The 139662-nt window shown below is 47.6% G+C and overlaps 6 protein-coding genes and 4 long non-coding RNA genes across 29 annotated transcripts; 4 read left to right on the top strand and 6 right to left on the bottom strand.

Annotated features, from left to right (window-relative positions):
• Positions 1-1182: 1182 nt before the first annotated feature.
• ZNF75A (zinc finger protein 75a) lies at positions 1183-47249 on the bottom strand. 10 transcript variants are annotated; one of them, XM_047087231.1, is made up of 13 exons: positions 47136-47247; positions 45037-45555; positions 43709-43874; positions 42985-43076; positions 42583-42709; positions 41426-41517; positions 40962-41088; positions 6942-7033; positions 6531-6657; positions 5014-5105; positions 4604-4730; positions 2350-2460; positions 1183-2175 (listed from the first exon to the last, which is right to left on the bottom strand). In XM_047087231.1, the coding sequence occupies exons 2-13, from the start codon at positions 45442-45444 to the stop codon at positions 1580-1582; spliced, it is 2157 nt and encodes a 718-aa protein (XP_046943187.1). In that variant the 5' UTR covers positions 45445-45555; positions 47136-47247; the 3' UTR covers positions 1183-1579. The 10 variants fall into 10 exon arrangements, with proteins under 10 accessions (XP_046943187.1, XP_046943188.1, XP_046943193.1 ...); XM_047087232.1 differs by lacking the exon at positions 47136-47247 and adding an exon at positions 46192-46270; XM_047087237.1 differs by lacking the exon at positions 47136-47247 and having other exon boundaries at positions 44363-45130.
• On the top strand, positions 9933-18325 carry LOC124517749 (uncharacterized). Of its 2 annotated transcripts, XR_006963565.1 has the most exons (3): positions 9933-10233; positions 13802-14400; positions 16755-18325. It is a non-coding gene; the product is annotated as an uncharacterized LOC124517749 (long non-coding RNA). The 2 variants fall into 2 exon arrangements; XR_006963564.1 differs by lacking the exon at positions 16755-18325 and having other exon boundaries at positions 13802-14640.
• LOC124517750 (uncharacterized) lies at positions 19312-23325 on the bottom strand. The gene is made up of 3 exons (XR_006963566.1): positions 22554-23325; positions 20068-22403; positions 19312-19357 (listed from the first exon to the last, which is right to left on the bottom strand). It is a non-coding gene; the product is annotated as an uncharacterized LOC124517750 (long non-coding RNA).
• A 1299-nt stretch (positions 47250-48548) lies between the features above and the next one.
• ZNF263 (zinc finger protein 263) lies at positions 48549-66185 on the bottom strand. Of its 4 annotated transcripts, XM_047087368.1 has the most exons (7): positions 65278-66185; positions 64209-64389; positions 63673-63746; positions 63268-63394; positions 61293-61409; positions 50558-50668; positions 48549-50469 (listed from the first exon to the last, which is right to left on the bottom strand). In XM_047087368.1, the coding sequence occupies exons 1-7, from the start codon at positions 65662-65664 to the stop codon at positions 50384-50386; spliced, it is 1083 nt and encodes a 360-aa protein (XP_046943324.1). In that variant the 5' UTR covers positions 65665-66185; the 3' UTR covers positions 48549-50383. The 4 variants fall into 4 exon arrangements, with proteins under 4 accessions (XP_046943324.1, XP_046943326.1, XP_046943323.1 ...); XM_047087370.1 differs by lacking the exons at positions 48549-50469; positions 50558-50668 and adding an exon at positions 52429-52475 and having other exon boundaries at positions 65278-66183; XM_047087367.1 differs by lacking the exons at positions 48549-50469; positions 50558-50668 and adding an exon at positions 58741-60801 and having other exon boundaries at positions 65278-66161.
• On the top strand, positions 49756-52779 carry TIGD7 (tigger transposable element derived 7). The gene is made up of 2 exons (XM_047087371.1): positions 49756-49834; positions 50953-52779. The coding sequence occupies exon 2, from the start codon at positions 50964-50966 to the stop codon at positions 52608-52610; it is 1647 nt and encodes a 548-aa protein (XP_046943327.1). The 5' UTR covers positions 49756-49834; positions 50953-50963; the 3' UTR covers positions 52611-52779.
• An 8999-nt stretch (positions 66186-75184) lies between the features above and the next one.
• LOC124517971 (uncharacterized) lies at positions 75185-87407 on the bottom strand. The gene is made up of 3 exons (XR_006963601.1): positions 86958-87407; positions 86626-86683; positions 75185-76905 (listed from the first exon to the last, which is right to left on the bottom strand). It is a non-coding gene; the product is annotated as an uncharacterized LOC124517971 (long non-coding RNA).
• Positions 87408-89946: 2539 nt separating this feature from the next.
• On the bottom strand, positions 89947-108461 carry LOC124517727 (uncharacterized). Of its 5 annotated transcripts, XR_006963549.1 has the most exons (6): positions 108269-108461; positions 95420-95576; positions 93853-93932; positions 91259-91817; positions 91025-91121; positions 89947-90504 (listed from the first exon to the last, which is right to left on the bottom strand). It is a non-coding gene; the product is annotated as an uncharacterized LOC124517727 (long non-coding RNA). The 5 variants fall into 5 exon arrangements; XR_006963551.1 differs by lacking the exon at positions 93853-93932 and having other exon boundaries at positions 108269-108460; XR_006963550.1 differs by lacking the exon at positions 91259-91817 and having other exon boundaries at positions 108269-108450.
• On the top strand, positions 91322-104912 carry MEFV (MEFV innate immunity regulator, pyrin). Of its 3 annotated transcripts, none has more exons than XM_047087194.1 (10): positions 91322-91598; positions 93418-94257; positions 95846-96252; positions 96680-96775; positions 99921-100151; positions 100519-100541; positions 102397-102512; positions 102692-102724; positions 103075-103107; positions 103273-104912. In XM_047087194.1, exons 1-10 carry the CDS (start codon positions 91322-91324, stop codon positions 103824-103826), a joined length of 2610 nt encoding a protein of 869 aa, XP_046943150.1. In that variant the 3' UTR covers positions 103827-104912. The 3 variants fall into 3 exon arrangements, with proteins under 3 accessions (XP_046943150.1, XP_046943151.1, XP_046943152.1); XM_047087195.1 differs by having other exon boundaries at positions 95873-96252; XM_047087196.1 differs by lacking the exon at positions 103075-103107.
• A 110-nt stretch (positions 108462-108571) lies between the features above and the next one.
• ZNF200 (zinc finger protein 200) lies at positions 108572-125038 on the top strand. Its single transcript, XM_047087197.1, has 5 exons — positions 108572-108704; positions 109453-109783; positions 110385-110476; positions 110816-110936; positions 122738-125038. Exons 2-5 carry the CDS (start codon positions 109537-109539, stop codon positions 123487-123489), a joined length of 1212 nt encoding a protein of 403 aa, XP_046943153.1. The 5' UTR covers positions 108572-108704; positions 109453-109536; the 3' UTR covers positions 123490-125038.
• Positions 125039-129039: 4001 nt separating this feature from the next.
• On the bottom strand, positions 129040-131464 carry LOC124517855 (olfactory receptor 1F1-like). Its single transcript, XM_047087487.1, has one exon. The coding sequence runs from the start codon at positions 131004-131006 to the stop codon at positions 130053-130055; it is 954 nt and encodes a 317-aa protein (XP_046943443.1). The 5' UTR covers positions 131007-131464; the 3' UTR covers positions 129040-130052.
• Between the last annotated feature and the right edge of the window lie 8198 nt (positions 131465-139662).

Raw genomic sequence — 139662 nt, forward strand, 5'->3', positions numbered from 1 at the left:
ACAGGAATACATGTGAGTCATTGTTGTAGATAAGAGTTTCGGGAAGATCCACAGTCTACAGAGATTTTCAGTCATCTATCATTTATCACCTAAGGCTGTCGTTAAATGCTGTGCGCAAAACAGAGACATGTATACCCTGTCTGACTGATAATAGTTTACAGTGTAAGACAATCAACATGGATGTGGATTCAGCCAACCTTACCCACCACTCAGCAGTTCCCGAAATTTCCTCTTGGGAAACCAATCTTCAGCCACACCCAGTGAACCGCTTCCTGCCTGCAGCACACACTCCTTCCTAAACCTAACCCTCTGTTTTAAAACCAAAAGGCAAATTAAGAAGTAAAAACCTGAGTTGATCCTGAACTCCCATAAATTTCCCTTTAAGCCCCAAGAAAGTTTTAATATTCATGGTTGACATCATCAGAGGGAAAGGTCTATAGTTTCTTTTATTGCAGACAACTCTTCTTTACATGGAATATATAACATGTCTAAAAATTCCAACCCGTTTCCATACAATCTTATTGATATTGGGTCCTTTATCAACCACTACAAATGAGAGGTATAAATTAGTGCACTGGTCCTTCTTCTGACAGATTCCCTACTGGTGAAATAAATAGCATTTCATCACAATAAAAATGGGGCTAAAAGGATTTAAGAGCTAAGGTGCTAAAATATTTAAGAAGGAATTCAGGGGCACCCAGCTGGCTCAGTGGGTTAAGCATCCGACTCTTGACTTGAGCTCAGGTCATGCTCTCACGGCTTTTGAGTTCAAGCCCCACATCGGGCTCTGCACTGACAGTGCAAAGCCTACTTGGGATTCTCTCTCTCTCCCTCTCTGCCCCTCTCCACTCACATGGTCTCTCACTCTCTCAAAATAAATAAACTTTAAAAAAAAGAAAAAGGGAATTCAAATGATGTCCAACTCTAGGAATAGGGTCCAATGACAAGGGAGAGGAAGAAAATCCAGTGTAGTTCTTGGATAATTCAACAATAGAACTCATTTTTGCCCCCATGGGACTCTTGAAATTGGTAAGCCTACTACCCTGAAGGCAATGGTACACAATTAAACAGGCTGGTTATTGCTTTTTCTTTTGGAAGACCATGCTACAGATGTTTCTATTGTATGTGTTTCAAAGTCGCTGGAAAATCAATGCAAAACCAACAACACGATGATCACAGAAGACTGATTAATTCAGAGATGTATTTGCTATTTGAAGGTGAATTTGCTGCCAGGTACAATCACAAAATAGTATATTCCTTACGCAGAATGTTCTTTGAACATCTTTCTTGCAAGGAATTCCCTGAAGATTTACACGTAAAAACGTTAACTAGTACAAAATTAACGCATCCCCTGCAGAGTCAACCTTCATTCTTTTCTGAGAAACATGTTTATATCACGAAATTTTCCATTGATGTAGAATTATTCATGCTTCATAATTTTGTATTTTTTCATAAACATCAGGGTTCGGCCGTACTTGGTGAATTTCCTCTTTTTGGAAGAGGTAGAAGCGTCCATTCAGTGGTGGTGTTTCTGGTGTGTAATAAGGCTTTGACTGCCTGCTAGCTTCTCATGCTGATGCTACATGTGGGTTCTCCGGTGTTTAGTAAGGTGAGAATTCTGACTGAATTTCTTTCCACATACATAACACATAAAGGGTTTCTCTCCAGTGTGAGTTCTTTGGTGTGTACGGAGATTTGAATTTTGACTGAAGCTTTTCCCACACCAGGAACATTTGTATGGTTTTATTCCTTGGTGTATTGTTACGTGCTTATTAAGATCTGATTTCCCTCTAAAGCTCTTACCACAATGCTGACATTTATACGGCTTCACTTCAGTGTGAATTTTTTTGTGTTTAGTAAGATCAGAGGTAAGTCTGAAGTTTTTCCTACACTCCTGGCATGTAAAAGGCTTCTCTACTGCACGGGCTTTCTTGTGAAGATCCATAAGTCTCTGCAGCTCATCTTCCCAGATTGAAAGTTCCTTTGTTTGGTTCACTGGAAACTCTTGGTGCCACTTCCCCATCCTGTGTGTATCACCATGGTTTTCTTTGCCTGTTGTTTTCTGGGGAACTTTTGCTCGGGTCTTTTTTGATACTATGTCTCCTGGTGCTTGTATTTCTAAATCAGAAACACGTATAGGCTGATGGTTTTCAGTGTCACTTTTGTGCTTTATTCCTGTCAGAATAAACGTAACAGTCAGCCCACTGCACAGCAGAGCAAAACAACTACAGGAATGGAGAGGAAAATTCAATGATTATTGACTACAAAGTACAGATAGACAGAATTTAAAACGTTAAGCCCTGCAAAGGTTGCTATCAAGGCATTCATCCTGTCCCATGGTGTATTTACCTGTAGGCAGCTCTCCAGGACTGTCCTTGAGCTCCGTGGACCCTTGAACCCATGGCTCTTCCCCTTGCTCTAGATACGAGATCACCTTAGGTTTGGGGAGCACAAACAATGCTGTGAAATGCAAAAAGTGAGATCAAGGACTGGCAACTCGACAAAGGTCCACCAACTCCATACGACTCCAGGAAGAGTAAAGGGCAGTTTACAGCGCTTTAACCCAAGGGTCCCATGGGTAGACTCTCACACCCGCTATCAGGTTAACATGGTCCTCCATCTGTGGGTGGTACACAAGTGGACACGGGGAAATAAACCTAAGCTGGCTCCACGGAAAGGCGAAAGGGCATGGGAATCCATCCACAACGCCCCTCTCCTGCCACCGAGACCGCCCCATATTAAACGAGATGGCACCAAGCCCGAGAGGCTGCAGGGAATACAGATTCGTTCTATTAATTCTTTAGGATCGGCCCAAGTCTGGCAGAGCCAGGTGAAGGGCAGTGGGCTGCGTTATCACACGCACCAGTGATTCCTGTCATGGGAATAGTCAGTGTTTACTTAGCTCTTGAGCACCACGCTCAAGATAGGGATAGGGAAGCTTTTTCCCACTCTTAGAGTTCACCGGTTCTTGTCCAGGTGGAAGAAACAGACCAGAATCCCTCAGTGAAACTTTTCTAATTATACACTGCCAAACCGGGAAGTATGCATCACTCGGTCATTCAGGCAATGTGTACTGACTGCCTGTCGTGTGCCAGGCACTCTCCTTGGGCTGATGATACAGTGGTGAGTAAGTCAAAGCGCCCTGGTCTCATGGAGCTTACCTTCTATTGGGAGAACGAGACAAGCAAACAGCAATAAACAAAGCGGTCAGCACGTGATACGTTTTGAACAAAACTAAAGCAGAATAACTCAGCATTTAAGAGTCTGCTTCTCTGGGGCACCTGGGTGGCTCAGTTGGTGAAGCATCCGTCTCTTGATTTTGGCTCAGATCATGATCTCACTGTTTGTGAGATCAAGCCCTGCATCAGACTCTACGCTACCACAGTGGAGCCTGCTTTGGATTCCCTCTCTCTCTGCCCCTTTCCCACTCACGCGTGTGCTCTCTCTCAAAATAAATAAACTTTATTAAAAAAAAAAAAAATTCTGCTTCTCTGAAGCTATTTGAGATGAGGTCGTATGGAAGGCCTCTTTGAGAAAGTGATATTAGACCAGAAAGGTAAAAGGGAGAGATTTAGTATGTGGCACAAAATGTGCAGAGAAAAGGGGAAGGTAGAAATGTGCGTAGCAAGTTCAAGAAACAGAAAGATCAGTGAGGATCAAGAGGCCTGAGCAAGGGCACAAGTGGCAGGAGACGAGGGCAGGGAGGTGAGTAGGGTCAGATCCTGGAGGATCCGAATAAGCACTTCAGTAAGGTTTGGATTTTATTCGGAACGTGATGATAAGTCATTATAAGGTGCTGACATGGGAAATGTCATGATTTGATCAGTTTTTTTTTTTTTTAATTTTTTTTTTCAACATTTATTTATTTTTGGGACAGAGAGAGACAGAGCATGAACGGGGGAGGGGCAGAGAGAGAGGGAGACACAGAATCGGAAACAGGCTCCAGGCTCTGAGCCATCAGCCCAGAGCCCGACGCGGGGCTCGAACTCACGGACCGCGAGATCGTGACCTGGCTGAAGACGGACGCTTAACTGACTGCGCCACCCAGGCGCCCCAAGATTTGATCAGTTTTTAAAAGATTCTGGCTGCTGTGTGGAAAACACAGAGTGGGAGTGCAAGAATGGTGGCTGGCATACCAGTCAGAAAGTACCAAGGTCAGTCTGGTTAGACATGCTCCTAGCTTAAACCAGGAAGCTAAAAGCACAAGGGAATGAGATGTGGTTGTACTCAGGATACACTGTGGAGTCGAAAGGACACGGATACATTAAAATGGGGTACAACATAAGATCACCATAAAGAATGACTGTATGCTCTTTCCTTCTAGGAACTGGGTGAATGCTCTTTACTGAGATGAGAAAAATATGAGAATAGATATGGGGTAGGAGGAAGAAAAATAAATCAAGAAATCTACATAAGATAAGGAATTTGTACTTGCAAAAAGCCCTCCGAGTGATTTGGACTTACCTCTCCCTTGTCCACCCATTATCTAGTTGAGAAACAACCAGTTACCAGAACACAGCCTCTCACAGGAGTACCTTCCCAGTAAGCAGAGAATATGATAGGTTACTCAACTTCTACCCAATGGGAGAGGGAGATTCTTTACCTAGAGAGATGACAGTCTCATAGTTTTCCCGCATTACATCATTGTAGAGGGCCTCCTGAGTGGGATCCAGTAACTCCCATTCTTCCTGGGAAAAATACATGGCCACTTCTTCAAATGTCAACAAGCTCTAAAGAAGACAACGGGCTTCAGCTCAGTACTTGCCACTAAAGAAGCAGCCCTACCATCTGGCCCATGGTAGACCCTGGGCACTCAAGGAATTAATAGCACTTTTTTTTTTTGTATACTGGGAAGGCAGAAAGGAAAAAGACAAGGGACCATCAATAGACTAGGAGGTGCCCAGGTCCCCAAGGAGAATATCAGGGCTAACACGCCTGTGAGCACCTGCAGGGCAGTGTGGGTCATGGGCAGCAAGGAAAGGCAGCCCTCAATGGCTGGACTGCACAACTCACCTGGGATTTAGGCAAGACGAGCTCAGGTGCAACTGTCCAGTCTTTGGCGTTTGTCTTCTCAGAAAAGGCTAAGATCTGATGAACAGGCACAGCTGTGGGTAGAAAAAAGGCAGAGAAAATTTCTCACTACTGTGAACATCCTTAACTCATTTCCAAAAGACAAAAGATTCTCGGGCACCTGGATGGCTCAGTCAGTTAAGCCTCCAACTATCAGTTTCAGCTCAGGTCATGATCTAGAGGTTTGGTGAGTTCGAGCCCTGCGCTGGGCTCTGCGCTGATGGTTCAGAGCCTGCTTGTGATTCTCGCTCTCTCTCTGCCCCTTCCCTACTCACAGTCTCTGTCCCTCTAAATAAATAAACTAAAAAAAAAAATTTTTTAATACAAAAGATTGTTCCTTTTAGTACAGGTGGGATACGTTTACAAAGTTAAGTGATACCTAGTAGTGACCTTCTCATAGTAAACAAGAATCAAGCATCTACTAATCCCTGAATCTGGTTCCCCAATAGGCTGTCTTCAGTATTCACAAAGTCATTAACAGGAAATCTCACTTTTTTTTATGTGATATATATTCTGAGTAGGGCAAAAATTAGAGGTATTTAAAACTGTAGAACTCAGGAGTGCCTGGGTGGCTCGTCGGCTGGGCATCAGACTTCGGCACAGGTCATGATCGCACAGTTCGTGGGTTCGAGCCCTGCGACGGCCTCTGTGCTGACAGCTCAGAGCCTGGAGCCTGCTTCAGATTTTGTGTCTTCCTCTCTCTCTGCCCCTCCCCACTCACACTCTCTCTCTCACTCTCAAAAATAAATTTAAAAAAACATAAAAAAAAGAAAAAAAAAAAACAACTGTAGAACTCAGAGTCCAGTGTGCCAGGAGAAGAAATGCAAAGGTAGAGATTAGCTTGATGAGTTCGAGCAACAGCAAAATCAGTACGGACAAGGTAACTAAGCAGGACAGCAATGGAAGGACATTAGGGTAGGGAGATGAAGCAGCCACATCTTGTAGGCTCATGGATACCTCAGTAAGGAATTTGGGTTTTATTCTGAGTGTTTATGAAGACATCCTAGAGTTCACAGCAGAGAAATTTCATGATTGATCAGGACTTTAAAGTCATACAAGGATGAAACATGATGGCGCCCAGACTACACTGTCAAGGTGGAGCCCAAAGGACAGTGCTGCGTTAGTAGTAGGGTACGACAACAAAACCACAGTAAAGGATGACCACATTTTTCGGGCCTGTCATATTGCATGATGGTACCTTGTACAGGGATGGGAAATGTAAAAGAAGAGCACATTTGGGAAGGAGAAAGGGATCAATTATTTTAGGATAAAGAATGAGCACGTGCACTTGAAAAAAGCTCCCTGGGTGATCTGGATTTACCTCTCCCTTGTCCACACATTATCTAGTTGAGAAACAACCAGTTACCAGAACACAGCCTCTCACAGGAGTACATTCCCAGTAAGCAGAGAATGTGATAGATGACTCAACTTCTACCCAATGGGAAACGGAGATTCTTTACCTAGAGAGATGACAGTCTCATAGTTTTCCCGCATTACATCATTGTAGAGGGCCTTCTGAGTGGGATCCAGGAACTCCCATTCTTCCTGGGAAAAATACATGGCCACTTCTTCAAATGTCAACGAGATCTGAAGAAGACAATGGGCTTCAGCTCAGTACTTGCCACTAGAGAAGCAGCCCTTCCATCTGGCCCATGGTAGACCCTGGGCACTCAGGGAATTAACAGCACATGTTTCTTTGTTTTAAACTAAGGAGGCAAAAAGGAAAAAAGCAAGGGATCATCAACAGTCTAACAGGTGCCCAGTTTCCGAGGGAGAACATCAGGGCTATCATGCCTGTGAGCACCTGCAGGGCAGTGTGGGTCATGGGCCCGGGGAAAGGCAGCCCTCAATGGTTGGACTGCACAGCTCACCTGGGACTCAGGCAAGACGAGCTCAGGTGCCACTGTCCAGTCTTTGGTGATTGTCTGCTCAGGAAAGGCTAGGATCTGGTGAGCAGGCACAGCTGTGGGTGGAAAGAAGGCAGAGAAAATTTCTCTCACTTCTATGAACATCCTGCCCACATTTCTAAAATACAGAAGATACCAATCCTTTCATCAGAGACAGGACACCTTTGCAAGTTATGTGTGGTGTCTTAAATTGACCTTCTCATTGCAAACAAGAACCAATATCTACCGACACGTAGAACAGGCTCCCTGGTTTTAACAAGTGAGTTAATGAAAGAAAAACCCTTTTTAGTTTCCTCTTATGAAATAAATGGTTCTCGATCAGGCGAAAGTTAAACATATTTGAACATGAAGTACTCAGAGAATCCAGTGTGAAGTATATCATTTTTTATCACTATTTTTTTTCCTGATACACAACTGTGTTTATATTTGGGCAAGTGATAACCTGTTTCTGATCTCAATTCATTCTGTATTTTATGAGGATGGGACGGCTCCTATTTTCTCCAGCTTTCTAAAGAACAGAATTCATGGTGTTACCACCCGAGTTTAGTGGTGTGGACATTTCTGCACCTTGGGCCAATGCCCAACTTCACCCACTACTGGTCCACTGACACCTGGAGGGAAGTGGGACTTGTCAATGCTGAAGGGTCTGTTTATGGATCTACAGGGCTGAGCACCCAGGAAACGCTCACAACGTCCTGACCGCACAAGTTCCCATCACATTTCCCAGGAATTAGTAATTATCACGTCCTGCCTTACCTGTCTCACATGCAGGATCAATTTCTTTATGAGAATTCCAGTTCCGACATTCTTGAAGTTCATGGTGTGGATTCCAAAATTCATTGTGGAACATGCCTATGGGTTGTGAGTCTGCCGCCTTCATCTTGAAGCCCAGGACATCTACAGTTTGTCTGAAGAGCACTCCTTTTCGAGCCCCTTTTTCGAGCTCTTGGACTGCAAGCTAGAAAGAAACAATGTCCATCTGTTACCAGAGAACTTATTCTGCTGGGGGTGGGCGGGGGGCTGATGGCAGAAAGAAAAAACTCAGTACAGATGTTGAGAAGTATGAGATACTATGGAAGCTGACACACATAAGGAGACACTGGGCCACCAAATTTCCACAGGGTACTGACTATGAAATCTTGGGAAATTACAAACACAGAAAAAAGTTGCGGCAACTGTTAACTCTCAAACAGAGTTGCTCCCACCCTTCTGCAGGCAGCACAGCTCAGGGGAACAGCTCCATGTTCTCAGGGTATCTCGACAAGCTTTCTCCTAGACTTAGATCCCTGCCCTCAGGGGTTTCCTGTTCTGTATCTTTCTAGTTTTCACCCCAATTCCACCATCTTCAGTAACTGAAGCTATGGAGGAACTGGACTAAAAATCACTAAGATGATCTTTGTCCCAAAGCACCAAAAGCAGAAAAAATGTGCATGTCATTAAGAAAGTCACATGAAATTTACTATCTCCTACTCATAATGAGAGAAAAATGAGCAGAAAAATCCTGCCTTACCTTCCCCTTAAAAAATCCACCGCCAGACCCTTTGTTTCCTATTATTCAGGTGAAATAAGGCACAGCTCATTGAGAGACAAACGTCCACTGAGGGCTTGGCCTTCCTAAAAATGCTCACAATTCAGGAAAGGTTGGACAGTGAGAACACTTACAGCTTCTGGCTGCAAAGAGCTTGTCCAAAGATTTCACTCTCGTGCTTCCTACCCCACCTTCCCCATGCCAAGGGACCATTCGGGGAACATTCTGACTTTCTCTTCAATCTTAACGTGTCATCCCGGTCTCCTGTCTATAGTAAGGGGGTACAACCTCTCTCACCCTTCATGCTGTCGTGAAGATGGAAGCCCACAGTGCGTGGAACATTCCACCTTCTCAATTCCACGGTATGCCTACTGGCAGGAGACCTGGGACAGAGAAGCGACACCAGAGAAGGAAAGTAATTAGGGAAAAAGGAGCCTTAGCATCCCCCAATTAAGCAACTAGACGCTCAACACTCTCCTTCGGCACCTCTTTGCAAGAACTGTCAAAGGGCACCGTGCACGCGATTCGTTCCTGCATTTTTAAATCTCTCCCTACTTCACCCAGAACAGTAACGGCGGACCTTTGCTTACAAAATGTTTATCCAAAGGCAAAGTCGTAAAAGAGGAGAGGAGGGGAGTTGGGGGTGAGGAGGGTGACCCTTCAGCCCACCTGCCCTTTCTTCCACGGTCACTGAGACCTCCGGGCGAGGCTGAGCACAGTCTCGGGAGCCTCGCTTTCCCTGAGCGATCCCGCGGGAACGGCACCCAAATTCGTCCCGGAAGCCACGGTACTCCCCCGTGGCCGGCTCCCGGCTGCCCAGCATGCTCAGCAGGCACGAGGACGCTGCCCAAGCTCGGCACCCGCAGAAGCAGCCGTCTCCGAGGCTGCACCGCCCGGGTGCCCGGCGCCCGGTGACACGGCCCCCGAGGCGGGAAAGCCGGCTGCGCGCCCGCCCCGCTTCTGGACGCCCGGCCGGAAAGCCCGCGACCACAAGGCCCGCCCCGGTGACCGACGGGGTCCCAGCGCGGCCCCGGCCCCGTCTGCGCAAGGGGGGACAGCGACGTGGCCTTTAGAGCCTGACGGCGGAGTTCCCCAAGACGGCCCGGCTGTCAGGCTCCCGCCGCCGGGCCCGCAAAGTGCCGCCGCCCTCGGACAATGGCTGTCTCGCCCCCGCCCGGCGCGCAGCGACCGGTGTCCCTCGGGAGCTCCGGGACCCACGCTCCCCCCGCCCCGGGCTCACCTGCAGGTCGCCGCCCTCCGCCCCGCGCCGCTCAGAGGCGGGCCCCGCGAGGCACAGGCCAGACCTCAGCACACGCCCTCAGGTCCCCGTCGCCGCCGGCCGCCCATTCGACCCCGCGCTCCGGCCGGAAGCGGAGTGACGCGCTTCCGGGGGAGGGGCTCCGAGCAGCCGCGCCGCGGCCCCGGGCCTCGCGCACAGGAGGCGGCCTTCCGCCCGGTGCAGCCCTGGCGGCGGCAAAGAGTTAATGCTACCGAGTGTCCCGGCCCGCCGCGGCCTAGAGGGGCCTGTGCGCGGCTCGGCGAGCGGCTGTCGCCGCCTCGCGTCGCCGCTCCGGGAGGGCGCCCTCCCGGCGAGGGTGGCCGCCCCTGCGCGCGCGGGGTCCCCGGCCTTCCCGGGGCTTCCGTCCGGGTCACGATCGGCGGCCCCCAGAGGGCTCGTCCCTTTTCTGGGCCGCGCGTCCCCCACGACGATTACGTTTTCCTCGTGAGGTAGGTTTCAGCCTGTGAAACGGGATCCATGTGTATAGTTGTCCCTGACCGGGAAATGGAGGCGCGGCTCGGCCGGGGCCCCACCGGTGACCGACCAGAGCCCCTAGGCTGGGATTTGGGGCCCCTGCGGTCCTGGCTCCCGCCTGTCCGCTACGGCATGCTCCCCGGAGGCTGGGAACCCCCTTTTCATCTGGCCTCCCCCGCAGTCTCTGCCAGACTTGCCTGGGTAAAATGGGCATTCGTTCCACGGAGAGTTCGGAGTTCGTGAATCCCACCTTTCAGGATCGCAGTATTTCGAGGTGTCGCTGTCTCCTAATCCTCGGGGTTCTTGTAGTGTCAGCCTTCACCAGGCAGCGGGTTACTTACTAGGCGCACGACGTGCAGCCGGCGGTAGAGTCCGCAGGACCAGGTCTCTGATGCACGGAGTCTGGCCGAAAGACTGAGGCACTTTCGCGACCATCACTAGCTAGGAAGAGGGAGCCCTGAGCTGAGCGCTGCGGGATTCCAAGAAGTGGAAGTTGACCCGTGGTTGGGGAAATGGTAAAAGAAACGGGAAAAGGCTTGAGGGATCTGCCCGCCCCGGGGAGTGGGGCCACATCCACACAGAGAGGGAAAGGGAAGAGCAAAGCCTGGAAAGCTGGGAAAGATTGGGGTGTGAGAAGATCGGCAGTACCTTTTCACTAAGTGTGACTGGGCTGCATTTGGAGGAGACTTGCCTTAGAAAAGGAGTTCTCGTGGACCTGCCGCGGAGTGCCTAGCACGGGAGTGGGGCGATGGCACTGAATGAAGTAACTCCCGGAGCATCCCCGCAGGCTTTCCGAGGGAGCTTCTTTCCGGGGCACTTCGTCTGGAAGGAAGGTTAAGGTGGGAATGAAAATGGGAGATCAGGTCCAGGCCATTATGTTAGTGGTGCTTTCAGATGGAATCGGGAGCCGCCCTCTGATCCTTTTTGTGTGAGAGAAAAGGATTCAACACAGGCGGTAAGAAAAAGCATCTAAGTCACTGGAATGTTTCAAAGCAGGTTCATTTCCTTGGAATCTGAGTCAGGTTGGGACTTAATTTTTTCAAAAGCAATTATTGCCAGGCTTTCAGAACCCGTGGACAGCGCTGCTTGAGACCCTCGCCATCAGGCCCAAGGCTGAGCATATAAATGGCAGCATCTGCTGGCGGTGCTCCTGTGTTCTCTACAGAACTTGTGTGACTTGTGCATTTCTACCCAGGGCCGTACATACATAGTCACGGGGGCCTTAGTTGACTTGTGCTTCATATCTGGCCTCAGGATCAGTATTGGCCTTTGTGTTCCTGATGCCAAGAGGGATTAACTTGCCTCAACTCCTCAAGGCAGACCAGGCCGGCCCCCTGGAATGGATCAGGGACGGGAAAGAAATATACAGATGTCCAGGCTCCCAAGATTGTGAGATGGGAATGAGAAACAGAAAAAAACCCAGTTGGCTCAGGACTGCACTTAGGCCAACTTTATGACGCACCAGAGATCACACACAGGTAGGGCATGTATCTCCCTGGTGGGAAGAGTTAGCTGAAGTCTCACCTGAGGGGAGGACTCTCTGCCCAGAACCCTCACTCATTTGGACCCCAACCAGGCTGTTCAGCACAGGGCTCCCCCAGCCAGGAGGTTGGATGTTGTGAGCACTGGATTCGATGTATGAACACTTCTCTGTTCTTCTCTACACTCTCTCCCTTTGTATGTTTGTTTAATTATGTATATTCAATCTCCCTTTTAATTAAAGCTTTCCTTCACAAACGAAACTGCAGCTATTGTGAATTACTATTATTCAGAACACCCTGCATGAAACTGACAGGCCTGATTCATACCATGGGTACGGAGTTGGAAGCAGAAGATGGGGAGACAAGTGGGAAAAGAGACCCTGTGAAGCTAGACGAAACAAGGCACAAACTGGTGAATAGTGAATGAGTGCCAGTAATGATTTTCGTAGTTTGAAATCTGGTGCCAGAGTTGCTCAACCTTGCTGTGCGGCTCACCAAAGTCCCCTAAGACTTTCCTTTTGCAGTCACACTCCCCTGCATAGATAGGCACTGCTTGAAAAATGATGAAAGTAGAGTTGGGTAGCAATGACAGCAAATACATACAGTTTGTTCTGAGATACCACACAAGTGCTGTAGTGGGGATGAATGGTTTTGCTGGGTGACTGGCTGGAGATAATGATGCTGCTATTGGCTAATAAATTCACTTTTTGTTTCTCCATTTATACTAGTTATCAATGATTAACTCCCTTAGTTATGGCTGCCTTTTAAAAAGTTGCTGATCCGTTGCCTGTTCTGGCCACCCACACTACCATGAACCGTTTTCCTTCATGATTACCTTAGTGCTTCATCATTTCTTAAGACCCAGCCGCGCATGAGCGAGCAGCGTGCCAAACATGGTGAGGAGGCTGTGGGTCTAGTTGAGGATGTACAGAGTGCGTCTGGGCAACAGGTGAGAACAGGCAACTCAGAACCTGGTGAGTTTAGTTACGAAGTGGGGTGAGGAGCACAGTAATCTCGTTGCCGGAGACGTGTTGAGAAATGCACAGTAGCCCCCCGCCACCCACCGCAAACTCTTAGCTATCTTGGGTTGGTCTATGGGGAGGATTTCTCATTTGCTGAAATAGTGTACACACTGATACAGTCAGTGGATGTTTAGGGTCCCTAATACAAAAGTTAAAGCTCAGAACAGTTCTCCAAAAGGCCAGGGAAAGGACACTGTCCCTCACTCAGGGGATCAGGAAAATTAGAGTTGGTGAATTAACATCCAGTCTCTCTTGCCGAAAGGTTCCTTGAGTGCAGATGCTATGGTTATGCAGTAAACAAAGTTGTATCAGAGCTGCTGCCGCTGGGATTAAGGGGTCAGTGTGGGATAGCGATGAGTTTCACACAGTGTGCGCTTGTCCAGGTAGGACTAGGTGTGAGATCTGGTCAGTGTCACGATCTTGTACATTTTGGGAGAAGGGAGCCGTGAAAGGCACAGCACAACAGGAACGTGGCTTTGGTTGTGGGAGACTTTTGGTAAGAAGGCAACTGAGATCACAACCAGAGGTCCAAGAGAGGGACAGACTGAAGGAGGCGTGTGGGTCAGGGGAAGGCCGTAGCCTGAGCACCTCTGTGCTCAACAGGAAGCAGCTGGCTGGGTGCGGAGACGGCATGGCTGGAACGGAAGATACCGGTGTCCCCGGTGAGGAGGCAGACGTGTCCTTGGGCTGTGGGAGTGGGATCGGCGAGGGGGCGTAGCATTTCACAGGACCGAGGATTGAGTGGTGTTGACATAATGTGCAGAGGGCAGAGAGTGTGGTGGGGAGGCATCAGGGACGAAGCTGAGGAAGTTCACGAAGGATCCATGGCGTCGGGACAATGAACAACACCTGGGACGGCACGGAGAAGGGTGAGCAGTAGCACGTGTGTGGAGGCAGAGCTGGGACAGGTGAATGGCAGGAACTCCTATGGGTGACAAGTCATACTGCTCCAGTTCCCCTTGCCCTCTCCCTGTGGTGACAGTCTCTCTCTCTCTCTCTCTCTCTCTCTCTCTCGATCTCTCTCTCGATCTCTCCCGCAGCCCCTGCTGTTTCAGAGCCAAGCTCTTCCCAGGAATGCGGACGGGACAGGAACGTGAGGGATAACGCAGCCATGTGAAGCCTATCTGGGGCACGAAGGGCACTGCGAGCAGAGGGGAGGGACAGCGGAAGCTGATGGCACTTGCCAGGACACAGCGGCCTCTCCGCGCCACACTCCTCACTCACTGGACAGACAGGACACGTCCTACGCTGCGGACTTAACGAATGAAGGTGGCTCTGAAAGACACAAGTGGCTTTGAGGTGCCTGCCAGACGGCAGACACTGGGGATTGTGCAGTGAACGGGACAGGCGTGGTCCATGGCCTGCTGCAGCCTACACGCCATGGGCAAAGAGACGACAAACAAACAAAGATACTCCCAGATGAGTGCTCTGCAGGAACGAGCCCTCTGATGTGATGGAGAATGACTGTGGGCAGCCGGGAAGTGGTACCGCCTCTCCGAGGGGATGTTCACCGTATTGTACGATCACCAGCTCTCTCCAGTTCCAGAACAATTTCAGCCCCCAACAGGAAACTGTCCATTAGGAAGTTACTTCTCATTCTCTCTATGGATTTACCTGTTGTGGAGATTTCATAGAAAGGGTATCACCTTCCGCACCTGCCCCCTCTCATTTAGCAGGTTTAAGTCTGTATCACCACTTCCATCCTTTTCTTGCCTAATACTCCCTCACATGAGCAGACATGGCTGGCCGTGTACGTGTCTTACAGTGAACCACCGTATACGTTTTGAGGCCGTCCATGGCCACTGCTGCCTTTTATGTTTAATTGAAAACTTCCATTATAGGGTACTCGGTGATGATATTTTATTAAAAAAAATTTTTTAATGCTTATTTATTTTTGAGACAAAGACAGAGCATGAGCAGGGAAGGGGCAAAGAGAGAGGGAGACACAGAATCTGAAACAGGCTCCAGGCTCTGAGCTGTCAGCACATAGCCCAACACGGGGCTTGAACTCACGAACTGTGAGATCATGACCTGAGCCGAAGTCGGACGCTTAACCAACTGAGCCACCCAGGTGCCCCGATTATATTTTATTTAAAAATTTTTATTTATTTAAGTAATCTCTGCACCCAGAATAGGTTTCAAATTCACAACCTCAAGATCAAGAGTCACATGCTCTTCAACTGAGCAAGCCAGGCTCCCCTGCTTGATAATTTTTTTTTTTCAACGTTTTAACTTGATAATTTTTAAAAGCCACCACATTATTGAACCCAAATCCTAGAGGAAAACATTCCATCTTTACACTGTTTACACTGGCTAGCTTTTATTGATTAAACAGAAAATGGTCTAAGAGGTACATGTGCACAATCAATATCAGTATAAATCTTACCATTTATTTCTTTTTAATCCTTTGGAAAGTCACTGTTCTCCAGTGTGTGGTTCCCGAGGCTGTGGCGTCTGAGTGTGAAGGGGGTAAAAACTCACCCTGTGCCAGGTTCTGCTCCCCCTTCTCACCCCATCTTCGGGCTGCTTTGATCCCTAGTTTGGTAACTGCTCAGGGTCATGCACCTCTGCGTGTTCTCCCAAGTTCCATTAATAAGTCAACAAAACAAACGGTTTCCTTAGAATTCTTGAAGGTGGATTTCTGGAAAAGAATATATTATGTTGGTCTGAGAAAAATAAAAGGCATGAGATACCGTGACAGTTTTAGGACTACTAGGGTAACTGTGGGTGGCAGGGTCAGAGCTTCCCCCTCCAGTAACCTTTTTTTTCTATAACGTGCCCATAGTGCTTTAGAATGAAGAAACCCTTTTTTGATTAAAGCTGTTATGCCAAGAATCTGCTGAAAGGAGCTTCACACACGCAGGCCTCACACACAGAGGCCACTGGCGATGGCAGTGGTCCTCAAACTCTAGTGTGTTCGGACTCACCCGGGGGCCGTGTCTAGGCACAGCCCCAGAGATTCTGACGCAGTGGATGGGGGCAGGCCCCAGGAATATGCATTTGTGACAGGTTCCCAGTGCTGCTGCTGCTGCACTCACAGCCCCCTCTCTGGCTGCTCTGTGGCAGCCGCCCTCCAACAGTCTGTTTTCTCGAATAGCCTCCCAGGAACCTTCCCCAGAGAGGGGTCATTGAGACCAGGACACAGGCTCTGTGTGGGGGACAGCCGGGGCCCAGGTGAGCTGTGCTTGACCCCTGTTGTCTCTAGAGGTTCTCATTTTGCTCACTCTTACCCCCAACCCCCTTCATCTCAAGATGTCAGAGAGGTCATGAGGTCCTTCAACTGGCCTTCCATGCATTGTTTTCTGGCTCTGACACCCAAAGGGAGGTCCACCCAGAGTCCTTGGCCTGGGAATCAAGAGGGAGCTGCCTCTCCTGCTGGCACGATTACAACCTTGATGGATGGGCTTCCACGGGCCAGGGAGTCTGGCTGTCTCAGATTAGATGCTTTTTTCCTTGCCCTTCAGAGCCCAAATACGCATCCACCAGCCTTTTTCATGGAGTATGTGTCATTTTTCTTATGCAGCTTCTCTCATCGGCTTCCTCAGGTGGCCAGTCAGGCTCCAGCCCAGACTCTCTTCTTCTGTCTTTCTCCAGCATGATCCTCCTTTCCTGATCAATCACATTCTGGCCAGGTGCTCACAACACGCTTTCTTCTCATTTGGGCCAAACTCGGGGAGGCCTTTAGTTAGGCTGTCAAAAATTGAGATCAAACCTGCAGACAGACTGGCAGGTGACACAGAGCTGGCCTCCCTACCTCAGTTTTGTCACTGTGTCCAAACATCCAAAAAGGGACAGAACAAGAGAAAATAAGGTGGAATTTAGGGGATATTTACCTGTGACCACAGGGTTTGGAACTTGAAAATATTACAACTGGAAAATGAAACTAGGCTATTAATTAGTAGAAGACTGAATCCTATGACGCATTCCATTTAGGTTTTTTTCTTGATGGTGCTTTAATTGTAACTTTCCTCATTCCTGTGTGTCATTTTCCAGAGTCCAGCATGTTTCTATTCTCTCAGGTCTTGAGATCACGAATGGAACTAAAAACAAGAATCAAAAATGGGAAGATTCAGAGCACGCAGAAGTGAAGAAGGCCCTTTGGAGAAAGTCTAGTGGCCTTTTTTGCCACCCTGAGACCAAGAGAGACAGGAAGGGTGAGCCTATGCCGAGAGAGCCACATAGACGTTCTCCAGATGAGCGTGAGGGGACGGCCCTGTCCCAGGACGGGGGGGTCAGCAGACACTCTGTGCTGGAGAGAAGGCCCGAGCAAATCTGAGCAGAGAAACCTGCTCTCAGGGATCTCTCTGTCGCCACCAGCCAGGCCCCGAACTGGAAAAAGCTTCTAAGTGTCAGGAATGTGGGAAAAGCTTTAGCCGAGGTCCTTACCTTGTTCGGCATGGGAGAATCCACACGGGAGAAAAGCCTGACAAGTGCGGCGAATGCGGGAAAGGCTTCAGCGAGCGCTTCGACCTCACTGCCCACCTAAGGACGCACACGGGGGAGACACCCTACCGCTGTGGGCAGTGTGGGAAAAGCTTCAACCAGAGGTCCGGCCTCAGTGTCCACCAGAGGACCCACACCGGGGAGAAGCCTTACCGGTGCACCGTCTGTGGGAAGAGCTTCAACAACAGCTCCCAGCTCAGTGCTCACCGGCGAGCCCAGGCCGGGCGGAGCCCCCACCTGTGTGCGCAGCGCAGGAGAAGCTTCGGCAGTAGCTCCCACTCCAGTGGCCACCAGAAAACGCACACCGGGGAGAAGCCTCACAACTGCTCTGTGTGAGAGAAGTTTCGCTAAGCTCCGTGCCCCCATCTGCCATCAGGGGGCACACGAGGACGACACCTCACATCGCCAGGAAAGGACACACGGTACAGGGCTGGAGACCCAACAGGCCAGTTCCGTACGTTGACGGGTCTCCTGGAGGTTCTGTCTGCTCACGGAGGCTTCTGCTAGCCAGTCCCAGGCTCCCAGGCGCAGCAGGAGACTCGCAAGTGGACCTCGAGAACCTCGGGCAGGAGTGGCAATCGGCGTGAGAACGCCGAGCTTGCTTTCCCGGTCTGCCTGTGACCCACAGTCCTGTGTCACCGTGGACTTCCATCTGCTCTCAAGAAAGGGGGCTGCGGGATCCAAAGTCCTGCCAGAATTCGAGGGTAACCGTGTTCCGAACAGAGGATAGGTGGCTAGGGGCCTGGGAAGTGTTCCTGGGGCAGGTCAGGGGAGAAATTTTCCCTCATGGGAAGCGCATCTCGACGTTAACCGCCTAGATGTTTCCTAACCCAATAATGACCTGTAGGCATCTGCTTGCAGGAACGTCTACCTCCGAGTCGATCACTGCTGTGTATCCCAGTCACCCAGAGAAGACGGCAGAGCTGGAGGGATGGCTCAGGCCACCAGGTACTACTACTCTAAGTGACTTAATCTCAGAGCAAGTGTGACATCTGGGTTCCTCTAAGATTTCTCCCATGTGTGGCCCCGACCCAGGTTCCCGCTTTGTGGTCTGGTACAGTTAACGGTTGCCACAGGTTTATACGTGTCACTGTTTCTGAAGAAAATAAAGGTGTTTCTCTCTCCGCTGTTGGCCTTTGGTCTGAATTTTCGCCATCAGAAACTTCATCCTCCTACAGATCCCACAGGGGGATCCAACAGCGCCTACTTTGATGCAGGACGTGCAGAAAAGCAGCGGAACTGGGTTGGGAGGGTTTGCACGGTCACCGAGACGGACAGCAGAGCAGTACGGAAAACGGGCACAGGAGAAGGAACGTGGGGTGTGAGGAGCACTAGGAACCAACCTAAAACACTACTTCTGAACAGGCCTAGATCATGAAGCGTCTGTCAAATTTCATGGATAAAACACAGGAAAAGACGAGCATGTTGTCCTGCTTCTTGCCTGTGCAAATGAGGCGTTAAGACCTTGTCTACTTATGGTGACTAGGGTCCCGGTCACGGATTCAGACTCTGAGGCACTGAACATGAGAAAGAAGGAATATTCTGTCAAAGCCAAAAAGCTGACATGTATTTTTAATTTTGGTGAACAAGGATGAGGAAAGCAACGCGTAAGAATGTACGTCATGCTGCCTCCAGTTGAGCCTGGCCTGGGCACCCCACGTGTCCTGCACACGCTGTCCTCGAGCATGGCCCTTGCGACAGGCCACGCAGGCCAGTTTCCAGAGTCACAGGCTTCGCTCTGGAAGGAAAAAGCCAAAATGTCTTCTGAGAGCCTGGGTGAAGGCAAAGAGATGGGCTTCGGTGTGACCCGTTGCACTTGACCAGAGACGCATGGTGGGGAGGGGGAGACAGGCCGAGGTGGATCGTTCACAGAGGAGCTTTAGAGGCCCACTCCACTTGGGTCTGGTTAAGGAGGAAAGTAGTTAAGGTCCATGGAAACAATGGTGGAGGGCCCAGTGAGGCCTCACTCACAGGCTCCTCCCACTGCAGGGTGTGCTGGGGCCAAGGCATCAGGGGCAACTGCTGACTCCTTGAATTGTCAGAGGTGGAGGTCACCTCCTCCCTCCAACGGTTTCATGCTCCAGTCCGCCGGGCACAGGAAGGAAAACAGTGCGAGAGTTCCAGACCCTGGCCTGTCAGCCACCCCACATAGTCTGGAGGAGACCGTAAGAAGCAGAGAATACATTCATTTATGCATTCATTCGGGAAACATCCGATTCCCTATAACATACCAGGTTATGTAGCAGCCAGACACAAAGCAGTCAATGGAGCAGACACTGTTTCTTCCAGAATCTCCTCATGAGACACCTCCAAAGTACCAGCACCAGTGGGCAGCACCACCTAACTCCAACACCCCCACGATGTGACCCAGCTCGGCAGGGCCTGTCTTCCGAGTTGTCATTAATCCAACCTCCTCCCTGTGTCCCCCCAACCCCACGTGGATCGGCTGTTTCCCTTCCTTCCTTCCTTTCACTTCCTACGTCTGACACCTTACTGCCCACCTCCATGGACTAACACGGCCTGATCGCCGCACTCCCACTGGAGAATGAATTTGAAGTAGGTGTACACGAGGTAACACCTTCAACACTACAGATCTGCTCTCAGGTGTAGATGACCCTCCTGGTTTGGCTCAGCCCTTCCTAAGACCATGAAGAAGCCTGTTCCCTCCCCCCTGTGTAGGAAATACTGGGACTCTCGGCACGGTTCCTATATCCCTCACTGAAACATCTTAACTACTGACCTCATTCCCTAACGGACAGGATTCTTTTTGCAAGAACCGCTGACCATTCCCATACAGAGGACCCAGCCTTCTCACACCCAGAGAAGCAGGCCAAAGCCCACAGATGCCCTGCTTCCCACTCACCTGCTGTGGTTCCTCAGCTTGAGGAGCCGGATGGGTGGCCAGAGCCAAAGCTGAGCCGGGCCTCTCCGCCTCCTTGCCCCACTTGCCTTTCCTCTTGCCACCTCTTCTAGGCCTCTCTTGTGAGGGGAGTGCCTTTCCAGCCAGTGTGGGAACAGCCGGGGACTCCGGGGACCCTGGGCTGGAGCGTGCCCATTTCACCGCTGACCTCATCACACGCAAATCCTCGGCTTTGCCCATCGTCAGCTCCTGCCCCACAGTCCTGCGCTCACCCTGGGCCCTGCTCCCTGGTGGACAGAGGGGACCGAGTATTCTTTACTCGTGGAGAACACAGGACTCTAGCAGGTCGCCTCACCTGTCCCCGTGGTAGGGGAGTGCGCCTCAGAGAAGGAACTCTGTGACGCCCGGCTCTGGCAGAGGAGGAAGTTGTGCTCCTGAAGCCGCTCAGGCGTGTTCCGTGTACTTGGCCGTTCTAGTGGCACCTCTGGAGTTTTTCCAGAAGTTTGAGATTTACTGAATATCGCAAGTAACGCCTGGGTTTCCTGGGAGGCCCCATGCACGCTATCCTAGGTTAGATGTGCATGGAAATTGAGATCACAAGGCTGGACTGTGAATGGGGGTCAAGTCAATTCCAAAACCTTTACTTACACACATCTTTCATTCTGAGCGATCTTTCTGGTCAACACTTTGTGTGGAACCTCAGGACACAGACCTTCTACTGCACGTTAGCACCGGCATGGTTGTCTTGAGGTGCCAGAGGCCTGGGCCCCCAAGTGGGCAGGCACAGCCGAGGCTTCATTTCACACCCACTACCGCCAACACTCCCAGATGTGCCCCGTACTGGCACCAGAGGAAGAGCTAGGTATTCCGGTAGAGATTAGATACGGTGCCTAAGAAGCTTTTACAGCTGAAGGTAAGGTGGTTGAAGCAGAGAGCCACCAGAGACCTCATGCGTAAGAGAGTATGCTCACACTCGCCCCCTACCGTCGAGGTATTATCCACTGGGGGCCATCCATGGGTAGCATCGGACACTGCCCACTGGAATCCCCAGGTGGGACTGTTTTTATGAGTCAAGCCTTGACCAGATACAGGACATAGTTGCAGAAGCTGACACATCCCACATACGGTTGCTAAACTCTCTGGTTTCTGGGGTGGGCCGGGCACAATGGGGCCTCACCCATGCACCCAGTCTCCCTCACCCTCTCATTCTGGCTTCTTAGCTGCTGCCTCAAAGCTGGGCTCTGGAGCATTTCACATGCATTTCCATTCCTTCGCAACTGACAAGCCACCTGACATGTCCAAATGGGATTTTTTTTTTTTTTTTGAGAGAGAGAGAGAGCGAGCTCGCTCGCATGTGCCCATGGGGGAAGAGCAGAGGGAGGGGAGCGTCTCTGCAGACTGATCCTGCCGAAGCTGTCACGGAATGAGCCTTTGTGAGGGAAGACCACACAGAACTGCGAAGCCTACATTCGCAACCAGACATCCGTACCCTGAGCCGCTAGTTTCCTGGTCCCGATTCTGGTCATGACACAACTACAGGGTCATGTCTAGGATGTCACAGGCACTGATAAACTCTTGTCCCTGATCCTTCCTGCCTCTCCCCTTCCAGCCTGAGACTCTGTATCTCACCATCTTCTTCAAAGAGTTGGGCCCCCTTTGAAGGCCCCATGGCCCGCGCAGTCTGAGAGGAGTTGTGTCTGGCTCTTCTCTTGGGAAAGCCCCTGGCCATGGGCTTCATGGGCTCTCCTTATGGGAGAAGCTCTGCGGCTCCCCACACAACCACAGGGCTGCCGGCTCTTCTCGGAGCACACACACCATCACCTGGACAAAACCCCATCACTGCCACCTTCCCGTCCCGAGAGAGATCATCCACGGGCCCAGGGAAGAAAGGTGTAGTGTAGATTCCTGGACGGCCAGAGCTAAGTTAAAGACGAAAATAAGGAGGCGGTCTGGGTGGCCGGGTAGAACAGAAGGTCAGGAAGCCAGAGCCACATCTGGCAGTGGCAGAGAGCACTTCAGAGGCCCATCTGCTCAGGGCGGTGCAGGGAAGTCGGTGGCAGCCCCACGCAGAGCCCCGCAGCTGACACCCGGCCGTGCTGCCCTCAGCCCCCGGCTGGCCTCGCTCTGGCCCTCCCCCGACCAGAAATCCAGTCACGTCCGTCTGCTTCGGGGAGGACACTGAGGACGCAGCCCAAGTTCTCACAGCTTCCTGGGCATGCAGTCCCTGCATCCGAGGGCAGAGGGTTCTTGGGCTCTGTGTTGCCAGCTCGGAGCCTGGAGCCCGCTTCAGATTCTGTGTCTCCCTGTCTCTCTGCCCCTCCCCTGCTCACACTCTGTTTCTGTCAAAAATAAACAAACATTAAAAAAATAAAAATAAAGAAAAGCAGCAGCATAATCAGGTTTCTCCAGCTTCTCCCGGATGCCTGTGCCCTCACCCAGGTAGTCTAGGTCCCTCATCTCACTTTCTCTTTACACAATCCCCTTCTCACCGTGATCCCCCAGCTTCTCAGTCCAAATTCTGCACCCGGGTCACTGCCTTCTCTAGGCTTTCTGGATGACACACCCTCACCCAGTCTTGGATGCCCCATGCAGAATGGTCAGGAATTGCTTCAGCTCCAGAATCTTCTCCTTCAATGCACCCCAGGCTGCTGCCGTGAATAGCTGGGTTCCGAGAGCTGGATGAAAGCCTCCTGAGGCTGAGCTCTTGCTAGTAATTGCAGTCTGAAGAGCTGGTGGGGTAGCTCCAACTTGCCACCCCCTTGGAGGGGTCAGATCTGCCTTCGGCCATCTGAGAGAATGTGAGCAATACAGAGGAATTCACCCCCAACTGATGGTGAACAGTTCCAACAACCTGGAAGAATCACCTCCAGGGAGGCCTCTCTGTAACAAAGTGTAGTCTGGAAAGAGAAAGAGGTGAATGTGAGACTTCATTTCTACCTGATTCTCCTAGTGTAGCAAGAACAGGCCAAATGTCTTCTCCCGTTCAAGTCAGGCTGGCCTATGACAGAGTGATGCTTAATGGAAACAGCACTGCCTCTGACCACAGGCGGATCTGGTTTGCAGCCGGGCTTTGCTCCACAACGATTGAGGCAAATTATGCAGCTTTTCTGTGCCTCTTTTTCTCATCTGAGGATAACAATACCTAAGTTGCAAGAAAGAGAAAAGGGTTAGAAATGCTATTTGTAAAGCATCTTGCTCTGTGCTTAGCACATAGAAGGTGCAGAGTAAATGGTCTGGGGTGGCCGTGAGAGAAACTCCTTCTTACAGGAATTTCTTCAGGTGGCTGGGTGGCTCAGTCGGTTAAGCATCTGACTTTGGCTCAGGCCATGATCTCGCAGTCTGTGGATTCAAGCCCTGTGTCGGGCTGTCTGCTGACGGCTCAGAGTCCTGGAGCCTGCTTCAGATTCTGCGACTCCCTCTTTCTGCCCCTCCCTTGCTGACACTCTCGATGTCTGTCTCTCTCAACAAAAACAAACATTAAAATTTTTTAAAAATTTTAAAGGAATTTCTTTGTGACATATCTCACCAACTGACATGTATTTATAGATTTAACGTCTGTCATTCTCCTGTAAGATGTAAGGTTCTTGCAGAGCAGGGAACTGGTCTGGTCATTGCTGAATCACAGCACCTCCAGTACTGCTTGGAGTGTATAATTATTCTGCAAATGAATGAATGGGTGAGAAAATGTGAGTAAGACTGGTGTCAACAGAATGGATTAGCTGCCTAGGTGTCAAGTACGTAAGCATTATGAATATAAAATATGAAAAGTGGTCTTTGTTTCAGATATCTGTTATCTGTCTCTCCTTCTTTTCCACTACTAATGCGCTAAGTGGGATTTCTGAACCTCAGCATTATTGACATCTTGGGCTACACAGGTCTTTATTGTGGGTAAGTGGGTAGGTAGGGGAATCCTGTGCATTACACGATGAACAGCTGTGTCCATGGCCTCCACCCGATGGATGTCAGAGGTACTGCCGAGTTCTGACAACAAAATTGACTCCATTGTTACCAAATTCCTTTTGGAGGCAAAGTCAACCCTGCTTAGGAACCTCTGTTTAGGGACAGATCATCAGACCAGACTGGTGTAAGAGTCTTCATCTGTCCTCCTGGTCTTCTACAGAGCAGATCTGGACTCTATTTTCTAAGTTTATATTTATTTGTTTGGGAAGAAAGCACATGACGGGGAGGAGGGGTGGGGGAGGGAGGGAGGAAGAGAATCCCAAGCAGGCTTCAAGCTGTCAATGTGGAGAGCCTGATGCAGGGCTCGATCTTACCAACTGATATGAACACCTGAGTGGAAATCAAGGGGCTGATAGTCAAGCGACTGAGCCACCCAAGTGCCCCTGGACTTCTTTACTTTCTACAAATCGAACCCAATTATATAACTACTCTGTCTCAAAGCCCTGCAGACTTCCTGTTGCCACTGGTATAAGGGTTAAACTGTAGTGTAGGGCTAACCTGTAGCTTGAGAGATAGCAGCTTTGTGTTGACACTGTAGCTTGAGAAATAACAGCTTTGTTCTGACACTGAAGGTTAAGAGATAACAGCCTTGCTTTACTCTTGTAAATTACGCTTCCTACTCTTGTAAATTAGGCTTCACCAATTAAGGGAACAAAAGTTCAAAGAAAAGAGCATCAGAGGCCTGGTCAAGGAGATCAACTGGTTGCAACTTAACAGCAGAAAGTCTAAAATAATCACCCCATCCCGGAACTGTTTCCAACTCATCTGGGAACTACTTTGTTCTGTTCCCAGGTGATGATAAAACGATGTGGTTGGCTATAAAAACTCTATACCCCAGCTGTTCGAGGCCGCACTCTGATCAAAAGTGTTGGTCCCGATCGGTCGGCCTTGCCTCTCATTGCAATAAACTTTGTTGTGACGGTCACTGGTGCCCGTAGCATTCTGTTTCAGGAGTCGTGTGGATGCAACACTGGGATAAGCCAAGATCTCTGAGTTTGCAAGGCTTTCCTCAACATTCAAGGCCAAATCTACCCCTCCAGCCTCACTGTCCACTATCCTATATACATTCTCCAACCAGTACAGGTGAACCAGTCCCAGGTCCTAGAACAAACAGACTCTGGGTTTTCTATCCATAGTGCCTTGGTCCGCTAAACATTTCCTGCCTAGAACACTCTTTTCTCAAGGTCCAACCAGGGGAGGAAGGGTAGCTGAGCCTAGAAACATAGAAAGAAATGCTCTCAAGGCAAGAAGTCCACAGGATGAGTACCGGCACCGGCACCACCACCCCCACCTTCTTGAACCCTCCTCATGCTTTCAACTCTTCAGCCCTGTCTCCCACTCTCTCTCTCCAGGCGCCTTATCTAACTCCACCTAATACCACAATGTTTCTGGCGGGTTTGTCTTCTCCACGAGTTCGAGAGCTGAGGGCAAGGAGTGTGCCTGAGTGGCCTTCTGAGGCAGTAGGGCCTCGGGGAACGAATGTTTTCTCAGCGTAAATCGCAAGGACAACAGGCTCAGGGCCTTTCAAAGGCCTCTCCCCTGGGAAACGTCCGGACGGGGACCCCGAAGGGAGACGGGCTGGGACGCCGGCTACCTCGTCCCCACGCCTCCCCAGAGGGGCGAGGTCCCGGAACACGGCCAGTCGGTGTCTTGGCGTCCCGACACCCAGGTCGGGAGATGACAGCTATGGGGAGACGCAGGAGCAGCAGCGCCGGGGACCAGAGGAACAGGAAAAGTCAGCTTCACACGAGCCACTCACCGGCCACGCCACCTTTTCCCTGCGCGCTGAACCAGAAGCTGCCGCGGGGCATGCCGGGACTTCCTGAAGCCCCGACGCACGCGCAGGGGCTCAACCCGAAAAGAGTGGGACAGAACACGCAAGCGCGGCCTAAAGGACATTTCCGTTTCTCTGGTTGCCGCCTTCTGCTAATGGACAGCAGTCCTCACCAGTAAATGGACAGGATCCTCTTGGCGTCAAGCCCTGGGACCAATCACGCTCTTGGAGAGTACCGGGCCTTTGTTAAGGCTCTCCTATTGGTTGCTGTTAAGTGGGTCAGGTGCTTCTGCTTTTTGACTTGGATGGGTTTTCCTTCCAACGCTGGTGTTGCTCAGAGCGTTTTACAGATGTGACAGCGACAGTAGTAAGAAAAAAAAAAAAAAAGTCACGCTAGCGGTATGCTAAGGCACAGTTGTAAACACGTTCATACTGAGTAATCCTAACAACCATCCTATTGTCTCGGAAAGGGTTGTTAACATTAGGCAGGGAGAGACATAAAGGAACTTCAGGGAGGCAGGATGCACCTCCAAGTGGGAGCCTGAAGAAGGGGCAGCGGAGTTTGAGCAAAGAGGATAAGATAAACATATTCCGGACCTGCCTGGGCTGGATGCCGTGCGTGGAGTCTCACAAACTTTCTGATGTTCCAATAAAAAGCCAGGGACCCAGTCAGGACCCCTCTCACTCTCGAGAGCTCTATACTTGCCCTCAATAAACTCTATCACTTTGCCCACTCCCTTGTCCGTGAGATTCATTCTTCGACTCCATGAGAGATAAGGACCAGCGTCTCTCCCACCCTCCTGTAACACTATGAAGTCAATAGTATTACTATTTTCATCCTCTAGAAGGGGAAACCAAAGACAGTTTTCAAGCGACTGTCTACTGACAGAAATAGGGCTAGAACCTGCTTCCAACCCAGTGATATCTTCCCCGTTTCATATCTTAATATTCCACGAGTACCAATCATTGTCATATTAAAAAGAAATCTCCCCATTCCTTATTTCCCAAGCAACATTCTCTCTCTACAGAGGAAATAACTGTTACTTGTGTGTTTATCTTCCTGTACCTTCATATGCAATTTTGCCCATTTACTTTATCTTGAAGGTTTTCTATTTCAATATATCGACCTCATCTTTCATTTTTAGGCCGTTGCGTTTAGTTATATACCATAATATATTCAATCCTCAATCATTACTTCTTTGATAGACATTGAAACACTTTCCTAATTTTCACATGTGTGTGTTATTCTAGATCGGAATATTCCGAATATGTTTTGAAGAGGGAGCTGATGGATTGAGATGCTGAGTGTGTGGGAAAGAACAATGGTCTGTCTGTGTTTTCTGGCCCTTTCATCCATCCATCACTTATGGAGGCACCCTGAAGGATTAGCACTCCATCAGGATATAAATGGAGGGAGGTGTTATATGATATACACTGGTAAACCTTCTTAGAGAAAGCATTCCACTATGATTAAGAATAACACACATGGGAATGCATACTGGTGCAACCACTCTGGAAAACAGGGTGAAGGTTCCTCAAAAAATTAAAAATAGATCTACCCTATGACCCAGCAATAGCACTGCTAGGAATTTACCCAAGGAATACAGGAGTCCCTGATGCATAGGGGCACTTGTACCCCAATGTTTATAGCAGCACCTTTCAACAATAGCCAAATTATGGAAAGAGCCTAAATGTCCATCAACTGATGAATGGATAAAGAAATTGTGGTTTATATACACAATGGAATACTACTTGGCAATGAAAAAGAATGAAATATGGCCTTTTGTAGCAATGTGGATGCTTAGCATAACTGGGGAGCGTTATGCTAAGTGAAATAAGTCATACTGAGGAAGACAGATACCATGTGTTTTCACTCTTATGTGGATCTTGAGAAACTTAACAGAAGACCATGGGGGAGGGGAAGGAAAAAAAAAGTTAGAGAGGGAGGGAACCAAACCATAAGAGACTCTTAAAAACTGAAAATAGGGGCGCCTGGGTGGCGCAGTCGGTTAAGCGTCCGACTTCAGCCAGGTCACGATCTCGCGGTCCGGGAGTTCGAGCCCCGCGTCAGGCTCTGGGCTGATGGCTCAGAGCCTGGAGCCCGTTTCCGATTCTGTGTCTCCCTCTCTCTCTGCCCCTCCCCCGTTCATGCTCTGTCTCTCTCTCTGTCCCAAAAATAAATAAACGTTGAAAAAAAAATTTTTAAAAAAAACTGAAAATAAACTGAGGGTTGATGGGGGGTGGAAGGGAGGGGAAAGTGGGTGATGGGCATTGAGGAGGGCACCTGTTGGGATGAGCACTGGGTGTTGTATGAAAACAATTTGACAATAAATTTCATATTAAAAAAAAATAAAATCCAGATTCCTAAGAACCCCTAAACATAGTAAACCAGACTCTACGAATGGAGCTCGGAAATATGAATTTTAAGTAGGGCAATTACATAATTCATTGCCCAAACTGTGACACTTTTAGGGAAAGGGGGCACTATTAATTACGTTGTAAAAATTGTCATACACCTAGAAGAGTCATAAATTTTATTTTACCGTGATGTGTGAGAATCACTGACCAAGGTTCTAATCCTTTCATGGTGAGACCCGGGTATCTTCCCTCCTTTAATTCTCTCATAGGCCACAACAAGGACAAGGCCCTGAGCTGATGGGCTGAGCCAGCGGCTACATTGTTGCCATTAGGGTGAGCGGAAGTAGAAGCTGGCCAAGAGTGTGAGAGCAAGGACAGCTGGTGTCCTAGCTAGGTCCTGGCCCACATGACCTCCTGCTACCTTGAGAGATGCTGACTGTGGTCACCACAAATGAAGCTGACGGGACTAGTCCTGGTGACCCCTTGAACGACCAGGCTCTTCTCACCCAGAGAAGACTTGAAGGTGACTGCAGTCACACAAATTATGCCCCATCTAAATTGGCGGGAAAGAACACGTGTGTTAAGTCAGACAGTCCAGAGCCGACAATAGCCACCTAGGGAGATGTGACACCCTGCCATCTGCCATGTGTCCAGTGTGGCATTGCAGCCTCCAGTTCCTGTGGCTGGACTATTGTATTAAAAAAAGAAAAAAAGAAAAGAAAAGAAAAAAGAAAAAAAGAATAACACCCAGCAAGGGTGCCTGGGTCGCTCAATCGGTTAAGCCTCCTGCTTTGTCTCAGGTCATGATCTCAGGGTTTGTGAATTCCAGCCTGGGTTAGGGCTCTGCACTCATTGCTTGGATCCTGGGGCCTGCTTCAGATTCTCTGTCTCTGTCTCTGTCTCTGTCTCTGTCTCTGCCCCTCCCCACTTGTGCTCTCTTTCTCTCTCAAAAATAAATAAAACACTATAGAAAATTTTAAAATATGACACTGAGAAGTTTTCACTAAGCACTCCCATAAATGATCTATTTGATCCTTACAATGTTCCTGTCCGCTATTCTGTTCATTTCCTAGATGATGAAATTGAGTGCTGGAGAGATCAGATCCACTATCATATCTCATTTGCACAGTACACCAAAATGCCCAAGCCTCTTGGTTCCTAGTGTCATGAACTTTCTAAGGTATGCTGATGCCTCTCTACTCAGAGGGCAATGTAACTAGAGCACTACAATGACAGAAAGGAGAGAGATAACAGAGTCTGATCTGGGAGAAAACGACGACAGAGCAGTGCTTCTCTGTAGCTTTAGTCACATGTCTCCTCGGCCACCTAGAAATTTCTTTAGTGCACTCTTAAGGTCCATGTTCCTTACGCTGTAGATAAGAGAGTATGAGTGTATGTGAAGAACAGGAGAGGGGCGGCTGTGTGGCTCATTCGGATGAACGTCCAGCTCTTGATTTCGGTTCAGGTCATGTTCTCATGGTTCGTGAGTTAGAACCCTGCTTCAGGTTCTGTGCTGAGGGTGCGGAGCCTGCTTGGGATTCTCTCTCTCTCCCTCTCCCTCCCCAGCTCGCTCGCTCTCTCTCTCTCTCAAAATAAATAAACTTAAAAAAAAACCAAAACAGGATAATGGGGCATTTGGCTGGCTCAGCCAGCAGCGTATGTGACTCTTGGTCTCAGGGTTGCGAGTATGGGCCCCATGTTAGCATAGAGGTTACTTTAAGATAAAATATTTTGGGGGGCATCTGGGTGGTTCAGTTGGTTGAGAGTCTGACTTCAGCTCAGGTCATGATCTCATGGTTCATGAGTTCGAGCATCAGGCTCTGTGCTGACAGCTTGGAGCTTGGAGCCTACTTCTGATTCTCTGTCTCTCTCTCTCTCTCTCTCTCTGCCCCTCCCCAGCTCATGCTCGCTCTCTCTCTCTCAAGAATAAATAAACACTAACAAAATAAAAAAATAAATAAAATATTTTTTAAAAAGAACAGGATAAAGATGAGGAAATTGGTCTAACCAAGGAAGTAGCTGTTCTTAGGAGAGATTTAATCAGACATGACTATCCCATAGAGAATTCCTGTACCACTTGGTGGGATCTACAGGTTTCTAAAGCTTTGCTCCCCTAGTCCTTGGCTTAGAAGATCTTGGCCAGCTTCTGTAATGTAGATATGGTTGACAAGGGTCAGTCATATGGAGACCAGTAGGATGATGACTGTTGTCACGAAGACTTTGACGTTTGAAAAAAACGTATTTTATTTTATATTATTTTAGAGAGAGAAAGAGCACATGAGTAGAGGAGAGGGGCAGAGCAAGGGAGAGAGTCCCAAGCAGGCTCACCTCAGCACAGAGCCCCAGGTGGGGCTCAGTCCCACAACCCTAGGGTCACAACCTGAGCCAAAATCAAGACTCAGACACCGAAATGACTGTGCCACCCAGGCGCCCCAAGACTTCAAACGTTTGAAACCTTTATGGCCACATATAACTTCATCCAGGCAGGCATGTCATAAGGGAAATGATCAACCATGGTGCTGCTCACAGAGGAACAGCTATAGCGTGGCAGGCATCTGAAACAGGGAGTCACCAAAAACATTCTGAAAGGCCATGGGGCACCTTGGTCAATCAGTGGGTGAAGAGCCTGACTCTTGATTTCGGCCCAGGACATGGTCTCATAGTTGTGGGATCGAGCCCTGCATTGGACTCTGTGATGAGAGTGAAGATTGCTTGGGATTCTCTCTCTCTCTCTCTCTCTCTCTCTCTCTCTCTCTCTCTCTCCTTATCTCTCTGCTCCTCCCCTCTCTCCCAAAGAAATACAAATAAAATTTTAAAAATTATAAAACTAACACAACATTTTGCAAGGCCAGAGTTGCCAATTTCAAGCGGTCACATCACTGCTTGACCACAACACAGCGGAGGACCAACAGATGGCAATCTGTGGCTGTGGCTATCACTGACGACAGAATGCTCTCAGAGGAGTTGAGGGACAGAACAAAAAAAGGAAGAAAATCACCTATAATCTTACGGTATATTCGTGTGTGTCTCCGAGTTTTCTGGTGTTCTGGGATCAACATTTTTGTAATTATCCAAATGACATAAAACTTTTGCATGGCTGCAGAAGTTCTTGTGGTTCACATTTTTCTGTAACTTTTCACTACACATCTCACTTGTGATATTCATCCAAGTAGGTGCATATAGCTCTACTTTATTTTTATTGCTGGATAATATTCCGCTAAATGACTGCCGCATTCATTCATCTATTCTGTTAGTGGACATTTGGGCTGTTTCAGGATTTTATTATAAACAATGCTGCCGTGAACATTATTGTACATGTAAACAGGTGTATTTTTTAAGACTTTATCTAGGGTGTGTCCCAGAGAAATAGGTCTTTGGTGTGTTAACATCCTCAACTTTACTAAATAATGCCAAAGTGGTTGTACTAGTATCCCCCTCCTCCAGCAGTATTTAAAAAGTGCTAGTTCAGGGGCGCCTGGGTGGCTCAGTCAGTTAAGCACCTGACTCTTGGTCTTGGCTCAAGTCATGATCTCATGGTTTTGTGAATTCGAGTCCCACATCAGGCCCCACGCTGACGGTGCAGAGCCTGCTTGGGATTCTCTGTCTCCTTCTCTCTGCCCCTCTTTCACTCACGCTGTCTCTGTCGCCCTCAAAATAAATAAACTTTAAAAAAAAATCGCTCCTAGTGGGAGCACCTGGGTGGCTCAGTCAGACGACCATCTGACTCTTGATTTCAGCTCAGGTCATGATACCAGAGTGATGGAATCAAGCCCCGGATCGGGCTCCTCTCTCTCCCTCTGTCCCTCTCCCCTGCTTGCACTTCCTCTCTCTCTCTCCACACCCCCGCTCTCAAAAAAAAAAAAAAAGTTCCTGGTGTTTTCATATCATTATGAATTCTTGGTATTTTCAGTCTTTTAAATGTCTACCAGCCAGAATTAATAAAACAGTATTTCATTTTGGCTGTCACTTGAACCCCTGATTCCTAATGAAATTTGCTATGTTGTCATATATTATCAAAAAATTATGTTTCAGACAATTAGGAACTGAGACCTCAAGTATTGCTCCCATTCTCTAGGGATGCTTTCCCTGTCCTGATTGCCATTTGTCATTTCGTTCTCTGTACAGCTCTGAGTCATCTACCCTTCACATTTGGCCCTTTGTCAACTGTTTCCCCTCTTTCCTGTCTGCTTCTCCTTACACACAAAGCTTGGGCCCAACACTCTTGGTTTGTTTTTCAAAAGAGGGTTCATATGAGGCTTCGCTGGAGCCTGAGAATAATGGGACTACAGCACAGAAAATGGAAATCAAAATCGGAGAGCATTCCCTTCTCATTATTGGACATTGCTTTTACAGGGGTCCCCCCGCTGATCATCTTTTTGGGTTTTGCCTGACAACGTTAATGGGGTCTAAGCATCTTCTGCAAGAGAAGCGTCCCTTTTGAGGCATCTGGGTGGTTCAGTCCATTAAGTGTGAGATTTGTGATTCCAGCTCAGGTCATGATCTTGTGGTGGTGACATCGGGCTCTGCCCTGACAGAGCAGGGCTTGCTTGGGATTCTCTCTGTCTCTCTCTCTCCTTGCCCCTCCCTTGCTCACACTCTCATAGTAAATAAACAAAAACTTTTAGGGGTGCCTGGGTGGCTCAGTCGGTTAAGCATCCGACTTCAGCTCAGGTCATGATCTCATGGTTCATAGGTTTGAGCCCCACATCGGGCTGTGTGCTGACAGCTGAGAGCCTGAAGCCTGCTTCAGATTCTGTCTCCTTCTCTCTCTGTCCTTCCCCTGCTCATTCTCTCTCTCTCAAAATAAATAAATAAGCATTAAAAATTTTTTAAAGTAAAAACTGTTTAAAAACCTCTCTTTTTAAATTTAATGTCTTCATTCTCCTTGTCTCAGTCCCCTAATTCTCCCACCAGAAAAACAAAAGAAGTCAATATACTCTCTTTGAGATATGTATAACCTTACCAATAGTAATAAGGACACCTAGGGTCTAGAAATAGGCTTCTAAATACCACTTGAGATAAACGGCTGGGCTAGGGCAAGGATAATACAAGATGAGCATCGAATAGCTTGTGGTTCCAGAAAGGAAAAAGTGCTCAAATAATTTGGGGAAAAGTCAGAAAAACAAAAGTTTGAATGGACTTCCACTAATCAGATAGCAGACAATATAATAATAGTAATACATTACAAACTACTGAATAAAGTAGGAAACCTTGATTTTGTAACATGTAAATAAATGAATACACTGAATTTCATTAGTAACAGGATATTTACATGGTTTCAAATTACTTCACCATTAAAGTTACTAATTATAAAAGGAACAGATCAAATACAGGAAGAGCCTGGCAGACATCATCTTCACTTAAGATGATTCAAGTAATGTCATTAGCAATGGGACACATTGAAACATACATGATCTTAGTTGGCTCAGGCTGCCATAACAGAGTGACGTAAACAGGAATTTACTTTCCCATGTTTCTATAGGCTAGAAAGTCAAAGATAAGGGTTCTGGGAGGATTAGGTTTCTGGTGAAGGCTCTTTCCTGGCTTGCAGATGAACACTTTGTTCACATGTGGTATTTTCTCTGAGTGGGTGTGGATAAAGGTCTCTTCCTTTCTTCCTCGTTTAATAAGGTCACCAATTTTATCGGATTAGATGCCCACCTAATTACCTACCTCTAATTAACTCCTAACGGCCATCTCTTCAAAGGCAGTCACATTGGGGTCAGGGCTTCAAGGTATGAATTTGGGGGTGGAAGGACCCAATTTAGTCCATAGAAACACCTGATAGGACACAAAGAAGGCAACATCGCTGCTGTGGTTTCCTGACAGAGAGGCAAAACTGGAATCTAATTATGAGGAAGCATGAAGCTCAAATTGAGGCATGTTTATAAAATAAGTGACTAATGATCTTTAAAGTGTCGACGTTGTTTATGTCAATAAAAGACTGAGGAACCATTTCAGACTGACAAAGACTAAAGAAACGTGATGGGGCTCCTGCCTGGCTCAGTCAGAAGAGCATGTGACTCTTGATCTTAGGGTTGAATTCAAGCCCCATGTTGGGTATAGAGATTACTTAAAAATAAAATATATATTTTTTAATTTTTTAAATATTTATTTTATTTTATTCTTGAGAGAGAGATACAGAGTGTGAGTGGGAGAGGGGCAGAGAGAAAGGAAGACACAGAATCTGAAGCGGGCTCCAGGCTCTGAGCTGTCAGCACAGAGCACGAGGCGGGGCTCGAACTCACAGACTGTGAAATCATGACCTGAGCCGAAGTCGGACGCTTAACCAACTGAGCCACCCAAGCGTCAGATCCAGTTCTCAGAACCAAGCAAGGAACCATTATAAAGCTGTGACCTGAACCAATTGAAACACAGCAACTTCTGGACTGTCCTAAAATCATTTGGTTATATTTCTGAGAGCCGTAATACTAACATTTGAGGCTAAATCTAAGGTTGTGTGTTCCACTTCATCTTTAACCCAACCTAATTTTGATTTTCTGTTGCATTTTTGGTAATCGGTGCTCAACCCTGTGACGAACAGAAATTCCTTCTCCCAATGTCCTTTTGTCCACCCCACATATGGACTTCTGGAACATTGTACAGCTGGTAATTGGCCAAGGAGACATTCCCTACAGAGGCTTCTCACTCCTCAAATGGAAGGTCCTGCTTCTGCTTTTCTGCACAACCTTCTTCCCAACTATCACCTTAGTCCAAGAGGGCAGCCACCTTCCTCTGTATACCAACCAGGGCAAATTTGCTTCTGCCCTAGGTTGCGTGTTTTTTGACACAAGACTCACCTAAGATATGCAAGGGGTAGTTACCAAACGACCCCTTAATGTATATTGCACTCACATGAGAAATGAAAGGCAACTCATCCTCTCTCTGTAGCCCATCGATCGACAAAAACGTATCTTATGCACATAAACACTGGAGCACAGGGGAACAGAGAGCAAGGATAGGGGAGAAGCCAGAGAGGCAGGGAGAGATGGCTGCCTTGTCCACTTGAAAAAATGACCAACCTAGGGGTGCCTGGGTGGTTCAGTTGGTTAAGCGTGCAACTTCGGCTCAGGTCATGATCTCCTGGTTTGTGGATTCAAGCCCGGCGTCAGGCTCTGTGCTGACAGCTCAGAGCCTGGAGCCTGCTTCAGATTCTATGTCTCCCTCTCTCTCTGCCCCCTCCCCTGCTTGCACACACACTCTCTCTCTCTCTCAAAAACAAATAAACATTTAAAAAAAATTTTTTTTAAAGAAAAAATGACCAACCTGGATTGTCTCAGGTAAGAAATCAGTCCTTCTTTCCTATCAGCTAGTCATGTAAGCTCCTCATTGTGCCCACCAGTGTTACATTGGCTCAGAGGAAGGCAGATTTCTGTTGAGGGTCAAAGTCCACATGGAACAACACAGAAAAGGTTCCGCAGCTCTAGTAGATAGCTGCCTCTATTTGTATGAGCTAGGTTATGCTGCAGAAACACACAACACCAACACCTCAGTGGTTTAACCAAAGTTTATTTCTCATTCCCATAAAGTCCATCACAGGTCTGGGCCATGCTCCAGAACAGCTCCTCACCAAGGGGCCAGGGGGCGCGGCGCTCAGCATTCCAGACTACTTTGACCCTGTGGCCCCTTCCTGTGTGGGCTTCCATGATTGACGCAGAAGAGCACTACCGAGTCTTGCACCAACAAGGAAAGGCTTCAGCCCACAAGTGAGGCTTCTGCTCACAACCCATTACCCAAAACTACCTCGTGACCCTAACTTCAAGTAGCAGAAAACCACAACCACTCTCTCTACTGTTCACTAGAATACGAGTCTCGTGAGAGTGGATTTCCAGCTCTTTTGTTCACTACTATCTTCTCAGTCTAGAACGGTGCCTGGGCCCACAAGAGATCCCCATCAAAGTGAATGAATGTAGCACCAGGAAGATGTCCACACGTATCCCGGGAGGACACAGCACCAGTAGTCGAGGGATGAGGGCGTTGGGTAACAGCTATGCAGATGGGAGCTTCAGAGCTGGCTGTGCTTACGAAATCTATTTGAATCATCTTGAAGAAAATAAAGTCTCATTGAGGGCGCTAGACCATCACGAGACTTAAACCATAAAGCACTGGAGTCAAAGACCAAAGCAGCTAAGCACTATCACCACCAGCAGCGCTCGTTGTTGCCAATAGCCATAAATGCACCTGCTTCCTAAGCGTAGTCTGCCCAGCATATCATGGGGAGCAGGGGAAAGGGAAAGAAACGCACGGTGAGCATCTACTACTGGCCAAGCTGTGGGGTGCTTTTCCTTCACCAGCCCCTCTAATCCCCAGAATAACCCTGAGTTGAAACACAGTTTTCTCTCTTTCACAGAGGACATGGAGACTTAAGTGTTTCAGTAATGAATCAAGCCACAGGAATGTCTTATAAGCTAGAAAAAGACACAACACATCATCCAGTCTGGCCCTGGAGGGATAACACACACGTCCATCCCGCAAATCCTACCTTCAGGCCTGACTCATGCAACCAAGTGACAACCAACAGACTCACTAGCCATAGGGTATCCGAACCTGAACTTCCTTATTTATAAGGTATTTAGAAGAAATCATTTAACCTCTTTCCTGACACCACCTAAAAGCTCTAATGGGAATACATGAGAGTTGTTGTAGATAAGAGCTCTAAGAAGATCCACAGCCTACAGAGATTTTCAGCCGTCTATCATGTATCACCCAAGGCTGTTGTTACATGCTGTGCACAAAACAGAGACATATATACCCTACCTGCTTAGTAACAGTTTACAGTTTAAGACATCCATCCAACATGGATGTGGATTCACCCATTCTTACCCACCAGTCAGCATCAGTTCCCAAACGTTTTCTCTTGGGAACCCTATCTTCCGCCATACCCAGGGAACCACATCCTGCCTGCAGCACACATTCTGGTTCTAGTTTGTTCTTAAAAACAAAAGCCAAAGTACAGAGCAAATTAAAAAAACCTGAGAAGTTCATCCCGAACTTTCATTAATTTTCTTTAGGCTTCAAGAAAGTGCTAATTTTTATGCTTCATCATACTGAGATTATAAGAAAAGGACTAGTTTATTTTACTGCAGAAATATCTTTACATGTCATACACAATCCATGGCTAAACATTCCAACCCGTTTTCATATGATCTCATTAGAGATGTTTATCTTTTTTTCAAACACCACCAATGAGGTATAAGATAGTGCATTATTAATTTACCTGGCAGATTCACTAGTGGTGAAGTAAATAGCATTTCATCACAGTAAAACTGGCGCTAAAAGGATTCAAGAGCTAAAGTTGCTAAAATGTTCAGGAAGGAACTCAAGTGATGTCCAACTTTGGGAACAGTGTCCAATGACAAGGGAAAGGAAGAAAATCCAATTTAGTTCTTGAAAAACTTGACAACAGAACTCATTTTTCCCCACACGGGACTTAAAATTGTTAAGTCAACTACCTTGAAGGCAACTGAAGGCAATTAAATAAGCAGGTTATTGCTTTTTCTTTTGGGAGACCGTGCTATAAATGTTTCTGTTATATGTGTTTAAAAGTGACTGGGAATTCAATGCAAAACCAATAGAATTTACCCTCTGCGATCACAGAAGACGGAGTCATGGGCGCATCTGCTCATTAAAGCTGGCTTTGTTACTTTGCCAGATACTATTTAAAATGTTTCCCTAACTGAGAATGTTTTTTTCAATACCTTTCTTACTAAGGAATTCCCAGAAGATCATGTGTAAAAATGTAAGTAGTACAAAACTACTTATAGAGATCCCTGCAGAGTCAACCTTGATTCCTTTCTGTGAAATATGTTTTTATCAATTTTTCCACCGATGAAGAATTACTCGTGCTTCACGATTTTGTATTTTTTCATAAATGTCGAGGTCAACCTCTACGTGGTGAATTTCTTCATGCTGAGGACACAAGATGAACTTCCAGTCAGCGGTGAAGTTTCTGGTGTCTAAGGAGGCTTGACCGCCTGCTGAAGTTTCTCCTGCAGGTGCTGCAGGTATATGGCTGCTCACCTGTGTGGGTTCTCCGATGCTTAATAAGGTGGGAGTTCTGACTGAATTTTTTTCCACACTCCTGACATGTAAAGGGCTTCTCTCCAGTGTGAGTTCTTTGGTGTGTGTGTAGATTTGTATTTTGACTGAAGCTTTTCCCACACCAGGAGCATTTGTATGGTTTTATTCCTTGATGTGTTGTTAAGTGCTTATTAAGATCTGAACTCCATCTAAACCTCTTATCACACTGTTGACATTTATACGGTTTCTCTTCAGTGTGAATTCTTTGGTGCTTAATAAGGTCAGAGCTAACTCTGAAGCTTTTCCCACATTCTTGGCACTTAAATGGCTTCTCTCCAGCGCGGGCTTTCTTGTGAAGATCCATAAGTTTCAGCAACTCTTGTTTCCAGCTTGAAAGTTTCTTTTTTTTCTTCACAGGAAAATCTCGATGCCACTTCCCTATCCTGTGTGTATCACCATGGTTTTCTTTGCCTGTTGTTTTCTGGGGAACTTTTGCTCGGGCCTTTTTTGATACTATGTCTCCTGGTGCTTGTATTTCTAAATCAGAAACACGTATAGGCTGATGGTTTTCAGTGTCACTTTTGTGCTTTATTCCTGTCAGAATAAACGTAACAGTCAGCCCACTGCACAGCAGAGCAAAACAACTACAGGAATGGAGAGGAAAATCCAATGATTATTGACTACAAAGTACAGATAGACAGAATTTAAAACGTTAAGCCCTGCAAAGGTTGCTATCAAGGCATTCATCCTGTCCCATGGTGTATTTACCTGTAGGCAGCTCTCCAGGACTGTCCTTGAGCTCCGTGGACCCTTGAACCCATGGCTCTTCCCCTTGCTCTAGATACGAGATCACCTTAGGTTTGGGGAGCACAAACAATGCTGTGAAATGCAAAAAGTGAGATCAAGGACTGGCAACTCGACAAAGGTCCACCAACTCCATACAACTCCAGGAAGAGTAAAGGGCAGTTTACAGCGCTTTAACCCAAGGGTCCCATGGGTAGACTCTCACACCCGCTATCAGGTTAACAGGGTCCTCCATCTGTGGGTGGTACACAAGTGGACACGGGGAAATAAACCTAAGCTGGCTCCACGGAAAGGCGAAAGGGCATGGGAATCCATCCACAACGCCCCTCTCCTGCCACCGAGACCGCCCCATATTAAACGAGATGGCACCAAGCCCGAGAGGCTGCAGGGAATACAGATTCGTTCTATTAATTCTTTAGGATCGGCCCAAGTCTGGCAGAGCCAGGTGAAGGGCAGTGGGCTGCGTTATCACACGCACCAGTGATTCCTGTCATGGGAATAGTCAGTGTTTACTTAGCTCTTGAGCACCACGCTCAAGATAGGGATAGGGAAGCTTTTTCCCACTCTTAGAGTTCACCGGTTCTTGTCCAGGTGGAAGAAACAGACCAGAATCCCTCAGTGAAACTTTTCTAATTATACACTGCCAAACCGGGAAGTATGCATCACTCGGTCATTCAGGCAATGTGTACTGACTGCCTGTCGTGTGCCAGGCACTCTCCTTGGGCTGATGATACAGTGGTGAGTAAGTCAAAGCGCCCTGGTCTCATGGAGCTTACCTTCTATTGGGAGAACGAGACAAGCAAACAGCAATAAACAAAGCGGTCAGCACGTGATACATGTTTTGAACAAAACTAAAGCAGAATAACTCAGCATTTAAGAGTCCGCTTCTCTGGGGCACCTGGGTGGCTCAGTTGGTGAAGCATCCGTCTCTTGATTTTGGCTCAGATCATGATCTCACTGTTTGTGAGATCAAGCCCTGCGTCAGACTCTACGCTACCACAGTGGAGCCTGCTTTGGATTCCCTCTCTCTCTGCCCCTTTCCCACTCACGCGTGTGCTCTCTCTCAAAATAAATAAACTTTATTAAAAAAAAAAAAAATTCTGCTTCTCTGAAGCTATTTGAGATGAGGTCGTATGGAAGGCCTCTTTGAGAAAGTGATATTAGACCAGAAAGGTAAAAGGGAGAGATTTAGTATGTGGCACAAAATGTGCAGAGAAAAGGGGAAGGTAGAAATGTGTGTAGCAAGTTCAAGAAACAGAAAGATCAGTGAGGATCAAGAGGCCTGAGCAAGGGCACAAGTGGCAGGAGACGAGGGCAGGGAGGTGAGTAGGGTCAGATCCTGGAGGATCCGAATAAGCACTTCAGTGAGGTTTGGATTTTATTCGGAACGTGATGATAAGTCATTATAAGGTGCTGACACGGGAAATATCATGATTTGATCAGTTTTTAAAAGATTCTGGCTGCTGTGTGGAAAACACAGAGTGGGAGGGCAAGAATGGTGGCTGGCGTACCAGTCAGAAAGTACCAAGGTCAGTCTGGTTAGACATGCTCCTAGCTTAAACCCGTAGGCTGAGATCACAAGGGAATGAGATGTGGTCGTACTCAGGCTACACTGTGAAGGTTGAGCCACAAGACAGTGATGCAATAAAATGGGGTATGGTGGCAAGATCACAGTCAAGAATGACTATATGTTCCTACCTCTGAGGAACTGCGTAAATGCTCTTTACTAAGTTGAGAAAAATAGGACAGGAACAGATTTGGGGGAAAAAGAAAAAAAATCAATCAAGAAACCTAGACAGTGTATGAACACCTGGACAAAGCTCCCAGGTGATCCGGATGCACCTTTCCCCTGCCCATACACCATCCAGTTGAGAAACAACCGGTTACTAGAACAGAGCCTCTCACAGGAGTACATTCCGAGTAAGCAGCGAATATGACAGTTTACTTAATTTCTACCCAATGGGAAACGGAGATTCTTTACCTAGAGAGATGACAGTCTCATAGTTTTCCCGCATTACATCATTGTAGAGGGCCTCCTGAGTGGGATCCAGGAACTCCCATTCTTCCTGGGAAAAATACATGGCCACTTCTTCAAATGTCAACAAGCTCTAAAGAAGACAACGGGCTTCAGCTCAGTACTTGCCACTAGAGAAGCAGCCCTTCCATCCAGTCCATGAACTACATGTTAGGTCAGGCACTGAACGAAATAAGAGCCAACATAAGTATACGTACATTTATATATATATATATTTTTTTTTTTCTTTTCTTTTTTTTTTTTTTTTTTTTAAGTCAAAGGGGAGAAAGGAAAGAGGCAAAAGGATCAGCAAGAGAGTAGGAAGAGCCTGGTTCCCAGGAAGAACACTGGCGCCTGTGAGCACCTGCAGGGCAGTGTGGGTCATGGGCCCGGGGAAAGGCAGCCCTCAAGGGCTGGACTGCACAGCTCACCTGGGACTCAGGCAAGACGAGCTCAGGTGCCACTGTCCAGTCTTTGGTGATTGTCTGCTCAGGAAAGGCTAGGATCTGGTGAGCAGGCACAGCTGTGGGTGGAAAAGAGCCAGAAGAAATGTCTCTCACTACTATGAACATCCTTAGCTTATTGCTAAAAGACAGACAATCCTGATTCTTTCATCAGAGATGTAATACCTTTAAAACTGTTGCCTGTTACCTAGAAGTGGCCTTCTGACTGGACACAAGAACTGAACACCTACCGGCTTCTACAAAAGGTTCCCCAGTTGACGGTCTTTGGTTTGATGAGTGAAAGCAATAAAAGGAAATGTTTTTTCCCCTTATGTCATAACTTGTTCAAAATTAGGCCAAAACTAGAGGTTTACAACTGCAGAACTCAGTCCAGTGTGCCAAGGAATGGAAAGGGGAAAGTAAAAAAGAACGTGGTGAGTTCAAGAAACAGCAAGATCAGTGTACATAAAGAGGGCTGAGCAAGGGCACGAGTGGCGGATGAACGGGTGCTAGATCTTGGAGGCTCCTGGTACCTTGGCAAAGAACTTGGGTTTTGTTCTAAATGTGTGAGAAATCATCTCAACATTTTAAACAGGGTAATCTCATGATCTGATCAAGTTCTTGAAAAATTTGGCTGCTGCGTGCAAAGTAGATTGTGGAAGGCTAAGAGCAGTGGCAGAAGGAGCCAGTTAGGAAGTACTGAGGTGAGCCTGGTTACACATTCCCCTGGATGAGACCAAGATGCTAACAGCCAGACTCAGGCTGTACTTGGCGTGCGGAGCCCGAGGACATGGATACATCAGTAGTACGGCAAGAGAACAAGATCAGAGTAAAGGATGAACACAAATGTTCTGGCCTCAAGTATTGGGTGAGTAGTGCTGCTCTTTACGAAGATGGGAAAGACAAAAGAAAAGCAGCTTAGGAGAGACGGCAGGGAGCAATCACGAATTTTAGGGTAAGGAAGGAGCATATGCATTTGGAAAAGGCTCTCCAGGTGATCTGGATATGCCTTTCCCTGCTCACACCATCTAGTTGAGAAACAACCGGTTACTGGAACACAGCCTCTCACTGAAGTCCGTTCCTAGTAAGCCAGGAACATGACAGACTACTCAACTTCTACCCAACGGGAGAGGGAGATTCTTTACCTAGAGAGATGACAGTCTCATAGTTTTCCCGCATTACATCATTGTAGAGGGCCTTCTGAGTGGGATCCAGTAACTCCCATTCTTCCTGGGAAAAATACATGGCCACTTCTTCAAATGTCAACAAGCTCTAAAGAAGAGAATGGGCTTCAGCTCAGTACTTGCCACTAGAGAAGCAGCCCTACCATCTGGCCCGTGGTAGACCCTGGGCACTCAGCGAATTAACAGCATTTGATATTTTTTAAAGTGAGAGGGTGAAAAGAAAAAGGGCAATAGATCAGCAACAGACTCGGAGGTGCTCATTTTCACAGGGAGAACGCTGGGGCTAACATGCCTGTGAGCTGGGCAGTGTGGGTCATGGGCCCGGGGAAAGGCAGCCCTCAAGGGCTGGACTGCACAGCTCACCTGGGACTCAGGCAAGACGAGCTCAGGTGCCACTGTCCAGTCTTTGGTGTTTGTCTTCTCAGAAAAGGCTAAGATCTGGTGAACAGGCACAGCTGTGGGTGGAAAAGAGCCAGGGGAAATCTCTCTTGCTTCTGTCTATAAACATCCTCAGCTCATTTCTAAAATACAGATGATCCCGATTCTTTCAGCAGAGACAGGACACCCTTGCAAGTATATGTGGTGCCCTGGAGTGGTCTCATCATCATATACAAGAGCTAAGTATCTACCGGCCACTAGAATAGGTTCCTCAGCCTTCAAGAATGAATAAATGTAAGAAAAACCTTTTTTCCCCTCTCACGGTGTAAATTGTTCTCACTTAGGCAAAGTTAAACATATTTGAAAATGAAGTACTCAAGATATCCGGTGTACAATAGATCTATTTTTTTTTTAGCATTTATTTGTCTCCTGGTACAAAAGTGTGTTCGTATTCTACCATCGCTTTCTAAAGAACAGAGTATTTGGTGTTATTACCAGGGTTCTGTAGTCTGGATGTTTCTGTATCCTGGGCCAACCCCCAAATTCACCCACAGCTGGTGCTCTACTGCCATCTAGGGGACATCGTAATTGCTACGTGGCTGAATCCGCCCATCCACATAGCTGGGCACCCAGAAAATGCTCACAATGTTCTGGTTCAATAAACTCTTATCATAGATCCCAATAAGGGAATTATCATGATGTGCCTTACCCCTCTCACATACAGGCTCAGATTCTTTATGAGTATTCCCGCTCAGCTGTTCTTGCAAACCTTGGTATGTATTCCAGAATTCTTCATCCTGGGCCAGGCCCACTGGCTGGGACTCTGCGGTTTCTCTCAAGAGCACTGCCTCCTTTCCCAGCTCTTGGATGGCAACCTAGAAATAACCCCCACCTCTGTTACCACAAAAGTTATTTTTGGTTTTGGGGTTGATTGCAGAAGGAGGAAAAAGTGAAGAGTCCAGATGGTAGAAGATACACAACACTAAAGGAAATGACAAAAAGGCTTAAAGAAATAACGGGCGACCAATTTTTCAAAAAGAATTCTCCACAAAATGTGGCAATATTGGGATAAAAGGAAAAGAAATGTGGCTCACGCTAGCCCTCCACCACAGCAGGCCCCACCCCTCTAAACACAGTGCAACTCAGACTACATAGGCCACCTGTTATCATGCTACTCTGACAGACCTTCTCTCTTGACTTTGATCCCTGCTTAATGTTTTTCTGTCTTCTCATTCTCTCAAAAGATTAAAGAACAAAGAAAACTGTCTCATCAACCAGATTATCCCCATGGCCAGGAAAGGCTTTCAGAGAATGGGGGACGAAATGGGAAAAGAGAGGGGAAGAGAGTTTGGCTCCAACCTACCTCCAGATGATTTCTGGCACCACACATATGCCTGCCTGTGTCTTCTTCCCAGTTGGCCTGACGCCAGCTGGTGTTCTGCCACGTGGCTAAGAACACACCCTGGATTCCCACGAACCAGCAGAACCAAAGACCAACTGCGGAGGGCGCCGTGGAGGCTCTCTCATTTGAATCAGAGGGCAATATCCCTCAATGTCTCTCTCCTCTCAGCTACTCTGCTAGGATTTCCAAATCCGTTTCCCTTTTTTCTGCCTCCTTTTCTCTCCCTTTGCACTCTTCCTTCGTTGTTTGGGTTTTCCTTCTCTTTACTATCTCCACTCAACTTTTCGTTTCTAAGTGTTCTCCCTTTTTCAGGTCCTCCCCTTCCTCTCCAACTCCTTATTTCCTTTTATTCATTTGTAACTCAAAACCCATGTCCTTGGGCAAGCCATACTAGGCTTATGACTCTCCATTCACCCTGGCTCTATAGATCACAAACGCCGTCGTTCTGGAAGGCCAGGAAAGTATCTGTGAAACCTGAGACTACTGCTGTGGGTCTGTGGTTTCAGGCTTTGCCTCAGTTGTTCTAAAGGAACAATGGAACAGTGACCTAATTCACCTTATTTCTCAATGAAGTGCCCCCACCCAAATCCACTTTCACCAATTTCATCACGGGAATCAGGAATCTTTCTTCTCACCCTATTCCTCGTTTGACCAGATTCCCTCTCCAAGTGTTCTACCAGGGTCACGGCCTCCTCAATGCTTTGTAGATGGTCCTTCCTTATCCGGCTCTGGGTGTCCGTGGGCAGAATGGTCACAAACTGTTCTAGCACAAGCAGTTCCAGGATCTGCTCTTTTGAGTGGATCTCAGGCCTCAGCCACTGACGGCATAATTCCTGAAGCTGGCCAACAACTTCACGAGGTCCGGGGGCGTCATGATAGTGGAAGTTCCGGAAGTGCTCGCGCCAGCTTTCTGGACTGAGCCTGTCCGTTTGTGGGGTATACTTCTTAATGTGACTGGAACTCTCTATCTCAGGTCCCTTGCACTCCCACAGAGCCCTGATCTGAGGGCTCAAACAGTCAGCCACCTTCAGATCTACCATCATTACTCTGCTGTAGGAACAGTTTTACTCCTGTGTTGGACACCCCGCCAGCACCACCTTTGGCAAACGAGGCCCAGTCAGCTCTGGAGCAAAATCAATAAAACGATCCTCGTCCTAGAGTAGTGAACAGAAAAAAGGTGCACGTCAGTGAGAGTGTCACAAGAACTTTGTTATCTCCTATTCATAACAACAGACAAATGAACAGAAAAATCCTGCCTTGCTTTCCCTTTAAAAAATCCACTGCCAAGGGCACCTGGGTGGCTCAGTCAGTTAAGCCTCCAACTTCAGCTCAGGTCATCATCTCAAAGTTCTTGGGTCAGGCCCCCCCGTAGGGCTCTGTGCTGACAGCTCAGAGCCTGGAGCTTGCTTTGGATTCTGTGTCTCCAGCTCTCACTCTGTGCATGTGTTTCTCTCTCTCAAAAATAAATAAATATTAAAAAAATTTAAAAATCCACCGCCAGACCCTTTGTCTCCTATTATTCAGGTGAAATAAGGCACAGCTCATTGAGAGACAAACGTCCACTGAGGGCTTGGCCTTCCTAAAAATGCTCACAATTCAGGAAAGGTTGGACAGTGAGAACACTTACAGCTTCTGGCTGCAAAGAGCTTGTCCAAAGATTTCACTCTCGTGCTTCCTACCCCACCTTCCCCATGCCAAGGGACCATTCGGGGAACATTCTGACTTTCTCTTCAATCTTAACGTGTCATCCCGGTCTCCTGTCTATAGTAAGGGGGTACAACCTCTCTCACCCTTCATGCTGTCGTGAAGATGGAAGCCCACAGTGCGTGGAACATTCCACCTTCTCAATTCCACGGTATGCCTACTGGCAAGAGACCTGGGACAGAGAAGCGACACCAGAGAAGGAAAGTAATTAGGGAAAAAGGAGCCTTAGCATCCCCCAATTAAGCAACTAGACGCTCAACACTCTCCTTCGGCACCTCTTTGCAAGAACTGTCAAAGGGCACCGTGCACGCGATTCGTTCCTGCATTTTTAAATCTCTCCCTACTTCACCCAGAACAGTAACGGCGGACCTTTGCTTACAAAATGTTTATCCAAAGGCAAAGTCGTAAAAGAGGAGAGGAGGGGAGTTGGGGGTGAGGAGGGTGACCCTTCAGCCCACCTGCCCTTTCTTCCACGGTCACTGAGACCTCCGGGCGAGGCTGAGCACAGTCTCGGGAGCCTCGCTTTCCCTGAGCGATCCCGCGGGAACGGCACCCAAATTCGTCCCGGAAGCCACGGTACTCCCCCGTGGCCGGCTCCCGGCTGCCCAGCATGCTCAGCAGGCACGAGGACGCTGCCCAAGCTCGGCACCCGCAGAAGCAGCCGTCTCCGAGGCTGCACCGCCCGGGTGCCCGGCGCCCGGTGACGCCGGCCCCCGAGGCGGGAAAGCCGGCTGCGCGCCCGCCCCGCTTCTGGACGCCCGGCCGGAAAGCCCGCGACCACAAGGCCCGCCCCGGTGACCGACGGGGTCCCAGCGCGGCCCCGGCCCCGTCTGCGCAAGGGGGGACAGCGACGTGGCCTTTAGAGCCTGACGGCGGAGTTCCCCAAGACGGCCCGGCTGTCAGGCTCCCGCCGCCGGGCCCGCAAAGTGCCGCCGCCCTCGGACAATGGCTGTCTCGCCCCCGCCCGGCGCGCAGCGACCGGTGTCCCTCGGGAGCTCCGGGACCCACGCTCCCCCCGCCCCGGGCTCACCTGCAGGTCGCCGCCCTCCGCCCCGCGCCGCTCAGAGGCGGGCCCCGCGAGGCACAGGCCAGACCTCAGCACACGCCCTCAGGTCCCCGTCGCCGCCGGCCGCCCATTCGACCCCGCGCTCCGGCCGGAAGCGGAGTGACGCGCTTCCGGGGGAGGGGCTCCGAGCAGCCGCGCCGCGGCCCCGGGCCTCGCGCACAGGAGGCGGCCTTCCGCCCGGTGCAGCCCTGGCGGCGGCAAAGAGTTAATGCTACCGAGTGTCCCGGCCCGCCGCGGCCTAGAGGGGCCTGTGCGCGGCTCGGCGAGCGGCTGTCGCCGCCTCGCGTCGCCGCTCCGGGAGGGCGCCCTCCCGGCGAGGGTGGCCGCCCCTGCGCGCGCGGGGTCCCCGGCCTTCCCGGGGCTTCCGTCCGGGTCACGATCGGCGGCCCCCAGAGGGCTCGTCCCTTTTCTGGGCCGCGCGTCCCCCACGACGATTACGTTTTCCTCGTGAGGTAGGTTTCAGCCTGTGAAACGGGATCCATGTGTATAGTTGTCCCTGACCGGGAAATGGAGGCGCGGCTCGGCCGGGGCCCCACCGGTGACCGACCAGAGCCCCTAGGCTGGGATTTGGGGCCCCTGCGGTCCTGGCTCCCGCCTGTCCGCTACGGCATGCTCCCCGGAGGCTGGGAACCCCCTTTTCATCTGGCCTCCCCCGCAGTCTCTGCCAGACTTGCCTGGGTAAAATGGGCATTCGTTCCACGGAGAGTTCGGAGTTCGTGAATCCCACCTTTCAGGATCGCAGTATTTCGAGGTGTCGCTGTCTCCTAATCCTCGGGGTTCTTGTAGTGTCAGCCTTCACCAGGCAGCGGGTTACTTACTAGGCGCACGACGTGCAGCCGGCGGTAGAGTCCGCAGGACCAGGTCTCTGATGCACGGAGTCTGGCCGAAAGACTGAGGCACTTTCGCGACCATCACTAGCTAGGAAGAGGGAGCCCTGAGCTGAGCGCTGCGGGATTCCAAGAAGTGGAAGTTGACCCGTGGTTGGGGAAATGGTAAAAGAAACGGGAAAAGGCTTGAGGGATCTGCCCGCCCCGGGGAGTGGGGCCACATCCACACAGAGAGGGAAAGGGAAGAGCAAAGCCTGGAAAGCTGGGAAAGATTGGGGTGTGAGAAGATCGGCAGTACCTTTTCACTAAGTGTGACTGGGCTGCATTTGGAGGAGACTTGCCTTAGAAAAGGAGTTCTCGTGGACCTGCCGCGGAGTGCCTAGCACGGGAGTGGGGCGATGGCACTGAATAAAGTAACTCCCGGAGCATCCCCGCAGGCTTTCCGAGGGAGCTTCTTTCCGGGGCACTTCGTCTGGAAGGAACGTTAAGGTGGGAATGAAAATGGGAGATCAGGTCCAGGCCATTATGTTAGTGGTGCTTTCAGATGGAATCGGGAGCCGCCCTCTGATCCTTTTTGTGTGAGAGAAAAGGATTCAACACAGGCGGTAAGAAAAAGCATCTAAGTCACTGGAATGTTTCAAAGCAGGTTCATTTCCTTGGAATCTGAGTCAGGTTGGGACTTAATTTTTTTCAAAAGCAATTATTCTTCCCAGGCTTCCAGAACCCGTGGACAGCTCTGCTCTTGGTATTGAGATCCTGCCCATCAGGCCCAAGGCTGAGCATATAATGGAAGTTATTAAAGTGAATAAGTGAAGTTGCGCTGGCGGTGCCCTTGCACAGTATTCGCAGGTGTGGTTCATATCATGGGTACGGAGTTGGTTGGGGAAGCTGGGGAGAAAAAGTGGGGAAAGAGATCGTGTGAAGCAGGAAGAGGAAACAAGGCACAAACTGGTGAATAGTGAACGAGGACCAGTAATGATTTTTGTAGTTTGGAGTCTGGGACCAACGTTGCCCACTCTTGCTGCGTAGCAGACCAAAGTCCCCTGAGATTCTCCTTGTGAAACCACATTCCCCTGTCAGTGCACCACCTGGAAAATGATGAGTGGGCAGCGATGACTGCAAATACATACACTTTATTCTGAGATACCACACAAGTGCCGTAGTGGGCTGAATGGCTTTGCTGGGTGACTGGCTGGAGTTAATAATGCTGCTACTGGCTAAAAAATTCTCTTTTTTCTCTTTCAATTTATAATAGCTATGGATGAATAGTTCCCTTACTTATAGCTGCCTTTTAGAAAGTTGCTTGATCTTAGTCTGCATTGGCCTCCACACCGATAACAGTCCTATTCTCTCATGATCCTCGCAGTGCTCCACAAACCAGTTGTCATTTCTCGCAACAAATGTTAGCAGATAACTAGCGGCCTGGACTCTCCTGGGTTTCTAGATGAGAAGCTTGTGCTAATTCTTTGTGGTTGAAGAATGAACGAAAGCCAGTCGGCCTGTGCCGTATAGGAGAGGAAAAATGACTGAAATGCCAATCATTTTTCTCATTTCTCTGACATGCTTTTCTTTCTTCATAGCACCGGAAATGGATAAAAGTGGCAGTGTTTGTTACTTCTCATGAGTGTGTGTATCTGGAATGAAAACAATGAAATTAACCTAGAGTAGGACATTTGTAAGGACATGGAATGGCACTGGGCATCGCCAGGAGGACCTGCAAGGAATATTTGAGTTCGCAGAGCTACCAAAGACTTTGCCAGCAGAAGGATTTATAGGAGACAGTTGATCAGAAACACCGTAGAGAAACCCTTTAAATTTCTTCAAGCAGGGGAAAAAGTGAGTATTCATTCACATTAAGCAAAATCTACAGTAAAGAGAAACCAAGTGAAGTCTCAAATATAAAAAATCTGTTACTAAGCACCCTAATATAAATCTAGAAAAAGAAAGGAAAGGTCGAATCTTTTTTAAAAATTTTAACTATGATATTTTTAAAACTTCTGGATTGATCTATAAGCAACACCAGGATTCTGAAACTTGATAATTCTGAAAATGGAGATGCGCCATTGAAAAACAAAACTTGTGAGTATTCCAGATGTACACAAGGAAGGAGCTCTGAGAGTGGAAAAGTGCCACTCACCAGTTTTTACGTACTTGCAGATTGCCTTGGTGAAGGTAGGAAGTTAAAACTCAGTCTCTGAGAATGCTATATTGAATGTAATAAATGTTGGATTTCTTCACATGGACGACGGAACCTCCTAACTTTCTTGTCCGCCCAAAGATACTGTACAGCTGGTCAGGAATACCAGCTCTCCAGACATCCCAATGTCAGGACAGCTTGAAGTCTTTATCCGGGCGGACGCACTGCTGCCGTCCAGTGAACACTACTTACAGAGCAACATGAGCGCCGCTTTCTTTTCTAGCAGTGAGGTAAAATTGGGTCGTCTTGGAAGGGGAGAAGCCACGCTGCATCTCTGCAACACAAGACTGCTCTGTCTTTGCGTCTGAGGTTTTCCCACACCCTTCTCAAGCACCACCACTTTTTACGTAGACTTATCTCACCTGGGTCTGTCCTTGTGGCCTCATCTCGCCTCTCCTCCTGGTGTCTCTTCCTGTGTTGAGTCAGGGAGAGTATTCCGGTATTCCTGTTATTCCTGACTGGTGCTGCTGTATCTATCAAGAAAGGAGGGTGGGGTTCTGAGAACTGATCACGGTCATTCTGAGAACGTGTTGCAGGAGCAGCAGCTAGATAGGGCTTTGACTGTGGTGGCTTTCTGAGTTCATAAGACCTTCTCTCTAGACTAGCACTTCAGTCATGAGCCTTTATCCCTTTTAGCCCGTTACCCCTCCGTACAAATGCCTGTGCCTTTGGGGGCTTTGAGCTAGTGTTTTGCTTTTAATTTTTTCCAACTGTAAGGTTTTTTTTCCCTTCTTTCCTCCTGCTGGGTTGTTTGAAGTCAAATTCAGCATGAATAAAAGAGGGAAGTATACGACATTGAATTTGGAGGAGAAAATGAAGGTCCTCAGTAGGATTGAAGCTGGACGATCTCTAAAAAGTGTAATGGATGAATTTGGGATCAGTAAATCAACATTTTACGACATTAAAAAGAATAAGAAATTGATTTTGGACTTTGTACTGAAGCAGGACATGCCATTAGTAGGGGCTGAGAAGAGAAAGAGGACGACAGGAGCCAAATACGGTGATGTGGATGACGCAGTGTACATGTGGTACCAACAGAAACGCTCAGCTGGCGTCCCTGTTAGAGGTGTGGAGCTTCAGGCTGCCGCGGAGAGATTCGCACAGTGTTTTGGGCGCACGGACTTTAAAGCTAGCACCGGTTGGCTTTTTAGATTTCGAAACAGGCACGCAATTGGGAATCGAAAAGTATGCGGGGAACAAGTCCTAAATACAGCTTCTGAAAACGTTGAGCCATTCCGACAAAAACTCTACACGCTTATGCAAGAGGAGAAACTGAGTTTGGCTCAGCTGTACAGTGGGGGTGAGACTGACCTCTTTTGGAAGTCGATGCCAGAAAACATTCCAGCATGCAGAAAAGAGATCTGCCTGCCTGGACGGAAAATAAACAAAGAACGGTTGTCCGCTCTTTTATGTGCAAATGCGGATGGAACTCATAAGTTAAAGTCCATCATTATTGGCAAGTCAAAGCTGCCCAAAAGCGTGAAAGAGGACGCGAGTACATTACCTGTGATATATAAACCTAGTAAAGATGTCTGGTTTACCAGAGAATCGTTCTCAGACTGGTTCTTTCAAAACTTCGTTCCTGAGGTCAGGCATTTTCAAGTTAACGTTTTAAGATTCCATGAAGAGGACGTCAGGGCCTTGTTACTTCTAGACAGCTCTCCAGTTCACCCTTCCACTGAATCACTAACCAGTGAGGATGGCCGAATAAAGTGTGTGTTCTTTCCCCCTAACACTTCAACCTTGATTCAGCCAATGAATCAAGGTGTCATCTTGAGCTGCAAACGGCTTTATAGGTGGAAGCAGCTTGAAGAGAGTCTTGTCATTTTTGAAGAAAGTGATGATGAGCAAGAGAGAGGAGAAAAAGGAGTTTCCAAGATTAAAATCTACAACGTAAGAAGTGCAGTTTTTAACTGGGCCAAGAGTTGGGATGAAGTAAAACAAATCACCATAGCGAATGCGTGGGAAAATCTCCTTTACAAAAAGGAGCCCGACTATGAATTTCAAGGCTTAGAAGATGGAGACGATGGAGAAATCCTTGAGAAATGTGGGGAGTTGGAAGCCACACTGGCCGATGAGAGGGTATGGTTAAATGGGGATGATGAAGAAAAGGGTCATCCCCCAAAAGCAAAAAGTGAAATTACAAAGGAAGTTCCTCAGAAAGGAAGAGGAGCCAAAGAGCAGACTTCTGGATTTAAGTTATCTGCTGTAAGAGAGAGTTTGGACTACCTACTTGACTTTGTTGATGTCACACCTGAGTTTCAGAGGTTCCATTTCACACTGAAAGAGATGCAACGAGAAATAGTAAAAAAGCAGTTCCAGAGTAGAATCCATTCTAGAATTGGTAGCTTTTGGAAACCTAGACCTCGTGTTATCAAGGATTCCTTCAATATGCCTTCAACCTCTAGTAATTAGGCTTTGTGTTTACAGATTTCTGTAGTTCTATGATGTTATACGATGTAGAATTGTTGTGAATTGTCATTGTGTTGATCAGCTGACCTCATTTTGCACAGCAATGCCCATTTATATATTGTTTCTAAAACATACGGTTTAAAAATAAATGTGTTTCTTTAAAGTATAAAAATATTCGTTAATCCATTTTTGCTTCTATTTTAGACAAGGATCTGCATAATAAGGAGTTTAGTGGTCCCAGATTATCTAAGGTGGAATGGTTGGGAAAGCATTACATTCTGTCTCAGTCAGCACATATAACAAGGAAGGTATAGGCTATTTCTAGTTATTTTTAAAAAGACTAAAAAAGGAAAAAAGAAAAATAGATTTGGTTTTTAGTTTAATGGTGTGACATGCTCTGCTTTCTTATATCTGTACCACCTATTTAGTGTTTCCGTCCTCTTATTGTGGAATTAGCTGATTAGAGAAGATATATATATCTATAGATATAGATATATATCTATAGATATATATATGATGATATAGATATATATCTATAGATATATATATAGATATATATCTATAGATATATATATCTATAGATATATATATATGATAGATATATATCTATAGATATATATATATGATGAAAAGCACCCAACTTCTATCAACTAATGATAGTTTAACATTTTGGTATATTTTACGTATTTAAAAAATAGGCACATTATATTGTAAATACAATTTTATATCTTTTTGTCTGAACATACTTTAGGCCTAGGCGTTAATAATACATTAGTGTTTGTTCTAAGCCTGGGGTAGAATGGATTGTGGAGGAAGTTGATGGGAAGGTCCGGTGAGCTTACTGTACCGCTTTTTAGTTCCTTTAAATTTAAGTGATGGCATCAAACGCCCCTCCCCCGTGGGTGATAAATTTCCAGAATAAGTGACCGGCAGTCACACCCTTTTGTAAATTATTCACTAATTCTGGAAACTGCACGTTGCCTTTGCATGCTGTGTACCGAGCCTGGTATTGGGCATCTAGACCTGAATTAGAAACAAACCGAAAAGGAGCACACCCGCGTCCGATGTGTAAGAGCTAAGAGGAGTATGAAGAGGGCTTTGTGAGTGCTTGGGTAAAAGGGGGAGCATCTGAGAGGGTCAAAAGTGTCACTTCTGAGCTGGGCTTTAAAGTTTAATGAGGGCAGGGGCGCCTGGGTGGCTCAGTCGGTTAAGCTTCGGATTTCGATTCAGGTCCTGATGTCGCAGCTAGTGAGTTCTCTACCCCCCCTCCCCCCCCCCCCCCCAAGTCGGGCTCTGTGCCGACAGCTCCGAGCCTGGAGCCTGTTTCAGATTCTGGGTCTCCCTCTCTCTCTCTGCCCCTCCTCCCACTCGCGCCGTCTCTCTTTCTCTCAAAAATAAATAAACATTTAAAAATAAAGTTTAGTGAGGGCGGTGGCAGGGCAGTCCCGGCAAAGGGTAGCATGAGCTCAGACTCTTCGATGTGAGCGCGTCTCTGGGAAGCTGCAAGGTCCCTGGATGATTGCCGTAGGGGCAGCTGGCAGAGAAAAGCAGGAAAGACAGGTCCGGGGCAGATTTTCAATGCCCTTCGGGGTCATCCTATGATTTTAGACTTCCTTCTGGGCCCGCATGAAATCGGTTCTCCTGTAAACCTAAACGGCTTACCTTTTGACTCCACTTGTCCCTTTCCAATGTTCGGTCCCGGCCCCGGCTGCCATCACCCCCTGCCTGGACAACTGCACCCGTCTCTAGTCTCTCTGCCCTCGTTTCTTGTCCCGTCCCCATCCTTTCTCAGCCGGCAGCCAGGGCGCGCGAACTGAAACCAGCGAGGCCTAAGGCCCTACTTGGGCTTCCCACCGCATTTAAGCAACGACGCCTCGCCTCGGGGCAGCCGGCAGGCCCGCCCTTCCCGGCGCCGGCACCTCCCCTTTCCCCGCGGCCACACCACCCAGGTCTGCGGTCGCCCCGCTGCCGGACCGCGGGAGCCGCGCCCGCCGCACACCTGACACGCGCACGCACACCTGAGAGACCGGGGAAGTTTCGGGAGTGCGGTAGCGCCGCCGGTGTCCGCTGGGGAGGAGGGAGAGAGAAACCCTGCGGCCACTGGACCCGGCCCGGCCCTGGGAGCCGAGACCCAGCGGGGGAGCGGGGGTGGGGAGCGGCGCAGCGGCAGAGCGCCCGCCTGCGGGCCACAGCGGCCGGGACGGAGACGGGCTGCGGGAGGAGAGCGCCCCCGAGGGAAGGGCGCAGCCAGGAGCCGCCACAGAGTGTCCGCCGGCGGGCCAGAGCGGCCGGGGCGAAGGGGGTGGGCGCGAGCGGAGGCGCGGCCCGGCGCAGCCGCGGAGCGACTGCCGGCGAGCTAGAGGGGCGCGCGCCCGCTGCCTCCGGGGCGCGGTCACGGGCCCCAGGGCGAGAGCCGAGCGGCCCCAGAGCTTGGGCGCGGGGCGACGAAAGGTCTGTCGGGACCCGGCCGCCGAGCGCCCCCCCGCTCCCGGCCCCGCGCGGGAGCGGTCCTCGAGGGGACCACTCCGGCGGGGGGTTCTAGGGGCGCCGCGTCCCTTCCCCGAGGCGCGACGGGCTGGGCTTTGCCCAAGCCTAGGAAGGGACTTAAGTCTTTGCCTCTGGAAGTAACGTTTTCAGGATTAGAGCTCCTCCGAGAAACTCAGGCACTTCACCGCTGTTCCGGTGGCCGGGGTGGTCTTCCTAAACTTGAGCTGGCCCCCTCCCAGAAGAGCCGGCGGGGGGGGGGGGGGGTTGGGGGGGCGGCTCAAGGGCAGCTTCACCTTCGAGGTAGGGACTCACACGGCGGTTCTAGCACGTTTTCCTGCCTTGAGGGCAGGTGGGGATGGAGAGGCAAACACGACTCCACATTGTGTCCAAAAACATACCAGGATTTAGGGGCGCCTGGGTGGCGCAGTCGGTTAAGCGTCCGACTTCAGCCAGGTCACGATCTCGCGGTCCGGGAGTTCGAGCCCCGCGTCGGGCTCTGTGCTGATGGCTCGGAGCCTGGAGCCTGTTTCCGATTCTGTGTCTCCCTCTCTCTCTGCCCCTCCCCGTTCATGCTCTGTCTCTCTCTGTCCCAAAAATAAATAAACGTTAAAAAAAAAAAAATTTAAAAACATACCAGGATTTCATTTTCTTTCCCTTCCCCTTTTTGCCTGGGGAAATCAGACCTGGAGCAGGTTTGCATCCCGGTGTGTTCCCAGTTTTGACTTCTGACTATAGCTTCTGGGACAGCTAAATTGAGGATGTTAACTGGAAGATTTGACCGAAGTTCTTGGTGGTCTGAGGGATTTTTCAATCAACCGTTTTGTCATTGTTGAATATACCTCGACCATTCCCACTGCCTCCTAACTGCATACATCAGGCAGCACACAGCTCCTCTGGGTAAAAATTACACATCAGAAAAAGTTATCAGTCTCCCTTTCAAGAATGGGAGTCCATTCTTAAATCTAGAAGTGTTGGCAAGCTGGATCGAAGGCTGAAAGGATAAATGCACTAATATTTTTTGTAATGAATGCACTTTTGCTTTAATTCATCTTGATATCTTTGAGCTCCTGACACCCAAAGACATTAGTCTACTAGCAGTAATAAATTTGCTACTTTGTTTCTTGAAACACACATTAAGAACTTTTTACCTTAGTTGTTTCAAATGCTTGTGAAATATTTTCAAAAATTAGAAGTCTTAAAGCAGTGGAGGGGATTTTGCACTTTCCAAAATCCTATCAGTTGACAGTGTAATGATTCACGTAGTAAACTCTTCTTAAAAGGGCTGGGAGTACAAAACCTGGAAGTTCAGATTATGATATTGAGACCCATCAATTTCTTTACTGCAATAAAAACTTTTAGTGATTTCCAAGGAGTTTTTCTGGGGGAAAAAAAAATGTTTAGGGTTTCACTGTTTCCAGTCTCTGGCCTTACAAGCTTTGTCCTCAGTGACGTGTGGCCTGCTGCTTTTGTTGTTGCTTTAAAGCGTGAGCAAGCAAGAGAGCACGTGTGTGTGAGCAGGGCAGAGGGGGAGAGAACCTTAAGCAGGTTCCATGCTCAGAGCAGAGCCTGACGTGGAGCTGGATTCCACAACTCTGGGATCACGACCTGAGCTGAAATCAGGAGACCGAACCACCCAGGCACCCCTGGCCTGCTGCTCTTAACCTGCTTCTGCCAGGCCTTTTCAGTGCTTAAATGTGGTACTGATCCTCCACCCAGGAGCCCTTCTGCTGGTCTGTGCTACCTCTGCTACAGGGACTGTGGCTAGTGCTCAGGGTCAGTACATTACCTCCCAGGTCTAGTTTGTACCCATATGGGCTGAGGGAGCAAGGGTCTTTATTGCCCCTGTGTCAGTCTCCCATTATCCTAAGAACCAGTTTGGAGACTGTTCTGGTTTCTTTTTCAAGGACTAGTGGGTAAGAGGCTAAATGTAAAATATGTGTGTGCAACATAAAAATATGAATATAAAAAGCACACACTTGGCCATCCCTTGCAGTGACCTCACGGGAGCCTATGCGGAGGACCTCTGACCTGCTGTGATACAACCACAAGGAAAGAAATCATCAATCCCGCCTCGCAGTTAACAGACTGCTCCCTGAAATTTCTGCCAGCAGGTCTTACGTTGGTAGTAGTGGCAGGGGGCTTAGAAGAGTCTTGCCAGGATTATCTGCCCACAGATGACATGAATAAACGAGCACTTTCTATGTGCCAGATGCGGAGCTCAATGTTTGACATGCCATATTCTGTGAGATCATCTCATTAAAACAGACAACAGCTCTGCTTGTGAATTTGTTGGAAGGGGAGCTAGCCTGGAGGCTGGGACTTGGGACTTTTCCTGTTGGAAAATCTTTTTAGTGCCAGAAGTAAACTCCTGGGGGCCCTCACTGCTCTAGCCTGACGCTTCAGTGCTCCCAGTAGGCGCAACAGCAGGTGGACCACGTCGGAGGGTCTGCATGGGTGATATTACGGGAGAGAGGGGTGAAAGGGAGAGGTGCTTTCCATTCTCGTGAGACTGACAATCCACGTAAATGGCAACGTCGGCTTTTTTCTTTTGACAGAGTGTGCAGTGGGTACGTGTCTCGGGGGGGGGGGGGCAGAGGGACAGGGAGAGGATCTTAAGCAGGCTCCCTGACCCACGACTCTGGGATCATGACCTGCCCCGAAATCACAAGTGTTGGACACTTAACCGACTCAGCCACCCAGGCACCCCAGTTGCAGTCTTAACCAGAGAGACTGCTTCGTAACATCAACCTGACATCACCCACCCAATCTCATGCCATCAGCAGCCCAGCAGCCCTGTCCTGCTCTTACAAGGGTCCTAAATTAAGCTCTCCAATCTTCATACGCTCCCCTGCCCCTCAACCCCTGCATTATCCCTGCCCTCTTGTGGAGAAAGGAGGAGAAATAACAAACAAAGATTTTTAAAAATCAGCTCAGGAAACGAAGGAAAAACTCCCACTAAGCTGAGGCAGGGCCGAGACAAGGCTGATATGGAAATGCGGGAAAGGGGTAGGCAGGGTTGCTTCCCTCGCTTAAAATCGATAAATTTGGTAGCCAGTTGCCAGGTAATGTTCCCTCTTCCTCTCCCAGAAAACAGTTAGCGATCTTCCTCCAGGGCCAAGTCCTGAGAGGTTTTCCTACTCCTAGACTACTGGTATTCTACCTCTTTCTTATGACAACACACTCCTAGAATTCCCCGTTCTGAAACAGAATGCTTCCCCTAAAAAAAAAAAAATGTGCCCTCCCCTGTATCTTCCCTCCATCAATGGGCATTAATTCACTTATATGCAGATGCAGGCTCGGAAGAGCCAGATTTTCCTTCAGCTTCATCACAAGAAAGTAAACACTCCCAACAAAGAATCAAAGAATTTTACTGCTGTCCACCACAGAAAGGAAAGAAACCTTCTAGAAGACCCTTATGACCCCAAACAGCTACCAGGCGTGACCCTTTGTTACCACAAAGGGGTCCTCACCTGGAGCCCGGCCAGGGCCACACCCCACCTTATCTGTCCTCGGCCAACCTCATCGGAACCTTCTCTGACCAACCCAGGAAGACCGAAAAAGCAGGTCCTCTAGCCAAAGCAGACAGGAGACAAGTCAACACCGGAGGCCAAGACAAAAGGTCCTCAAAGAAGAGGCACACACTTTCTTATTTCCCGAAGACATTTATTACCGTCCGAACGTATTTTCAACAAGGAAAAGCGAGATCCCTCATCTCCCCAGGGTCCACACTTGCAAAGCCTCCCAGGGAACCCATCTTTCGTGGAACCCTCTGAAGACTCCAGAGCTCTGTTTCTTTCTTGGACAGAGGGGGGACTGAGTCTTAATCTCTGCAAGGGCGAACTAATCCACAGTCTGGCTTCCTCTGCCGCCACCTGTGCCGAACTGCGAACGCCTTCTCACCACCTCCCTCAGGTCTCTGGTTCCTTTTTGCCTGAGGTGACGTTTACATGCCTGGCCTGGGCGCGGGCACTCCGGTCAGAGTGGCGCTGTGGTGACGGCCCCGGACTGCCCATGGCTTCCCAGCCAGGGCTCTCAGGGAGCCGCAACTCACCAACCAGTCTTCTGTTGCCTTGAGCTGGTTTCCAGAACGCTCCGCCCTTCTTTTGTCCCAAGGGCCTCAGGAGCCCAAGTGCCCCCGCTGAACATTCCAAGTGAGGAAGCAGTATCAGAAAATCACATGAATCCCCAAAGTTGCCGGGACGGACAGCGGACACGGTAAGGCACCCAAGTCACAACCCGCCTAAGTACACCAAGGCAGTCAGTGTGCCCTGGGACATGAGACTTCACAGAGGACTCTGTCCGGAGCAGGTCACCTCAAAGACTTGACACCCTCAGGGGTTCGGACAGAATTGCGTTCTAGTTCTACGCTAAGCCTTTGCTGCCCCTGCACCTCCCTCACAGTGACCCCCACCTTGATCCTCTTTACAGTAATTACCTTAAAAACAGATGATTTGGTCGGCTGGGCAAAGAATACCAGCTCTTAACAGGACCCTCTGAGTAGGCCACCTTCTCTGGGCCAAAAAGAAATGCCGCTGTTTCTATCCCGTGTGAGTTCTCTGGTGACTCATAAGGCGTGAACTCCGAGAAAAGCTCTCTCCACATTCAGAACATTTATAGGGTCTCTCTCCCGTATGGGTTCTCAGGTGACGAATGCGATTGGAGCTGTGAGAAAAACTGTCTCCACACTCATGACAGGTATAGGGTTTCTCTCCCGTGTGAATTCTCTGGTGCCTGATTAAGTTGGATCTATGAGAGAAGTTTTCCCCGCAAAGGTTACACTTATACGGCTTCTCCCCCGTGTGTGTTCTCTGATGTCTGGTGAGGTGCATGCCCTGCCGGAAGCTTTTCCCACAGGTCAAACATTCGAAGAGTTTTTTCTCTGCCTTGTGGGTTCCATGGTTGCTAAGAAAGAGGGTGCTGCCACTCACTGCTTCCCCACACTCCGAGAAGGGGTAAAGCCTCTCTTTCTCGTGAGTTCTTTCATGTATGACGAGGTGCGAACTGCGGGAGAAACTTTTCCCACACTCGGCACACTTATAAGGTCTCTCCCCCGTGTGAATCCTTTGGTGCCTAAGGAGGTTGGAACTATGAGCAAAGATCTCCCCACACTCGGGGCACTTGTAGGGCTTCTCGCCTGTGTGCGTCCTCTGGTGCCTGTGAAGGTTTGAGTTGCAAGAGAAGCTTTTTCCACATACGTTACATTGGTAGGGTTTCTCCCCCGTGTGGGTGCGCTGATGGCGAGTCAGGTGGGTATTCTGACTGAAGCTCTTTCCACATTCCAGGCACTTATGCGCCTCCTCTCCCAAGTGTGCTCTGTGTAGTGACAGAAAGTGTGGGTTCCCACCAAAGATTTCGCCACACTCCACACCCACACACAGTCTCTCTGCCGCATGTATTCTCTGGTGCCTAATTAGGTTCGAGTTGTTAGAGAAATTTTTGCCACACAAGGGACACAAGTGGAGCTTCTTCGGCTGCGATTCCTTCGGTCGCCCCTGTTCTCTGCAACTTGTGGCCCCCACTAAGGACGGCTCCATCCCTTCCTCTGGGGGAGGCTCCCAGTGCCCTTCTGCCCTGTCCCGAGGCCTTCCCTGCTCAGGACTCCAGGGCACCTCCCCTCTGGCCTGGCCAGGCAGCAGCGCCTGCGGGTGGGCGCTCTCGGGGGAAAGGGACTGAGCACTTTCTTCCTGGTTCTCAAACTTCTCTTCTCCTGGCAGAGCGAGAGAAACCAAACCCCTACATTATTCCTACACGAGACAAAAGGAAATCCCACAGATCTGCTCCTCCAGACGTCTGTAGGGCAGACATCCAGAAAGGCTGGTTCTATCTCAGTTTCCCATTTTCCCCATGTAGGTAAAATACCCTAGAGAGGATAAAAGGTGGGGCCGTCGCAAAGGAACAGAGCTCAGACCAGTCCCGAACTCGCTTGTACAGGCCCCCGACTCCCTCTACAACTGAGCCTCTGGCTTCTGCCCTGTGGAAATGGGTGGGTTGGAGCAAGGCTGGGACTGGGGCGGGCCCCAGGAGTGAGTGCCCCCTTACACTGGGCACCGTGGGATGGAAATGGGCAGTGGGGCGACGGGAAGCAATGCATCTTCCTGGCAGCGGTGGGGGGCTAGCCCTCCGTCCCAGTCCTTGAGGGCTTCCCTCCCAACAGTGGGAGTCTAGCTGGGCAGGCTGCTCACCTCCATTCCTTCTTACCTGGAGCTGGGCCTCTGGGACTCAGGCCTTCCTTGCAAGTCTGAACACTGGGATCCCATGGCTTTCCTCCTTGTTCCACCTGGGTACTTAGGGCCTCCCGACTGGGAACCTGAGCCTCTGTTCACAATGAAAGAAACAGATGTCTGTCACCACTTCCTCTACCAGGCAGAAGAAACAAAGATAATCTTGGCCCCTACGCTTAGGGGACATATCCACACAAGGCACACGGAGTCTGACAGTAGTAAGTCTGACAATACACTAAACTGTTCACAGTGGTTATCTCCAGAGAAAGAAGTTGGAGGAGGGGGACTATGACTTTTTTTTCTTGTTACGCTTTTGTAGTACTTGGGATATTTTGGAGTGAGAATATGCACTTTTGTAATTAAAACAACCAAACATGATTAGAGTGATCAGTTCTTGAGGAATTAGTTTAATATTATAAAAGAGCCCCAATTCTCATAGATAAATATAAACTAGAACTACATTCCACAAGACAACTCCAGGATAAAATATAACGTGGTGGGCCATCAGAAAGGAATCTGGGGCTCTGAGATGACCCGGAGGTTAAAGCCTAGGAGCGCCATTCCTGTGCGATGCTAAAACTAAAACCTCACACCAATCCCAACAAACTCGGACTTTAAACAGTTTAGTTCCAAGAACTCGTGACCCCAACTTCTCTTCCCACGAAGCACTGAGAGCTAGGCTCAGCTCAGGGCACCAAACCATGGCCTGGTGATGGACAGCCTGGAGAAGGTCCCAGTGAAGGGAACCAAACCCAGCGATGACCCCTATGCAGAGTTACTGCAAGTGAACTGATAACTGTGCCTCTTTTTACAAAGACCAGATGTATGAAAACAAAGTGTGACTCTTTCCTACCAGGTGTCAGTATGGCTACAATCGTAACATACACAGAATCGCTGTTATTTAAGACTTCCCACAACCTTCGGGGCGCCTGGGTGGCTCAGTCGGTTAAGCGTCCGACTTCAGCTCAGGTCATGATCTCACAGATCGTGAGTTCGAGCCCCGGGTCAGGCTCTGTGCTGACAGCTCAGAGCCTGGAGCCTGCTTTGGATTCTGTGTCTCCCTCTCTCTCTGCCCCTCTCCTGCTCATGCTGTCTCTCTCGGTCTCAAAAATAAATAAAAGCATTAAAACGAATCAAAAAAAAAAAAAAGACTTCCCAAAACGTTTTAATGTAAGAATTTTCATACATCCAACGTTGAAGGAATTACACAGTGTCTGTATACACTCTACCTAGATCCAACTGTCATTTGTCATATTTCATAGGCATCATTTTTAATCTCTGCATAACAGTTTAACACATAGATACATCTTATTTATCCCATTATATACGTGTGTGTGTGTGTATATATATATATATAATATATGTATATATTTATATATATATAAAAATTTTCAAATTCCCAAAAGGCCTCCCCCCTCCTTCCTGAATTTTTAAGGGCTGGGATAGCTGCTGAGCTGGAATGTTGATGCCAGTGCCCCCCGAAAGGTGGAGAAGGGCCTAGGAATACTAACGAAGCATAGAAAATATGAGTGAGACCAGAAGAATAAGCATCTCAAAATCGCAAGGCGTCAAGAACGGAGAGTGTGTGCGATGGGGGGTGGAGTGGGGGAGGCTGAACGGAGAGTGTGTGCGATGGAGGGGTGGGGGAGGCTGAACAGAGAGTGTGTGTGACGGGGGGCGGGGGGGGGGGGATTGTCAGCGGATTTGATTTGTTCTGCCCCGGGAAGTCCACTAAAACTCAGAGTCCCTGCCTTTGGCTCTGGCGGCTGGGGGCCGTAAGTTTGCCAACTGTGCCAACCGCCAGATATTTAACGGATCCTCATCCGGGGTGCTTTAGAGAAAGGGAGGTCTTCTGGCAAAACTCAGAGCCTATGTCCAGGAAGGGAGTGGCGAAGGGACAGGCCACGGGTCAGAAAGGGCTGAGTCTTCGTGCCTGGAAAAAAAGTCCTTACCCAGTGGGTCCACATTCTCATAACTCTCCTGCACCGTGTCCCTGGAGAGGGCCCTCTTACTAGGATCCTGATGCCCCCACTCCTCCTGGGAGACGTACATAGCCACGTCCTCTAAGCTCTCAGGCAACTGAAAGAGCACAAGATCTCCTTTAGCCCCTGAGGCACCAAGAACAATTCAAGCAGAGTCATGAGTTACAGGGGCAAAACCCAGGGTGCCAAGGACACACTTCATGGGGGAGGAGGGTGCAGGCCCACAAGTGGGGTGTGGAGGAAATAAAGAAGGCGGGGAGGCGGCGCGTGGTGAGGGACAAAGGACCCTCTCCAAGAGGCAAAAAAGACCCTGTCCCCACAAGAACAACTGGGGGGAGGGGTGCTGGGGGGAGACAATGAGAACTTCCACATCACCTGGGGCCCAGTCATTTCCTTGTCTTCCGTGTTTCCTTCAGCAGGAAAGAGAGAAAGCCAGGGAGCAGACAATGCTGAAGGTGACAGAAATCATGATGAGAAAGGCATCTGTAATTCTCGGGAGCCCGAGGATTATTACAACACGGTATCCGTTCCCCAACACCCAGTCTCCGCTCAGGATCGAACAATGAGCAAAAGGCGGCAACGGAGGCGTCATAAAGCGATATCCAAAATGGCGGAGGTGGGCAAAGAGCCCCAGGCAACTTCCCCGCCGGCCTGCAGCAGTCAAGCCCTCAATCGTTCAAAGCTCGAAATGTCTCTGTTCTGCATACACAGGGGCTTACTTAAAGATCCCCCCGCCCCCGCTCCCATCCCCCAAAGAACCCAGACCACCATTTTTGGGTCTTTGACTCCACGCCTGGGAACCCTGAGGTCAGAAATTCCCTCACCTAGGCGGTGCTACTCCACCTGCTGGTGTCAGGGAACGACCCGGAAGCCCCTCCTCCCTCCCCCCAGCCCAGGTAACTGTTCCTCACCCCTCTCCTTTACAGCCTGGGGGTCCCTTTTGGGGCTGGGGCCTAGCAGCTCCTGCAGCCTGGGGCCAGGGCTTCGCTCAGTCTCCATTGGCTCCAGCTTGAAGCTCGGTGACTCTCGTGCTGTTTCCAGAGGCAAAGGCTCCTCCAAGAGCACTTCTGTTCCCCGCCTATGGTTTGTGACCTGGGAACCAACCCACATCACTCATCATCATAACAGGGCCCGAGAGGAAGGGAGGTCAGTACAGAATTCTGAGGGCAAGCCTTCAACGGAGAACTACCGGCGATCCCTTTGGGTCCAGCAAGAGAGAAGGATGGTTTCCACTTAACGCTTTTCTGATCCCATGAGTGCTGGAGAACATCGGAGCGGAAGATGTCCGCTCCCGGGGCACACCTTCCCCACACAGCTCTCTGACACACCTGACTCCCTCTTGCCTCCTCCCCCTGCCCCCACTGTATCTACAGGCTTCCATTCCTCACTTCAGGGTGAGTTCAACTTGACCGACCCCGGGGACCAGTGCCCTCGGAGCCTCAGTGCCAAACCGTGTTTCTCAATCTACCGTTAACCCGACCGAGCTCCGCAGAGGGGACCGGGCTACTGAACCTAACGTGACAACAGCTAACAGCCATGTAGCACTATTAGCCAGCAGTGGGGTCAAAACTACATGATACTCTCCCCGGAACCCTCAAAACAACCCTAGGAAGATGTTTTGTCATCCTCACTTTACTACGTGGCAAATCCGAAGCCTAAAGAAATTAAGTAATTTGCCCAAAGTCGCAAAACTGCTACAGACCAGAGTGAGGATGTGAACCCTGCGAATTAACTCCGGGGGGGGGGGGTCACACGAATGCACACCCCCCTGCCTCCATGTGGAAAGAGGGCATTCTTCACTGCTGGTTCTGTCCTGCCGGGGAAAACCTGGAGAATGAATCTTCCTAACTAAACTATAAAAAGACCTCTTGCCCGTGTAAAGTCTACTCAGGGCACCAAGTCCATACGTATGGAGAACAGGGCGGCCGCGATGTCCTAGTCCTCGGGGCCAAACGAACCGAAGACAGCTCTCTCTCTCACCTGAAGTCTCAGTCTCCCAAGCTCTCTCTGCATGCCCTCCACAAGGGTGACCGCTTCCTCGCCGCTCTCCGGATGCAGCTCCTGCACCCTGCTCTGGATCTCCTGGGGCAGGATGGTCAGGAACTGCTCCAGGACCAGCAGCTCCAGGATTTGCTCCTTAGTGCGCAGCTCCGGCCGGAGCCACTCATGGCAAAGCTCCTGGAGCCGGCTGAGGGCTTCCCGGGGCCCCGCGGCCTCTTGGAAGCGGAACCTTCTGAAGCGTAAGTGGGAGGCCTCAGGACTCGGTCCCGGATCTGGCGGCGGCAGCTCCTGGCTCCAGGCGCAGTCCTCCTCCAGTTTCACTATCAGGAGCCCTTCCCGGTCTTGGGAGCCCGGGCCCGACGCCATCCTCAGGCCCCTCCGGAGCACCTTGGCCCCGAAACCAGCTGCACCCGCCCGAGAAGGCTTCCCGGGCCCCGCGGAGCCCAGCCTCAGCCCGGGCGCAGCCGGCTCCGGTGCCTTGGCCTCAGCCGATCACGGGCGCCGTCGCGTCGGCCCCCTATCCAGGAACCGGCAAGACCACCCCAGCGCAGGAGCTGAACACCGCGCTCTCACTCTCGTCTCCGACTCACGCAAGCCTAGGCGCTCGGCTTCACGCCGGAAGTCCCAGCGCGCTTAGGCGTCCACAGCCAACGGCGCAGGCTCAGGATCAACTTCCGGGCCACGATCTGCCAACTCTAGCGCCCATTGGGTCAGGTCTCGCCACAGACTTCACCGCCGACCAACCAGAGGGGAAGAGCTGTCTGCGGAGACGGGGCGAGCGACGGCCAATTGGAGACGAGAGGCAGGGCAGCTAAGTTTAGAGGAAAACATGCCTGAGGCGGGCGTGACCGGCTGACTACCGGATCAGAATTCCCAGAAAGCTTACTAAAGTGAAAACCCGAGCCGCGCGAAATCCAGCGCGTCAGTGTCGGGTGGGGCCAAACGACCCGAATTGTTAACAAGCTCTTCCCCCACAGACACGCTTGAGAATCACGGCCCGGGCATAACGGATTTAAAGGCAGTCCCCACCCGCTCTGGTTACTCGGGCTGCACGAGAGAGCCCCTCTGGCCCGGCGGCCTCAGAAGCACGCAAGCCAAGGCTCTCTCCGCCGCCTCTCGGCACCGGGTGGCCGGGAAGCGTGTAGACCGGCCCGGGTCAGCGTCGCTGCGGGGCTTGCCGGGAGGTGTAGTCCGTTGCACGGCCCGCGCCTGCGCCCGAGGCAGGTGCCGGGAGCAGGGACGGAGAGCGGAGCGCCACGGCAGTGCTTCCGGCGCGCTGCTGGGGCCCTGGGGCTGGGCGCGCTTGGCCATCCCTTGCTCGGTCAGGGTCCTGGAGGCTGGGCGTCCACGAGCGCTCCTGGGGACCCGGGACGTGCTGCTTATTGTCCATCCCTGTGCGAGGGCGGGATCGTTATTCAGCTCCCTCCTAGATCTTGTGATGCAAGTTGTGAACTTCACTGCGAGCGGGGAACGGAAGGAAACCCGGAGAGTGGGCTCAGCTCCTCCCTTCCCTCTAGCGACAGTCGGGCCCGTGGGCTCCGGAGAGTGTCGCAGGAGCGAATCGTGACAACCAGTAACCTTTTATCGAGCGCTTGCCTAATAGAGCTGGACCCTAACAGCACTCAAAACTGTAGGACGTAGATGCTATCATTCCCCTGTAACAACGGCACCGAGTGTCAGCGAACACCCTTGTCCAGGGTCACGCAGCTAGTCTGTCGCTAAAGTTCAGGCTGCCATAATAGTAAAAAGGGTGAAGTGGGGACAGAGAGGCCGGCTTTGGACGACTGGGTGGAGAGAGTCCTGAGTATTTCCGTTTTTTCTTGTTCCACTAGAGGGAAAGGGCTCCACCGCTGTTGTGGCAAATGTGACCTCAGCAGCCTCAGCACACAGGCCGGTATAGGTCCATCTCAGAAACCCTTGCTGAGACATGTGACCTCAGAATCCTCTAAGGCCATTCTCCTGTTTTCGACATATTTCAGGAGACTACAGATTCTAACCTAAAAGTCACTTCGCTGACATTTACTATGTCATCTCAGACAAGTTACTCAATCTCACTGACCCCCAAACTTCAGTTCCCTCATCTGTTTTGAGGGGATAAGACTATCTTCACTTTATATTTGGTGAGGATTAAATGAGCTAACGTGTAGGATGCTTAGAACGGTACCTGGCAATTAGTACGAACTCAGTGAATGTTAGTAATGCACAGTAAACTCCTGAAGTCTCACCCTATGTCACAGAAAAGCCACTTGGATTTTTATTGCAGGATGTGGGGGCATGAGAATGTTTGCGAAACTACACATACCTGGAGATGGGAAGAATGAATCATCTGCTAGGTTTAGGTTATTAATGGGGACTTGAAGCAAGATGGACCGTTATTCAAAATTACTGTTAGTATTCTTCCTCCGTTTTTTGAGGCATATCTATATTCAAACATAGAAAATAGCTGGTGTGTTACTAGGAGTGGGGTTACAGGCCAGTGGGTCTACAGGGGGTCATTTGGGGCAGGAGTTCTTAACCTAGAGTCCATGAAATTATAGAGCAGCACTGTCCAGTATAACTTGCGGGGCTGCTGAAACGCAGCTCGGGTTGCTCAGTGCCACCTAGTGGCTACTGTTTTGGCCATCACAGTTCTAGAGGGTCCCACTGATGGATCTGGAGATCTTCTGAAGTTTCTGTTACTTTATACAATACTGCATGTATATGTGTATGTTCTAGGAAGCAAATCCATGGCTTCCATCAAGTTCTCAAAACCACCAAAAAGATTAAGAACCACTAGTTTAGGTCTTCGGTGAAAAGTAAGTTAAGGGAAGTAAGTATGCCCTCCAGTAACCATTTTACTTGCTTCTATTTTCTTGTCCTCAGTGATACGGGGCTCCCTGACTATTCCAGAGAAAACACATTTGAATCTCAGATAAAGAGCCCCTACTAATCCTGGCCTTAGCTCTCATGGGCACTAGATTCTGTCTCTGGAGCTGCTTTCAGGCCTTCCCTAGGCCTTCTAGATTCCCTTGCACTCAAGTGGGGCAGCTGTCTCTGTGTGTGGTCTGCAAACCGGTAAACGATGAAACACACGGTGTTAAGACTTTCCGGTCTGTGCTTGTTGGTGAGGGAGCCAACAGACAAGCAGCTCTTAGCAGTCTGAACTGCTTCTTGCCCTGCCTCTGGCCTGAGGGCGCCCTGGCCTCCAGGCCTCTGCCACCCTAAGCCTTTGCTTGCTATCTGCCACTCCCCCTGGCTTTGGTTTCGTCCCACTTGACTAGACCACAGCTTTCTGTGATCAGTGGATCAGGTGCACTTTTACGTATACCAAATCACTCTTCGATCTTAGTCGTAGCTTTGCAGTCCAATCATAAACAAAACGGTGACTTTATTTATTATTTTTTTTTAATTTTTCAACATTTATTTATTTTTGGGACAGAGAGAGACAGAGCATGAACGGGGGAGGGACAGAGAGAGAGGGAGACACAGAATCGGAAACAGGCTCCAGGCTCTGAGCCATCAGCCCAGAGCCCGATGCGGGGCTCGAACTCACGGAGCGCGAGATCGTGACCTGGCTGAAGTCGGATGCTTAACCGACTACGCCACCCAGGCGCCCCGACAAAACGGTGACTTTAAACGGCATTTCATTTCAAAAGCATTTTCTTTTTTTGTTAATCTGAAATGTGCTGCTTCTCTTCGTGGAAGTATAAAATAAGGCATTTTGCTCCACTTCCTATATTTTGGTAAAGTGTTCTAGAATTTACATTTTTCTTCAGATTAACATTAACTTGCTAATATTGTTTGGTAACGTTAATATTTAAACATTCTCCTCCATGTGGATCATAAATGACTACTTACCAACCCACATTTTATTGCAGAGCAATAAACTTTGTTGGGGGGGGAGGTGGGGAGGGGAGGAGGGGGCACAGAAGAGGCGGCTCTCAGCGAGGGAAAGAGTGCTAGGATAGAGCAGGGAACTGAGCTGGGCACGATTTCACCAGCTGTCTCTGGACTGCCAGAAACACGGTTAGAGAGTTGTTTTAGTGAACTTCAAGATAACCCACTTCTAGGCTTCAGCTAAAAGAAACGTGTAAAGACGGCATTTGCCAGTCACCAGCCAACCCAGCTCACGTATCGATTTTTATTTGAAAATCTCTGAACTGAAATGAATCCAGGACTCAGTTCCCAAATTCCTGCTTTTACCGCTTTTTCTCTCTTCTCCTGAACTCAATAAGAAAATGTTTCTCAGGTTTGACACAGTCAGAATTTTAGGAAGACTGACATCACACTTCAGTCCTAACTTCAATAATTCTCTTATCAAAATATTCAAAAGATAACGTAAAACTAAAAATTTAGTACATTGAATTTTTTAAATTTATTTATTTTGAGAGAGAGAGAGAGAGAGTAGGAGAGGGGCAGAGGGAGAGAATCCTGAGCAGGCCCTGCGCTGTCAGCACAGAGCCAGACACAGGGCTCGATCCCACGTATCATGAGATAACATCCCGAGCCAAAATCAATAGTCTGCCACTTAACCAACCGAGCCACCCAGGCACCCTAGTGCATTGATTTTAACACAGAACTAATTCACTCCTTGTTCACAGATTGGAGGACAACAGCCTTGAACACAAAAGGAGTTTCCCTCGTTTTGGTGTTGTTTTAATATTGAAATACTGCTGACAGAGGCTTCAGGTGAAATGATCCTAAGAGGAAATGGATACAGAGAGGCCATCTGCCCTAGAAATCGTCCTGAAATCACCCTCCCAATCAGTCGTGAGCCAAACTCTCATGCTTCCTGTCTTTTTTGTAGCCAGGATATCCAGCACCAAAGCCTGGTCTGGGCTTCCCATGGAGCACAGAGAAGAGCCACGGGTGAAGGGACTGCAGAATTTCAAAGAAATGAGACAAGGATTTGGCTTCAACATGAGGTGAGTGTTCACTGCATACAAGGGGAGAAAGAAAAGAAAACTTCGGACTCAATTGATGTAAAAAGCTTTGAGATGTACTTAGGACTTTCTGTCATCCCATTACTGGTTTAATAAACCCCTTTTCTCGCCCTCACTTTCTTTCCCCTGGGGACAGGGTGACATTTTCAACTTTCATTTCTTCTCTCAGGTTTTAAGATCAGGAGAGAAGATAAAGAAGCTTCTTCAAAGCAGAAAAAACCTGGAAACTCTGCATCCACTCACTGTAACTTTAGGGGGGAATGCTCTCCAAGGGTCTACTTTACAAAAAAGACTAAAAACCTTTAGAAAACCAATGTGGAAATCCTAAGACTTAGCAGAACTTATAGAGCATCCAACCACTCTATACGAAGAAAGCCCTGAGAACTCCAACCAGGAAGAACCTCTCAACATTAGATTCTCTGAGCACCAGGGGACTCATTCAGTAAAAGAACCTCACCGGTGCCTCGGTTGTGGGCAAAGCTCCCTTCGTTCAGACTTTTGTAAACGCTAACATCTCCCATCAGAGGAGAGATCCCGTGAATGCACTACATCTTATAGAAAGCAGTGTGACTGTGTTGTAAGAATATTAAAATTTGGGGGTGCCTGGGTGGCTCCATCAGTTAAGTGTCTGATATCAGCTCAGGTCATGGTCTTGCGGTCGTGATATGGAGCCCTGAGTCAGGCTCCGTGCTAAGCGTGGAGCCTGCATGGGATTCTCCCACTCCCTGTCTCTCTGCCTCTCCCCCACTCATGCTCTCGTTCTCTCTCAAAATAAATAAACTTAAAGAAGCTTAAAATATTTCTCATTTTTTTTAAAGTTTATTTATTTATTTTTGAGAGACTGAGCGAGTGGAGAGGGGCAGAGAGAGGGAGGGAGAGAGAGTCCCAAGCAGGCTCCGCACTGCCAGGGTGGAGCCTGATGCAGGGCTTGAACCCATGAACTTCAAGATCATGACCTGAGCCAAAGTCAGATACTTAACTGACTGAGTCACCCAGGCGCCCTGTTTTTTCTCTTTATTTATTATTTATTTATTTTGAGAGAGACAGCAAGAGCTCGTGAGTGGGGGAAAGGCAGAGAGGGAGGGAGAGAGAAAGAATCCCACACAGGCTTGGCTACGTCAGCACAGAGCCAGATGCGGGTCTCAAACTCCCACACTGATCATGACCTGAGCCAAAATCAAGAGTCGGATGCCTAACCAACTGAGCACCCCAGGTGCCCCTGTTTTTCTTTCAAGCAGTTCCACATCTGGGAAACTATTATGAAAGAGAAAAACAAAACAAGAGCAGCAACAAAAATAAAAGTCTTTACACACACATACACACACACTGTCCTAGTAATAAAGCACAGACTCCTCAACAAAGCTTTAAAGACCTTTGTGACACAGGCCCTGAACAGCTGACTCTGGCTCTCACCGCAAGTGAGAATAACTTTCTTCTGGGCTCCCAGGGTACTTTGTTTAGAACTTATATTTAGCACCAAACACAGTTGACCTTAGCTGGGAGGCTTAGTTATATAATCCTGCTCTGACCTGTGTCCTCTTCTGCTCTCCTGATATACCTACATCAACATCACACACGTGACTGGGTCTTACAGGGTAGAGAACAATAAATATCAGTGTATTTTATTTCTAATCTCTGTTTAATGATAAAAGCATTTAAGGCTATGAGTTTTCCTCAAAGTACAGCTTTATTTCCCATAATTTTTATATACAACATTCTCTGTTGATCATTTCAAAATAGCTTGTCACTGCAGTTTTTATTTTACTTTTCCTTTAAGCCAAGAGTTGGTCAACTGGTCAAGAAAATTTTCCTTTTAAAACAAATTTCAGGGGGCGCCTGGGTGGCTCAATTGGGGAAGCATCTGAGTCTTGATTTTGGCTCAGGTCATGATCTCAAGGTTTGTGAGATCTAGCCCCATGTCAGGGTCTGCACTGTCAGTGTGGAGCCTGCCTGGGATTCTCTCTCTCTCCTTCTCTCTCTCTCTCTGCCCTGCCCCTGCTCGTGTGTGCACTCTCTCTCTCAGCAACCCCCCCCCCCGATTTTTTTCTGCATTGATTAGAACATGAGGTTCATTCTACTCTGCTTTGAAAAGTTCATATAGGTTTTCCTATAGAAAAGGCTTGTTAAGTGTCCCCAAAGCCCTAGACAAGAAGGGTTCTATTTGTAGGACGCAATGTACTCTTGGACCTCTCAAGTATTTTTGGATCTTTGGAGGCACCCTTGTGCTTATGTGAAGGGGAAGTGAGATAGAGGAGTTTGAGTGGCTTCCCATTCTGCCTCCCTGTGGTTTTTTTGTTTTGTTTTGTTTTGTTTTTACTTCTTCTTCCCTTGTTAAGAGGTTGTAAAAGCAAAGAAACAAAAACATTCTAGGGACTTTATATAGCAATTGTTAACAGCTCCCTAGGTATTAAAGGTAGCAGTGAGAACAGGAGGCCAAAGGGCCTTGGAGAGGCCTCATCCCTTACTCCAGAGTTGTCTTCCCAAAGATGCCATAGCTGTTTATCTTCTAGAAAGCAGAAAAAAACCTGCAGGGACCACGTTAAGATTTTTTTCGATTGTGACCTTCCAGAATCTGCAGGGATTCTTTCACAGTGTGTTGTCTAGGCTAAAATCAAGGAAATCAGGGAAGAGACTGGTGACTAGGCCAAGGGGCTCACGACATGGGAGGGGAGTGGCAAGAGACAGTACACCTGGCCCTCCTGCACCTGCAGTCACCTTCACGTTCCTCAAGAAAGGTCCAAAGGGCCCTCCTGGAAACTCTGTGATCTTTAATTCTGAAATGAGTACTTGTCCTGAAATCCTCTCTCTCTCCTAGCCTAGTGATCTGGGCAGAATAATCTCAGAAACACCCACAGCTCAGACTTAAGCTTCCAGGCCCAGCTCCATGCTTCCTCTCCCCAAGTGCCTGGTGAGGATGGAGAACAATGTGGAAAGGGGAGCTCAGCTCTTGGCCTCTCCTCAGCACTTAGGATCAGTTCCGTCAGCCCCCAAGTCTGGGTGTTTGAACAACTCAGATGGGGGATTTTTCTATCCCCAGAATGAGACAGGTCCAACCTGTCTTTTCCAGTTGGTCAGACAGGACTTCTTAGAGGTCTAGCAAAGCCTATCCCCCCGCATTTTTTAAGGCTCCTAGAAAATTAAATATTATAAAAAGTGTGGTATAGTTTACATGCTTGCATCTAGCATCTTTAACAGCCAACACAAGAACACAACTAGGTGTTTTGGTGGAAAGAACTTAAAAAGGTGAGACCTTTCATGAAGGTCAGACCTTAACCAAATGGCCCCCGAGAGGCCTGTCCATGCCTACTTTGCATTCTGTACAAACTCTTTCATCTCTCCCAAATGGGGGCCCTTTCCTGGGGGGCAGGGAGAGCGGAGGCCAGCAGGAAAGAACCAGTGGCCCCTCGCCGTGTGCTCGGGGATGGGGCACGCTTCCACTGCCTCGTCTCCCGGGACAATATAGTTCCCCCTGGGCAGGATGGAGTCCCTCCTCTTCAAGGTTTCTCTCAGGGTTGTCCAAATGCTAGAGGGCCCCCAGCCAACCTGGTTGACTAGAGGAATGAGCTCGAGAAGCCCACGGAAGTAGTCTGGCTGCCTCAGGGCACCACATGTAGGCTCTCAACATGTGAACTGTCCGGAGGTGCCTTCTCACAAAATACAAATAACAAAATCAAGCAAGTAGACATCACGTTTGTTAATTATGGGGGATGGTGACATCGGTATTTATGTTCTGCGTTATTAAAAATCTATCTATCTCCCAAGGTTATTCCAGCCAATCTGGCTGTTGGTTTGAAGCAGGGTGTGTGCTCCGGCCACAAGAAGAAGTCTCTTCCAACAACAAAGGGGAAGAAAGAAAGCTGTAGGTTCTGCTGCGGGGAGGGCGGCAGGGAACACGAGAGGTGGGGACCCGGGGTCCTGGCCCCGGCACGGCTTCCTGTCCACCCCGCCTGCTCTGCGATGCTGGGAGTACCCCTCAGGCCTTTGTATTTTTTTTCCTCAAGACCCTGCTGGCAGACAGACGAGCCATTCACGTGAGACTTGTACTTCTCAAAGGCTCCCCTCTGTCTCCTCCTCAGGGTCTGCAAGTTCCCTCTGCAGTTCCATCAGGCAGCTCCAACGGCGTAGAGCTTCCCCTGGGAAGCAAGCAGGCAGCTTGTGGGACTGAAGCTATTTCAGAAAGTGCCGTGTTTTCTGTCCTTACAACCGTTTTGTTCAACAAGGTCCCTGGGCAGAGGACTTAGAGAGTAGGCATCAGACCCAGCACAGACAGAAGCCGCTCACCAAGACGTTTCATCCTCGGAGCTGGCTGTGGCCAGAGGGTGAAAGATGCAGAGCTTGAGCGGGGCTCCATGGCGCACAGCGCTCAGCCCTGGAAAGGGAGGACGCAGGCTCACTATCAGCCAAAGCTTCTCGCAATTCCATGGCCAGGTGCGTACAGCCAACCCATCGCTTTGCCAACGAGGACTGGTGGCTGACAAGTGCTAAGCAGCCGCTTCTGAAACCGCTGGTGCCGGGTCGGTCACTCACAGTCTAGACCGGTGGTTCCGATTCTTGTAAACACTGGATTCATCTGCAGAGCTTTAAAAACTTCTAACACCTCAGGGGGCGCCTGGGTATCAGTCAGTTAAGCGTCCGACTTCAGTTCAGGTCATGATCTCACAGTTCGTGAGTTCGAGCCCCGTGTCAGGCTCTGTGCTGACAGCTCAGAGCCTGGAGCCTGCTTTGGATTCTGTGTCTCCCTCTCTCTCTGCCCCTCCCCCGCTTGCTCGCTGGCGCTTGTGCGCACGCGTGCTCTCTCTCTCAAAAATAAATAAACATTAAAAAAAATTAAAAACTTCTGAGACCCGCTGTCTTAGTCCATTTGGACTGCTATAACAAAATATTACAGCCTGGGTGGGTTATAAACAACAGAAATTTCTTTCTTTTTTTAAAAAGATTTTATTTTAAATAATCTCGATGCCTAATGTGGGGCTCAGACTCATAACCCCAAGATCAAGAGTCTCCATGCTCCACTGACTGAGACGGCCAGGCACCCCCCAGAATTTATTTGCCATAGTTCTTGAGGCTGGAAGTCGCAGATCAGGGTGCCGGTGTGGTCAGGGGAGTGCCCTCTTCTGGGTTGCAGACTGCTGACCTTTGGTACTCACAGGGTAGAGGGGGCTTGGGAGCTCTGTGGGGTCTCTCTTATAAGAGGTTTAATCCCATTAATGAGGGATCCACCCTCATGACCCAAGAAACTCCAAAGGTCCCACCGTCTAATCCCGTCACACCAGGCATTAGGATTTCAACATAGGAATTTTGAGAAGACACAAACTTTCAGACCACAGCACCTGGGTGCCACCCCCTGGAGGTTCTGATGTATTTGGTCTGGGCATCAAGATTTTTTAAAGCTCTCCAGAGGACTCTACTGTGCTGCCAGAGATGAAAACCACTGGCCTGGACATTAATTTGAGGAATGGCATAAGAAACTTGGAAGGAAGCAACAGGCCCAGTAGAGGATTTCCAAAGAGACTCCGTTTGCAGTGACCGGTAAAAGAAACGAAAGAGGTGGGTGTGCTCTGCTTTAATGAAGGTCACTGTAAGTCATGGGTCAGGTTGAATTTCCTGTTGAAAGTCTTTTAACATCACGTTAAGTGTGGTAGGTTAAAAATGGCCGCAAATTCCTTATTACTTATTGACAAGGGGTGCCTAGACTGGCCTTGGTGACAAGCTTGGGCAACAGAATGAAGTGGACATGACCTTCTGGGCCTATCTAAGAAGTCTTGAAGCCACCACCTGGGGCTTCCTGGAATGCTACCTCTGAGAACACCAGCCGCCATTTAAGAAGGCTGATTATCTTGAGACCGCCATGCCATGAGGAAGCCCAAGCTATACACACGGACAGAGACGGACGTGCAGCAATCTACCTGTTCCAGACAGCCCAGCGCAGGCACGCCACACACAGGTGAAGAAGTCACTTGGATATTCCAGTCCCAGCAGACACAAAGGGGGCAAGAACCAAGGAGTCACCAGCAGACAGCCAGTACTGAAGCCACAGACACATAACCCCAGTCAAGTATCCCATTCCTTTCCAGCAATCTCTGGACATGGGAGCCACCCCAGCTGAAGCTCCAGTCACTGAGCAGACATGAGTTGTCCCTGTTGTGCCCTGCTCAAAACCCTGACCACAAAATTGTGAGAGGAGAAAGGCTGTTTTTACACCACTAACTTCTGGGGGTGTTGGTTATGCAACAATAGATAACCAGAACCACAGTAGTACATAAATAAACAGTCATTGTACAAGATTCAAAGAATACAGATGTATACAAAGCAAATGGGGAAACTTTTCCATCACCCCTTCATTTCACTTTTTCTCCTTTTTATAGGTAACAGCTGGCTGTACATCTACCCATTTCCTGACGTGTTTACACATGTATATGTATTTGTTATGTGTACGTGTGACGCGATACACATTTTCCCAGTTTTTTAAAATAACAACAGTGCGCGTGGATCAAGATGCACAGGCCTTGCGTACTCTCATCAGATGCACGGTATGCCACAGGATGGGCGTTCCACACTTGTACTTACTATCTCTTCTACTGGTAGACATTTAGGTTGTTTTCAATTCTTGGTTTCATGAACAATTCTGTGAGGGACATCTTGTAGTGCGACTTTGCATACATCCAGCCATTTCTTTAGGATAGTCCTAGAAATAGAATAACTGAATCAACGGGTATGTGCATTTTTTAGGCTTTGGGGGTGGTAAAATGGAACCTAAAATTTACCATTTTAACTACTGTTAAGCGTACAATTCGGTGGCATGAAGTACGTTCACATTATCGTACAACCATCACCAGCACTCGTCTCCAGAACTTTTTCATCATCCTGGACGGAAAGCCTAAGCACTAAATAACTCTCCACTCCCCTCCCCTCCCAGGCCCTGATCATGACTACTCTACTTTCTGTCTCTACGAACTTGAATATTCTAGGTACTTCATATAGGTACAATCATACGTTTGCTCTTTTGTGTCTGGCTTACTTCATTTAGCATAACGCTTTCTAGATTTAGCCATGCTATAGCATGTATCAGAATTTCCTTCTTTTTCAAGGCTGAGTAAGTGGGTAGGTACATCACTCAGCCAGGGCCACACAACTGGTTAACGGAAGGCACTGTATTCTCACTGAGGCAGTCTGGCCCTGGAGCCTGTGCTATGAAGGCATATGAGGCACTCACAGGATTCTTACATCACGCATAAATTTAGTGCCAATATACGTTAGCTTCAACCGTTAAGTGTCACCCGTGGCAGTTCCAAAGCTATGATTTTTGGTGGTTTTTTTTTTCAACGTTTTTATTTATTTTTGGGACAGATAGAGACAGAGCATGAACGGGGGAGGGGCAGAGAGAGAGGGAGACACAGAATCGGAAACAGGCTCCAGGCTCCGAGCCATCAGCCCAGAGCCTGACGCGGGGCTCGAACTCCCGGACCGCGAGATCGTGACCCGGCTGAAGTCGGACGCTTAACCGACTGCGCCACCCAGGCGCCCCGATTTTTGGTGTTTTGATACCCTCCTGCCACCACTAGATCAATCTTGGAAAATGTTCTGTGTGGTCTTTGATGTCTGATTTTAGCTTTGACTTACAAGGTTGTTTTCTCCTAACTACTGCCTGCAGCATTAAGAACTGTTTCTAGGGGCGCCTGGGTGGCGCAGTCGGTTAAGCGTCCGACTTCAGCCAGGTCACGATCTCGCGGTCCGTGAGCTCGAGCCCCGCGTCGGGCTCTGGGCTGATGGCTCAGAGCCTGGAGCCTGTTTCTGATGCTGTGTCTCCCTCTCTCTCTGCCCCTCCCCCGTTCATGCTCTGTGTCTCTCTGTCCCAAAAATAAATAAAAAAAAAAAAAAACGTTTAAAGAACTGTTTCTAACTGCTGTCTTCTGCAGATGGTCCTTGGGGTGGGGGGTGGGAGGGGAGTGTCCACTGTGCTTCTACCGCCAGCCCCAGAGACCACGTGCGAGGGCACCCCCTCCAGGAAGCAGAAGTGCCACGTGAGCTTGGGGATGCACAGCTAGGTCACGCCCTGTGTGAAGGCTCTTGTGCAAATACTAAGACCTTCCTGGGCAAGTGGCCTTACCGTCATTTCAGCTCAAATTTTTTTAAATTGTGGCTTCTGTTGTGTGACATCAAGGGAGTCAAGGCTTGAGACCTTAAGTCTGTATCTGCATTAACTTGATGCCTGCAGCATGTGTGTGCGTGTGTGCGTGTATGTGTGTTTAAGTTTAGAGGTAGGTTTGTGCCGTGCGTTTAACTTCAGAGGCAGGTCTGTTCTGTTTCTCCGGTATTGGCAAACCTCACATATTATTTGAAAATCTCACATATGTGTTTCTCTGTGGGCACAGTCTGCATTTTAAAAATCATTTTCCTACTCCTCTGCACTGCAATGAAAAAAAAGCGTTCCAGTTAATGAGGTTTTATTTAAGTTTTTGCTATAAAGAATAATGAGCAGGGGCACCTGGCTAGCCCAGTCCTAAGAGCATGCAACTCTCGATCTCAGGGTCATGAGTTCAAGCCCCATGTTGAATATATTTACGGACTATGTTTCAAGTGTCACAAAAAGTTTAAATGTTCATTGAAAACCACAAAAATGTATGGAGCACAGAGTGAAAACCACAGCCCCTGTCTCTAATTCTACTTTCTACAGGTGCCATGTTATTTCTTGTCTCCCTTCAGATACTGGAATTTTGAAAATATTTTTCATACTTTTTACAAACGTGGGATTATAGTGCCATACTGTACCATAAACACGCTTTTTTTTTAATTTTTTTTTTCAACGTTTATTTATTTTTGGGACAGAGAGAGACAGAGCATGAACGGGGGAGGGGCAGAGAGAGAGGGAGACAGAGAATCGGAAACATAAACACGCTTTTATTCAAGTTCTGTAGCGACCGTCTCTGCACACGAACACATGGAAAACCACGGCACATTTCCAACAGATGCAGTGCGGTCCATGGAGCAGATCCACCGAAATTTACTCGGCCAGTGGTCTGGTGATAGGCATTAGGTGGTTTATGGCTTCTAACCAATTGCCAAGTGTGGCAGGCAAGGGAATGTTCCACAAGGTTGACGAGGATTTGAGTAAGAAGGTGCCCCTCACACTGATAGGGGGAAATCTGTTACTAGACGGCCGACAGGACTCACAGGGGAATTCCAGACCTTGCCCGAAGACCCTCCTTCTGGGTTCTTCTTCCCACCCCGCTTGCCCCGCTCCAACAGACTGTAAATTGTCCCCGCTGCTGACGCTCGGGAGAATGATCTCCTCTGAGCCTGCCGGTGTAAAATAAACCTCCCGCCTTCCAAGATCTCCACGTGCCGCTTGGTTCTTCCGCTGGTGATCCAGACCAGGTTATGTAACATTCGGTTCCCTGACGGGGAAACCCAACCGCGCCGGCCCACTGTTGCCACCGGTTTGGGAAAATGGAGAGGCGGTGACGGAACGAGGAGCCTCAAGGGAGAAGGCGCACCCTGACTGGATTTCGGCAGTCTCCCGCTCGGCAGCCTCGGGCCAGCCTGCTCTGCCATTCCTGCCGGACTCGAGGAGACTTAGCAGGTGAGGCCCTGGACCGAAGGTCGAATACCGGAAGGCCTGGGACCCAATTCTGTCCTGTCCTGCCCACCCATAGTGGTGGAAGGGGAACCTGATCATTCCCCGGAGACCTCAGTGGTCTCACAGGGAGAAATTCTGTGGGAGGGAATGTAGCAACCTCTGGTGTGTACGTGAGTGTGAATGTGCGACTCGGTCCGGTTTGCCTGCTGAGTTCGATTCTGTGGCTCCACGGGCGGGCACCCTTAAGGTCCCCAAAAGCCCACGGAGTCTGAGTGGACCCATCTGCAATTCCATGGTGAACAGCACGCAGTCTGTGCCGGCATCGGAATAGTTTCCGATCGTAAGTCACAAAGCTGAGACTGCTACAGCTAAGTGTCACCCAAGTTCCTTCGGGCCACGGCCAGACAGGCATCTGACTGGTCTCCTCATTAGAGGGGGCACGCTTACACCTCTGTCTCAAGGGAACATTATGGGGTCGGGACAGAGAAAAAAAGGTGTTTTCGGGAGACTATGGAATTAATATAGCCACCGGCAAGTTAAGGACCTTATGTGAGTTGGTGTAGGATGGCCCTCAGAGGGAACCTTAGATGTCCCAACGGTCCGCGACATCTGGCATGCTGTCGCCACAGACCCAGGTTACCCTGATCAGCTCCCATATATCGACTCCTCGTTAGAGACTGCCCAAACCCTTCCCCCTTGCGTGTGATCTACCTGCAACAAACAGGGACAGGCTAGGGTCTTCGTCGCCTCGACAAAGTAGCTCAAGGAAGGTCAACAGAAGTCCCAACCTCCACAAGTTCTCACTGGCGATCCAGAGGAAGAACCAATCTTGCCCCCACCATATGAACCTCCCGGTTCCCAATACTCTGCCGCCTTCGGTCTCCCCACCACCTCTGGACCCAGCAGATCTTCTCTCCCTTGGACCAGTGGCCAGACTGCGCCCTCGGCCAGGCACAGCACTCTCCAGGTGCCGGTCCACAGCCACCGGTACCAAGAGGCTCTCCTCCGGGGGATCTGAGCAGGGGCTAAGAAGCCCGTGAGTCTGCCCAGCCCAAGGGGAATCCCCTGGGGATTATTATGAGAGCCTACGCGAGGCTTACACCCGTTTGACCTCGAGGCACAAGAGAGCCACAACAAAAGGACAGGGAAGGTCCAGCTGCCAAAAGGGGGAAGCGCAAAACCTCCTTAGCAAGGGATCAATGTGCCCACTGCAAAGAAAAAGGACATTAAAAGAATAAGTGTCCCAACCAGGTAAAGGCCCTTGAAACCCAACCGATATGCACAAGAACCCTGCAAAAAAGACTTCATAGGCCTGGCAGGAATAGATTCAGATTGAGGGGGACCAGGCTCACTTCTTCTCGGCCCCCATGAGCCCACAGTCAAAATAAAAGTAGGGGGTCAAACTATGACTTTTATGTAAACTCGGGGGCCACACGGTACGGCATGAGTTCCTCTACCTACCTGAGTGCCCTATCCCTCTCCTCGGCCAGGATATACTCTCAAAGCTGGGGGCCCAAATAACCTTTGGGCTAAAAGACGCACCAGCCTCCAACTGAATTAAAAAATGGAGGTTCTCCTGTGCCCAGGCCCAACCGAGCAGCCCACCTGAATTCAGGACTGCCCTCCCCACCGTATGGGCCTAGGACAACCCCCGCCCCCCCCTCCCCCACCGACTTGCCCACCACGGGCCCCTGTCATTGTAGAATTAATCCCAGGGGCTCGACCGCAGAGACAGTGGCAATACCCCCTCCCACAAGAGGCAAGGGCAGGCATCCAAGAACACCTGACAAGACTCAAAGAAGCAGGCATGCTGGCTGAATGCCAATCGACCTGGAACACCCCACTTTTGCCAGTCAAGAAGCTGGGAGGAGGGTATCCACCCAATTCAAGAAGTGACCGTCTCCTTGCGCGCAGTGGTCCCAAACCCATACACCCTCTTCAGCCAGATTCCAGGCTCTGCCAGATGGTTTACCTGCCTAGACTTAAAGGATGTCTTCTTCTGCCTCCGCCTGCCCCCCCCCTCCTTCCCAAGCCAACCCTCGTTTGCCTTCAAGCGGACCGAAGCAGACACAGGGCGTCAGATGCAAATGACTTGGAGGTGCCTCCCACAAGGGTTTAAAAAACTCGCCTGCCCTCTTTTGGCCAGAGACCTCGCTGGCTTTCAAAGGGAGGCCACACACTGCACCCTTCTCCAGTATGCGGATGAGCTCCTCCTTGCCAGCAATACCCAAGAGAATTGTACAGAGGGCACAGGGCCCTCCTCCAACTTCTGTCGAACTCAGGGTATCAGGTATCATGGAAAGAGAGCTCTAGAGCTGGAGAAAAAGAAGGTCATCCCTTCCCTACCCCAGACACAAACTAAGAGGGGGCTACAAGAATTCCTGGGGGCTGCGGGATTCTGCCGAATCCAGATTCCCAGATTCTCAGTAATAGCAAGATCTCTCTATAATCTCCTGTTAGGGCCAGATCGAGAATGCCCTGTCTGGCAGAGGAGGCCAAAGCTGTCTTCCTAGAGATAAAGGCCGCCTTGGGGCAGGAACCAGCCTTTGGCCTGCCGAATATAGAAAAGCCTTTATTCTCTTTGTGCATGAGAAGGAAAAGGTCATCCTCAGGGTTCTCACACAGACTGTTGGCCCTGTCGAAGAGGATGGACCCAGTGGCAGCGGATGGCCACTATGCCTTAGGGCACAAGCGGCCACAGTTCTGCTCATTAAGGAGGCAGAGAAACTCACTCTGGGACAAGAACTAAGGTTCCCCATGCTGTCACATCTCTCACGCCTCTCCAACTCCCAGCTAGCACAATAGGAGGGGCTCCTCTGCAAGAATCCACGGGTCACTCTCAAAACAGTGTGGACGCTGAACCGCACAACTTTCCTACCTTCCAAGAAAGAGAAACCAGATCGTGACTGCTCTGAGGTGACCAAGAAAATTTTCACAAGCCGCCCGTATCTGCGTGACCAGGCCCTAGAGAACCCAGACCTCACCTTGTTCAGGGACGGTGGCAGTTTCATCACAGAGGGCGCTCGAAAGGCAGGGTATGCAGTGACATGCCTTAATCCAAGCCCTCACCATCAGCAAGGACAAGCGAGTCAACTGACTCCCGGTACACCTTTGCTACTGTACACACACGGGGCAATCTACAAAGACAGGGGCCTCCTCACCACGGCGGAGAAGGCCATCAAAAACAAGGAGGAAATACTAAAGCTCCTCGAGGCTGTCTGGCTTCCAAAAGAAGTTACAGTTCTACCCTGCAAAGGACACCAGAAGGGAGACGACCCTACAGCACGAGGAAATCGTCTAGCAAAGGAGCCAAGGTGGCAGCTAATAAGGAGGTAGACACAGCTCCCTCCCTTATCCGCGCCGCGACCCCCACCAGGAGTTCAAAGAAGAAATTGTCCCCCGGTTCGGCCTGCCGGCCACAATCCACGGTGAAAATGGACCTGTGGACATTATACAAACTTTAACCAGCTCCCTCAAAGCTTTACAATGTTTACCGGCCTCAAAGCTCAGGGAAAGTAGGGCGAATGAATCTCACCCTCAAGGGAACCAGAGGAAACAGACCTCCCATGGCCGGACCTGTTGCCCCTGGCCCTCCCGCGTGTCCACTGCACACCAGGAACTCAAGGTTTCTCCCTTTTTGAACTAATATATGGAAGGCCCCCTCCATGTTAGGGAGCCTCCCAGAAAGGAAATAAGAAAACAGCTTCAAGCGTTAGGGGCCACCCTAAATGAGTTTCAACGATACCCTCGAGAAAGCACCAGTCTCTTTAGGATGCCCTGTACATCACTTCTCACGGAGGGACTCACTCTAGGCCAAAGACTGGAAAAAAGATCCTCTCAAACCACAGTGGACTGGGCCTCATACTGTTATTCTGGCCACCCCCACTGCCCTCAGGGTCACAGGTATCACTCCACGGGCCCACCACTCCAGAGTCAAGAGGACCAATCCTGAGGAGCCTCAGACGTGGAAGAAGGACCCAAGTCCGATCTTCAGCCCTGCTCCAGCCACACCCTGGAAGCTGGCTGGTCTATGCAGGGCAGAAGCTTGAGGACTCACCAGTCCTATAAAATAAATAGACTGTTCTTACTCCTTGCCATCAGATTGGCAGAGGTTGAGAGGTTCCTGTCCGCAATCACCTTCCTCTTATGGATAGGCTGTTTTCTTGGTATTGATTGCCTCCAATCTGGGCCCCACCGTGGAAGAATCTGGGGGGGTTAAAAGCTTAAATGTGGTGTAACCTCTTTCAGTCTGCTGGTTTGCCTGCGAGTAAGGTTGCCAGTGCCATTTGGGGGAAGTGTTTGCACTAAAGTATGTGCCTCAAGCTTCAGGAAAAAGAGATTAAAAGATTCTCAAGATAAAAGTCGGTGCTTAGATTACCCTTCAGTCTTAAGGCTTGGGTTAAACGAGCAGTGTTACTACCCGTCCTCCTAGGGGCAGTGATAGCCACGGGGATAGGGACATAGGCTCTTGTGTGGGACTAACGAGTGGCCAACTCCCTAGTGTCCCTACAGAGCCAAATAAGTTCCCTGGCAGGAGTTGCCCTCCAGAACAGACGGGCACTTGACCTCCTCACTGCCAACAAAAGGGGCACCTGCATCTTCCTCAGAGAAGAATGCTGTTACTTTATAAACCAGTCAGGAACAGTCACAACCAAAGTCAGGGAACTGAGAGAAAGGACCAGCCTGAAATAAATAAAGATGATGCCCTCGAATACGGCCTATATCCGTTTAAAGGGGCATCAAAGGGGGGAATGATAGGGGAAAATCTGTTATAAGACGGCCAACAGGACTGATAGGGGAATTCCAGTCCCTGTCACAAGACTCCTGTTCTGGGTTTTTTTCCCCACCCCGCTTGCGGTGCTCAAACAGACTATAAGTTGTCCCCGCTGCTTAAGCTCAAGGACTCAGACCTCTGGAGAACGATCTCCTCTGAGCCCACCAGTGTAAAATAAACCTCCTGCCTTCCAAGATCTCCCAGTGCCGCTCGGTTCTTCTGCTGGGTGATCCAGACCAGTTTCCGTAACAACACTACCATGCAGGTGACAGTCTGGTTATGCTTAACCTGAGACTAGAAAGTAGTCTCGATGGGAAGGACTTAAACAAATAGAATGTTGGAACTAGAAATACAGATACACCTAGTGGAGTGTTCCTCCCTCGATTCTCCTGCAGTATACGCGGATCAAAGATCTTTCTTGAAGGTGAAATATGTAAGACAATGAAAAAGTACGGGCGCTTTGACTGACGTGAGCATCTATGCCTAGAAGTCCCTACTAGGTTCCCCCAGGTGGACTTCAGGAACTCCATGAACCCCCTGAAATGACACACGAAACTGCAGGTGCTGGTGTTTTCCTGAACAAAACCATTATCTCTATGGCTCACAGCACTTCCCTACATTTTTCAAAATGAATGATATAGAAGGGTTTAAGAATCTCTACCCTAGGGGTCTTGCTGTTTGAAAACCAACAGAACGGCAGTGCTGGCGACGGGCTGAGTGACCCATTTCTTTCAATGCTCCCATCAGGACCAGGAACGACGGTTTTCTGCCCTCTCTGGAAGCCAGGAGACAAGGGCTCGGGGCAAGGGTGCCCCACGACCTGCCCGTCCTCGGCCGGGCACGGCCTGGGGTACACAGTGGGCACTCGGTAAATACTTGCCGTAAACACGAGTGAACGAGGTCTACAGGCTCTTACAGAGTGGAGGGCTGGGGGAAGCAAAGGCCGCGGCGCAGCCCCCGCGCACCCACGTCCGCCAACCTCGGGCCACCGTGGACCGCGACCACCGCCACCGCTCGGCATCGTGCAGGGGATACCAGCGGCGACCGCCGCGCCTCCTTGGCGCTAGGCGCGGGCCGCTACGGGCAGACGCAGGTATAGGCTGCTGAGGCCGCCAATCCCGACCACGGCGCCGTGCCCCAGAGCCCCCTGGGAGACGTAGGCCCCCGTGAGCCCGCCCACCCGCCCTCCGATTGGCTTTGCGTACCCCCGGAGCCCCCTGGGAGACGCAGTTTAGGGCACGCTGGCCCGGCGCGGGAGATCCAGGCCGTGACCGCGCGGCCCGTGGGGCGCCAGCCCCCTGGGCGGGTCGCGTCTCCTACCGCTCTCCCTCCCTCGGGCCGAGCCCTCGGGGCCACGGCGGAGACCGCGTGCGGTGTGGTTCTCGCTCCCAGCGCCTGGAGCCGACACTTCCCTTTTATCCTCGGGCCGCTCTTCCCGTAGACACACCCCGTGCTGCCCAAGCAGCCTCCCCTGGGAGCGATTCTCCCACGGGGTTGCTCCCGGGCGTGAGACCCGCGGAGCGGGGTGTTCCTGCCCCCACGCGCCGAAGTGAGTGCGGCCGCGGGAACCGCGCGCCGTGGGCGGAGGGGGTCTCGGAGGTGATGGCTGTTCGGGGACGGGGATCTTCCGTCCGCCCCTCGGACGCCAACCACGACAAGCCCGGCGCTGAAGGAAGGTGATACTGACTCACGGTGCCAGGCTCTTTTGCATACATTATCTCACTGAAATTCCCAAACCACCCATTTCACTTAGAGGAGACCAGCTCAGAGAAGTCGAATAACTGGCCCCGGTCACACAGGTCCTAGATCTTGGAGTCCCGTTTTTTCCCCCACTACTTTGTGCACATTGGAGGCTCAACAACAGTTTCAATACAAGGTGCTGAATGACCGAAGCACTCGGGGCAGCTTGGCCGCGGGGAGGGGGGTGGGGTGGGAGGCGGTAAGGAGACAGGGAGGTGGGAGTGAGGACAGGATAATGTAAACCAAACCTCAAAGGATGCCAAAGAAGGGAGAGCAGTTGCCTTCCAGGCAACTGGGTTTTTCTCTTCACTAACCTGTAAGCCTTTGACGGTCAGTGACTGTACGCGCACAGCCAGCCTCCTAGTAGGGTCCCTAAAAATATTGTGAGAACAAATTTTTTTCAATGTTTTAAATTGTAAAATGTTTAAATACAAAAAAAAATTGTAAAGAATAAAATGAATACCCTCTTACCCTCTATATAGATTTAACAATCAGAATAAATAATGTATAGCACTTTGTACCTTATGAAGCTTCTTACTTGGCATTAACATATTGCAAATGAAACTCATTGGTGAACCAACCAAGGAACTATTCGACACCACAACTGCACAACATCCACAGTTCAAGGCCACCCACAGTAGCCTACCTTGGGGATCTGGCTTGCTCTCCGTTTCCATCCTGCTCGGGAGGTTGTAGGTGGCCAAAGAACTTGGTTTGTTCTCAGAAAGCACAGTTACAAATATGTGTCTCAATGGGAGGTTCATTGCCTGGAAATTGACTTTGAACTTGAGAAGTTAGCCTCTCAAAGTCTCAGATTTCTCCCTTAAAATTTAATAGACTGGAGTGTAGGGAGAGTTGGGTCACAATGGGATCTATTCAGCATCGTATTAACACAGGAACTCACTCTTCCATGATCTTGCCAATGGTTCGTTCTTTTTCTCAATAACAGATACGTACTATATTTAAATACCATAAACCTTTATCATGATGGTTGGGGGGGGGGACAGGACTGATACCCCCTTGAAGGCAAAGCTAATTATAAAATACTTTTTAAAAATGTTTTTAATGTTTATTTATTTTTGAGAGAGAGAAAGAGATGAAGTGCCAGTGGGGGAAGGGCAGAGAGAGAGGGAGGCACAGAATCAGAAGCAGGTTCCAAGCTGTCAGGGCAGAGCCCGATATGGGGCTCTAACTCATCAACTATGAGATCATAACCTGAGCCTAAGATGGGTGCTTAACCGACTGAGCCACCCAGGTGCCCCTCAATCAAACACTGTTTTTTTGTTTTAATTTTTTTTTACATTTATTTATTTTTGAGAAACAGAGTGAGACAAAGTGTGAGTGGGGGAGGGGCAGAGAGAGGAGACACAATCTGAAGCAGGCTCCAGGCTCTGAGCAAGTGGTCAGCACAGAGCCTGACGTGGTTCTCGAACCCACAAACTGAGATCATGACCTGAGCCGAAGTCGGATGCTCAACTGACTGAGCCACGCAGGTGCCCCCCCTCAATTAAACATTGTAAAGACATTCCGAGACGGGCGCCTGGGTGGCTCAGTCGGTTGAGTATCTGACTTTGGCTCAGGTCACGATCCCATGGTTCCTGAGTTTGAGCCCTCTGTGGGCGGGCTATAATCTTCTTTGCAGGTTTTTTCATTAAAAAAAAAAAATTACTGGAACCTCAAAAAATGGAAGCTTAGTGATCTTCTCTTGACCTAGAGGCCTCAGTGTCGTCAAAACACTACCTTATAAGTCCATGATCCAGAAATGCCCGTGTTGCGAAATTATCACTGCAATTGCAAAATATCCTGCTGTGGACTGGAAAGCCCAACTTCCTACCCAATCCTGTCGTATGTACGTGAGCCTCAGTTCAAAGGAGTTTCCCGGCAAGGGAAGACAGGGCAGGTTGTTGCACTATTTGGTTTCTGTCTCGGCAGGGGGAGGCTGCCTGCGACGTAGCTGTGTTACTGCCTTCTGGAAGCTGTACAGGTCCTGGTCCCAGAGATGCGCAGTCAACACCCTTCTTGCCCAACCTGAGAATATCACACATCTAACATTTGCATTACATGTATGCATTTGGAGCCATCCATTTTTTTAGAGAATATGTTGGGTTTGGGGTTATTTTTCTGAGGAGGATCCAGAAAACCAAAAGCACTGGATACTCTGTAAAAATATGAAGTACGAGGACTGACTGGACAATAAGAAAAATTCAACTAAGCAGAACTCAATCTAAGAATGATCCCAGGCTGGTCACACACTGGCAGGTGACACACGGTGCTGTTTGTCCTGCCAGGCATCAGAATGTTGTAACTGACCTGTGGTCAGAATGACCATTTTGAGCCTCCTTGGTCAGCTGGAAAAAGTGACATTACTGGTTAGTGAGGAATAGTAAAATAATAAATTATTATCATGCACGGGGCACCTGGGTGGCTCAGTCGGTTGGGCGGCCGACTTCGGCTCAGGTCACGATCTCGCGGTCCGTGAGTTCGAGCCCCGCGTCGGGCTCTGGGCTGATGGCTCGGAGCCTGGAGCCTGCTTCCGATTCTGTGTCTCCCTCTCTCTCTGCCCCTAACCCACTCGCATTCTGTCTCCGTCTCTCTAAAAAATAAGCAATACATACATACATACATACATACATACATATCATGCAGATGGACGATATTGCAAAGTGGCTAAAAGAGGGAGTTTGAATCCTGGCTGAGTCACTGGGCAAGTCGCTAAACCACTAATCCTGGCTGTAAATGAGGATGATGAATCCTGCCCTAAGGGGTGCTGCAGAGATTCCAGGAGATCATGTGTAGAAAGCAAGCCGTGCCTGGTACAGAGCACGCACCGTTGGAGGGGAACTGTGTTACCAACCAAACATCTGTAAGCCAAAAATTTCATGACAAAGACAGAAAGTTTAAACCAGGACTTGCAAATGACACCGACTAAGTGACAGAAAAGTCACCACTTTGCATATACCATTGTAGCAAATGATTTAGGAAAGGATTGCCGCCAAATGCCAAAAACATGGGGTGAAAGACATTTCCACACACTCGGGCTACTTACTAATTACAAAGAAAAAATAGAGACATCCTGGGGATGCCTGCATGTACCCTCAGTCTAGTAACAAGGAGACACCCAGACAGATCTAAACTGAGGGACATTCTGCTTGGAACGCACTTTTCAAAAACATTGTCTTGACAGAACTTTAAGAGGTGGGTAAGTGTGAGAGTGTTCTAGATACAAGCAGGCTTCAGAGATGTGACACCTAAAAGTGATGCAGGACCTCTGATTCAGCCCCGGATCAGGAAGGGGGAAAAGCTGTCAAGGACATTATCACCATGGCAACTGAAGAAATCTGATGATGGATTCATTAAACTATGATAATGATGTTAATTTTCCAGAGTGTGATGACTGTATTCTGAGTATTTAATATATCCTTGGGGCGCCTGGGTGGCTCAGTCAGTTAAGCATCCGACTTCGGCTCAGGTCACGATCTTTCAGTTTGTGGGTTCGAGTCCCATGTCAGGCTCTGCATTGACAGCTCAGAGCCTGGAGCCTCCTTCAGATTCTGTGTCTCCCCGTCTCTCTCTCTCTGCCCCTCCCCTGCTCATTCTCTCTCTCAAAAAATAAATAAACATTAAAATAAATAAAATAGTATCCTTATATCCTCGTTCTTAGTACTTAGGGTATCTGGTATTTGGAGTAATATCTGATAATGTTTGAGATTCATTACCGAATGGTTCAGAGGGGGAAAAAATGAAAAAAAAAGTTCATGCATGTGTGTATGTAAGAGAGAGAATCACCAAGTACTGTAAGATGTGAACAGTTGGTGAATCCAGGTAACTCTTCTCAACTTTTCCGTAGGTTTGAAATTTTTCAAAACAAAAAGTTGGGGATAAAAATCAGAAAGACAGAAAGCAGAAAGACAGAAGCAGTTAACTGTGGCAGAAGTCAGCTCACCACACATACGACTTGCATTAGCTCTGGAGCGACTTCTAGAACCCCACACTGGGCCATGAGCTCCAAAGGACACCTATGCCTTTTTCACCCTTCTTTCTCCAGCATCCTGGCATGGTGTCCAAAATATGTGTTTAGGGCACCTGGCTGGCTCAGTCCATAGAGCATGTGACTTTTGATCGCCGGGTTCTGAGTTCAAGCGCCGGTTCAAGAGTTCTGAGTTCAGCTGAGTTCAAGTTGGATGTAGAGCTTACTTTAAAAAAAAAAAAAAAAAAAAAACTTGTTACACAAATGTGCATGGACCAGCACCCTCCCTCGGGGGTATGCCCTCAGGAAGCCGGGGCAGAGTAGAAAACAAATCAGTTTGACATTTCCACGCAAGGTGTTTTGAGGCCTTCACGATGCTGAAAGTACCAGACAGCTGGACCTACACCAGCAAGGGTGACACCAGGGCTTGTGTCCTGGCAGTGCCCTTCTGGCTTCGCCTCCTTCTTGGTGAGGGAAGGGCAAAGCTTGTGGGGCTGCATTTGTTGATTCCATCCCCCCCCCCACATTTGCTCTGGAGAGTCGATAAAATCCCAGGAGTCTGCAGGAGAACAACTGGCCAAGGGGACAGACCCTTTTCCTCTTCAGCGTGGGACCAGGGCTTTGTTCCTATTCCCCACGCCCGCCCCCATATCCTGGGAGGAGAGAGGGAAGCATCTGAGTGCCTGCTCAGGATGAAGGCTCTGGAATCCGATCCCAGACCCCCTTCCACGCACACACATATTTACCCGATGCTCTGCAGGCCGGTATGTGGAGGTGAGGGGTGGGACATCTGGAGGACCATGTGTCTGGAAAGGCGTTGTGCCCTCCCAGCCCTCTCCAAACCTGTCAGAAAGAGAACATGAGCCAGTGATGACACTGGGAACAAACAAACAATGACACTCACAGATCCATTTTCACCAGAGTGCAGAGTGTTTCCTGTGCCTTTTCCGTTATTTCACAACCTGTCTCTTTTTACTCACCCTCTGGGCTCCAGGACAGAAGCTGTTTCAGACATCTGGCTCCGGCCTCTCCTGGTCAACACCATGATCAAGACCCCTAGTGACCATCTGCTGCACTCCCTGGAGGGGCTGGTGCCCAACGACTTTGAGAGGTTCAAGTTTAAGCTCCAGAACACCAGCCTGGAGAAGGATCAATCCCGGATCCCCCGGGGCCAGCTCCAGAAAGCCAGGCCAGTGAGGCTGGCCACCCTGCTGATCACCCACTATGGGGAAGAGTGTGCCGTGCGGCTGACCCTGCAGGTCCTGAGGGCCATCAACCAGAACTTCCTGGCAGAGGAGCTCCACAAGGCGACTGACCCAGGTAAGCAGGTCCCATGCCCTTGCATCCTGCAGCACGACTTCGGGCTGTTCATGGGGTGGGGCGGAGGTGCAAGAAAGAACTTGGGTCTGGACCAGTGTGTTGTGACCTGAGGATTAGGAGTCCCGGGTTTCCCAATGACCGCAGTGACACTGGCCGAGCAATTCCTTTCTGCCGCTCAGGTCTTTGGAGCTGGGTGAGCATAGCCAAAGCTCCCAAAGGCTTAAAAAAAAACACAAAAAGACTGAGATTCTGACTGCGGGACAGAATCAGAAGAGGCAGGAGCTTAACACTTGTGGACCGACAAGTATCTTGGGGAGAGGACCCACCTAATTTCTTTTGAGCTCTCTGACCCATTTCACAACGGTATTCTAAAATTCCCAATCCTTTTTCTTCCTTTCCTCCATCTTTTCTCTTCCCTTGTTTTCCTCCCTTCTGCCTCTTGTTCTTCTGCTCCTGTTTGGTTGTAAGTTTCTGATTTCATTACACTGTGATCGACGAATGTGACCTATTTGATGTTTGCTTTTAAAGATTTTTTGTGTGTGAGATTTGGGGGGAGAGCTAATACGTGGTCGGCTTAAAAAATATTCTTTCTCGCTTCTCAGCCTTTTGGCTAAGATCAAGTGTAAAAAAATACTCTTTAGTGTTTGAGTATTTCTTCTACCTCCAGACTCCAAGGACACATTAGAAATGCTTTCCATGTGTGTTTTTTGAAGTAGAAATGTTTAAATAACATGGAACTTCTTGCTTTTGAAAGAGTGATGGATTAAACCGTAATCGGAGTCTAGTGTCATTTGATGAGAATTTTTTTTTTTTTTTTGGATGAGGAGAATTTGTAAGTTACTTTGTTATGTTTTAAAACCTGGTTATTAGCATCTTCAGGGCTTTCCCCCCCAGTTTCGGAGCCAGTTCCAAGAACTTACCATTTTCCTAGGAAGCAACATGTTTTTACAACAGCCAAGTGTTTTAAACCACTCTGAGGTCATTTCAATAAGAGCTTCTTCAAACGAAACATTAAGGTGCTAATTACAAAAAATCTTCATTTCTTTACTAGAGTAGTGGTTTTCAAGTTACATCCCAGGAAGATGTTTCAGGGATTCTTTGGAATGTCAGCAAATACTTAATTCAAATTTTATTAACTTTTCTAACTCACAAAACCAACAAATTCATGTTAACATGTGTCATTAGGGGCGCTTGACAAACACCTTAATACTTCTTTATTGAGGGATTTTATAAGTGAGCTTTGTACATGTATAATCATGCACACACTTATACAAGTAAACTAGGGTTTTTATGTATTTTATGTATTAAGAATTCTGTGTAAGACTTTACATTGGACGTTCTCCTGTCAAAGACGTTTGAAAAGCACCATTTGGGAAATATATAACAACTAATTAGCATTTTCTTATTTAATGGTAATTGACTGCTGTTGCCTAGAACGCTCTGAACTTCTGTAATTTTTTTTTAGATAGAGCACGAGTGGAGGAGGGGGAGAGAGGGAGAGAGAAAATCTTTTCAAAATTTATTTGTTTTTTAAAAAGACAGAACGCACGTGGGGGAGGGGCAGAGAGAGAGAGAGACAGGGAGACACATATTCGGAAGCAGGCTCCAGGCTCGGAGCTGTCAGCAGAGCCCGACGCGGGGCTCGAACCTGTGAACCACAAGGTCACGACCCAAGCCGAAGTCGGACGCTTACCCGACTGAGCCGCCCCGGCACCCCAAAACCTCTGTAATTAAGAGGATTCTCCTTCTCTCCCTTCTCCCAACCCCTGGCCCCGAGCACCACACATTTTCATGCCTTTGCATCTTGCTGTCTTTGCAGAGTCTCTGATACAAGAAAGTGGCGCAGACGGTTCAGCAATGTCTTGTTCCTCCGGGGAGAATAAGCCCAAAGGCCTGAGGATACCAGATGTCCCGGAAGGTGATAGGCAGCGGCAAAGTGGTGACGGGGCCCCGAGTCTGCCATCCAGCCAGCCTGAGGCTGGAAGGGGGACCCAGAAGAAGCCTCAGGGAAAACGGAGAGATCAGAAGACCTCCGAAGGCCTGGATATGCTGGGCAAGCCAGGGGCTAGGAACGCGACTCTGTCCTCCAGGAAATGCCCATTCCCTGGCAAGCTGCAGGGGGAAAGGGGGATCGAACCCAGTGTCAGGCTACGCAGGAATGCCAGCTCTTTAGGAAGGCTCCAAGGACTGAACTATGGGTCGCTTACTGGGTCCCTAGGAAGGACAAAATCCAAAATAAATGAAGCACATTTACCTTCTGGACAGAAGCGCCCCAGAAGTCTTGAAATTACCATTTTTTCAGGAGAGAGAGAAGTCCCCAATCCAGAAACTCTTCTGTCTCAAGAGAAAATGAGAAGTGACAATCCAGACTCAGTGGCCACCCTCAGTGAAGTGGCCACTCTGAATGTAGGGGCTACTGTGACTCCAGAGAAAGGCTTTAGGAATCCAGAACATTCCATGAGCCTGAAAGGGGGAGCATTCAGGAATACACTTCCCAATGTAACGTTGACTAGAGCAAAGACGACCTGGGAGCATCCAGAATCTACAGGACCTTCTAAGAAAAACGGAATTGCGGGTCAAGAACCCCCTGAGGCCTTGACAGAGGTGGTAGGCGGTGAGTTCCATGAGCCTTCAGATCCAGAAGTTCCTCCTTCTTCAGGTGAGAAAGGACCCCAAAACTCACAAGACCTGGCATCCTTAGAGATGGTGACCAGTGCAGGTGTTCCCGCACAAACCTCCTTTTATCCCCAGTGTATTTATGTCACCAGATGCCTGGATTTCCCCTGACATCCCCGACCCTTTGGGAATCTGAGGTAGGATGTGAATCCTGAGAAAATGCACGTATGCACATCTTCACAAAATGCTGCATCAAAGTTCAGCCAGTCAGTTCTTAGACACCCTGAAGTCCTTTAGAATTCCAAGGGATTCATGGACTCCAGCTTGAGCATCTGGGAAAGACTGGGTAAAAATACCCGCTTCTCACAATGACCCCATGGCAGTATGTCACGGGGCTGAGATTCTGCCATTCACCCCTCTCTCTGGGCAGCAAGGAGAGCTGCTGGCTAAAATGCTAAATGTCTTTCACTTAGGAGGCAGAAATTAGGATTATGTTGGGTTGTGGGTGACAGAAATGCCAACGTAATGCTAACTGACACAAGCTAGAAGTTTGTTTCTCTTTCATAAACGTGACTCACAGGTAGTTCGTAACAAGGAACCAGGCTCCTGCTGCTTTTCTGTTCCACCAAGCTGGCTCTCAAGCTCATGGTCTCATTCCGAGCAGCAGGGTGGAAGGACAAAGGAGAAGAGTATCACTTAGGCAAGATTTCCAGAAGTTTCTAGAAGCTGCTCGTGATGCCTCCATTTATATCCCTTTGGCCAGAAAGCAGTCAAATAGCCACACCTAACAGCAAGGGAGGCTGAGAAATGTAGGGGTTTGCAGGGGGGTTGGGGGTGGGAAGCAGCCATCAGTTGATGGGAAGCAATCAATTCTATCACTAGGGAAGGAGGGGAAAATGGTTACCAGGCAGGCCTCCCACAGTCTGGCTTACAGACGTGATAGGAATTCCTGGGACCTTGTGAGAGGGGGTGGGAGGGGACTGATGGATTGAGTGTGTTTCTGTTTCTTGTACCTCCTGTCATTTCTGCCTCGTGAAGTTGTGCTGTGGTCCTGGGGCACAGCTGGTCGCAGCTGTTTCTCATCATGGTGGGTTAAGCCCTTCAGCCTTATAAAGTCAAATCCCTTTCTTTACTTCTGCTTAAGACTTCCTGAACTGGATGGGAGGAGAGGTCTTTCATTGAACACACACTTCTCAACTCCTTACCGTGCGCCATCGACTCTCCTAGGGGTCAGGCTGCGAGTAAATCCACGTCCTCAGGGAGATCCCGCTCACGTCTTGAGCAGCCTGGGTGGTTTTCAGCGGCAGAGCAAACACTGGTCAGAATGTCTCGCTGCCTTTATATCACCTGCCAGATCCGCGTCTGTGTGGGAAGAAGGCATAGAATTTATAACAAAAGACCCTTCTTTAGGATAAATACCCAAGGATTGCAAGTCTCAGGACTGCCCTGAGATCTAGCCCTCAGCCCTCAGTTCCAGTGGGTGGTTGACTGCCTTGCTGGAGCGAAGTCAGGGGAGGACAAGCTAGAAGCGGCCACAGTCTAACCAGGAACTCATGTGTCCCAGGCGTAGGCTTGCTCCCTCTGCTGTGCTTGGTAGCACCCCTGCATCACACCTTGGCTTTGTCACTCAGGAACTTCTTCCACTGCCGTGTCTCCAGGGAAGCCACGGGATGAGGCTGTGTATGTCCTTGGCCGTGCCCAGGAAGGAGACCCGGCCGGTGGCACGCGTGTGCGCGATTCCTGCAGACGCTCCGTGGCTTCCAGGGATCCCAAGACCTCAGACAGCTGCTCAACTAGCTGGCTCCGGGGCCAGGCCCCACTCTTGGTAAAGAACTCAGGAGACTGCAAGCAGCAGGAGGGCCTGCATATGACCAGCTTGAGCCCCAAGGCCCTGCCACAGTGTGAGCGACACATGAGGCAGGCCCAGCTGCTCTTCTGCGAGGACCACAGGGAGCCTATCTGCCTCATCTGCAGGCTGAGTCAAGAGCACCGAGGCCACCGGGTGCGCCCCATCGAGGAGGCTGCCCTGGAATATAAGGTAGGGCTCCCTGTTGTGGCCGGGGGTGGGGGGCTTTCTCTGCTGGTCACTGGGACGTGCCAGGGCAGCTTTATTTTCCCAACAACCCTGGGGGGGGTGATGCATTAACCAGCATTCTTGGGTTGTAAATGACAAAACACAACACAAACCAAACCAGCAAGGAGGGAATTTAGTGGTTCATGTAGCTGAGATCCGAGGGCACTGGCTTCAGGCATCGCTGAATCCAGGTGCTCACAGGTCTTTATGAATCTCTCACCACTTCTTGGCTCTGCTTCCCTTATGAGATGGATTCATTCTTCCTCTTTCCTGGGCACCCTCCCTATGCTCTTGGCTGCAGCACCATCCGCCTTTCTCCCTACAGCAGATTTTTCCCTCTAGAGTTGGCACCAACTCCAAGTTTAAACTTCACAAAGTGCCCCTTTTCCAGGAGCAAATTCAAAAGCAGCTGGAGTATCTGAAGGACTTGAGAAAATCTGGGGAGGAGCAGAGATCTCAGGGGGATAAGAAGACCGCGGACTTCCTGGTAAGGCCAGGGGTGTTCTGTGGCCAGTCCTTGCCTGGATTCACCCCTACAGAAGGAGGGAGGGGACCAAGTGTGAGCAGGGGGGTCCCCAAATTATGTTCTGGTTCATAGGGAAACAGAACCAATCACATATTTAGAACCACCTGCTTTTGGGGCTCCTGGGTAGCTCAGTCGGTTAAGCATCTGACTTTGGCTCAGGTCATGATCTCACGGTTCATGGGTTCGAGCCCTGCATCGGGCTCTGTGCTGACAGCTCAGAGCCTGGAGCCTGCTTTGGATTGTGTCTCCCTCTCTCTCTGCCCCTCCCCTGCTTGTGTGCACTCTCTCTCTCTCTCGAAAACAAATAAACATTAAAAAAAAAAAGAATCACCTGTTCTTGACGGGGCAAGGAGGTGACAGGAATCCAAGGATGAGCTTGCCCCTGGAGAGGGAGACCCACCTCCAGCAGGGAAGGGAATCTCCGAGGACCCTGTGTTTCTCATACTCGCCACAAAATGGTTCAGCGAAATGAACACCAGTGGCTGTTGGTGAGGGATGGGATTGAGGAAATGGGAAGTGAGACTTTTCCATTTTGTTTTATTTTTTTTTAATCCTTTTTATTTATTTTGAGGGGGGAGGGGCAGAGAGGGGGGTAGAGAGAGAATCTCAAGCGGGCTCCAGCCTGTCAGCGGGGGGCCCCACTCAGGGCTCAATCTCACGAACCGTGAATTCATGACCTGAGCCAAAATCAAGAGTCAGATGCTTAGCCAAGTGAGCCACCCAGGTGCCCCAAGACTTTTCCATTTTAAATAGTCCTCTGTACCGTTTTTATAATTGTTGTCCATTTTATTTTTTTTTACAAACACCATATTGATTTTTAAAATTCAAATGGTTAAAGTCGACATTTTCTTTAAAACTGTCACTTTGTGGTGCCACGTATTTCAATAAATACACTTGTGGGCCTTCCTCTGTGGAACTTGGACACATAAGTTGCTTCCTTTTTCCTGCAAGCGAATTCGCCCCCCCCAATGAGCCTTAATTTGCCTGACGCATTTCTGTCAGGCATCTCCTGACACCACAATGGGGACACCATCTCCTACCACACCACAATGGGGAACAGGCAAAGATAACAAAGGGCAGGAATGGGGACAGGCATGGCATTGGCCCAGGTGTCTGACTTGTGGGAAACTCATGAAGTGTAATAAAAGAAAACCCTATAATCCTAAGTGGCTTGGAACGTGTGGGTGAAGGAGAGGTCAGGGATGCCCGTCATGAAGGTGAGGCAGAGCCTGGGTCTCAGGGAAACTCAGGTGGACAAGAAGGTCTGCCCTTCCCTTAAGACACTCACAATGACATGAGCCCCTGTAGAAAGGTGATGTTGTTTTCCCCTTCTGTTCTTCCTCCTTCTTTCAACAGTCAAAAAAATTTTTTTTGTTTAATCATATGGAAGGGGGAAGGGGAAGCTCTTTTTTATAGCACAATGCCAGCTAAAACAAATATAGAAGAATAATTGAATTAGAAATTTTCCAGGGGCACCTGGGTGGCTCAGTCAGTTGAGCGTCTGACTTCGGCTCAAGTCATGATCTCACAGTTCATGAGTTCGAGCTCCACATCAGGCTCGCTGCAATCAGCGTAGAGCCCACTTCAGATCCTCTGTCCCCCTCCCCCGCCCCATCTCTCTCTCCCCTCCCCCACACCCTCTCTCTCAAAAATAAACAATAAAAAACAAAACATTTCCATTACACGAGCACCGGTATAAGAATTGACACCAACAGGGATCATCAACAGATGCTAAAATTTTCAGCAGGAGATTGTAAGAGAACAGGATACTGACTCCTCCGATTACTTGATAATTATAAAGAAAATAATGTATATTTACAGTGGAGAGATGTGGTAGACCCCTCCTCAACCAAGAGACCGATCTCAGTCTCACAATAATAGTGAGGGACAAAGTGGACACTCTGCCTCCCCGTGCCATGTGCTAGGGAAGCCAGAGCACTAAGTATATGGTATTCTTGTCCACGACATGTAGCCGAATTTAATCATGGGCAAAACTATCAAACAATTTTAGAACAGTAAACATGACAACTGGCCTGTCCTCTTTAAGAAAGAAAAAAGCCAGTGTTGCTGCCATCGACAACCACCACCAAAGGTAAGGAGACATTTTTGGTTCAAAAGGACCAACTATGCTTTTGAGCCAAAAATGAAACGACTTTTTTTTAAGTCCAGATCCTAGAGGATCCGAAGGGGCTTCTCTCTCCATGGAGGAAAGGGAAGGTGCCCTAGAGCCACTTCACCTCTCTGCAGGAACTCTCTAGTGATGAGGAGAAAGAGGGTGGTAGAATATGGACTAAGGGCTGACCTCTGTGCAATGGTAGTGGAGGTCAAGTTCACTTCACATGAATGGACGACGGCCTCCATTCAGAGCCACACTGAAGACCTTCTACATGCCAACAGTTTGACAGGGAGTGAGGTCTCCCTCCTGGACGATTTGGTAGTTATAACCTCGTACATTTATAACCCCAGGTAGAGGCCATCCGCACACTGGCTTTCAAGGAAGAAAGAAGGTGACACCGGGTATCTTAGTGTCCTGTGGCTGCCGTAACCAAGTGCCACGGACAGAATGGCTTAAACCACAGAAATATATTCTCTACAGTTCTAGAGGCCAGAGGTCCAGCATCAAGTTGCTGGCAGGATTGGTTCCTTCTGAAGGTTTTGAGGGAAAGACACATCCCGGGATTCTCCCCTCAGCTTGTTCACCTTCTGCCTACGTTTCTTCACATGGCGTTCTCCCCGTGTGTCTGTGTCCCAACTTCCCCACTCCAGGATGACCTCATCTTAACTAATTGCATCTGCAATGACGCTGTTTCCACATAAGATCATATTCTTTACGTAGCAGAGGTTGGGATTTCAACATAGGTATTTGAGGGGATACAAATCAACCCATGACACTAGGTTTCAGGGCATTTTACGGGAGCCAGCCCCTGCCACTCTCAGTCTGTTCTGGAAGGTTCTGTCCATTTTGCCTCCTGCTCTGAAATGCAGGCCTCCAAGAAGCTGAGGAAGCCTGCCTCTTATCCATCGCCAGGAGGTGGGCTTCTGGGGATTCTCTGGGCACACACACCCAGCACACTGCACAGACCCCCTACACCTTTCTGTTCCCCAGAAACAAATCGAAACCCGGAAGCAGAGAATCCGGCACCAGTTGAAGCAGCTGTACCATTTTCTGGAAGAGCAAGAGAAGTTCTTCATGGCCTCCCTCGAGGAGCTGGGCCAGACCATTGGCCACGTTAGGGAGTCATACAGCACCCGAGCGTCCAGAGACATCGCCCTTCTCAATGAGCTGATTGGGGAGATGGAGGTCAAACAGAGCCAGCCGGAATGGGAGCTCATGCAGGTGAGTGTGGTTGGACCCGGCCTTCCCCTGACCGCTGTGCCCAGCAGGACGACATGGGCTCCCAGCACTGCAATAGTTCTACCCAAATCAGTACAGGACGAGAGTCTTACGTCCAGATCCCCTTGATGAGCTCTCAAGAGCCCAGGGTGTCCCAGCATTCAAGGGATCCCCTGGCATCTCCGAGAAGAGAAAAGCAGGGCTTGGGTGTGGTTCTGCTGCAAGCCCCACTGGGCGATGAGAATTAGAACTGGGGAGAGGTGCCCACTTTTACTGATACCCTGGGGCTGAGAGATCAGCAGGAAGGGCCAGGAGTCAGCACAGCCCCTAGGAGACTGGTAATGGAGAGCTTCCCTCTTTTCTCTCCTAGGACATCGGAGTCACCCTGCACAGGTACCGAGAGGCTCCCTCCTGTTTCCTTGGGTGTGCTACAGGAAGCAGTAGGGGAGGCATTCCTAGGAGGGAGATGCTCCCAACCCCGGGTCTGTGGCTCCTCCTGGGCTTCTCCCATCTCCTGCAGCTTGCAAAGGCCTTTTTGGATTTGTGTAGGGAAAATGGGAGTGTGATCAGGAGGAAGAGCACAGGCTGAAGACCGGAAAGAACAAACACAGCCTGTGGTGCTAACGGTGGTTCCTAAGAAACCTCCCTAAAGGCGAATTGCCTCACGAAAACTGTTCCTGCAGAAGTGCCTCCCTCCCTGAGCCCACGAATGCTTATGGGGAGGGAAACGCCTGCTAAGGGCGGAGATGCTAAGCCCAGACCACAGGGGAGGGAAGAGAAAGGGAGAGAGGACGCTGGATGTTACAGTCATCCTGGGAGCTTTACAAAAGCCTGACATCCAGGCCCTGGCACACAAATTCAACCCAAATCTCCAAGAGTCTGACCCTGGCATCATTTTTCTTGTCCTTTCCCCATTTTTTTTTTTTTTGGTGGTAAAACATATCTTACATGAAATTTACCACTTTAACCATTTTTAGATGTACAGTTTAGTGGCATTAAGTACATTCGTATTATCGTGCAACCGACACCACCATCGTCTCCAGAACTTTTTCATCCTCCCAAATGGAAACTTCATACTATTAAACCTTAACTCCCCACTGCCCCCTCACCCAACCCCTGGCAACCACCAATCTACTTTCTGTTTTTGTGAATTCGACTACTTGAACTGCTTCAGAGAAGTAGAATCATTCCGTATTTGTGCTGTTGTGCCTGGCTTATCTCACTCAGCGTAATGTCTTCAAGGTCCATCCACATTATAGGATGTATCCGAATTTGGTTCATTTTTTTAGGCTGAGAAATACTCCATTGTATGTCGACACCAATATTGTTTATCCTTTCATCCATCAGTGGACACTTGGATTGCTCCCACCTTACAGCTATTGTGAATGATGCTGCTACAAATACATCTGTTTGAGTCTCTGCTTTCAATTCTTTGGGGTATATACCCAAAAGTAGAATTGATGTGTCATATAGTAATTCTATGTTTGGTTTTTTGAGGAACCATTATACTATTTCCCACCGTGTCTACACCATTTTACGTTCCTACCACCAATGCACAAGGGTCCCAATTTTTCCAGGTCCTTGCTAATACTTGTCATTTTGATTTTTTTCAAAATAATAATAGCCATTCTAATGAGTCATATCTCATTGTGGCTCTTTGTTCTTCTTATCATTTCTATTTCAACAGCAAAAGACCGAAGAAGTGTAATTAATTTGACCTAGCTAATTCTGGGCTGAACATTTCAATATCAGCACCATTTTCAGGCCACTATTAAAAGTGATCACGGTTTTGATATCAGTGTTTTTTAAAAACCCCTAGGTCATGCCAATCTGTGGCCAAAGTTGAGGACCAGTATTTAAAACTCAAAGTCCAGAGAAGACTTTCTTTGCAAAACCCAGGCAGACTGGGTATGCCCTGTGGAGGTTGCACCTTACTTCCAGCTCATGGGAACTACCCCTAGGCTCCTGCCTTCTCTGGCCAACAGTCTTTTTTTAATTTCAGAGAAAGATAGAGTGCTCGTGGGGGAGGGGCAGAGAGAGAGAGAGAGAGAGAGACAGAGAGAGAGAGAGAGAGAGAGAGAGAGAGAGAAATCTTAAGCAAATTCCAAGCTCATTGTAGAGCCTGACTCGGGGCTCAATCCCACGACCCTGGGACCATGATCCCAAGATCATGACCTGAGCCAAAATCAAGAGCCAGACGCTCAACCGACTGAGCCACCCAGGCGCCCCAACAATCTTTTGTCTCTAGGGCCAAGATGGTGACTGTCCCTAAGCCATGGGCCACTCCTCCAGAGGTGGAAAAAAAGATGCATTTGTTCTACCAGAAATCAGAGTTTGTGGAGAAGAGCATGAAGTACTTCTCGGGTAGGTGGGCTAGGAAGAAAACGGGAGGTACCTGCTGACTTCCTTCCTGAGATCCACATAGCCCAGAACCCCCGGGCATCTCTTCCCCATCGCCCACGGCCATTCTGACGCCACCTTCAGCCTCTTCCTGATCTGTCCCTAGCCACAGAACCTAACTCAACCTCCCTTTCTTCTTTTAGAAATTCTGCATTCAGAAATGGACACCATCAATGGTGAGTACAGTGGTGGTATAATGTGCTTGCCAGGGGCTACTGTGATATTCCCTATGCTTGACTTCTGGGCATTATTTAGAAGAGAGAGAAACACGCGTATCAAAGGCAGAAGAAAGCCCTCATAGGCTCTGTACTGAACTTGTTGGTTGGGTCCTCTCATCAGACCACAGAGTCTCCAAGGCAGACCCTGGGGTCTGGGAGGAAGGGGGTTAATCCAAGCAGAGGAAGCAAGGTCCTGAGCTGGGATGGGGGTCCTTGTCTGTCCTGGTTGCAGTGACCAGAGTAGATTTAGCCTCTCTGAATTGGGATGCTCAGGGATCCCCCCTCTCCCACCTTGTTTTTCTCTATAGTTCCAGAACTGATTTGCGCTCAGACACATGCCGGTAAGTGCCCAGACCAAGGCAAGTGGCCTTCACCTGCTGGGTCTCCGTGCTGACCTCCACTGAATTCTAGAAGAATGTCCCTTTGCATGTTTCCTGGAGGTGGGGAGGACCCTGTGGGGATGTTGCCCATGGACCCCCAGCTAGGTATTCTGATTCTCTCTGCAGTTAATGTGATTCTGGACACAGAAACTGCCCACCCCAATCTCATCTTCTCTAATGACCTGAAAAGCGTGAGACTTGGAAACAAGTGGGATCGTCTGCCTGACAGTCCAGAAAGATTCGATAGTTGCATCCTTGCCCTAGGCCTTCCAAGCTTCCTCTCTGGCCGCCATTATTGGGAAGTGGAGGTAGGAAACAAGACAGGGTGGATCCTGGGGATCTGCAAGGCATCCATGAGCAGGAAGGGGAACATGACTCTGTCACCTGACAGTGGCTATTGGGTGGTGATGATGACAAAGCGAAGCGAATTCCAGGTGTCCACCATTCCCCCAACGCGCCTGCAGATGACGGAACCCCCCAGACGTGTCGGCATCTTCCTTGATTACACCACCGGAGACATTTCCTTTTACAATGTAACAAACAAATCCGTTATCTACACATTCACCAGCTTCTCTTGCTCTGGGCCCCTTCAGCCTATCTTCAGCCCTGGAACACATGATGGAGGGAAGAACACGGATCCTCTGATCATCTGTCCAGTGGGTGGCCAGGGGCCTCCCTGAATGCCCAACACTTTGCATCTCTCTTCTGGCTCCCAGCCTTGTGTCTTGAATCCGTATACTCAACTGTCATTATCGAACACTTACTGGGTTTCAGCTGCTGTGGGTAATATATTGAATAAGAGAACAGCGTCTATGTCCAACATGCCTATGGGATGGTTGCAGAAATAAGCTAGGTACACAAATATTGGTAAAACAAGGGTGAAGGGAGCACATGTACTGATGATACCTCAAAGGAGGAAGTACATGGCTGTTGCTTAATAAATCCTTGTAAGAATCAGCACCCTAAGATGTCCCCGAGACAGAAACCTCACCCTCAGGTTCCCTCAGAACTCTATGGCAAAGATGTGTCCCTTCATTCCATCCCCCTCTTTTCTTGAGGACTTGGAAAGCTGAAAAATCAATCAAGCAGACTGGGCCTCATAAATAAACCGATTTGAAAATCTGGTCATAATTGCACTCGGTTTGCACTCAATTTGTTGTCACTTAGTCGATCACTGTGAGATCCCGCTTCCCTACTGAACACCATGAGAAAGACGGAGCTGCTCGAGTGGGAAAAGAGACACACATTTCAAGTGTCAGCTTTTAAAAAAAAATCTGTCCTGATCCATGGAGAATCTGTGGAATATTGGGTGTTCTAGTTCAGGTACTCCCTCTGTCATCCCCCATTTAAAGAGATGCAAAGAGAAAGGATGTAAGAGGGAAAAGAATCAAAAGAATATTAGACTCTAAACCTCTCCTACTCCAACTCATCTTTCCATTTTCATGCTAGAACCTAGACTGGACTCAAGTTCTCCACAGTTGTGGCCAGAACATGAAACAAGGCCTTGGTTCCTTCCTGGAGTTTGGTTCTATGCACACAGTTGATACTCCAACACAGTTCATGTGTTCTATTTGCTTAGCTGTTCCCAGTTTCCCCTTGATGAAACCTTTCCATGAACATCTTCCTGTATTTTCTCCACCACCTCCCCGTACATATATATTTTCTGTTATTCATAAAATGGCTTCAGAATGTGAACTATTTGATGACACTTGTTACAGCTGGCCATACAACCCTTCAGAAAGATTAAATAATGTTTCATGCCCAAAGTAATGTTTGTCATTTAAACATTTTTTCTGCGGACTCAGTAGAGATGTAATGGGGTTTTACCTATGTTTTAATTTATTTCATTTATTTCATCACCTGTTAGTGAGGCTGTGAATTTTCCATATGAACTCCTACTTTTCACTTCATTCTACAGGAACAGCACAGTTCCTTTAACTACTTGCTATGTAGAATCTAGATAGGGAACTCAGCTGTCTGTAGTTCCATAAATATGTTTATGGAACTACATAAATATTTTAGATACTAAACATTTGTATTTGTAAGATGAAAATTTCCCTGTTTTTTTTTTTCATTGAGATAGAATTCACATACCATAAAATCCACCCTTTCAAAGTGTATATTAAGGGGCACCTAGGCATGCAACTTCGGCTCAGGTCAAGATCTCACGGCTTGTGAGTTCGAGCCCCGTGTCGGGCTCTGTGCTGACAGCTTGGAGCCTGGAGCCTGCTTCGGATTCTGTGTCTCCCTCTCTCTGCCCGTCCCCTGCTTGCGCTCTGTCTCCCCCTCTTAAAAATAAGCATCAAAGTATGTATCAAGCGAGTTTTAGTATATTCACAATATGTACAAACCTCAGCACTAAATCCAGAATATTTTCATCACCCCCAAAACAAGCCCTACATCCACTGGCAGTCACTTGCCATTCTGTCCTATCCCCAGCCCCTGGCAACCACTACCCACTTTTTGTCTCTGTGGATTTGCCCGTTCTGGACACTTCATGCCAGTAGAATCATACAATATGTGGGCTTCTATGACTGGGTTCTTTCGCTTGGCATGTTTTCTAGGTCCATCCACGTGAAATGATGCGTTAGTACTTCATTCCTCTTTTTATTGCTGAAAAATAATCCATTGTAGGGACATACTACATCTTGTTTAGCCGCTCATCAGTTAATAGACATCTGGATTGTTTCTTTTCAGCCATTATGAATAATGCTGCTATTCCCATACAAGTTTTTGTATGGAAATATGTTTTCATTTCTCTTGAGCTTATACCTAAGAATGGAATTGCTGGGCCACGGTAATTCTGTGATATCATTCTGAGAGACTGACAAACTATTTCCAAAGTGCCTAAGCTTCTTTTCAAATATTAATGGCCATTTAGTTTTCGTGACTTCATAGCCTTTGCCTTTTGTCTTTTATCAGCTGGCAGGAGTTCTTTGTATGTTGGGAATGTCTAATTCTTTATCTGGTCTTTCTTTTACAATTGCTTTCCAGTCTATTCATTATTTGACTTTATTAATACTGTTTCTTAAAGTTTTTTTTTTAATGTTTATTCATTTTTGAGAGACAGAGAGAGACAGAGCATGAGCAGGGAAGGGGCAGAAAGAAGGAGACATAGAGTCTGAAACAGGACCCAGGCTCTGAGCTGTCAGCACAGAGCCTGATGCGGGGCTAGAAGTCACAAACTGCGAGATCCTGACCTGAGCCGAAGTCGAATGCTCAACCGACTGAGCCACCCAGGCGCCCCCAAAGTTTTTCTAAAATACAGTTACACAGGATTATATTTTACTTTAAGGCATTTTGGTTTCTTGCTTTGCGTCTACATTAACGTTCTTTTGTGTTCTTTTACTGGTTATTAAATTCCATTTTTTTGTGTACAGTATAAGGAAACGAGCCTTACTTTCTTTCCAGAAGAAGAGACAATTTTTGCTTAGCATCATCTATTTTACGCTAAGTTGAAATGCTACCCTTCATACAGGTTCACAGACATTCAGGTCAATTTTGGTATTTACTATTCTTTTCTACTGTTCTATTTATTGACTCCTAGTTCAAATCATACTGATCTTATTTATTTTGAGAGAGAGACAGAGAGAGAGAAGGAACGTGAAGGAGGGGCAGAGAGGCAGGTAAACAGAGAATCCCAAGCAAGCTCCGCACCATCAGCATGGAATCTGATGTGGGACTCAAACTCACTAACCATGGGATCATGACCTGCATACTTTTTTTTTTTTTTTTTTGAGGGGGCAGGTGACAGTGCAAGCACACAGGAGGGGCAGAGAGGGAATCCCAAGCAGGCTCCGAGCTGTCAGCGTGGAGCTAGATGCAGGGATGGAACCCACGAACCACAAGATCATGACCTGAGCTGAAATCAAGAGTCCCCCACTTAACTCACTGAGCCACTCAGGCCCCACCAGCACCCTTTTTTTTTAGTTTATTTATTAGAAAGCACACGCCTGAGCAAGGGAGGGGCAGAGAGAGAGGGAGAGAGAATCCCAAGCAGGCTCCATGATGTCAGCACATAGCCCAACACAGAGCTCTGCCTCACCAACTGTGAAATTATGACCTGAGCCCAAATAAAGAATTAACCGACTAAGCCACTCAGGTGCCCCCAAACCATACTGCGTTGCTTGAAGCAATTTTTGTTGCTGTTTGCTTTGTTTTGTGTTTGATGCGTGGAAAGGCAAGTATTCTTTATTTTTACAAAAACTTGTGGTAGAACACAGTTTTGACACTACTCTGTAACATGTTAAAAAAAATTTTTTAACGTGTATTTATTTTTGAGAGACAGAGCACGAGTAGTAGAGGAGCAGAGAAAGAGACAGAGAATCTGAAGCAGGCTCCCGGCTCCGCACTGACAGGCTGACAGCAGTGAGCCTGATGTGGGGCTTGAACTCCCAAACGGCGAGATCGCGACCCGAAGTAGGACGCTTAATCGACTGAGCTACCCAGGCGCCCCTTCTGTAACATATTTTAAACCATGGCTAAGTGAGTCACCTACAGTCAAGGTTAAGAAAAAAAATTTTTTGTATTTTTACTTTTGTCATCCAGCCGGAGGCTGGTGTTGCTTAGAGGAATAAGGCAATCCCTGCCCCGAGGTTGTCACAACCCTGAGCAGTGCCTCACTGGGGAATAAACCGAGTACAGGAACAACGCAAGGAGAAAGGATGCTTAGGCCTCCGTGAGAGGCTGAGGACGGAAACGAAGGCGACTGGAGAAGGACCACTAGGATTCCTCTGAAAACAAGATGACCCGTTCAGAATGCACGGTAGAAGCTGGCAAGCAGAGAAAGGGAGGGTCGCCCGGCTCTGACCTACGGGCCGCCCCCGTCAGGAGGGACAGCTGTGACAGGACCCGGAACCCGGCAAAGACCTTGACCCACCACCCACTCACCGCCTCTGCAGTCCTTTGACCCACACTGGACGCTCTGGCGGAAACAGCCGCCGCCTCGCGCAGATCTTCCGGTCCCAGAGACAGCCCACATCCGGCCGAGCCGCAGGGGTGGGGTGTGGGTGGGATGGGAGTGGGACTGCCCCGTCGCAACCGCCGCGCCTGGCGGTCACCCGTTGGCTATTTGGAGCCGAACTACATTTCCCAGCAGGTCATGGAGCTACACCGCCAGTACCTGGAGAGGTGCCAGTCCGTCATGGAGGACTGGGGCCAGCTTTCTGCCTTTCGTCTCCCAAACAGAGCCCCAGACACAGCGGCTGCCGCCAGCCTAACCTCCCTCTGTCGCCGAGGGGTCTGTCGCCGGCCTCGAGCCTCGCCTTCACAAGCGCAGACTGCTCGCTCCGAGCGGGGAGACCAGGCTTCCGCACCGGAAGCGAAGTACCGGTCGTGACGTAGCAGCTGCGGGGGCACCCGGTCTCCCAGAAGGCACCGCGCCCGGCCGTGCTCCTGAACTGACGGCGGCGCTCGCCAATAGTCGCCGGCGGCCTGTGAGGGCACTTCGAAGGGCGAGGGGAGGGCTTGGCCTCTCGCGCCTAGTTTCCCCGTGTCTCTGCGCCTGGGTCTGTGGACCGTCCCCTGCAAGCTCCCAGAGGCGGCACAGCCCCCGAGAGGTGAGGGGCTCCGCGAGGGCGGGAACCAGGCTGACGCGGCCTCTAGGGAGCAGAGCTTGGTCCGTTGCTGGGAGTGCCTCACCGGCTGGGGAGCCGGGAACGTACCCCGGGCAATGCCGCTGGCTGGTCGTTGTGGTAAAGGTGCCCCTTGGCCGGTGGGAGAGGCTCCAGAGTGGGCCTGGCCTGCTGGCCCCTACTGGGATGTCCCTTGCCGCTCTCAACGGGGCTCTCACGGCGGAAAAGAGTCAGCAGGCCATGTATGGACAGCTCTTGGGGGCCTTGCGATTGCTCTTTGAGCCATCAACTGCCCCCCCCTTCCTCCCCGAAGGGCATCTGAGGGACCCGGGGTCCTAGGTGCGCATTACGGCTTGATTCAGTGGCCAGGCCAACTTATAAGCAGATGCCCTTGGTGTCGGACCCCAGGTGTCCTGTCTTCTAGCCCATCGCTCTTCCTACCTGCTTGAGTTCACCCGCTCTTCCCAGTGGAGTTTGCATCTCCTATTTCTCGGGAGGATGACCCTTGAGGTTTGGACATCGTCCGGCTTTCATTCTCAGATCTTCCTTTCAGGCCAAGCTTGTTAAGAGTGTCTAGTTCAGGGACCTTCCGTTTCAGTTAGGAGTTCCCCCACCCCAGCTTACCTTTCCTTCTGCTTTACATTTCGTGTGGCCTCACTCTCCAGGCCATATACTGGGGTGCAGGCATGCCTACCTGGTTTTGTGGGTAACCCATGGTTTCTCTTGTCTGCAGCTTGGCTATCTGACAGATTTCCTTCAGTAAGAGGGGACTCCTGAAGCTCTGCAAAACGAGTGTGGTGTGTGATTTCAAGGCGCGATGGCTGCAAAAGTGGTTCCAATGCCCCTAAAGCCAAAGCGGTCCTTTATACTGAGAGTTCCTCCGGACTCCAAGCTGGGCCAAGACCTACTTCGAGATGCTACTAGTGGGCCCAAGACCATCCACCAGCTAGTTCTGGAGCACTTCCTCACCTTCTTGCCCAAGCCAAGCGTGGTGCAGCCCAATCAGAAAGTCAAGGAGACTTTGGTTATTATGAAGGATGTGAGCTCAAACTTTCAGAACAGATGTAAGAAGTATATGCTGTTTCACTAGAAGAGAAGAGAATGGTATTGGGGTCTGAAATAGGTTTTCATGTTAGTAATGAATTCAGGTTAGGATAGTGGGTATTGAAAAAAAGGAGTGGATTTTAATAAGTCAACTGGGGAGAGGGAGTATTTTTTTTTCTCAAGCTGGCGCTTGAGTGGATTGCTGGGTGTGTGTAAAGCCATGGAATAAACTGTGTGTAACTTTCCATAGTGGAGGGGGAGTGTATATCTTTTTACCATAAAGAAATTTGGGTGAATTGTTTAATTGACTGCCGTTTATGTGGAATTTTGGAAATTTTGTGCTTGTTATGGGCATCTCCAGACTTTACCCTCCGCTTTACTAGTGAAGAGAATTTAAAAAAACCCGTAAGGGAATCATTCTTTTCATAATGAGGAGACCCTAGATACAGGTTCAAGACCCTGTGATTTATGGCTTGAGCTCTTCCCTGGGCTCACAGAAGCTGAAAAAAACCATGAGTTGCCTTCTGAGGGAGTGAGGACAGTGTGGCCTCAAGGTGTGGTTAGGGTTTCCATATTAGAGTCACTGACGTTTCCATTAACTACAGCTTCCTCTTTCCCCAGTGCAACCTCATCCCATAGTGAAGCTTCTACCCAGAGAAGGAATCCAGCAGAAACAGGACACATTGTCTCTGTATCTGAAAACTGAGCCTGAGGTGGGTTCGGTTTTCCCGTTCACTGTTTTGAGTACATCACTTTCTCTGCTCTTACAGCCCTCCCCGCTCAGTCAAACCCATATATATGTATTAAAAAAAAAAAAAAAAGATATACCCTTGTAAGGAGAGTGGGCTTGTTTTCATTGCCTCTGGATGTTTCTCTTCTGCTTATCCTTTGGCTCCTGTCTGAGCCTGGGTTTCCTGTCTGCTGCATCTGCGTAGGATTTATAGGCCCCTTTCACCTTCCCTTCCCTGATCCTTGGGTTCCAGCCTATTTTACCAGCAAGGATGTCAAGCAGCCTCTGTTATTAAGAGGAATGGGGTCTATTGCTCTTTCAGGAACTGGTGGTCTTTGAGGATTTGAATGTATTTCACTCCCAAGAAGAATGTGTGAGCCTAGATGCTACTCAACAACCCACCTCAGAGAAGGAAGACAGTGTTGGGGAGATGATGTTATTGGGTAAGAAATCTTGTGTGTTCATATTGAATGCTATGGGAAAAGCATGTTCTTCTATTTCATCAGACTTTTTACTTATTTATTTTTTAAATGTTTATTTTAATTTTGAGAGAGAGAGAGAGAGAGAGAGAGAGAGAGAGAGAGAGAGCGCGAGCAGGAGAAGGGCAGAGAGCGAGGGAGAAAGAATCCCAAGCAGGCTCTGTGCTCCCAGCACGGAGCCCGATGCTCAAACTCACGAACTGTGAGACCATGATCTGAGCTGAAATCAAGAATTATATGCTTGGGGTGCCTGGGTGGCTCAGTCAGTTAAGCGTCTGACTTCGGCTCAGGTTATGATCTCGCAGTTTGTGGGTTTGAGCCCCACGTTGGGCTCTGTGCTGACAGCTCAGAGCCTGGAGCCTGCTTTGGAGTCTGTCTCTCTCTCTCTGTCTACGAAAAATAAACATAAAAAAAAAATTGGATGCTTAACCGACTGAGCCACCTAGGCACCCTTCATCAGACTTTTTAAACACCTGATTAACACACCAGCTAACGTACATGTTCACACTCGTTTAATTTTTATTCCACGTGGCAGAGCTTGCACCAGCTGTGGGTGGCCATTTTTTGTGTATCTTTAGGGCAGCAATGGTGGAGGGGACTTCTCTTGGTAAGCAAGACCTAGAGCTAATGTACTGACATCAAATATTCACACAGATAAAAAATGCAGCCAGGTTGTTTCTCAATCCATTTTCTGGATCTAGTGCTAATCTCCCAACATGTGTATTTTAAATTGTGTTTTCATTGGGTGCATGAGTCTTTTTTTCCTTGATGTCCAAAGGCTAAGAAGTCTACTAGTGTGAATGAAAATATATCACACTATTGGTAGAAATGATATCTAGCACTTAGTACTTGTGTGTTATTATGTACGAGGTACTAGTCTAAAGTGCTTTGCGTGCATTTATTACCTCATGTATTTCTCACAATACTGTAGGACGTAGGAATTACTACTATTTTAAGATGGTGAAACTAAAGCAGAAAAAGGTCCATTGCTAAAGGTCACACAGCAGTAGTTGGCAGAGCAGGGATCTGGACTCAGGGATTCTAACACCAGAGCCTGCAGCCTTAGCCCAGAGTTGTACCACCTTCCTGATGCATTTCTCACAATTGTTTCAGTGAGTTTCCTGTATGGTTGGTGAATGGGTCCTTCTTCATTTCTGCTTATTTCCCAGTAATGGTTAAGCAGCATTCGCAAATGAGAATACTGCGTACGCACTCATGTGGCAGCAGTTCTCTGAGGCTGTTGAGAGATGATTCAGCCTTTCTCTACAAATACACTGCTACCCAAGAGTGACCAGCCTTCAAAAATCGCTTTGCTGAGCGCCTAATACTTCTTACTTTGCCTTCAGGGCTGTTTGCTTCTGAGGCTGAAGCAGAGCAGAAAGTGGATTTTGTGAGTTGCCTGGGGTGACAAAAATCCATGGCTGTTGAACTCTAGTTGTCTTATGCTGTATGGTCAGGGTAGTAGTACATAGTGAGCCTGCTTAATTTTCCACAAGTTATTTATTCTATGTAGTATTTTTTGTTAAGCATATATATACATATTTATAATAATAATAATTGTTATTATTATTATTTAGAGAGAAAAGAAAGCTCACGAGGAGCGGAGAGGCTCAGAGGGGAAGAGAGAATCTTAAGCAGTCTTCATGCTCAGGGCAGAGCCCGACATGGTGTTCAATCCCATTACACTGGGATCATGACCTGAGCTGAGATCAAGAGTCAGACATTTAACTAACTGAGCCACCCAGACACAGACACACACGTTTTTTTAAAGTAAATTCTGTGCCCAGAATGGGGCTTGAACTTATGACCCTGAGATCAAACATCGCATGCTCTACAGACTGAGCCAGCCAGGCGCCCCTGTTTTTCTTTGCTTGTTTTTTTTTAATTCAAGTTAACATATAGTGTAGTATTGGTTTCACAAGTAGAATTTAGTTATTCATCACTTAGACATAATACCAGAGCTCATCCCAGCAAGAGCCCTGCTTAAATGCCCATCACCCATTTAGCCCACCTCCCCTTGACCAACCCTGTTTGTTCTCTGTATTTAAGAGTCTCCTAGGATTTGTCTCCCTCTCTGTTTTTATCTTATTTTTCCTTTCCTTCTCCTGTATTCGTTTGTTTCTTAAATTCCACACGAGTGAAATCATATGATCTCTGTCTCTGACTTATGTTGCTTAGTTTCATCCACGTTATTGCAAATGGCAAGATTTCATACACTCTAGTTTCATCCACGTTATTGCAAATGGCAAGATTTCATTCTTTTTGATCGCTGAGTAATACTCCATTATATATATATTTTATATTCCAATATATATGTATTATACTACATCTTCTTTATCCATTCATCAATAGATGGACATTTAGGCTGTTTCAATAATTTGGCTATTGTTGATAACGCTGCTATAAACATTGGAGTGCATGTGCCCCTCCAAATCAGCATTTTTGTATCCTTTGGATAAATACCTAGTAGTGCACTGCTGGGTTGTAGGATAATTCTATTTTTTAACTTTTTTTTTTTTTCCTAAGTTTACTTATTTATCTTGAGAGAGCAAGAACACACAGGAGGGGCAGAGAGAGAATCCAAAGCCGGCCCCGCACTGTTAATGCAGAGCCCAACGCAGGGCTTGAACTCACACACTGCAAGATCATGACCTGAGCCATAATCAAGAGACGGATGCTTAACTGAGCCACCCACACGTCCCTATTTTTAACTTTTTGAGGACCCTCCATACTGTTTTCCAGAGTGGCTGCCACAGTTTGCATTCCCACCAGCAGTGTAAAAGGGTCCCTCTTTCTCCACATCCTTGCCAACATCTGTCGTTGCCCAAGTTGTTCATTTTAGCCATTCTAACAGGTGTGAGGTGGTATCTCGTTGTGGTTTTGATTTGTATTTCCCTGATGATGAGTGATGTTGAGCATTTTTTCAGGTATCTGTTAGCCATCTGGATGTCTTTGGAAAAGTGCCTATTCATGTCTTTTGCCCATTTCTTCACTGGATTATTTGTTTTTTGGGTTTTGAGTTTGATAAGTTCTTTATAGAGTTTGGTTACTAACCCTTAATCGGATATGTCATTTGCAAATATCTTCTCCCATTCTGTCGGTTGCCTTTTAGTTTTATTGATTGTTTCCTTCACTGTACAGAAGGTTTTTATCTTGATGAGGTCCCAATAAGTTCATTTTTGCTTTTGTTTCCCTTGGCTCTGGACACATGTCTAGTAAAAAGTTGATGCAGCCAAGGTCAGAGAGGTGCTGCCTGTTTTCTCCTGTAGGATTTTGATGGTTTCCTGTCTTACCTTTAGGTCTTTCGTCCATTTTGAATTTATTTTTGTGTTTGGTGTAAGAAAGTGGTCGAGTTTTCCCAACACCATTTGCTAAAGAGACTTTTTTCTATTTTGTCAAAGATTAGTTGGCCATATGTTTGTGGGTCTATTTCAGGGTTCTTCTTTCTGTTCAATTGATATATGTGTCTGTTTTTGTGCCAGTACCATACTGTCTTGATGATTATAGCTTTGTCATACAACTTGAAGTCTGGAATTGTGTTGCCTCCAGATTTGGTTTTCTTTTGCAACATTACTTTGGCTATTCGGGGGATTTTCTGGTTCCATACAAATTTTAGGATTGTTCTAGCTCTGTGATGAATGCTGGTGTTATTTTGATAGGGATTGCATTGAATGTGTAGACTGCTTTGGGTAGTATCGACAGTGTAACAATATTTGTCCTTCCAATCCATGAGCATGGAATGCTTTTCCATTTCTTTGTGTCGTCTTCAATTTCTTTCATAAGCTTTCTATAGTTTTTAGTGTAGAGATCTATTACCTCTTTGGTTAGGTTTACTCCTAGCTATCTTAAGGTTTTTGGTGCAATTGTAAATGCGATCGTCTCTTGATTTCTCTTCCTGATGCTTCATTATTGGTGTAAAGAAGTGCAACAGATTTCTCTACGTTGAGTTTATATCCTGCAGCTTTGCTGAATTTATGTGTCTGTTCTAACAATTTTTTCGCTGGCATCTTTTGGGTTTCCACATAGAGTATCTTGTTGTCTACGAAGAGTGAACATTTGACTTCTTCCTTGCCAATTTGTATGCCTTTTATTTTTGTTGTTGTCGTCGTCGTTGTCTGATTGCTGAGGCTGGGATTTCCAGTACTACGTTGAACAACAGTGGTGAGAATGTACATAGCCATCATGTTCCTGACCTTAAGGGAAAAGCTATCAGTTTTTTCCCATTGAGGATATTAGACTAATGTTTTCTTATTGTAGGGAAGAACATAAAGAGATCGGATTTATTACACTGACTTTTTCTTCAGTCTTGGGTAAAACTAGCATTTATTTTAGGTGACTGGTTGGTGGGTAGGTTGTCAATTCCAGGAACACTTTGGCCATAGACCTTGAGGCCCTGAGGCCCAATTCTCACCCTTTCCATTCCCCTCCCTTGCCTATACCACAAAGCTGAAGATTTAAACTTAGAATCATTCACTAACATTTAATAAATGCTACTTGCTTTTTCCTTAGGCAGGGTTGAATTCTGGAGTTATCAGTGAGTTAAAATGATACATAGTGCTCCATTCCTGCCCTCCAAAGCATCCGGTTAAAGAATAAACTTATCTTAAAAGATAAGTCATTCACCTAAAAAGATAAGCAGTATGGGGGCGCCTGAGTGTCTCAGTCAGTTAAGCGTCTGATTCTTGGTTTTGACTCAAGACATGATCTCAGTTTCGTGGGTTTGAGCCTTGCATTGCGCTGTCTGCACTGGCAGCACAGAACCTGCTTGGGATTCTCTCTCCTTCTCTCTCTGCGCCTCCCCACCTCATGCTGTCTCTGTCTCTCTCTAAATAAATAAAGTTTCTGAAAAATTAAAAAAAAATTTTTTTAATGTTTGTTTTTTGAGAGAGACATAGAGTATGAGCAGGAAAGGGGCAGAGAGAGAGGGAGACATAGAATCTGAAGTGGGCTCCAGGCTCTGAGCTGTCAGCACAGAGCCCAACATGGGGCTTGAACTTAGAAACCATGAGATCATGACCTGAGCCAAAGTCAAACACTTAACCAACTGAGCCACCCAGGTGCCCCTAAAAATTTTTTTTCAATAAAAAAAGATAAGTAGTGTGAAACCATTTTAACTATAAAGAGCTATGAGAAGGTCAAGGCCAGATTTGGAAGTAGGAATAGAGTTTAGAAGAAGATGGATTTGATTTTAGATGAGATTGAATCCATGATAGGAAATAAAATGAGATTATTTTCTGGGTACTTGAACATTAGAAATTGGAGGTCACATGTAGAGATCTGGGAGTCAGTAACATTTGGTCAGTTTGGAAAGGGAAAAGTGTAATGGAATGAACCTTGTGGGTAAGGAATCACAGGAGTGTCCTTGACCGAGGAGAACAGAATGTGTGTCTCAACTCAAGTGAGCCACATAAAACAACTAAAAATGTAGAAAAAAATTCTTAAACACATTCTCAGTGAGACAGTTCTTATGTTTGTATCTGACGTCTCCTGTGGCAAGAGAATATAAACCTTTTCAAGATTGTCTACTTACTATGGAAGAAAGAAAGATTCAGTAGATTCTAAAAAGTAGAAATAACACAGTAGGATCTATCACAATGTGATACAACTAGAAGGTAAAAATGAAACTTGGGGGGGAAAAGTCCCTTTCACCTAGAAATTTAAAAACTATTAAGTAACCTTGGATTAGAGGGGAAGTACAAATTAAAGTTACATAACGTTTGGAGACTATACTCTGTGTCAGCATCTACAGTATAACCTAAAGTGGTACTCAGAAGAAAATTTATGCCTGTATAAACACATACATTAAGTTAGAAAAATGAAAGTAGGGGCACCTGGGTAGATCAGTGGGTTGAGCATCCGACTTCGGCTCAGGTCATGATCTCATGGTTCATGGGTTCGAGCCCCGCATTGGGCTCTGTGCTGAACGCTTGCTCAGAGCCTGGAGCCTGCTTCAGATTCTGTGTATCTTTCTCTCTCTGCCCGTCCCCCACTCATGCTCTGTCTCACTCTCTCAAAAAAATAAATAAATGTAAAAAAAAATTAAAAAGAAAGAAAAATTAAGCCTCTGGTTCAAAGTTAGGAAAACAGTACAATGAAGGAAAACAGAAAGAAAGTATTAGTAAATACAAAATTGGAAATCAGTAAGTTAGAAATAGAGGCACTAATACGTAGAAAGATTTAAACAGAAGTAGATAAACCAGTTTCCATAGAGGAAGTTGGAATTGTCAAAAAAAACTAGCCCCCAACCCAGGGAAAGGACCCTCAGTTTCATAGGAAATTCTTACAAAGCTTTAACAATTGCACAATTTAAATGCTACGAAAATTTTCAGAGTGAAAAAAAAGGAAAACTTCCAAATTCTTCTTATGAAACTAGTGTGACAAAGATACTACAATCTGATAAAAAAAAGACCATCCTGACCAAGGAAGATTTATTCCAGGAATGCAAAAGCGATTTAATAATAGAAAGCCTATTATATTTTATAGTAAAGGAGAAAAATCCTATGATCAATTTCATAGTTACTGAAAAGATATTTGACAAAATACCAATGCCTTGTGCCTTCTTCGCAAAAACACTGAACAAAACAGTAACTAATGGATACCTCCCTTATGGGATATGCATCCTTTCGGTCTGGAAGGACTGAAACACTGGAAACACTGGAAGGCATTCCCACTAAAATCAGGACAACAACAAAGCCCATTATCACTACTACTGTTTAATACTGTGTTTTAGGTATTGGCCAGAGCAGTTAAATGACAAAGAAATTAAATGTTTAAGAATTTAAGAATCTATTACATATGATATAATTGTGTAACTAGAAAACCCCAGGAAGTGTCTGAAAATTATAAATAATAAAAGCATTCAGTAAGGCAGTGGGATGAAAAATTATTATATGGAAATCATTAACTTTCATATATGCAGTCATTTAGAAATTATAAAAATAGGAACAAACAAGATTAAACACCTAGAAATAAACTGAAGAAACATGCAGAAATTATGAGGAAAACTTCAAAACATTTCTAAAGGGCAAAGAAGTAGATCTGAATGAATGGGAAGAAATACCATGTTGGCCAGGAAGATTTAACATTAAAAGGTCAGTTCTCCCCAAGTTCATTCATGAAGTGAAGGTAATCCCTTTAATAATGCCAGTAGGATTTTTCGCCCTGGTACTGCACAATCTGATCTCTAATTCAAATGGAAATAAATAAATACAATGACCAGGAAAATTGAAAAGAGCAGCGAAGCAGAGGAGCTCATAAAAGGTGTTGGGACAACCCAGCCATTTGGTGCATCATACTTTGTACCCCAAGAGAAAGACCAGCAGATTCGCTTAGGAATACAAATGACCCATAAACACATGAAAAGCTGTCCAGCCCAACTCATAATTAGAAATGCAGATTAAACCTTTGCCAAATTACCATCTTTTTTCATCCCTCAGATTTCTAGAAATCCAATAACAACACAGTGGTGGTGACTGTGTTGAGAAATAAGTATAATACTGGCCGACATGCAGAATGACTCCCTATATACGGCAGTCTAATTACCAGTATTAAAGATGCATTCACCGGGGTGCCTGGATGGCTCAGTTGGCTAAGTGTTGGACTTCGGCTCAGGTGATGATCTCGCGGTTTGTGAGTTCGAGCCCCTTGCGGGCTCTGTGCTGACGGCTCGGAGCCTGGAGCCTGCTTCGGATTCTGTGTCTCTCTCTCTGCCCCTCCCCTGCTCATGCTCTGTTTCTCTCTGTCTCAAAAACAAAACAAAACCAGATGCATTCACCTTTGAAAACAATCCAGGTGTCTCTGGTTGAATATGATGTGTCCACATAGCATACCAAGGTAATCTCTATGCACTGGAATATAACGATCAAAATAAAGCAAGTACCAGACATATACACAGTATACTACCTTTCATATAAGAAAAGAGGAGAAAGGAAAATACATCACCTAGATAAACAACGAAAAAATAAAAAGAAACTAATAAAACTGGTATCTGTCTGGGGGGCTGGTAGAATGGATGGGGATAGGGACTGGAGGAAGGCTCCTTAGCATACACCTTTTCACATTGAGTTTTGTACCATGTAACTATATTAGCTACTAAATTTTTTTATCATAAAAAATAGTACACTAAAGGAATATAAGATATATTCATTGACACTCTCAGGAAAATCAGAAAAATTCCTATGAGTTTTGATGAATTGTCTTCAAAACAGGTAACCCTTTACTATAACATGACATTTATGGTCATTCATCAAACACTGATGGTAATTCTTCAAAAATGAGAATAACGGGTGCCTGCGTGGCTTAGTCAGTTACAAGTCCGACTTCAGCTCAGGTCACAATCTCACGGTCATGAGTTCAAACCCCACATCAGGCTCTCTGCTCTCAGCCCAGAGCCCACTTCGAATCCTCTCTCTCTCTCTCTCTCTGTCCCTTCCCAGCTCGCTCTCTCAAAAATAAACAAACATTAAAAATAAAATTACGAAAATGAAATAAGGAAACCTGCCATCACTATTATTAACTAGATAAGGCAAAAAGATAAGGGGTTAAGAAGAATAAATATTGGAACCAAAATATGGTTTGTATTTAGAAAATCTAAAAGGAACAACAAAAACACTATATTTAATAATTTTAAAGTAGGTAAATAGGGAATGTATAACAATAGCATTCTTTTTTTAAAAAAAATTTTTTTTAACGTTTATTTATTTTAGAGACAGAGCATGAATGGGGGAGGGTCAGAGAGAGGGAGACACAGAATCTGAAACAGGCTCCAGGCTCTGAGCTGTCAGCACAGAGCCCGACGCGGGGCTCGAACTCACGGACCGCGAGATCATGACCTGAGCTGAAGTCGGACACTTAACCGACCGAGCCACCCAGGCGCCCCAACAATAGCATTCTTAAATTAACAAAATGGGGGTGCCTGGGTGACTCAGTCGGTTAAGCATCCAACTTCAGCTTAGGTCATGATCTCATGGTTCATGGGTTCGAGCCCCTCATCAGGCTCTGCACTGATAGTGCAGAGCCTGCTTGGGATTCTCTCTGCCCCTCATGCTTTTTCACTCTGTCAAAATAAATAAATTTTTTAAAAAATTAACACGGGCACCTGGGTGTCTCAGTTAAGCATCCAACTTCATCTCAGGTCACGATCTCACAGTTCGTGGGTTCGAGGCCCTCATCGGGCTCAAAGCCTGGAGCCTATTTGGTATTCTGTATCCTCCCCCACTCTGCCCCTCCCCACTCATGTTCTGTCTCTCTCAAAAATAAACATTAAAAAAAGTTTTATTAAAAAATTAACAAAATGATGGAAGCTGTCGTTCAGAATGGCTATAAAATAGGAGTGAGCCACAGATGTTTCATTGGTAAATATAAAAGATTCTTTTTTTTTTTTTTTTAAGTTTCTTTATTTTTAACAGAGACAGAGTGCAAGATCATGACCTGGGCTGAAGTCGGATGCTTAACCGACTGAGCTACCCAGGTGCCCCTATAAAAGATTCTTAAATATCGGACAGACACGGATGTAAATGGGAAAACAAATTGTGTAAAGATATTGGTGCTCTCCAAATTTATTTACACTGTAGGTAACAGAGTCAAAATTTTCAATAGGATATTCTGGCTGGTTTTACCAATATTAGACATATTACAAACAATAACATACAGTGTGATACTAAACTCCAAATGTATTAAAAATTAACTGTAGGGACGCCTGGGTGGCTCAGTCGAGTAAGTGTCCAACTCTTGGTTTTGACTCAGGTCATGATCTCACAGTTTGTGACTTCAAGCCCCGCATATGGCTCCACACTGTCGATGCTTGGGATTCTTTCTCCCTCCCTCTCTCTCTGCCCCTCCCCTGCTCATGTCCTCTCCCTCAAAATTAATAAACTTAAAAAAAGAGTTAACTGTAAAAGTAAGTCATAAAGGAATGGCTAGAGAATAGAACATTTATCTGATTTTGAAAGACTGATACTTTTTGATGGTTTTAAGTTGTGGAGTTACAGAGGTAGGCTTCAGTTAAATATTTACATTAGTAGTGACTGCCTACACAGGGATTAAGATTTGCAAAATGTAAAATTTATTTAAATTTATGAGTCTCTCAGCCCAATAAATTAGTGGTTTGTAGTAACAAAGTGCAAAATAAAGCTACAACGAGAAACCATTTTATACCTATTAAATGCTGACAGGATTAGGTAAAATTGATACCCATATCTTGATGCTTGTGCTGAAATTGGTACAGCTTCTTTTGAAAGAAATATGGCAGTCAGTGTCAAGGACTGTGATAAAAATTGCCATATGCTTTGACTCAGCATTTTCATTACCTAAGGGAATAAATGAAAAAGAAAACGTCTGTTCGTGTGAAACTACTAATCCAGCAAAGATTCATATCACAGATCTGTGGTTAGCTGTCTATCTAAGAGGTTGACTTAGCCCTTTAATATCCATAAGTTGCCCAGAGTTTAGGGGGTCCCTTGTTGCTCTACCTTTTCACAGCATACTTTTCTTTTTTTAATTTGTTACTTAATCTTTGTATGTTATTTTACACAGACTTCTTTCGGAGGTAATAAATACAGAAAACCCTACAGATCAAAAGTGTACGCCTCACAGTTTCACAAAATGTACACATCTGTCTGACCATCACTCAGACCATTCCTGGCATCCAAGAAGTCCCTTTTGTGCCCACTGCCCAGTTACTACTCCCCTTTCTCCCCCAAAAAGACCACTATGGGTTTCTACCATAGTTTAATCATTTGTAATCACCCTAATGCCCAAATAATCATCTACTGAGTGAACATGATAGGCCTTCATTATTTTTGGTCATTTGAATTATTCCCACTTTTTCCCTATTATATAGGATATTACAGTATTACCTAATTCCATACTATTGTAATACTTAACGTAGTGAAAACCTAGAAGTTAACTCATCGTACCTTTCACTTACTAGCCTCCTAAAGAATGGGATGGTGTACCCTTGAGTATTGATGTCTTTCATCCCCTGGTCCTTAGCTCACTGTTTACACAGAATATAAGATCAATATAAACTTCTTGAGGAATTAGTGCTTACTCAGAAAGCAAACCTATAAAATCTTTCAGTGTAGTCCCCCTCATTTCATTAAAAAAAAAAAAAAAAAGGAAGAGGGTAACTGGGTGGCTCAGTCAGTTGAGCGTCCGACTCTTGATTTCTGCTCAAGTTATGATCCCAGGGTCATGGAATCGAGCCCTACATCAAGCTGCGCACTGAGCATGGAGCCTACTTGGGATTCTCTTTCCACACCCCCTTTGTCCTTCCCCCACTTGAGTGCTCTCTCTCTCTCTCAAAAAAAAAAAAAAAGGACTGTGTGCTTGCAATGCTTTGCATAGAAAGATTTATCAGGGGCGCCTGGGTGGCGCAGTCGGTTAAGCGTCCGACTTCAGCCAGGTCACGATCTCGCGGTCCGTGAGTTCGAGCCCCGCGTCGGGCTCTGGGCTGATGGCTCGAAGCCTGGAGCCTGTTTCCGATTCTGTGTCTCCCTCTCTCTCTGCCCCTCCCCCGTTCATGCTCTGTCTCTCTCTGTCCCAAAAATAAATAAACGTTGAAAAAAAAATTAAAAAAAAAAAAAAAGAAAGATTTATCAGTCATATATTCCATCCACAGAGTGGAAAAGGAGTGTTGGTAACAATTATCTGCTAGTCCTCAGATTTCTGATACTCAAGATTATTGTTTGATGAGAAATCCAACTTGCTTTTTTCCTGTGGTATCATATCCCTCAAAAGTTATTCAATTCTCTTTGTTTCCACAGACAATGACATTAATCCTGAGAGTGACGATCTTCAGAAGGAACCTGGAGAGAGTGAAGATCATAGAGAAAAGACTTCAGATTGTGATGAAGTGGACTGTTCTATGGTCTCTGAGCAATCTCCGTATTGCCATAAAGACAGACTAAGTACATCCACTCCAAAACAAAGGAAAGTGAGAAATCTTCTAGTTACTATTGAAAATGATACTCCACTAGAGGAACTCTCAAAGTATGTGGATATCAACGTGATTGCACTTACCCGAAATCGGAGAACGAGAAGATGGTACACTTGTCCATTGTGTGGGAAACAGTTTAATGAAAGTTCTTACCTTATATCCCACCAGAGGACTCACACTGGTGAAAAACCCTATGACTGTAGTCACTGTGGGAAAAGCTTCAATCATAAAACAAACCTTAATAAACATGAGCGAATCCATACAGGAGAGAAACCTTATTCATGTTCTCAGTGTGGGAAAAACTTTCGTCAGAACTCTCATCGGAGTCGCCATGAAGGAATCCATATAAGGGAGAAAATATTTAAGTGTCCAGAATGTGGGAAAACCTTCCCAGAGAATAAAGACTTTGTGCTTCATCTGCAGAGTCATGAGGCTGAGAGGCCGTATAGTTGCAAAAAATGTGGGAGAAGATTTGGTCGGCTTTCCAACTGTACCCGGCATGAAAAAACCCACTCAGCATGTAAGACACGAAAGCAGAAATGGGATCAGGAAAGGTCTGATGGTCCTGCCTTGACCTGAAATGTTTAATAGGGAATTCTAAATTCCCAGGCTTCTGAAAAGATGCAGATATGTGAAAACCTCATTATAGTCAAAATTGGGAAAATACCCATCTTGGCTGAAACCTCAAAGTTTTAGAAAATTTCACAGGGAAGAAGACATTCTCAAGGGCTATACCTCAGTCAGCATCCACATTTTCTGGATTAAGGAGCTCTCTTTTGTGAACTTCTACAACAATGTACAGGCCACAGATCCCTTTGCCCCAAAAGGCTTTGAATAGGGGTCTGGAGGCCACTTACCTGTAAGGTGAACAGAGTGGCTCATGTGTACGGAAAGTGTATCCATTTTCCCCCCACATAGGAATTCACACTTGTGAAAAAAAAAAATAATGCAAAAGTCCTTATCTGGAACTGTGTTCCCCTGCGAGAACCAAACTACTGATTTATTAAGCCAAGAGCTTCTATTAGCAGTTCACATAACCTTCTAAGAATACCCTGTTGAAGCTTGAGTGTTGAAAGGGATTGTTTACTTTGGAATATAGGAAAATAACAGCAAGTGAATGTCAAAGACTTACTCTGTCATTTGTATGTGATCTAAACTAACCATCGATGTCAGTAACATTTGCATTTTGCAGTGAAAAGTGACTTTTACAGGAATACTTTTCACAACATACTTTTAAAGTGTCTGTTGTTCTTACTGCATTTTTTGTCCAGCCCTTCGTCGCTCAGATAGCACTCATGCCTTTCCATTGCCAAAAGAAGTTTGGATCACTCAGGCCCAGCCACCCAGCCCTACTACTGGTAAAGCTCTTCAGAATCTTGTCCCTCTGCTGAGTCAAGAAGAAGGCCTGCTAGGAAGGAAATCCAAGTGCTGGAAGAGGAAGACGTCGGCTTGGACACATGACTGGCCAGTAACCTTACCATGTGCTCACTTCGCCTCCAAGCTGTCTTCAGACCCTTGGCAATGGGTGGTCACTACCTCACAAGCAAAGTGTTTTATTTAACAGTTGTCTCCAGTGGCTAGTTCACATTGCCCCTCGAGAGGCAGGATTCCAGAGTCTTCATTGTAGTGGATGTTTGTTCTCTTTGGCCTCCTGATACCCAGACTTTCCTGACGTGTCCACCCAGAGGCCAGGCCAGCGGTGCCTTCACGGGACCGATCCTGTGGTGTGTTATTTTAAAGATTCTTGATCAGTTTTGCTTTATTTTAGGTTTCCTGGAAGTTTACATTGGTATTTTGATTGAAATAGGTTAATCCTATAAACTATTTGGGAAAACTTGTTAGCTTTACAAATTTTGTTTCCCATGCCTTTATTAAAGTATTGTATTCCTGAGTAAATGTTTCTAATTTTCTTAACGTAAGTTGTATACGACTTTGTTATTGCAAATAGTTTTTTTTCCATTGTATTTTTCTAGTTGGCTCTTGCTTTTACATAGGAAAGTTATTTTTAATTGTATATTTGTGAAACTAGCCACTTCATTGAATGTTAATTTTTAGTAATTTCTCAGTTCTGTTACAATCTGTGGTTAAAATTATACCATCTTCAAATAATAGTTTTGTTTCTTTCTGCCTATTGCTCTTTTTTTGTTATTTTGTTATTTTTTTTTTTTAATGTTTATTTACTTCTGAGAGAGACAGCGTGAGCCAAGCAGGGGAGGGGCAGAGAGAGAGGGAGACACAGAATCCAAAGCAGTCTCCAGGCTCTCAGGTGTCAGCACAGAGCCTGATGCAGGGCCTGAACCCACAAATCCCAAGATCATGACCTGAGCCAAAGTTGGACACTTAATTGGCTGAGCCACCCAGGCGCCCCTTTTCCAATTATTTTTTAAACCTGTAGTTCTAAGTTTTGTTTTGGTTCAAAGCATACTAAAAATGAAAGACATCTGATGATACAATTCAGTCCTGAGTCCTAATTCAGACACTTAAAAGCCACACACACAAAAAACTGTCCTTTACTGATTTTGTATTTCAAGCCTACAGTACCCTTTAAAAACCAGGGACAAAACTGGATGCCAGCAACGTTCTTCTCTTATTCCTCAGGAAGACTGGCTGGGGTCTTCCTGGTTATCACACCTAGAAAACAAAGCCTAAGTGGCTGCTGGGCAGTAACTAGAGAGGGTGGGGTCTATGGGGCGAGACTGTCCCCATAGGGACACAAGGATGCAAGAGTCAGACCACACAGTACTCAAGGCCGGTGGGTGTGTGATACTCCCACGACGCAAACCCCTCCCCACCCAAAACCCCTCACCACCCCCTGGGAGCTGCTCTCTGCTGTGGGCTGTGGTGTAGGCGAGGGCCCAGCAAAATCCTTGTCACCTACTGTCCCCAGAGGATGGGGCCTGGGCCGCCTGACTTCCCTACACCTACTCCCTGGACCCTGGAGGGTCTGGAGCAGAATGCTCCTCACCCCTGCTCTGGAGCTCAGAGGCAGGATGCCCAGGGTCCACACCCCCGAACAGGAGAGCACTAGGAAGCCGTTGGACGACTAAGTGCTCGATAAGGAGCTGACAATTAGTTCATGAAAATCAGTAAACACTCAACAACGAATGGTTTTCCAAGAGAGCAGCAAGGGCCAGTTAGCACATCTGAAGGCCTAAGGTACCGGGTGGCTCAGTCGGTTGGGTGTCTGACTCAGTATCAGCTCAGTGGGTTTGTGAAATCGGGCTCCTCGAAGTGACAGTGTAGAGCCTGCCTCGGATATTCTTACTCCCTCCCTCCTTCCCTCTCCCTCTCTCTCCCCTTGCTGCCTCACATGCACACATTCTCTCTCTCTAAATAAATAAATAAACTTAAAAAATCTGAAGGCCCAGATATCCAGTTAGAATAGCAACTTCAAATTGAAGGCATGCATCCCCTAAAAACACAACACAAGGACCAGGGGTTGTAAAGGGAAGCAACGCACCCATGGAGTTTCTTGGGATGGAGGATGGGGAGAGGGGGTCAGAAATTCAATAAAACTAAAAAAAACATATACAGCTCCAGAATGACAAGTGCTAGGAAGGGAAGAATTCTAGAAGGGTGTTATAAGTGGATTTTCCAGGGAGGACCCTGGGGAAGTGGCCTTTAAACTGAGACCAGAAGGATGAGACAGGGGCAGGAAGTGGGCAGCAAGGGAACATTCCAGTAAGACATGAACAGATAACTGTTAGGTAAACTTGAATGGCTACAAGAAGTCTGAAAGAATGTTCAGGCTTACTAGTAATCTAAGAATGGTAAATTGAAAGAACAAGGTGTCAGGTGTATTAAATGAGCAGGCTGTGTGTATGTGAGTATGTAAATGTTTGGCTTGGCAAAAGAGGAATAATGGTATCCATCTATTGGGACAATCTTAAAAAAATATATTACTATTAGTCCCATCACTTACGTTCTCAATACAAGCAAAAATACAACACTGTAATACCGAAAATTCAAAACAGCCCAAATGAATAAATATGTAGAATATTAGATAGCTAATAAAAAAAACGAATGCTTTTCATGCCAAAAAAAAAAGTAATGTTTATTTATTTTTGAGAGAGACAGACCCTGAATGGGAGAGTGGCAGAAAGGGAGACACAGAACTTGGAGCAGGCTCCAGGGTCTAAGCTGTCAGCACAGAGCCTGACGCAGGGTTCAAACTCCAGAACCGTGAGCTCATGACCTGAACCAAAGTTGGACGCTTAACCGACTGAGGCACCCAGGTGCCCTGCCCCCAGTGTTTTTCATTTATTTTTGTTGGTAGGGTGGGTCTCGTCCTCTCTTTCCATTCTCTCAAGCCCACACCGGTTTCACCTTCAATTCCAACACTCCCATGAACACTTATAGAACATTTCATCCAAGAGCAGCAGAACACACATTCTTCTCAAGTGCACGAGAAACATCACCAAGACGGACCGCATATGGGCCATGAAACACACCTTAGCAAATTTTAAAAAATAGAAATCATACAGAGTATGCTCTCCGATCACAGTGAAACTAAACTAGCAATTAATAACAGAAAAGATAACTGGAAAATACCAAAATATATGTGGAAATTTAACAACACCCTTGTAAATAACAAATGGTTATTTAAATCTCAAGAAATGTAAAAATATTTTTGAACTAAATGAAAACGGACATACAACTTACCAAAACTTGTGGGATGCAGTGAAAGCCATGCTTAGAGGAAGATTTATAGCCCTGGATGCATATATTAGGAAAGAAAGACCTAAAATCAATCATCTAAGTTTCTACCCTGACATCTACAAAACAACAGAAAATTAAATCCAAAGTGAACAGAAGAAAACCCAAATAAAAATCAGAACAGATATCAATGAAATTAAAAACAGGAAGCCAATAGAGAAAACTAACAAATGAAATCAAAAGCTGGTTCTTTGAAAAGATCCATGCATTTGGTAAACCCTTAGCCAAGCTAACCAGCAAAAGAAGAGAGAAGGCACAAATACTACTGTGAGAAATGAGAATGAGGTCATCGCTGTGGATCCTTTGGACATGAAAAGGGCACTAAAGGAATATCATTGTGAAAATTGATAAAAGGAAACTTCACTTTGAACGGAGTAGGGAGGCTTAACCTCCCCACTGTGTGAGAATGACAAGCTCTCATAAGCTGCCGTTGGCATCAACCGTAGACCCAACAGGAAGAGAGGCCTCATGAGTAGATACTACCGCCTACCGCAGCAGGAGAAAGAAAGGTTTTGTCCTTGCCTAGAAAGAACCAAGCCAGTGACAATCACAACTCAGCCAATAAGGAAGCATGACACTTCAGAACGCCATTTACTCCAATGGACTTTTTGCTTATGACGGCCCCTCCCAACTCCCCATCTTCTCTATACAAGAGCAGTCCTCTTTGTCTTCTGGGAATGCCTGTGGTTTCATCATTGCATGCTCGTCACTAATTGCAATTCTCTCCTAGTTCCAGATAAACCCATTTTTGCTGGTAAGATAACTGACAGTTTTATGTTTAAAGTCAACCATAAATTTTATTTCTAGGCAAGGACAAAAAGGATAAAAGGATGAAACAGGAATAAATAAAAATTATAAACATATATGCATCTAACTACAGGCCACCAAAATACATGAAACAAAAGCTGGGGGATTCCTTCAAAATTTCAAGGAACAGGTACTTTCCATCTTATTATGAAGAATTCCTGGATATGTAGACTAAAAATTGAAAATGTTACCATCTATTCCATTTGGCAAACATATGGAGACGCAAATATGTAAATATAAAAGTCACATGATAAACTCAGAAATACCCCCTGATTGTGAGTTCTGTCAGTGTTTATGCAAGATGTCATTTTGCCTCTCTCTCTGAAATGAAAGGAAACTACCCTATTTTCCTCTTCGCTCCTCAAAATCCAGAGCATCCTTTTCAGTGATGTTTTGACCAGTTTCAATATTGGTCAGGTTATGTTCTGCAATCACTTTCAAAATAAATTGAGTTATAATTTTATAGTAAACTTTCCTTACGTTTTATTTTAGAAACAGAATTACTACTCAGCATATTTTGCTAGAACAACTTGATGGAAATACATCAGTATAGCAAAATAAAATTGTGGAGACTATACAGCAATTTTGAAAAGCTTTATTATAAAATTATAGTGGGAAATCAGGATACAAATTAGTAACTATGTAAAATATCTCAGCGCATTGACATAAACTGAAGGCAGTGTGGAAAAAAGATGCAGTTCATTGACACAGCGGAGATTTTCGAAGATATTCTTGTGTATCTCACACTTATTCCTGCTGTAATGCTGTGTGACCCAGAAAGCTCAGATAAGAAAATAACAAATAATTAGCTTGAATTCGTGGCAGAATTAGGCCTTCTTGGAGCCCTAAATGAACCCTTCCCTTTCCTACCCCCACTGGTCTGAGCTTCCCATAAGATGTACTCTTATCTCTGCGTCTCTGTTGTGAGAAAGACAAACCAGTCCTGACACCCAGGAGATGGCCTGGCACTCACAGATAGATGCCATGTTCTCAGGATGAACACAACCACAGTACCACACAGGGCCGCTCTGTGACCATCATGGAGCAAGACAAAGAGAGACCACTCTGTAATCATGTCCAAACACTGTCCAAGCCACAAAAATGACCAAACTCCCCCTATGTTGGCTGATACGAATGCTACTTCTCTGCCAATCACAGTCTTGCCTTAGTCTAGTCTTCCCTCCTAGATAAAATATTTTAAGATACTCCATCAGAATCATCCCTACTATGTGACAGTGTGAAATCCAGAGCACAGACCCATTTCCTTAAATCCTCACTAAATTCACCTCAGACAAGCAGGCTTTTGTAAATCCTGTCTAACACCTTCCTGCTAAGATGACTCAAAACTCCTGATGGTATGTATTCTCCCCTCTGAGCCTAATAAACCACACTCATTCAACAAGACATATGTCGCTAGTGGGTTTGGGCTGCAGGGCACTAACAGGTGCAGTAAGTTATTTGGTAAAAGGATCTTGCTTTCCATCCTTAGCTGAAGAGGCTGTATCAAATCTGGTCTCCCAAGACAGACACTAGATGATTCTCTCACATGACAAATGCTGAGCTTTGCACAATAGAAAAGGCAAATATGGTCTTAGAAACTAGTTCCCTGCCTGATTTTCTTAGCCCATTTGATTACCAGGTAGAAAAATATTCAGAGCAACCACTTTTCCAAGAGCCCCTTTTATGTCCTTGTTCCTCAGGCTGTAGATGAAGGGATTCAGCATGGGAGTCACCACCGTGAACATCACAGCAGATGCTATATCTGCCTCAGCTGAGTGTGAGGCTAAAGGGTTGAAATACACAGCAATGATGGTGCCATAGAAGAGGGAAACCACGGCCAGGTGCGAGCCACAGGTGGAGAAGGCTTTCCATCTTCCCTTCGTGGACGGGACTCTCAGGACAGCGCAGGTAATATGGACATACGAAGCCAGGATGCAAATAAGCGGAGCGATCATGATCAACCCTGCTTCGATAAGAACCATCATCTCATTGAGATGGGTGTCAGAGCAGGACAGTTTCAGGAGGGGAGTCACATCACAGAAGAAGTGGGGGATGGCATTGTCTGCACAGAACGAGAGTCGAGCCATCAGCAGGGTATGCAGTAGGACATCCAGGTTGGCAATGACCCATGACCCAGCAACCAGCAGGGCACAGAGCTGGTGGGTCATCTTTGTCGAGTAGTGTAAGGGGTGACATATGGCAACAAAGCGGTCATAGGCCATCACAGCCAGGAGGAAATTGTCCATGTCCATGAACATGAACACAAAATACATCTGTGTGAGACACCCAGAGAAAGAGATGGTCTGAGTCCCAAGGATGTGGTTGGCCAGCATCTTGGGGACGGTGGTGGTGGAGAAGCAGATGTCCACAAAGGACAGGTGGCTGAGGAGGAAGTACATGGGGATGTGCAGGCGGGGGTCCACGCAGACGGCCAGGAGGATGAGCAGGTTTCCCAGGACCGTGGCCAGGTACATGCTCAGGAAGAGCGCAAAGAGGGCCTGCTGCTGCTGGGGCTGCCTGGAGAGCCCGAGGAGGAGGAACTCGGAAACACTCGACTGGTTTGCTCCTCTCATGGGGCTGGACTCAGATGCAGAGAAGAGAGGCAGAGCTCAGAAACCTAGAAGTTCTGGGTTTGGACACATCAATCTAAGCTCCATCCAGCCACATGGTCACGTTAACGAAACCTGCATTAGAAGTGCTCAGTCGGGATCCACCCCTGGTCTCTACACCCTGAGCTTCCAACTCCCAGTACTAGATGATGCTAGTCCCATTGCACTAATCTTTAAAATTGTATCAAATATAAAAACAACAAACGGGCACAAACACAGCCCTTCTCTGCCATTATGTAATATTTCTTCTAACATTGCTAGGCTTTCTCCCACTTCTTAGCAGCTCACAAAGAGAAGTGAAACAGTTGATTATTACTGGGTTTATCTCAAGCTCCAGCTGATGGATTCAGGACTCTTTCTATCACTCCTTGGATCTGTTTTTTTTTTTTTTTAAGTTTATTTATTTCAAGAGAGACAGAGAGAGCAAGTGGGAGAGGAGCAGAGAGAGAGAGGGAATGAGAGAATTCCAAGTAGGCTCTGCATTGTCAGTGCAGGGCCCGATGCAGGGCTAGAACTCACAAAACGTGAGATCATGACCTGAGCCGAAACCAGGAATCAGATGCTTAACCTACTAAGTCACCCAGGCACCCCATTGGATCTGGAAGGTTTGATAAAGAAAGCTCTTCGCATTAGTGGAAAAAATACACACACACATACACACGTATATATGTATATGTATATATAATCTGTTATAATCCTACCTGGAAGAAGTTTGTACTGTTGTTATCAAGGGTTCTTTACCTTTGAGGAACCAACCAATGCTCCTCTTTAATATAAGGAATGGAAAGTAGTGGAAATATTGGTAGATCCCGAGCAAGTGAGAAGCGGAGGTTCACGGTCTGAGACCTCTGTGTAGAGAAGGATGTTGGGGAGGATCCAGAAACAGGTATTTACAGTGGCTCCCATGGCCATTGGGACCAGATTCCCTGAGAGCCTCGTTAGAGACAAGCAGAAATTAATTGTCCCACCTATTTCCTGGTCCCTGTGGACCCAACAGTGATGACAAAGTATAAGGATTTAACCCCTGGGTCAGAACTTGGAGACAAAAAATCTGGGCAGAGATAAGTCTCAGAGAAAATTCCCTGAGACCTCAAATTGCATCACCTTGCTGATCTGGGCTTATGTCTGTGGATGTGAAAATCTTATTGTTAAAAGATTTTTCTTATTTTCTAGGTCAGAAACTAGGGTTACTGCAGTGTTACCTGAGTGAACCCCTTTTTTTCTTTCATATCTGGTCACTTACAGATAGGGATGCTGGGAAGGGGTTCAGGGTGGCATTACGGAGTTGTACTAAATCCTTTAAAGCATTTGGTGTAAAGGATAACCTGTTTGTAATTGGGGGGTGGGGTGGATAACCAAGGATAACCATGACTGAGAAACCCCAGGCTCCTGGAGTAGATTTTTTCACAGTGTCTTCCCAGCTCACAACGGATCACCCTTTTCTGAAAATGGTCCCCTAATCCGAGCATCACAGGGGTGTGGAATCCAGCAGCCCAACACCTCCTGTCCAGTGATGATTCGTGACTGGATTAGGGAACCTGGAACTGAGGCTGAGGACCTGTGGGTAATTCTCAGTTTTTCCTTCTTTTTCCTTTTCTCTTTTCTCTCCTTCCTTCCCTCTGTCCCTCCCTCCATCCCTTCCTCCTTTCTTCCCTTCCTTTACTTTCTTTTTCTCTCTGCCCCCTTTCCTTCTTCTTTCCTCCCCCCCCCCCACCCTCTCTCTTTCTTTCTTCCAGAAGTAGCTAGGGGAGGGAGCACTTGGCCTAAATACGTAAATCTAGAAGCTTGCAACTCTTTCCTGACTGCCTCACAGATGCAGAAGCAAAGTCTACAGAGAAGGGCAAAGAATGCAAACACAGAGAAAAGTAGAGATGAGCTGGAGAGATGGCTATCCAGCTCAGAGTTCAAGACCTTTTCTGATGATTGGCTACATCGTAGCCTCACTCACAGTTCTTAGTTGCGAATGACAAAAATCAAGTCTTACTGAGGTAATCAGAAAAGGATTTCTTGAATGGATACCCTTCAAAAACACTGAGCAGGTGGAGAACCAGGCTCAGAAGGTCACACACCAACTATAATGGCCCAAATCACACCACAGAACTGGTTTGAGTAGCACAGGTGTTTCTGCTGACGCCAAGCTGAAATGTTACAGTTCACGGCTCTGACACAGCTATCACTGGACATGGGATGCCACCAGCAGCACTTGGGAATCCACTTCCGGCAACGACTGCCACTGCTGGAAAAGGTCCTCCTGGTCTCCCCTTCTTCCTGTCAGAGGCAGAGTCAGGATACCTGATGGGTAGTCATATGCCCACATCTTAGCTGCAAGAGCAGCTGGGAAATAAATTATTCAGGGTGTCCTGTTACGTAGGAAGAAGCTGGCTTTTTCTCAACCAGAATTATGAAGTGAGAAATTACCTAAGCTTGAGAAACGTCACAGAAGTTGGGAAGGCAAAAAGCATGATAAATGCCCTCTAGAATCCAGCCCTCCAGTTGCACACAACATTAACACATATCCCTCCCTCTTACCAATTTATGCTTCAGTAGAAGAGAAACTATCTGGCCTAAACATAATGCAACTATACTGCTCACAGTATGGAAACAACTCAAGCCCATCAGTTACAGTATCCAGGCCCATAACGGGACCTCTGCTACTCCAATCATGTTCCCAGCGTGACATTCTATTACTTCTGAATCAAACTTGAAAGCTAACCAGTAACTACATATGCCATGTGTACGTAAAAGAGAGGAACGAAGGCAGAGAAAAGAAGAAGAAAGCTAGCTGGCAAAAATACATAGACGAAAACACAACACGGGAAGGAAGAAAATATGACTGGAAGTTGTAGTGTTCATTTCCACAAGTAGCCATGAATCCTTAGTTGATATTAGTAATTTTTCTTATCCACAATTTAATTCACGTTCCCTTTGTCTTTAGCCAGCATCTTGGCTGTTCAAATTTCTAAAATCTGATATAGTAAAAAATTATAATAATAAATAATATTAAAAAATAAAAATAAATATAAAATAAAATCTGATATAGTCACCCAAACTTTCATGTCAGAGAGAGTTGACCTCTTTATGACCTTGCCCATACAAGATTATCTTAGTCTTTCATTAGCTGCCCTCACAGGTCATGGCAATTCCAGAATCCTCTCCAGGAGATCTTGCCATCCATATTCCTCTCTGCTAGCATCGTGTAGCAGCAAAACTATTTTCTAGTCATCGTCAAATTCGTAACAATATTAGAATCTCTTTTTTGGTCAGTTTATCCAGCAGCAAAATGAGTCCAAATTGGCCGGCAAGAAGTCTCTTCAGAGCCCAGTGTTGCTGGGATAAGAAGCAAAACTGTGCAAGGAGATCATCAGGTATTACAACAAGTGGTGCGAGTCTACTCCTCCTACCTCTTGTTTCCTTGCCCCATAAATTCCTGGTTGGCAGAAAGTTCAGCAGATATTGTCCACTGGTATGAAACTTACACTGTATACTGAAAAACAAAACATTTACCTTACACAATTCCTATAGGTCAGGAACCTGTTAATGGTTTAGATGAATGGTTGTTCTCGACCAGGACTTGTCATGAGACTGCAGTTAAGTTGTCCGTAGGGACTCAGTCATCTGAGTGCTTGACTGTGGCTGCAGGATGGTCTTCCAAGGCGGTGCCCTCATGCTACTCTTGGCAGGAAACTCAGTCCCTCACATGAACTTCCCCACAGAGACCACTTCATATGTCCTTGCAACAGAGTTAATCGGCTTCCCACAGAACAAGAGATTCAAGAGAGCAACATGGAAATCACATTATCTTTTATGATGGAGCTCCTACCATCACACGTCATCATTTCCACAACATTCTGCTGTTTGCACGGTGCTAAGGAGAGAATGGTTATGTCCCCAGCAAGTTCATATACTGAAATCCTAGCCCCAAGGTGATGGTAGGGTCCTTAGGAGGCAGGGCCTTTGGGAGGTGATCCAGTCATGAGGGCAGAACCCTCACTAAGAATATTAGTGCCCTGGGGCGCCTGGGTGGCGCAGTCGGTTAAGCGTCCGACTTCAGCCAGGTCACGATCTCGCGGTCCGGGAGTTCGAGCCCCGCGTCGGGCTCTGGGCTGATGGCTCAGAGCCTGGAGCCTGTTTCCGATTCTGTGTCTCCCTCTCTCTCTGCCCCTCCCCCGTTCATGCTCTGTCTCTCTGTCCCAAAAATAAATAAACGTTGAAAAAAAAAAAATAAAAAAAAAAGAATATTAGTGCCCTTATAAAAGTAGGTCCGAGAAAGCTCCCGTGTCCCTTCCACTGTGTGAGGTTACACTGAAAAGAAAAGCCATCTATAAACAGGAAGTGGGCTCTCACCACACACCAATGCACCAGCACCTGGATCCTGGATTTCCCAGCCTCCAGAACTGTGAAAAAAACATCTGTTGTTTATAAACTACCCAGTGTAGGGTATTTTGTAATAGCAGCCAGAATGGGTTAAGACACAAAGTCAGGGGCACCTGGGTGGCTCAGTCGGTTGAGCATCCTTCTTTGCCTCAGGTCATGATCTCACGGTTCCTGAGTTTGAGCCCCACATTGGGCTCACTGCTGTCAGCGCGGAACCCGCCCGCTTCGGATTCTCGGTCTCCCTCCTTCTCTGCCCTTTCCCCGCTCCCACTAAAAAATAAATAAACGTTAAAGAAAAAAAAAAAAAAAGACACAAAGTCAGCCTAAGTCAATGTGGGAAGGGACTACACAAGACCAGGATGACTGGGGGCCATCTTGGCAACTGGTGACCACATTCCTTTTATTATAAAGTGAATTCCTTGCCTAGAAACTATGTTTGTGGGACGCTAAGCAGATGGAATAGATTCATTCCTAATACACATCCTATCAGTCTTTAAACCTCAGGTTGACTAATGCCTCATTGTGTATATTAGTTTCCCTTTCCTGATTGCTTCTGTACACTCCCTGTACCTATGCTCACATAGGTTATCTACTTGTATCATATCACTTTCATTATACCACCTTAAGTGACAAGTGATACCTGGAACGCATAAAGATCCTAAGTCTGACGCACAAGACTCACACCTTAACCGCTCCTTTAGGTCTGCAGTAGAGGCCACCGTCTCCAGAACCAAACGCATTCATCAACATTGCCTTCTACACCAGAAATCATGCGAAGCTTAAAGCAGCAATTCTCAAACAGTAACGTGCACAAAAATCACCTAGGCATGTCGTTAACGTGAAGATTCTGATTCAGGAAGTATGGGATGCGGCCTGAGATTATGCATTTCTAGCCATCCCCCAGGCTATGCCTGGTCCTCGAAGAAAGAGGTGCCCTTACTCTGAGAAGGACCCGAGCCACCTGCACCCGTTCGTGCGCCGCTGGCTCCTCAGCCAACCTTGCCTTTTGAAAGGATATTCAAAATCGAAGTCAGACCTTGACCTCCCACAGTCCCAGCCTGTGGAAGTAGGAGATAGGAGTCGTGAACACCTGTAGCCCATCCCAACTGGGAAGGGCAGACGATCCCGCACAGCCCTAAAGGACTGGCGCAGGTGGGCTGAGGAAGGCTCACGGAACCCGCCAGTTGCCCAGGTTTGGTAGGCACCAACCCCAGAGTGCCTCTTCACGCCATTTCCGGGTAAAAGGGTCAGAGCCACTTACGGCAACGCACAGCCCCCACTCCACGCTGGACTTGCCAGCCCGCTGCACTTCGGGGAAAGACTACGCCGCGCCTCCCCTCGGAGACTGCACAGAGCGGAGGCTGCGCAGAGCGGAGGCTCCGCCCCTCCTGTCTAATTGGGCAAGAGCCCGGGGGGCGGGAGCGACGCATCCTCTGATCGCATCCGTTTGAGAGCGTGTACAGCGCTTCCGGGAAGTGATACGGCCTGGTCCGCCTCTCCCGCGCTGCGCCTGCGCATGGCCTAGGGAGGTGCTTTTGGCGCGCCTGAGTCTCCAGACACCCGGGATTGGGAGGCGGAAGTGCAAAATGTAAAGGGACCCAAAAAGTTTAGTAATCAAAGTAAATAATTCACCAATGCAGTGTTTTTTTTTTTTCCAAGCAAAGTTAATCGTTTAGCAAAGTATCAGAATTTTAAAGATACGATCAGTAAGCTGGCAGTTAATCTAATTTAAGACCTTCCCTTAGTCAAGAGAAATTATCAAATAGGGCATTTCTCTCAGTTGAAACAGAGATAGGCAAAGGTTTTGAAAGCTTTACTGATGAGTTTACCTCTACTAAGTTAGTGTCAAAGATTAACACAGCCAGGCATTAAAGCTGTGAAAAACGATTTTATTCAGTAAATACTGACGGTAGGAGAAGGAGCTGAGCTCCATTCCATTCTCTGCAGAGGTGATTGGACATTTTAAAGGAAGAATGGGGAAGTAGGGAGAGGGAATGGCGGGAGCTTGAGCAGTCAAGGAAATGAAAAATTAACAAAAAGCTGGGTAACGGGGTTGGTCCTTGTGAAATCCAAGCGTCTATCTTCAGGTGTTAATTGAACTAGTTCATTCTTAAGGCAGCCTTGATTTTTCCGAGGCAGGCAGTAAGGGTACCTAGGGTGATACTAGGAATGTGCCCTCGAGATGTTAGATGCTGTGTTAGTGTTTCTTCAAGTCTTCTAGGTCAAAGTTGAGCACAGTCGAGGTGAGGGAGAAGTCTGACTAGAGTTTGGTCAAGGAGGGACTCTGTCCTTAGAAAAGTAAAATTGTAAAAGATACTGGTTTGGGTGTAATAAAATATTGTGGTTAAAATAATGTGAGTTTAGGGGCACCTGGCTGGCTCAGTTAGTAGTAAAAAAAATTTTTTTAATGTCTATTTATTTTTGAGAGAGAGAGAGAGAGCTAGCGGGGAAAGGGAAGAGAGAGAGGGAGACAGAATCCAAAGAAGGCTCCAGGCTCTGAGCTGTGCTCTGAGCTGTCAGCACAGCTCAGAACCTTCTGAGCTGTCAGCACAGCTCAGAGCCTGAAGTGGGGCTCGAACTCACAAACTGTGAGATCATGACCTGTGCCAAAGTCACACTCTTAACTGACTGAGCCACCCAGGTGTCCCAGCATGGAGCCCACTTCACATCCTATGTCTCCCTCTCTCTCTCCCCGCCCCTTCCCCACTTGTGTGCATGTGTGCACACTCTCTCTCTCTCTCTCTCTCAAAATAAATATTTAAAAAAATAATATACCTACTTTTAATTTTTTCAATATTTTTTCAACCACTTTAAATTTTTTTTTTCAACGTTTATTTATTCTTGGGACAGAGAGAGACAGAGCATGAACGGGGGAGGGGCAGAGAGAGAGGGAGACACAGAATCGGAAACAGGCTCCAGGCTCTGAGCCATCAGCCCAGAGCCTGACGCGGGGCTCGAACTCCCGGACCGCGAGATCGTGACCTGGCTGAAGTCGGACGCTTAACCGACTGCGCCACCCAGGCGCCCCCCTTTTTTTTTTTTTTTTTAATTTTTTTTTCAACTCAACCACTTTAAATGTAAACAATTAACCATTAACACCTTTAAACCATTAACCATTGAAATACATTAAAACATGCATATCAGGCTTCATTAAAGTCTGATGTGATGTGGCAGAGAGCTGAGCCAAGCCCATCAACTCCTTTAGAAAACTTTTTCATCATCGTCTACAGTAATCTCCCCATAGTAATTCATTCATATAATCATTTATTTGGGTAAATAATTACTGAGCAACTCCTACATTGCAGATACCTTTGAAAAACCTGGTCCCTGCACTCACAGACTACAGCCTAATTAGGGCAAGGAGAATAGGAAGAAAAACACAAAGTAATTCCCTGAGGGTACTGACTTTTGCTACTCATTATTCATGAAACATGCACTTTATATGTACCAGACCCAGGACCTAACACTGTGTATAAATGTGAATAATGAACCATTTCTTAATTCAAGGACCGTGGTGGAAGACCACGGGGTCTTAATTCATGGTGGAAGACCCCAGAAGAATGCAGACACCTGCAGTAGAAGGTTGTACAGGTCCTATAGGAAGGATAAGGCAAGCAGTTCGATTGTGGTGTATTGGTTTTCTAGGCCTGCCATAGCAGAGTACCATAAATTAGTACAGAAATTTATTCCCTCGCCGTTCTGGAGGCTAGATGTCCAAAATTAAAGTGTTGGCAAGGCTGGTTCGTTCTGGAGACTCTGAAAGAGAACGTATTCCATGCACCTTTTCAAGCTTCAGTGGCTGCCATCAACCCTTAGTGTCCCATCACTTAGGATTGCCTGGTGTCAACAATCCTTAGTGATGCTTGTAGATGTACCACTCCAATGATTGCCAGTCTTCACATGGCAAAGGGTGAAGACTTTTCCCACCCCCGAGGGTCTTTGTGTCTAAGTGTCTTCACATGTGTTCTCTCTGTGGGTGGCTATGTCCAAATTTCTCTCTTCTTAGGAAGACACCAAGTCATTGCCGCATGGCCTACGCCAATTCTGTCTGACCAAATCTTAACTTGATTACATCTGTCAATACCCTACTTCCAAATAAGGTCATATTCATAGGTACTGGGAGTTAGGACCTGAACATCTCTTTTGCCGACTGTGGGACACTATGGTAGGGAATAACATTGAGGAATGATAGGGAGGTAGAATGCAGAGGACTTAGTGACTGATTGGACCTGTGGGATTATGGAAA

Source organism: Lynx rufus, unplaced genomic scaffold, assembly GCF_022079265.1.
Source record: "Lynx rufus isolate CCGP_SWC_20201006 ecotype Redwood Valley unplaced genomic scaffold, mLynRuf1.p SCAF_23, whole genome shotgun sequence".
NCBI lineage: Eukaryota > Metazoa > Chordata > Mammalia > Carnivora > Felidae > Lynx > Lynx rufus.

Coding starts and splice junctions, on each gene's coding strand:
- ZNF200 (XM_047087197.1), top strand. CDS start 109,537: ATGGCTGCAAAAGTGGTTCCAATGCCCCTAAAGCCAAAGCGGTCCTTT. Junction 109,784..110,384: donor CTCAAACTTTCAGAACAGAT/GTAAGAAGTATA, acceptor CTCTTTCCCCAG/TGCAACCTCATCCCATAGTG. Junction 110,937..122,737: donor TGGGGAGATGATGTTATTGG/GTAAGAAATCTT, acceptor TTGTTTCCACAG/ACAATGACATTAATCCTGAG.
- ZNF75A (XM_047087231.1), bottom strand. CDS start 45,444: ATGATGGTAGATCTGAAGGTGGCTGACTGTTTGAGCCCTCAGATCAGG. Junction 42,710..42,984: donor TCGTCTTGCCTGAGTCCCAG/GTGAGCTGTGCA, acceptor TCTCTTCTTTAG/AGCTTGTTGACATTTGAAGA. Junction 6,658..6,941: donor TCGTCTTGCCTGAGTCCCAG/GTGAGCTGTGCA, acceptor TGTCTTCTTCAG/ATCTCGTTGACATTTGAAGA.
- MEFV (XM_047087194.1), top strand. CDS start 91,322: ATGATCAAGACCCCTAGTGACCATCTGCTGCACTCCCTGGAGGGGCTG. Junction 94,258..95,845: donor AGAAGTTCCTCCTTCTTCAG/GTGAGAAAGGAC, acceptor TTTGTCACTCAG/GAACTTCTTCCACTGCCGTG. Junction 96,776..99,920: donor AGAAGACCGCGGACTTCCTG/GTAAGGCCAGGG, acceptor TCTGTTCCCCAG/AAACAAATCGAAACCCGGAA.
- ZNF263 (XM_047087367.1), bottom strand. CDS start 65,664: ATGGCGTCGGGCCCGGGCTCCCAAGACCGGGAAGGGCTCCTGATAGTG. Junction 64,390..65,277: donor TTGGGAGACTGAGACTTCAG/GTGAGAGAGAGA, acceptor GTTGGTTCCCAG/GTCACAAACCATAGGCGGGG. Junction 61,410..63,267: donor TGAGAATGTGGACCCACTGG/GTAAGGACTTTT, acceptor CATTGTGAACAG/AGGCTCAGGTTCCCAGTCGG.
- TIGD7 (XM_047087371.1), top strand. CDS start 50,964: ATGAATAAAAGAGGGAAGTATACGACATTGAATTTGGAGGAGAAAATG.
- LOC124517855 (XM_047087487.1), bottom strand. CDS start 131,006: ATGAGAGGAGCAAACCAGTCGAGTGTTTCCGAGTTCCTCCTCCTCGGG.